We start from the raw sequence: 133,548 nt of genomic DNA on the forward strand, positions 1-133,548 counted from the left end.
GGCAAGGTAAGTAATTACAATCATGGTTGCCAAAAATCCCCACCCACCCATGAGAGAGAAAGCAAGGTAATCTGACAATACGTTAAAGTAAGGGTGTCAATCGGTTTGGTTTTGGTTCAGTTTAAGATACAACATGTGGAAACTGAAATCAAATACGAATATGTGTTTTCAAACCAAAACCGAAACGACATGGCTCAGTTTTGATCTCGGTTTGTATTCGATTTTGGTCTTCTTTTATTTGTTTGGACAATTTTTTTGCATTTTTAAAACAAAAGAACCCTTGTTTGTTAGAGTCATAATCTACTTAAAAAATTTTCAATATTAAAATAGACTAAAATTTATCATCCATGTTATTATTATTTTTGGATAATTAAAAAAGAATATGATTTATTAGGTTCCTAATTCGATTTGAACCGAATCGAATCGAACCGAACCAATAAAAAGTTCCATATTTTGAAACCAAAACTGAACCTATTTAATTCGGTTCGATTCGATTCATTTTAAATGGCTGGTTTCGGTTTCAATTTCGGTTCTGGTTCTAGATATCCATATGGTCGAAGTTGTGCCCTCTAGTTTGGCCAAAGTGGGAAATTTTTTGCTTTTATGTTTCAAATCTTGATATGAACCTTGGGAGAACTAAACCTCATAAATCGGCTTGATCTGAACTATTTTAACTGACCGGATTCATTTAAATTTGACTAGTTAAGGTTCCTTGTGTAAGAAGAATGGGGGTGATCCCTTGCCCGAACACACTGCCCGGGTGGGGTCCACACCCCCCCCTCTTATTAGAGGGACTTAGGGAAATAGACCGGGCAGAGAATTGCAGGAGATAATTTCCGGCCTGCGTTAGGAGCTCGGTTGATGTTCACTGTATCCTAGCCTAGAGGTGCAAAGTTGCAAACTCCTAACCTCTTACCTATTTTTTGGGCTAAACTTTCCCAACCCTTGCAGGCCTGATCAAGTTCGGCCCAACTCATTCTTGGTGTTCTCAAAGACTTAAACCATGCTATGATGGGTTGGGCCAACTCAATTAAGAGAAATGGCCCACCTAGGAAGGCAATGCATTATTCTACTTTCTTCCAGATGATTGGTTGACAAATCTCAAAAATAGATGAACCCGGTTGGTTCAGAACTACATAATCCCTTTCTTTATCCAAGAAATGGGTTGGGCTAATCTTAACCTGGTTTTAAGTCAGATTAAGTCTGGGTTGAGCATCAAACCAATGCTTAATTAGTTAATTAGTTTTAGCATTAAAAAAAAAGGTCGTACCCAGTGCACAAGGCTCCCGCGTTTAGTAGTTTTAGTATTATAATATATAAAACTTTATTTTGGCAGATAATTGCAATAGACCCAGATAAGGAAGCATGGAGTATTGGTTTACCTTTCATCCAAAAGGCCAATGTGGAGCACAAAATCAACTTCATTGATTCACCTGCCATGCCAGTCCTGAATGAAATGTTAACCAATGTGAGATCTCTCTCTCTCTCTCTCTCTCTCTAAGGGTGTCAATCGGTTCGGTTTTGATTCGGTTTAAGAAATAAAATGTAGAACCAAAACTGAACCGAGAATAGGAATACATTTTTTAAACCAATACCAAATCGATTCGGTTCGGTTCGATTTCAATTTTTATTTGCTTTTGTATTCAGTTTCTTTGTGGGTTTTAATTTGATTTCATATTTGATTTAGGTCCTATTTATCGGGCTCATGTTCTATGTGCCGCAGTGCAGGCTGCGCTCAAACACGTGGGCCTGCCACTCAGGGGGGCAGGGTGGTCATTACGCCCACCCCCATGTGTCTAGACGCAACCTGCGTCTCCGGCACAGAGAACATTCTCCCTTAAAACTAACCTGTGGGGTATATGTACTTGTGCAGGGTAACCATGAAGAAGAAGGTTTTGACTTTGCATTTGTGGATGCTGACAAGGAAAATTACATGGAATATCATGAGCTACTAAAGAAACTAGTTAAAGTAGGAGGGATTATTGCATATGATAACACTTTGATGTATGGAGCAGTTGCAATGGGGGAGAATGATGAGATGCCATCATTCATGAGGATTTGCAGAGGACCCTTGATGAAGTTGAACAGCTTCTTAGCTTCTGATTCCCGGATCGAACTATCACACATTTCCATTGGTGATGGCCTTACCATGTGTAAGCGTCTCTATTAACATTTTAATTTCTAAACACACAAACTCTCTCTCTCTCTCTCTCTCTCTCTCTTAAATCAGAGTTGGTAAGCATTGATGACCAACGAAGATTTGGAGATTTATGATTTGTGTATATTTATATATGGGATTTTCTTATTGACACCCGTTAAGGTGTTAAATATTTGTGATCTTACTGGTGGAATATGTCCATCAAACCTAAATATTTAAATAAATAAATTTAATTTTAATTATTATATGAATTTATTTACGGGCTTATAAGTTTGTTTCATGGGTTTTCATAAAAAATAGTACTCGACTAGGGATAGTATCGGACATTCTGTTCATATGGTCGTTACATTGTATGTCACTAGAATGTTGCTTTTGGGCATAAATGTAAGTATACATCGTTAGTGTGTATGGAAAAGAATTTAGTATAAATTTTCACATGTGATACTGTCTGTCGTATTAAGGAGAAATGTATACTCATCACTAGTTGACCTTTTGATATGATAGATCCTCCTCGTTACGGTGTTACATTACGGGTTTTGGTATAACAATGGTTTATGCCATTAGGATTATATATCGGTATGTTGGATTCGTGATGGCGCATCGTGAATGAAAGAGATGCTCAACATGGAATCTGCTACCATTGATTGGGGAATATTAGTTATAAAGAAAGTCTGTGATCAATCGGATTGGGATATGATACCAGTGGCGTTTCAAGTGATCGCACATAAAAAATAAAGATTTTCAATTGATTGTTGACTCAAGATCTGCGACAATAGTGAAAAATCCAAATTATCCCTGTATTTTGGGCACAAGTATTACAATAAAGTGACAGTAATATTCTACCAACTTGGAGAAGTTTTCTAAACAAATCATCAATTTCTGTCACATGAATGCATGATTTGGCAATTTCGACTGTTGGATATTGAGGGACTAGTCTACATCTATGCTTGTTAAAATGTGTTTGAAATGCAAATAAAACAGTTGTCCAAATTTTCCCGTTTAAAATGTGATATGCCGTATTGAGTTGCTAGATATGAGAAAAAAACGTTTGCGACTTAGGTATTCATGCAAAACACGTTTAACATGTTTGATGTCATGTGGACTATATATTGGTGTGCTGGATTTATGATGGCGCATCGTGAACGAAAGAGAAGCTCAACATGGAATCCACTACTCTTAATTGGGGAATATCAGTTGGAGAGAAAGTCTCTGATCAATCGGATTGGGATTTGGTACCAGTGGCGATTTTGTAAGGAGGGTGTTGAAGTTGAGAAGGGAGGTGAGCAGTGGCAGTGGAGCGTACTGGAATTACAGCTGGGGTCGATCCAGGGGGTTTGGGTAGGGGACAGGGAAGGGTGTGGGTTGCAGGAAGGGCGATGGAGGGATGGGGCGATGGGGTGATGATTCGTTGTTTGCCCTGCAAATGCGACTCTATTGGAAAAGAAATAGGGTCGATTTGAGTTGTTAAATAAGAGATTTATAAAAGAGTGTTAAAATTATCTCTTTACCCCTTATTTTCATCGATTAAAACACATGTTCATTAAAGTTCAGCGCAAAAATGAAAAGAAAAAAAAAGTGTTTCTGCCCGTAATCCATAATAGACTCATGTAATTTTTGGGGTTTTTTCATTTATTTTAAATAAAAATAAGTTTCATAAATGATACCTAACATATGAAAAATTGTCAAAAAATGAAAATAAAAATGATACCAAAAATACTCTAAGAAGCCTTATCCAAAAAGGTCCAGGCTGGTATGTTCGGATCCAAGACGGTGTGCTTTCATAAGGATCTATTCTTATTCCCTTCTATGCAGTACCAAGTGAGGGATCTATTTCATAAAGCTTGACAGAATGTTTTGTTGGGGTTCCACGCGAGAGCAATAATCCCACATCGAAAGTGAATAGCTTGATGTGGAGACTTATAGGTACTTGGACACCCTCTCCTTAACGAAAACTTTTAAGAATGAGTTCTACCTTAGCTTCCTAACATGTTTTGGGCAAGAGAACCCTTTTCCGCCTTAATGAAGGTCTCTCTCTCTCTCTCTCATTGAAAAATTTGACCGCGAATAAAGATTGTGGAGTCACATCACTCACATGTGGATATAATGCTTTATGATACAATAGCATCTTTGTGTCTCTTTTTCTTTCTCACATGAAATGACCTCATTGCCCTCCAATATATTTTATCTTTTTGTCGTACCTCATTGATGTGTTCCTCTATGAAGACTATGATGCTTGTTCAGGAAACCCTCTCCCTTAATTTTTTGTCAGGACAAGAACTTGTTTTTTGGTCCTATAGTGCCTGCACCAATGCAGGGGCAATGAGACTGCGTATTGGAGCATTTGACAAAAATGAGAATTTTTACTTCACTAGGGACTAAGCGGTAATTTTGCACTATCCTGTGTCTAGGCATAATAAACATGAGACTCGTCTGGATCAGGATCGTCTCCAGGGAGCCCCACGCCTAGGGTGCTGCCAGGGGGCATCCAAAGGTCGAGCTGTGCCACACACATCTCGGTGCATGCCTAGGGATGTGTGCGGCACAGCCTGGGCTCCCGTGAGACGAGCTAAATACGACTCGTCAGGATCATCTCCAAGGAGGCGCGTTGTTATACCCGTACCCCGGGATATAATTAAATATCATTTCTTCTCGTGACGTGTAGATACCGCTGCCATGTATGCTGGTGACCTGTTCTCCATGATGGTCAAACCTAGCTACAAAATCGTTGACCACAAGACGGGTTTGCACTGTGGAGGAAAGATTCCTCAACCGCCGATGGGGAAAGTTCGTGAGACGGCGACTTCGTCGACTACCCTCCAAGTACCAGCCGGAAGCGAGGAGTTCGGGAGAGAGCATCACTGGACCGTCACCTCATTGGATATTTCGTTCGGTGATGAGCTTAGCGTTGCGTGGCGAAAGCTGGGTCATGGGTAATAAACCATGACAGGGGGAAAAGTAAGTTCTAGCCTCAAGTCTTATTAATTATTCTTCCCTTGGTAACCTCGAAGTGCGGGCCGGGCTTGAACCGCTCGAGCTATTTCATGAGAGAAGGGAATAATTTAAGTTCGGGTCCGCGTACCTTTAGGAAGTACATTGGGGACTTATACCCATCTCATATGAGCCCATCTAAGAATGGGCTTTTCCTTAATTAAGGTTGTGGGCAGGCCCATTTAACCTATTGGCCCAATGGTGGGTTATTCCATCCACTTACCCACATAGGACTAATGGGTTGACCCATTAGGCCTCATGACCCATTTGACTAAGGGTACCCATAGACCCATTTATTATAAAAGAGAGGAGGAGGGGAGAGAACATTACTTCTTCTTCAACATCCTCTTCTACCCTAAATCGTGGAGGAGAGAAAGAGGAGAGAAAGAGGAGAGAAAGAGAAAGAGGAAGGAGAGAGAGGCTTGGAGGAAGGTGGAGACCCCATCTCTTGGGCGAAATCGTGGAGCTCTCATCTTGGGGGTAGGTAAGCTTCTTCCTTCTTCTATTTTGGATTTCAAAAGGGGTTGGGTAATGGGAGAGATTGACCTAGATCTCTCTCTTGGAACCTAGGGAGTAGATGGAGCTTTAAAGCCAAGCTATGGTGGAGTTAGTTCACTCCATTATGAGCTCTAATGTGAGGGTTCTCATTGCCATTTGGGGGATTTAAGGTTGGACCCTAAGGAGCTTAGGATAGAGTTTTCTAGAAGTCCTTGTGCCTTAAAAACCACTTGAAATGGGGTCCTTGGAGGGGAATCCTTCGGATTTTGGACTGAAGGTGTAAGGGTTACATGTGATTTCGGCACGCAAGAAACCCCCGAAACTACCTTCCCGAGAAGGATTCTGTGAAGGTCGGATTTACACTCGGATTCAGTTTTTACGAAACCACATCGCATCCGACCTTGACAAAAATTGTCCTGAGCCCCTGTGAAGCTCGGATTTACACTTGGATTCAGTTTTTCGAAACCACATCTCGCATCCGACCTTGACTAAAAGCGTCCCGGTTTCCTAGGATTTACATGTGGTTGCGAATTTGGGCATGAAACCACTCCCGCAACCACTTCGTCTCGAAACCTTATACTTAAGTGTTTATGGGAGATCTTTTGGGGATCCGTTCCTTTCGCTCGTTTAACCTTATTCCACTCTTTGTATAGGTTAAAATATTCACTTTTGTGGCTTATTGCTTGATCGAGGCGACAACCGATAAACTGGGTGCTTGGCATATACGTTGTGAGTGGGTTTGGTTGTTTGGGCTTGTTATTACTATTGCACTATATATTATGTACTCATTATAATTAATAAGCATGTGTGCGCATATTGCATAATTTTATATCTATTTGTTATAATGTTGATTGATAATGTTGTATCTTGATGGGTCTCGGTGCGGTGGGTACGTGCGTGGCTCCCGAACTCTATAAACATTTATGAAGAAATTATGTTGAATGTCATGTTGAACAGTGTATGCGCCGTGCCGTCTTGTGCTTAGGGCACTAAACCGGATGAAAAGTTGATGCGCCGGATTACCTCTCGGGACGATAGGACTTGCATGTAGTATATTTGTGGCTAGGATTTCACACCCTTATGCTCGACCCTTACCAACGGGGTTTAGGTGTTGGGTAATCGAACACCGGATTCGTGGAGGTGGGAGAGGCCGATCATGGTAGTATTGGTTATCGTGGGTGCACCGAGTGGTCTTGGAGGCTTCGATCGGCGTAGGTCCCACGTGACAATTGAGGTTTCATTGTGGCGATAAGTTAAGTGACCCAGTGTCTCCGAGTTGTCACGATAGCATATGCCATTGACTTAGTTGTTTGTTAGGTGGAAAAATGGACTTAACATGTGCATGCATCATTGGACTATGTGAATTGCGTGTTTGTGCATTCCCATCCCCTCGGCTCGAGTGGAGCTAACCCCCTCGTGCGCACATTTTTTAGATTATGGTGCGGGTGACGGATATCTCGCGGGACTTGGAGTTCAGCCTCGGGATACGATGAGATCGGTGAGGAGGAACCGGGCCGTGTTTGAGAACATGGCGACGGTGTCCTTGCGATGATTGTGCCTACGGGCCGTGAGGATATTCGGGACTCGATCCCTTTTTGATTACTTTTGAGGCTAAGGCCTATGGTGAAATACTTATTGTAATACCATTTTTGATAGTTATTAGGTGATCATTGGAAATGTAATTAATTCTGTATTTATCATCTAGCTTTGAACATCTTGTAACTATTCGATTTATACGCTCCAATACTCTTGATCCTTGGAATGTAATATTCCTCTTTTCCGCATTCTAATGTTACATTGTGTTAATATTGGATATGGATGCGTTGGGACACGTGTCGGTGATCCGGCGGTTTAGTAGGATGACACGCGTCGTCCTAGTCACCCTTTATATGATATTATATTCCTTATGCGGAATAGGGCGTGGCGTGGTATCGGAGCGAGATGCTGCGCACTTACCTGATCTAGCGGAATTGTGATTTACTCTACACAATAGGTTGCTAAAATAAAAGCTTCTAACAATGCATAATTGGAATGTGTGTGAATGCTAGGGAGAAAGCCGAAGACAATAGCAAATAATAGACAACGTGAAATGAAAGACATGTGTATATAATTATAGATATATTCCTTAATTTCAGTTCATTAATACAATTCCATAAGCCAAATGAGTGATTACAAAAAAATTCAGTGAACTGGAGACTTGAGTTCTTACAACCAAGAAAAAGAAAAAAATAAATTTCTTTGCATGGTAAGACAAAAAGCTAGGGGTCCATTGAGAGCATGGTGGGAATGGACAGGGAGGTCTCTTGCTCCATCTCATCATCACTCTTGGGCTCATCTCTGTGCCCTCATCATGGAGGTAGGAGTGCAAGTCCTCCATCTGCTTGCTCGAGGCTCTCCATGCGTGCTGCTCGATGCATCGAGCCTAGTGTTCACTCCTTCAAACCCCGAGCCATGCCGGTGCTCATCGGCCCCGAGTTGCAAGAATCATCGATGTCGGACCCACTAGGAGCAGTGCGGATGAAGAGGCCGCATGCACGTGCACTGAGGAGGAGGCTCCTGCACGAGGCTCAGGCCGTGACCTCTGTTGGGACCAATGGCTCCCCATCACTATATGCATCCATCGCATTCGCATCCTCCGCCACTGCGTTACGATCTAGAGGTGGATCTTGGTTAAGTCTTGATCCTCCTCACTCAAGTCAACTCCAAAATCTTGGAAAATAGTGGTGAGCAACCTCCCATAGGGTAAATCTAAGTTCCTCTCGGGATTTCCCCGCATGATCCATGGTCCGCATGATAATGTAGGGCGGCGAGATGGGGATACCTTTGTAGAGGTGATAGGCCACATAGCCTACGAAGATGGAAGGCATGGTGCGGTGACCAGGCTATAGGCACGATGTTGTCTTGCACAATCCGGCTCGAGTACCACGGGAGAATTGGCAAAAGAAGTCTCGGGCACTTTCTTCTCGAATGCCCCACGTGTAAGCTCACTGTATAACTCCTGTATGCCTCTCTCCCGAGAAAGGAGTAGGGATTCTTCCATGGTCTGCGATAGGTCTTCTCTCCCGAGATAGCTACATTGAGGATGCACCATACTGTGCCCTGTGAAGGATATGGTGACTCCTTGACATAAGAGAGGATCCGGTAATCTCGTGTGCCTAGGTTCTCGGTGTGCGGGTTGGCGTAGAAGTGACGAACGAGCTTGGGATAGAATGGCTCGGAAGGTTGAGGAGGTTGGACCACCCCAGTGCTTCAAATCTCGGCCCTACCTTGTAGGCCTTGAGGTCTTCCGACCACATCTCTTCCCTCCAAGATATTCTTAAAGCGAAAGTGGTCTTGGTACATCTCCTGTTTCTCTAGGTCTTGGAACCATTGCGTATCCAAAGCAAGCTGGGGCAGCTTGTTCGGCCCGTGCACGCCTTGTTCTAGGAGCCATTTAGATTCCCTAACCTGCAACCAAGGAAGGCCAAGAATACAGAAATATATTAAGTCCATGCTTGGATATTAAGGTCTAAGCAGATATACAATGAAACGAGACAAGGAGTTAGAACCTAGACCTTGATTTCTACAACGAGTTAACCAAATTACAGCAGGAATGTACTAGGAAAAGTTTGTTGTGAATGGTCTAAGGAGTTAGGGAAAAGGGGAATGCATGGCCAACATGTAGATGCAATCATAGAGGATAAAAGTACATGGCCACATTTATGCTTAGAGAGCATTATACAAGCAATTAGTTCAAACAAAATTGGACTGAATTGAAAACAAAATTATACTATGAACCCAAAGAGGAAATTTTCAGAATTTGGTTGGAAGTTGAATGATATAGTACACAATATATATGCATGGCCATAGTATACCTAGAACATGAAGTTTTTACCCAATACTTAGTTCAAGCAATATATATGGAGCTAACTTGTGGTAAATCATGCTTGGAACATCATAAGAAAGGAAAATTCTGATATAGTACAAGGATTTTAAATCATAGGGACACCCCAAATGTATATACACCAAGCCTACCTAGCAAAAATCGAATTTAATTTGGGCAATAAGAAAATAGAAAATTTTTTCGGTTAGGGTTTTGGGATTTCTCCAAAATCCAACCCAAACCCTTGGTGATGGTGCAAGATTGGGGGAAATGCCCCAACTAGGTTGCATATGAAGGGAAACGAAGGTAGGATGGACAAAAATCCATCTAAATAGCTAGGAGAAAACAAAAAAACCCAAATCTTGTAAACCCGAAATGGATTTTGGGGTTTCTCCATAATAGAAGTCGAAAGGAGAAAGAGATAGATCGATAGAGAGGGAAGAGGGCATACCTGAACTCGATCGGATCTGTTGTGCGTGGATTGAGTGCCAAAAATCCACCTAGAAGGGAGAGGGAGCAAGGAACGAGTGCGGTTTTGGGTTCTCCAGAGCGTAGGGGTGGTTGGAAAAAGGAATTTGGGTTTTGAAAGAGAGTTCGAGTGAGAAATTCTGTTTTGGGCCATGCGGTTTTACACTCGGATGCAAGATTTTGAATCCGATTGTGAATCCGCGGATTCCGAGACCAGCCTTTGGTCTGTGAAGGTCGGATTTACACTCGGATGCAGCCTAGTGAAACCGCATGTAAATCCGACCCGCAGAAAAGGTTTTTTGGCCTGTTTTGCTTAACCAACTTGTTTCTAATGTTTATTACCCTCATAATTGCTTCCCTTACCCTCGTGTAACCTATGTTTACCTTTGCAAATCGATTTTTTGATTGGTTTGCTTAATATTGCAATTGTGCCTATAATCGTAGGTGTTGACGTAACCGGTGTGAACCATGGTTAATACACGGTCAAATGCCAACCCGTTCTCCTGCTAGGAAGAGGCGGTGAGGCTTGAATACGGTTCTACCGGTAGCACCGCCAATTAGTAATAATGCGGATGTCGCCGCGTTGTTGAGCAATAGGTTGCAATCCATGGAACGAGAGCATAGGGAGGCGCAACAAGAGCAACGCCAATTTATGCAAAACATGACGGCTATGTTCCAAGCCTTTGTTAGGGAAAGGCAGCAGTGCCTCCTCACTGTGCAAGTCAATCCTCCCCCACCTGCCCGTGGGTTCTGCTGCACCTAGTGTTCCTCCGGCTCAAGCCACTTGAATTCCTTTGACCAAGAGGTGCAGACCTATTCTACCTTCCACTTCTCGTGGCTCCTTCGGTCCAAGCGGTGACTCGGCTTGGGTGGATCTTGCTAGGTTATCGGAGAGATTTGAAACATCGTCCTCCAACCTTCTACAAGATGGCCCATGATTCCTTTTCCCGGCAACATTTATAAGGGATCTTGAGAGAATCTTTGAAGTGATACGATGCAATGACACGGACAAGATCCGTGTGCTACCTACACGCTCCGGGTGATTCGATGCGTGGTGGCTCTCCTCTAAAGACCATTTTTGGGCAACTCACCCAGAGGCAACTTGGGCTCAATTCAAGGAAGTCTTCTTCAAAAATTTCTTCCCTCAAAACTTCCGTGATAGGAAGGAGTCCGAGTTTATGAGCTTCTTTCAAGGATCCAAATCGGTCCTTGAGTACCAGCAAGCTTTTGAGGAGTTGTTTTACTTCGCCCGGTACACATGAAGGCCGAGAATGTGAAGGCTAGGAAGTTTGAGAAGGGGCTTAGACCTAGCATTAGTACTTCGTGGTGCTACACAAGTACCCTACTTATCTTTGAGACGGTCCAAGCCGCTAAGGTGATTGAGGACCGAGAGAGAGAGAATTACAGGGCCATTCAGTGGTAAAGGCCCATGACCTCTCATGAACCTAGGGGATCCACAAAATTCCAAAAGAGAGGATCTTACACTACTACTTTTCCGGTCCGATCCGGAGGTCAGATGCATGCAAGCACCAGGCCTACATCAACTCCTCACTATGGTTCCCGGACTCTTATATGTTACAATTGCAAGGAGTCCGGGCATATGGTTCGAGACTGTCCTCATCCGCGGATGATAGGTCCTCCAGTGCAGCTACACAGAAGGCACCCCAAGCCAAGGCATTGTGCGTTCTCTTCTTCCCTGCTCCGGCCCATAGATCTCAAGGTCGGTGTATTCGTGACAAATGAAGAGGCCTGGCCGATCCCAGTGTTATTACAGGTAATGCACTCTACTCTTAAGATGTGCATATAATAGCTTTTGTTTCTATGATTGGTTATCTGTTGCTTGTCGGTGTCGTTCTTGTTTGCTCTCACCGCTTATGCTTTATTTGATTCGGGGCATCACACTCTTTTGTGTCCCCTAGTTTTGCTAAGAAGATGTCCATTGAACCAAAGCTAATGGCCCGAAAGCGATAGTCAGACACCAACGGGTAGCAAGGTTGAACTTAACTCGGTTTATGATCCTTGCCCGGTATGTGTGGGTGGTCACGGACTCGAAGCAAGCTTAGTGCTGCTGGATATGAAAGACTTTGATGTGATTTTGGGAATGGATTGGCTATCAACTCACAAAGCCAGCCTAATCTGTTCAGAGAGGAAGGTTCTATTCAAACCGGTGAAGGTGAAGAGTTTGTGTTTATGGGTACTAAGCGGGAGAGACCCAAGAAAGTTATCATCTCTCGCCCTCCAAGTACGAGTTGTTGGCAGAGGGATGTCGGTGTTATCTAGCATCCGTGATGACACCTTGAAGCCAAAGGCGTGCCTTTGGAAGAGTTGTACGTGGTGAAAGACTTTCCCAGGCGTCTTTCCCGAGGATCTAACGCGGTTGCCACCAGATCGCGAGACGAGTTCATGATAGATCGATTCCTGGTGCAGCCCCAGATATCAAGGCACCTTACAGGATGGCCCCAATCGAGCTAAAGGAGCTACAAGAGCAGTTGAAGGACTGTTGAAGAAGGGTTTCATTAGACCCAGTGTATCTCCTTGGGGAGCACCTGTGTTGTTTGTGAAAAAGAAGGACGGTAGTATGCGTCGTGCATTGACTACCGTGAGCTCAACAAATTGACAATCAAGAACCAGGTATCCTTTGCCTAGGATCGATGACCTATTCGATCAACTACAGAGTGCGAAGGTGTTCTCGAAAATTGATCTCGGTCGGGTACCATCGAGTTGAAGATCGAAATAGTGATATCGGAAGACACGACATTCGATCTCGCTATGGTCATTATGAGTTCTTGGTCATGTCCTTGGGCTGACCAATGCCCCGCCGCCTTTATGGAGCTGATGAACCGGGTGTTCCACGATGTTCTAGACAAGTATGTCATTGTCTTCATTGATGACATCTTGGTCTATTCAAGAGCGAGGAGGAGCACGGACCATCTTCGCCTAGTATTACAACGCCTAAGGGAGAAACAGGTTGTACGCCAAATTCAGTAAGTGTGAGTTTTGGCTACAACAGTGGCATTCGGGACACCTTGTTTCGGTAAGGGTATAGAGGTTGACCTGGCAAGGTGAAGTCGTAGTTGATGGCGATACCCAAGAATGTGGCAGACATTCGTAGTTTCCTGGGACTAGTGGCTATTACGGAGATTTATTGAGAACTTCTCAAGGCTCTCCGCTCCTATGACACGACCGACCGAAAGGGAGTGAAGTTCGAGTGGTCCGATAGGCGTGAAAAGAGCTTCCAAGAGCTCAAGCAGAGGCTGGTTTCCGCTCCGGTACTTACCATTCCTAATGGTACTGGAGGGATGGTAGTCTGATGATGCATCTAAAATGGGCTTGGGTTGTGTTCTAATGCAAGATGGGAAGGTAGTGGCCTATGCTTCTCGGCAATTGAAGGACTATGAGAAGAACTACCCGACCCATGATTTGGAGCTTGCCGCTGTGGTTTTCGCTCGAAGATCTGGAGACATTATCTATATGGTGAGAAGAGCGAAATATACAAGTGATCACAAGAGCCTCAAATACTTCTTTACACAAAAGGAGCTCAATATGAGGCGCGACGGTGGTTGGAGTTGTTGAAAGATTATGATTGTACTATCCATTACCACCAGGCAAGGCAAATGTAGTAGCGGATGCGCTGAGCCGGAAATCTCAGTCCTTGTCATGGCATCACTAGCGGCCAAGTGAGAAACTCATCGAGGAAGCTAGAAGGATGGACCTGGAATTCTGGTTGATGGTGTTACCTTATCTCTATCAGCTTTATCAATACAATCCACACCTGGTAGGGCTAATTCAATCAGCCCAGGCTTCGATGAGGAGATTCAAAAGGTTATTGAGGCTATCAAGGGGGACACGCAATGAACTGGATTTTACTTTTAGAGAGTGGTGTTCTCATGTTCGGACAACGGCTATGTGTTCCTAGTAACCCTCAGTTGAGGAAGGAAGTGTTAGCGAGGCCCATGACTCTCCCTATTCTATTCATCCGGGTAGTACGAAGATGTATAGAGATCTCGAAGGAATATTACTGGTGGAGTGGAATGAAGAGGGATGTGGCCGAGTATGTGGCAAAATGTCTTACTTGTCGCGGTGAAGGCGACAGACAGCGACCTCATGGCCTCTTACAGTCATTGCCTGCTCCCAGTGGAAGTGGGAGCATGTTACCATGGATTTTGTCACGGGTTGCCCCCGCACGCCTAGAGGTGTCGATACCATATGGGTTGTCGTTGACAGATTGACAAAGACGGCTCACTTCATCCCCATGAAGATTACCTATTCGATGGACAAGCGGCTCGCTTGTACATTGATAATGTAGTTCGTCTACACGGAGTTCTGTCAAGCATCATCTCCGATCGGGATCCCTGATTTACATCTAAGTTCGGGGAGGGTTTCGAAGGCAATGGGTACACCGTTGAGTTTTAGTACAGCCTTCCACCCTCAAACCGACGGACGATCGGAGAGGACTATTCGAGACATTAGAAGATATGCTCCGAGCTTGTGCCATTGATATGCAAGGCACTGGGACGAGCATCTCTCACTTATTGAGTTTGCTTACAATAACGATTACCAGGCTACTATAGGCATGGCACCGTTTGAGGCTCGGTATGGGAAGAAGTGTCGGACAATTATATTGGGACGAAGTAGGTGAACGGCGTATTCTTGGACCCGAGTTGATTCAGGCAACATGCGAGAAGGTGGACTTGATTCGTGAGCGGATCAAGGCGGCTCACCGAGCGAGAAGGGTTATGCGGACTTGAGACGGAAGGACCTTGAGTTCACTATCGGTGATAAAGTGTTCCTTAAGGTATCACCCTCCAAAGGGGTGATGCGTTTCAGCAAGAAGGGCAAGCCGAGTCCGAGATTTATAGGACCTTTTGAGATCCTTGCACGGATTGGACCGGTGGCATATCGGTTAGCACTCCCTCCATCTTTAGAAGGTGTGCACGACGCCTTCCACGTGTCTATGTTGAGGAAGTATGTCCATGATCCAAGCCATGTATTGACGCATGAACCACCGAACTTGCGCCGACATGTCCTATAAAGAGCTGCCTGAAAAGATTTTGGACAGCAAGGTTGTTCATCTTCGCAACCGGCCCATTCATTATGTGAAGATAAAATGGTGCAACCATCCCGGAAGAGGAAGCTTCTTGGGAGGCGAGAGGTAGAAATGCGGGCAAAATACCCTTTTCTTGCCTATTTACAAGGTACGTCAAATTTCGAGGACGAAATTTCTTATAAGGTGGGGGGATGTTATACCTGCACCAGGATATAATTAAATATCATTTCTTCTCGTGACGTGTAGATACCGCGCCATGTATGTCTGGTGACTGTTCTCCATGATGGTCAAACCTAGCTACAAAATCGTTGACCACAAGACGGGTTTGCTGTGGAGGAAAGATTCCTCAACCGCTGGGGAAAGTTCGTGGGACGGCGACTTCGTCGACTACCCTCCAAGTACCAGCCCGGAAGCGAGGAGTTCGGGAGAGAGCATCCTGGACCGTCACCTGTTGGATATTTCGTTCGGTGATGAGCTTAGCGTTAGCGTGGCGAAGTTGTTCGGGGTCATGGGTAATAAACCATGACAGGGGGGAAAAGTAAGTTCTAGCCTCAAGTCTTATTAATTATTCTTCCCTTGGTAACCTCGAAGTGCGGGCCCGGGCTTGAACCGCTCGAGCTATTTCATGAGAGAAGGAATAATTTAAGTTCGGTCCCGCGTACCTTTAGGAAGTACATTGGGGACTTATACCCATCTCATATGAGCCCATCTAAGAATGGGCTTTTCCTTAATTAAGGTTGTGGGCAGGCCCATTTAACCTATTGGCCCAATGGTGGGTTATTCCATCCACTTACCCACATAGGACTAATGGGTTGACCCATTAGGCCTCATGACCCATTTGACTAAGGGTACCCATAGACCCATTTATTATAAAAGAGAGGAGGAGGGGGAGAGAACATTACTTCTTCTTCAACATCCTCTTCTACCCTAAATCGTGGAGGAGAGAAAGAGGAGAGAAAGAGGAGAGAAAGAGAAAGAGGAAGGAGAGAGAGGCTTGGAGGAAGGTGGAGACCCCATCTCTTGGGCGAAATCGTGGAGCTCTCATCTTGGGGGTAGGTAAGCTTCTTCCTTCTTCTATTTTGGATTTCAAAAAGGGGTTGGGTAATGGGAGAGATTGACCTAGATCTCTCTCTTGGAACCTAGGGAGTAGATGGAGCTTTAAAGCCAAGCTATGGTGGAGTTAGTTCACTCCATTATGAGCTCTAATGTGAGGGTTCTCATTGCCATTTGGGGGATTTAAGGTTGGACCCTAAGGAGCTTAGGATAGAGTTTTCTAGAAGTCCTTGTGCCTTAAAAACCACTTGAAATGGGGTCCTTGGAGGGGAATCCTTCGGATTTTGGACTGAAGGTGTAAGGGTTACATGTGATTTTGCACCGCAAGAAACCCCCCGAAACTACCTTCCCGAGAAGGATTCTGTGAAGGTCGGATTTACACTGGATTGCTTTTTACGAAACCACATCGCATCCGACCTTGACAAAAATTGTCCCGAGCCCCTGTGAAGCTCGGATTTACACTTGGATTCGTTTTAAAACCACATCCGCATCCGACCTTGACTAAAACCTGTCCCGGTTTCCTAGGATTTACATGTGGTTGCGAATTTGGGCATGAAACCACCCCGCAACCACTTCGTCTCGAAACCTTATACTTAAGTGTTTATGGGAGATCTTTTGGGATCCGTTCCTTTCGCTCGTTTAACCTTATTCCACTCTTTGTATAGGTTAAAATATTCACTTTTGTGGCTTATTGCTTGATCGAGGCGACAACCGATAAACTGGGTGCTTGGCATATACGTTGTGAGTGGGTTTGGTTGTTTGGGCTTGTTATTACTATTGCACTATATATTATGTACTCATTATAATTAATAAGCATGTGTGCGCATATTGCATAATTTTATATCTATTTGTTATAATGTTGATTGATAATGTTGTATCTTGATGGGTCTCGGTTTGGTGGGGTACCGGTGTTTAACCCGAACTCTATAAACATTTATGAAGAAATTATGTTGAATGTCATGTTGAATCAGATGCGCCGTGCCGTCCGGTAACCGGGCACTAAACCAGATGAAAAGTTGATGCGCCGGATTACCTCTCGGGACGATAGGACTTGCATGTAGTATATTTGTGGCTAGGATTTCACACCCTTATGCTACGACCCTTACCAACAGGGTTTAGGTGTTGGGTAATCGCACACCGGATTCGTGGAGGTGGGAGAGGCCATCATGGTAGTATTGGTTATCGGGGTCCGCCATCGAGTGGTCTTGGAGGCTTCGATCGGCGTAGGTCCCACGTGACAATTGAGGTTTCATTGTGGCGATAAGTTAAGTGACCCACAGTGTCTCCCGAGTTGTCACGAGAGCATATGCCATTGACTTAGTTGTTTGTTAGGTGGAAAAATGGACTTAACATGTGCATGCATCATTGGACTATGTGAATTGCGTGTTTGTGCATTCCCATCCCCTCAGCTCATGGAGCTAACCCCTCGTGCGCACATTTTTAGATTATGGTGCGGTGACGGATATCTCGCGGGACTTGGAGTTCACCCTCGGGATACGATGAGATCGGTGAGGAGGAACCGAGGCCGTGTTTGAGGAACATGGCGACGGGTGTCCTTGCGATGATTGTGCCTACGGGCGTGAGGATATTCGGGACTCGATCCCTTTTTGATTACTTTTGAGGCTAAGGCCTATGGTGAAATACTTACTGTAATACCATTTTTGATAGTTATTAGATGATCATTGGAAATGTAATTAATTACTGTATTTATCATCTAGCTTTGAACATCTTGTAACTATTCGATTTATACGCTTCGCAATACTACGATCCTTGGAATGTAATATTCCTCTTTTCCGCATTCTAATGTTACATTGTGTTAATATTGGATATGACTGTGCGTTGGGACACTGTGTCAGTGATCCGGGCGGTTTAGTAGGATGACACGCGTCGTCCTAGTCACCCTTTATATGATATTATATTCCTTGTCTGGAATAGGGGCGTGACACGCGTGCCCAAGGTGCTGCCAAGGGGCATTCAGCGGCTGAGCTGTGCCGCACACATCTCGGTGCACACCTAGGGATGTGTGTGGCATAGCTCAACGGCTGGCAGCACCCTGGGTGTGCTGGGCTCCCTGGAGACGAGCTAAATTCTGTCTTCTCCTCTCTGAGATTGAAATTTTTTTCCTTACCCGAAGCAACCTCAACTCACTCCTGCAATTCGCCTCCATCGCCATTGTTGAAGGTACGAACTCCTCTGTGTGTGAGTGTGTGTGCGCTTGAGAAAACCCTTGCCTGCTACTCCTGATTTTAGGGTCTTCAGTTGTCCTCCTCCCAGCAGCCTCTCGCTGGCCCTCTCCCTCTCCCTCCCCCTCCTGATTTTGTAAACCTAAGGTCCCCATCCCTATTTTGCAAATCAAGTTTGCCTATTTTGCAGGGTTTAGGAACTGAAACCGATTCTAAACCTTAATAATAACCATATTTTGCAGGGTTTAGTAATTGAAATCGATTCCTAATCTGTGCCTAGCTCTCTTTTGGGATTCCAGTCACCTGCTTCAGGTAAGCTCTCTTGCTCCTGAAGCTTGCCAATAGTCCTGGTATTTGGTGAGTGAATGATGTTTATTCCGTTTATGGATGCTTGTTAAATCATTTGAAAACCATGAAGTTGTGTAAGAGATTAAAACCTGTAATGGTCTCTTGTATTTCGTTCCTTTCATGCTTATGACATTTGTTGTTACCCTGGTTAGGAAATATTTACATTTGCCTTATGTAGATGGAGTCAAATTCATTTTTTCCCTGCGTAAAATCTATAAAGTGCTCATTATCTCCAGAAAAAGAAAGAATAAGAAACAACAGAATTAGAGTTTCAAAGAAGAAAATTGGGAAGACTTGCTGGCTTTGGTTAAATATGGGTATAACGACTACTAGAAACAGGAACTCATGATGATAATTTTTTTTGTTTTGAATGTGAGAGTTGTGAAACAGGAACCCATGATCCATATTCTATCCATATCAAGTTCTTCTATTTTAAAGTCTAGTTCACTGTTTAACAGTCTCTAACTTGGATCTATGATGTTGGATAGCTCTCATTGGTAGAGCTTTAAATAAGCTGAACCTTCCTAGCTCTTGTTAGACTAATATGTAGATCAGTTAACTTGAGTGTGATTGACAGATTGTTTGGTCATAGAATGTGGGATTAAAAAGGAATGGAAGGAATGGATTGTTCAATTTGCTGAGAGAATTAGATGTGATAGCTAGAGAAAATTGAATTTTTTTTCATCTTGAAATTGAAAGTAAGTGAGGGTTACATGAACAGATTAAAGTAGGTTTAATCCAGCATAACATTTCTGAAACTGTAACTTTTTCTCTTATTTTCCATGTGTGCTGAAGCTATATAAAAGTCTTAGGGTTCTTATCTTGTTTAATCACATTTCTGTTCTTCCCAACTGTCTACTCAGATTTGTATTATGCCATGAGGGACCCCTTCTTTTTGGCACTTTTAACATCTTATGGAGTGCATTGCCACTGCAACTGTGATCCATTTTCTATTCGAAATACAAGTGAGATTTTGTTTTTTTTTTTGGTATTTGAGACCATGGCACCCACAAAGATGGACACTAGGGGTTCGTACATGGGCTGACATGGGCCTTGCACTATAGATTTCAGGATGAACCCAACCTGATCATGGGCCTGATATCATTCTAGTTCAGGCTTAATGGGCTGGCCTGCGAATACTCTTAATTGTGGAATTGCCAAAATCATTGTAAGTAAATTAAAATTTGAAATTCCATGTCTGGAGTTGTAAGGTGTGCAAAGCTAATATACTTGGAACATTTCTACCAGTGATAAAAGAATTGGGATTGGATTGGCCGAATCTGATCCTGATTCCGGCCTATCCAAATTGATTGTTCTGTATTGGATTTCTAGGGCTAGGGTACATTTTGGCCAATTTTGGCTGATTCTTGACTGATCCAGTCCGATGATCGGGATTGATTAGGATCCTGATTCTGCTCTTTTTAACCTGATTTCAATGAAGCCTTTATCTGATTATGTTAAGGGATATATACACAGAACAATCTAAGGCGAGGAGGACAAAAAAAGAATGTTAAAAGAAGCGATTCGAGACTTTGAGGAAAAGACAAAAATATTTAGAGATATCCTTGACGCTGTTTAGAAGCTTGACTTGAGTAAAGGAGAAAATTAGAATCCCATTGTAGACACCTAATTTTTGTCACCCCCTGGCGATGACGATACATGGAGCACCGGCAATCTCTGTCTCAGATACCAAAAAAATAAATGATAATAATAATAATAATAATAATAATAATAATAATAAATAAAAAAAAAAAAAAAAAAATACATTGAGGGTTTAAGCTAGCAAGGGCAAAATGGAAAACAAAAGAAGAAAAAACAATTTCTAAAATCAAAAGGGGAGGGTAAAATAAGAAAAAACATTTAAAAAAGGACAGACCTAAGATGAGATTCCATTTAAGGTTAAAATGGAAAAAAACAAAAAGATACCTAAACCTGATAAGATTCCATTTAAGGATAAAATGGGAAAGAGAAAAACAAAATACGTAAACCTAGATTGGAAAAGAGGGTAGAATAGGCAAATGACCCAAACCCTAAAGTGGATAAAAAATGACTTTAAAAGGGAAAGAGAGGAAAATTTTGAAAGGGGGGAGAGGAAGGCAGCCGTCATCTAAAAAGAGAGAGAGAATTAAAAAAGCGAAAAAACAGAAAAAATAATCGAAAAAGGGGAAGAGAGAAAAAATAAAGAAGAAACAGAGAGGATAAGGGAGAGAGAGAAAAACGGATTTCAGAAAAGAGAAAAACTAGAAAGGGGCAAAAACAGAGAGCAAAAGGGAACAGAGAGGAAAAAGGGCTGGTCGTCATTCTAGGGAGAAAAACCAGAGAGAGTGAAAAACGGAAAGAAAAAAGAGAGAAAGAGCAAAAGGACAGAAAAGAGAGAGAGAGAGAGAGGGAAGAGTGGAGGGATGGCACATAGGATACTCTAAATCCAACGATTAAAGGCTGAAACAAGAAGGGAGCCTGGAGCTTCCCTGAGCCTAGGGGAAATGAAATTTCTGCAATCAAATGTGGGTCTCCACTCATCTTCTCATCAAAAGTGTTCTTTGTCTCAGTGATCGATTGTCGCAAGTGTTGGATCGAGGAGGAGTGAGCCTGCAGGGTTCCAGATTTCGTTCCTTATTACAGTCCTATCCTACTTTTGTTCCCTTTAATGTTTTCTTTTTGTGTAATTGAATCCCTTCCCCCATATTAGCTCCCAGTCTGTAGTGAGTCCCCTTACCCATCTTGTTCTCGTTCTAATCTTATGTTCGATTCGTGGTTGCGGATCCTCACTGCTGCAAGTGCAAGTTGCCGATCGTCTCAGGTAAATATCCTTCCCTTTTGGTTTTTCTGATTTCAGTAGTGCTTATCGAACTCTCATCAGATATGCTTGACTGCCATTATTGGTCTTTGTTTATGATTCTTGCCATACATGATGGATTTGTAACTATGTGCCCGTTTGATAACCTTATCAGAAACTGTTTCTGGTGTTTTTTCATTCTGAGAAACAGAAAAACACCTAAAGAGTGCTTGATAAACGGTGTTCCATAAAAATTGTTCTTTGGGTGGATAAATCAAAATTTCCTGCTTCTTAGAAGACTTTTGACAGAACATGTCCATTTCTCAACACAATTTTACACAAGTTGTTCCCGATAAAATACCAATCTAACCTAACCACTCTTCAAACAACTCTCTCACAAAGCTCGTCTTCTTCAGTTCAGCGAAAACCCTAACGGCGGAGATCTCGGTTATTAGGTGAAACGATGAATCTCTCTCGCTCTCTTGCTACTCTCTCGAGCGGACAGCGGACCTCGGACCTTATTCAATAGTTGTTTTTGAAAATCTTTTGCTATTTTTGTCTATTTCTTGAGATTTTCAATCCAATCTTCACTGAATTGTAGTGATAGTCGCAGCCGCAGTCACCAGAAGAATCCGCTAAGTCCTTATTCAAATCCTGCCAAGAACATTGAAAATTTTAGCAGTTCTGTGATTTCCTGATTAGGGTAGTTTTGAGAAGATACAGAGAAGCTCGTCGTATTTATTCATGGCGGAAATCATCCATATTCTCAAATTATTTTCTATATATTAGTTAATTTCTCCAGTTTTTATTTACGTTCTCCATTCCTAATTGTTCTTTTAGCTCTTTCGAAGATGTCCCTGAGATCTCTGTTTGATTTTCTTTTTATTTCCATTTATTCCAGAAAATTATCCCAATCTCAATTGACAACTCACTTTCATTGAAATTTTCTTTTCTACTACACACAAATAATCCAAAAATCATTCTCAAAATTCCCAATTTACTTAATTTAGCTTGGGAAATCCTCTCATTATAAATCTTTGAGAAGGATTTCATTTCGTTCTTCTCTGTTTCCAAAGTTTGAAATCGACATTCAAGAGAGAGAAGAGAGGCAATCGATAATGAATAGAACAGCCGGAGCATCATCAGCACAACCGATATTACAAAGACTACCAGGTTACAGAGTTCCAAACGCACCAATCTCCACAGCCCCAAAACCACAAATCCGAAAATCGGCTCCTCTTCCATCATCATTCTACACGGGGGTACGGAAACGCTGTGGTTGCTGCTGCTGGTGCTGTTGCTTCCTCTTCATCTTCTTACTCATTCTCTCTCGCTCTCTCGCTCTCTCGTTTCTAGAACAGGTTTACCAAACGGGTAAAAAACGGTTTCTCAGTAAAGATAATAAAAAAAACTGTGCTGGGAAAGAAAAAACTGTTCTGGTGTTTCCCAGCACAGTTCTAGAACAGAAACACCTGGTAAGGTGGCAGGCCCTATATTGCTGTCATTTATTTTTGTTTATGATTCTTGCTATGTGGGATAAATCTGCAACTCTGTGCCACCATGTTTGATTTAAACTTGCTGTTGTAATTACCATATCCTCATGTTGAGTTTGATTCCCACATTTTGTTTCAGCCTCTTTTTTTTGTTTATATTTTCTTTTTTATTCTACTGGTTTATTTCTAAGTCTCTGTTCATGTATAACGGTTTCTGCCCATTTGTGTTCTCAGTCATCTTTTAAAGGTCCAGTCCTTAAACACTATAAGAAGGCAAATCTTTAGGCCCCCAAAGGGTCTAGCCATGAAGCAGCCCAGCAGTTTAAATCCCTTATGTCTCAAGTTCCAGGTCCAATTGATGGGCCAAGTCTGGGCCCATTAAGGCACTTATGTCTTGCATAGAAGGTTACCAATTGTTTTCTTTCATTATTTCTTATTACTTTAAAGGAATGCTTTCTATGTTTTTGATAAGTAAACTTAGATACGTGGCTGCTTGGTATTTAGATTGCTTACATTCGTTTTAATAAAATGGTGATGACCAAAGTTTTGAATATGGATTTGGTCCGATTCAAACCATGAGTTCAAGGGCTGCAATGGCTCAAATTTTTGTCCATCCAACGTTTATTTGAATTTCCATTTGAGCTGAGTTCGGGACATTGCAAGACTTGGACCTGTGGATTGGAGAATTTTTGGATGGATTTCGGCTCTTTAGATGTTTGGACCATGGGTGGGGATTGAGCTTCCTTTGCTCGTTTAGTTTTATTCGGGTTCCGTCCACTGGACATCGATTTTATTTGGTGATTGGCCCATAATGGTTTGGACCCATTTGATTTCGGTTTTGGTTTGGACATTGACCGATAAACCAAGGTTGAGTCATGTACGGCAAGATTGGGCCCATTGACTAAGGATAAGTATTTTTTAATCCAAAGTACATATCTCCCCATTTCATTCGATTGGGTTTAAGGGGTTCCAAATGAATTTCTAAAATCGATTTTGGGTAGAATTAGATCGTGTGCGAAGGAGTGAGAATGCCCATCTAGTGGCCCAAGTCGAATCGCTACATGTTGGGATCCCGTGGGAGGTAGATGCACGTTCTTTAAGACGGGAGTTGGGTTAGCCCATCATCTAGCCCGTAGATGTTTAGTAATTCTTTTGTTGTTTATTTGACATGAGTGGGATAATTAGACTTGCATGTTTTGATTATGTGAATTCCATGCATGCCGTGTTTAGCCAAGTTAGAATAATTTAGCTATATATTGTATGCGCCAATGTGATTAGATTGTATTTATTCACCGTTTTTTAATTAGCTTAATTGTTTGTTATGTCGATTTAATTACTTTAAATACCCTAGGGTAGAATGATATAGGAATTTGGCGTAGGGTTGCCCAGTCTGTACATAGATACCTTGTCTTAGGTACCCAGTTGTAGGATGACTTAGATCTAAAATAACTAGCTTTAGGGTTTGCAAGCAAGCTTAGGCATAGCAATGGTCTCGAGAAGGACGACCGGCTCGGCCGGGCGGACTGGGTGCCTAACACCTTCCCAGTTCGTAACCTGACATTTGCCCGATGATCTGGGTAGACAACAACCTTTATCCATTGAGTCATTAGTCTTTCCCCTAGCGGGAACATATTTGGGTCCTAGACCCTTTCTAGGTGGCGGCTTCAATATTACCCATTTACTGTCTTAGGAGGGATCAGGGTCATTGCTTTAGTGTTCACCGGCGAGATCCGGTTCGCACGTGGAAACCCCTCTTGTCGGGGGGATTTGGATTTTTTGGAATCCATGCTTCTTACACCCATTTGGGCACAGCTTTGCAAACTCTTTTATTAGAACATACTGATGTTTGCAATTTGACAATTGGATGGTAAAACTTGTAATCACGTGGATATTTTTATTAGTTAAATTACTTCTTTTCGTAAAGATATTTTCATTATTAAATTTAAGAAATATTGATTGTAATGGACTAAAATATGATTTTGATTTCTAATCTGATGAAAGGTAATGTCAATTACATAAGTAGTGGGGTTATAGTGTAAATGGCAATTCTTTAATTATTGGTAACAGCATAAGAGTCTGTTTTCAGAAACAGGTTTTATCAAACGCCATTGGTGTTCCAAATGTGTTCTGGAAACGTTTCCGGAACAGGTTTACCAAATGCTATTCCACACCCCAAAAACGGGAAAAAACTGTTGTTGCTATTTCTAAACACAGAAACAGCAGAAGTGTTATCAAACGGTACCTTAGTCTCGAGTTGTGTCTGCCTCTCTCTCTTTGGATTTTTTTCGGATAAAGGGCTCACACATGCTTTCCTCTTCTCAGTCTCTATCTCGCCCATTCTTATCCCCACAAACCCTACCCTCTTTCTCTGTTCTCATTCCATTTAGAAACGCCATTTTTATCTATCTGACTCGCACGCATTCTGATCATTAGTTATTTCATATTTACTTTGGAAGACAATACATCCAGCAAAGCAGCTTTAGGTATTTCTCAAGATTAATATTATATTGTTATTACTCACTTTTAGTTTTAAGAATCTCTGTATACTAAACTAGGCTTTCTTTCTTTTGAATTGAATTTATATTCAACCCTTTGGTGCTTATAATTGCAGATGGCCTCTGTCTCCCTATCTTTTTCTGTCTCCCTCACCACTAGGCTTGGAGTGGAGCGAACAACAACACAGAAACAGACACATTCAACGGTTAGATTAGTTTTGTAATTATAGTATTTTTCTTGATTTTTTTGATTGCGTTTATGCTTTCTCTGTTAAATTTAATTTCCTTAGTTTTCTGCTTGAATTTGCTTAGAGCACTAGCTGGATTCACACTATATATTAGTAAAGGATTGGTCTTTTTCTTTGGGATACTAATACTTGTTACTCAGTTACTATTAATTTGCAATGATGTCCATGCATAGCAGTTCTCCTAGCCAATTACGATAGCAAGAACTAGTCCTAGCTCTAGGAGTATAAATAAAGGGGAAATGATGTGCACATTGCTGCTAGTACATGCCCTCTCATACTCTCTCTTCTTCCTGACACTAGTTGACACTCTCTCTTTTCCCTGACCATGTGGGCCTTGTATACGAATTGTCAAGCATTTCTTGTCGTGCGTCCGTTGGCTTGGCGTGGGAGATGCAATATACTTGGGTGGTATGTAGATACCTCCTGCATAAATAAATTTACATCTTCAAAAGGCCACATACAATCTGTACATGTAGGAAAATATTGAACGAGGTCGGTCACCAGTCCTGCATCTGTTTATGAATTGCTCCATTTAGCTTCCATTTTAACATCTAATGCCAGTTATGATCGTTTTTCATATAGTCACTCCAGAATCCCAAGGTGCTTGACAAAATGCCAAAGTGAGTGGTGGCATTGGACAACTAATTATGTGAGGCCCTTTGATGATGTCAGTGTAATTGCTGAAGTGGAAGTAGCAAGGCCACGTGGCAGCACTGCTAGCGCAGCCCTGCCAGCCAGGCCCAGCATGCAAAGCCATGGGACTATACAGTACAGCCGGCCACCTAGGGCCAGTGCCCGTGCAGCACGCAAGGGGCAGGCCCCCATGTATGGCCGCAGCATGACCGTAGAGGTCCCTGCTCGCGGGTGCCTAGCCACGGGCCACAATCAGTGCATCTTGTCTCATGACTAAGGCATTTGATGCGTGTCTTGTGTTCAACGAATGGTCGCATAGGCAGCCTCAAATGAGCTGCTCTCAGGTTACAAAACCCTGAGACATGAAATGACATGATGTTAATCTGTTCCAGAGTTATGGGAACCGTTGGATCAAAATTCAAGAGCTCAGATCCACTTCCAACGAGCTTGATTGAAAAAATCAAATCATGATCCGATGTATCACATGTATATTGTGTGCACATCAAGGATTTCTGTTATTATTCATCCTGTGCCTCGTTCTCTCCGTCACGCGATCGAACGAACCTTAATCCACCTGCATTCTGGAGCAAAGATTAGACTCTCCACAATTGACCCGCTGGACTGCCATGCACCCCCGTGGTTCTAGATTCCATTCTAAAAGATCTTGGTCATTCCCCCCTTGCCCTAATTGGATGTCTCGAGTCAAGTGGCCATAACTTAGTCATTATAAGTCTGTTTTGCCCCCAGTTTTTGCAAAATGCTCTAAATTGTCCCTAGAATGTGATTAAAGGGTGTTGGAGCTTTGGCTATTGATGTTGTCATTGTTGTCAACATGGTCAAATAGTCAACACACTCACACAGTGGTTTTGGGGTTGCTGTAAAAGTTCATTGGCATAGTTTTCAAGGCCTCGCCTAGGCGCCTTGGTCCCCTAGGTGGGCGTCTTGGACGCCTTGGTCTCCTTGTTGGTGTCGCCTTGAATTTTTACCCACTCCAGCGCCTTAGGTCACTTAGATGCCGTGACAACTATGGGCATTGGTAAATAACATGTGTGGAAGATCAGAGCAGAGAAGAGTAGAGAGGTTGGTAGGCATATTGATGTTGTGGTTGGTATGATGAGGATGCAGGCACTAGTCCTAGTGTGCAAGAGGTGTTGTTGCAGAAGATGAGGAAGTGTTGCCAAAGTTGAACAATGAAGTTATGCGAGGAAGACTATATAGGTTTATGTTGTAGCAGTAACTTCATGGGGATTTTGGGGTATCCTTTAGTTGGTTTTTATGGAAAATTAAAACATGAGAAAGAAAGTCATTTGAGTCATTTTTCCAACCATTTAAGTTTCGGATCAATCCGACGTGAGAGTTGGAAGTTATGGCAAAAACATCTGACATGGTCTATTGTGTTTCAGGAAGGCAGTATTCTGCACATCAATCAGCTACAAGGCCAGTTTTGAGGTCCATGCATTGTTCTTCAGTTGAAGGTGTTTTCATAAGAAATGTATTCCTTTGAATATTCTTTACATAGAAAAAAGAATTGAGTCAATCGGAGGTTGAACGAAGAAGATATGGCCATTTCAATAGAAGTGTGTAATTACCCATAATTGCCAATGAGCCACTGTCGATTGGCAATGCCTAGATGTTGACCCAAAGTGTCCTAGTGTCGAGTTTGATGTCTGAAATGCTCGACAACTAGAAGATTTTGTTTGATACTCTAGGGGGTGCCTAGACAACGAGCTACATTCGAGGGAAGATGCCTCATTGTCAAGTCGGGCCTTTTGAGTGGTGAGCGATGTCAACTTTTGACGTTTTGGGTTCATCTGACTTTGAATCGATTTTTGAGCATGTTTCAGGCCGAATTAAAGGAAGTCTATTTGTAGCAAAGTTGTAAATCTTGAAGTTATCTTTCAAATGCAACTGGAATCAGCTCAATTGGACTTATATTGAAAGAGATATTGTTTTGGCAACATTCTACAAACACTGGTCTGAACCAAACTTTTGGACCATGGACGGGATTGGGGCTGTTGTTTGTCTACTCAATGAAGGCTCTCTTTGGTAGATTTGTATTTGTATTTAAAAACTTTCGTTTTGGCATCATAAGCTTGTTAAGGATGTTGATTGTATGTTAATGCAAGCACGCATGTCTTCTGTTACCCTCCAGTTACTATTGTCAGCTCTGATCAGGATTCTATCAGGTGATGTTTTCTTCTAGAGATTCTCTATTCTGTGATTTGGAATCTAATTCCTGCTTTTTTACTTTGCTGCCAGTGTAGGAATCAATGGCTTCATCTCAATGTGCTCACAACATCAAGAACCTTCCTTTGTGTTAGTGAGGGGCTCAGACCAGATCCGGTGGTCAAGAAACAGGAAGTGTATCCACAGAATGTGGATCTTCCACCCATACTGCCAAAGAACAAGAAAAAACCTTACCCAATCCCACTCAAAAAGATCCAGCAGGCAGCAAGGGCTGACAAAAAAATTGCTGAAATGGGAAAAGAGAAGCCTCTTAAGCCTCCAAAGAATGGAATACTTGTGCCTGATCTGATTCCTGTTGCTTATGATGTATTGGAGGCCTGGAAAATTCTGATAAAGGGCCTGGGGCAGCTTTTACATGTTGTTCCTGTCTATGGTTGCAGGTAACTAGTATTTGTTTTGTAGTAATTGCCACATTATTTCTGCTAATTCATATTTTCCATAATTATTTAGCTAGTCAACTCTTGATTCCACAAACATGGGGGGAGGCTGGATGTAGCACAAGTATAAGGGCCTTATGCCCACCTGGCCTGTAGTTTGGCCCATATCTGCCTATGTCACCCAGAGTGCAGGCAGATCCCTTGTGTTTTCTTTAGTGATGATATATTTATATGTATTTGTACAAACATTTTATGATGGAAATCAACTTTGGCTCAGTATGGTAGCCTGTTTATATATTTAGTGAAAAGGCTTAAGCCACACTGAAAACAAAAACATTTCTTTTCTTCCCAAAAGAAAATAATTTATAGTATATATACACTTAAATAGTGAATGTCATTGAATTTGTACATATCTATAGTCTTTTATGTATGTCTAATATGTATTACAAGTTTACCAAAAAAAAAAAATTATGTATTACAGGTACTCTACTATTCATATGTCAAAGTTGGGCAGGGCGGGGTAGTATATCTGTAGCCAAAGCCCAACCCTAGTTTCACCAGGCTTTCACTATGTTCAATCCAGGTCTGATGGGTTTGCTCTGAAGACTCTGGGCCACTCCCACCCAAATGCAGGCCTGGCCATGTGTTTCCACCCCTACACATTCCTAATGTATTATATTTTCTCTTTGCAGTGACTGCTCTGAAGTCCATGTGGGCCAGACAGGTCATAATATCCAGGACTGCCATGGCCCAGGCAGTCAAAAACGCAGAAGTTTCCACTCATGGGTCAAAGGTTCTATCAATGATGTTCTTCTTCCTGTTGAATCATACCACCTTTATGACCCTTTTGGTCGGAGAATAAAGCATGAGACCAGGTTTGACTATGACAGGATTCCAGCTGTTGTGGAGCTGTGCATCCAAGCAGGGGTTGATTTACCAGGATATCCTTCACGTAGAAGAAACGAACCCATTAGAATGTTTGGGAAGAAAGTGATCGACCGAGGTGGATTTGTTGAGGAGCCAAAACCATGCCAATCTAGAGACTCTTACCCACTCATGGAACTTGATACATTTGGGGATCATGTTATGCGTTTTTCACCTCTTGCAGCATCTGATGTTTCAAAAATTGCACAGGAGACTCTCAATGCGTACGAGAAGGTGAGATGGGGTGTGAGGAAGTTGATGAGGAAATATCCAGTGAAGGCATGTGGGTATTGCTCTGAGGTTCATGTTGGACCATGGGGGCACAATGCAAAGCTTTGTGGTGCATTTAAGCACCAGTGGAGAGATGGGAAACATGGTTGGCAGGATGCAACTGTAGATGAAGTTGTCCCACCAAATTATGTATGGCATGTGCAGGATCCAAAGGGACCCCCATTGATAGGTTTGCTGAAGCAGTTCTATGGTAAGGCTCCGGCTGTTGTAGAAATGTGCATGCATGCAGGTGCAGAAGTCCCTGATAAGTACAAGCCCATGATGAGGCTTGACATCGTGGTTCCGGCCTCTGATGAAGCTCGTTTAGCCGCATAAAATCGAAGATAGCTGAAGTTTATGCTCCTTATACAACATATTATGCACGAATGTATAGTGCCCCAAAGGTAATATATTTCTTGTGTCAATTTCCTTTATCTGTTTAGCCTTAAAGAAGCCATTTAAAAGTGCAGCCTCTGAACAAGGGTTGGCGAGCTTGGACCTGAACATGAGTAAGGGAGGGTGGCACCCACTGGGCACCAAATTTGTGCACCAGTTGAAATATCAAATGGCATGTATAGCTTCCATGCAGGAAAGCTATGTGCCTAGTGCCCTTGCTATGGAGAGAATATGGGCCCTAATCTTAAAATTAGCCTCATGTAGCATAAGTATTAGCCATATCTTAAAATGTGATAGTGTGTATTATTTCTTTACAAAAAAATATGGATAAATATTGTATTATTTCATCTTAGTAGTACCACCATTGTTTCTTCTACGAGTATGAACAAGTAAAAGGGAATGAATGAAGGACTCCTCAAGTTGGATTTTCTAAGAGCGTACCTAGTGCATGAGGCTACATGTATGCAGGCATCCTTACCCCCGCTTCGTACAGAGGCTGTTTTCCTACTCAAACTCACGACCACTTGTTCGCAATGGAGCAACCTTACCGTTGCTCCTAGGTCTGCCCTCTTCAAGTTGAGTTTTTATTTATTTATTAGGGAGAAAGAATGCTACTTGGTTGCTTGCGGCATGTGCCCCTATGCCTAAACATAGGGCAATGCAAAATGACCGCCACACCCCCATAGAAAGACGGAAATTCTTGAGGGTGCAGTGATCATTTTGTGTGGCATTGTGTTTGGATGCAGGGGCTGCACTTTGCATGCAACCAGGTAGGGTTCTCTTTCCCTATTTATTATAAGTGAGAGGGTTTTTTGAGCAAGTAGAGTACTCTACTGCCTCTACACCTTCTCACATTTAATTTTTTAATCAGTATTTTACCTTATATTGAAAAAATATAATAATGCATGTAAGGGGGCATAGTATATGGCTATATGCCTTAAGCTTAGAGAGCCTTTTTCCCAGATGTATATACAAACCTCTATGTATTTACCTAAGAAGGTCGTGCTTGGCACGTTGGTTAAGTGCTCACTTGCTAAATGCTTGGTCACAGGTTCGAGTCTTGGAAACAACCTCTTTGGAAATAGGGGTAAGGCTGTATATATTTGACCTTATTAAATGCGGGAGCAACCTTCTTACAAGTTATCGATTTTATTGTTTTTTGTTTCGAGACCAATGACGATTTTCTGGTTCTATGATGTGTCAAACATAGCTATGCGTTCTGTGACTTACATGGTATCATTCATATGTTTTTGTTTGGGTAATGACTACAAAGTTTCCTATTATAGGTTTGAAATTTCATTTTTCTTCCCTTCAATTTTTTCGTGCAACCAAAGGACCCTACTAAACGCGGGAGCGACCTACTTACAAGTTTTCATTTTCTTTGCTTTCTGTTTCGAGACCAATGAAGATTTTCTGGTTCTGTGACATGTCAAACCTAGCTATTTGTTCTTTGACCTACATGGTATCATTCATATGTTTTTTTTTGGTAATGATTACAGAGGTTTCCTATTGTAGGTTTGAAATTTCATTTTTCTTCCCTTTAATTTTTTGTGCAATCAAATGGAACTTGAATTAAAAAAGTATCATTATTAAATATGGGAGAGGGTTTCCTACACTGTCCAGTAGGGGTATTTATGATATATCACCCCTCACATGAACAATGATATGTGTGGGGTTGTGCAATTTGATTTTTGAGTTGGTGTTGTACAGATCTTTTTCCAATTAAAAATGGTGCGAAATTTAGTAATTTATACAATCATATTGGATAATGATTACAAAAACTTGTTTTTTTAGGTTTGAAAATTTTCATTTCCCTTCCCTTTAATTCCCCTTGCAATGGAATAGAGCTTTCGTGTTTGTGGATGGAGGGTGGCACTAACAGATTACTCCAAACTTTTTCATATTGATGTAAAACATTAGGATGTACGAATAGTGGATTATAGTACAAACTACAGCTGCAACTAGGTCAGGTTGGGCCAGGCTTTTTAAAACCTCAATCCAACCCTGAGTCCACTTAGCTTGTCTTAGTCCCGGCCTTGAATTAGGACCTGAAAATTCAAATCCTGACTTGCCCTCAAGACCGGGTTGGACTAACCCCGATTGGCCTTGACCGGGAAGAAGAAGAAGAAGAAGAAGCACATAGACGGTTGGCAAATTAATGCTGACAATAAATTAAAAGCATCAAGAACAATAATTTGAGAAAACGAAAATCTCAAAGTAATAGCAGACTTATATAGTATCAGAACCAAAAACATCTAACAATTATCATGTAGAATCTCTACTAGTTTGGATTTTGATGTCCTCTAATCATATTAGAATAATTCGTAGAACAAAGGATTAGGCAATGAGATTATGTTATAATATGAATATTAATCTAATGCTTTTTTGCATTAGCTAATTTGAAAGCAACACAAATAGTTAAATTCATGCTTGATGCATTAGAGCATACATGTAAGAGTATACAAAATGTAAAAGAAGAGCATGGAAGCAATTGCACATTTCTTACTTTATTGTTTAAATGCATCTTCAGCTGATGTATTATTTTCAAAATTTTTTTCGTGATTCAGCATTATTTTCAATTATTGATGATCCCATTATGTCCAACACACGATTTAAAAGTTTGTCACTTCTATCAAACAAGACAACACACCAGGCTGGGATAGGCAGGGCTCAGCCCTAGGCCCGACCCGGCCTGACCCAGGGCTAGAAATAGAAATTCTCATCCCTGACCCATCCTTAGGGCCAGGGTATCTCAGCCTAGGTGTTGCTCGAGTTTAGGGTAGGCTCAGGCCAACAAAGCCAAACTCGTAGCCCTACTACAAACAAGCCGGTGGATGGTACCCTCAGGCCTCAACTCATTTCCATAAGGGGAAATTACTATTACTCCACCTACGCTTAACCTATATTTACTCACTCTCCTACCCCAAATTGCTTTTCTAATTCTACCCCAAAAGCAAACTTCTACCTTTCTTTCTCCCCTATTAATTCAAAATCCCTAAACTACCCATCAAATCCTCTCTTGTTGGTCTCCTCCAGCAAGCCCAACTCTACTATCTAGATCGTTGTCCCTCCCCCCTTCCCTCTTCTACATTGGAGGGTAAAGCCCTCTAACAACAAAATTAGGGGTTTACTAGAAGCACACTAATTCATTAAATAGATACTACTCATCAAAGGGAAAATAAGTGAATTTAATTATAATAGCAAATACTGCAACTCAAAGTTTCTGAATAATGGCATTATTCATGATAATCAAAATTAACATTCATAAAGTGAAAATACAAACTCTACAAGTAAGAGCACTTTAATCGACCATTACTAGTGACTACTCACCTGTGGGCACCCCATAAACATTTATTTCATGTTCCCCCCCCCCCCCCAAACTATCTCTTCTAATTTTCTCTAAAATATCTAATTGTTTGGAAACAGTCTCTTTGCGAAAGCAAGGGTAAGGTTGCGTACATTATGACCTTCTCCAGACCTCGTAATGACGAGATCCTCATGCACTGGGTTCGCCCTTTAATAAAATCTCATCTAATTAATGAAATTTCTGAAATAAGATTAAAAACAAGATAAAGCAGAACAAATAGGAGAAAAGGACAATCAGATCCATCCAAGTTTCCCTTGCTTAATTATTTTCACCCATCTCTCCAATTCAATCATTTAAATACCGGTACATAAATTTCATCCACCTTCTTATGTTATATACAAACTCTATCCCAGAGTTAAAATAGGAAAAAATCAATTTATAACAGAGCTTTGTCAGGATGCATCTCCTCTCTACACTTTTTTTTTTTTGGTGAATAACAATTCGTTACCAAAAGGAGAAGGCAGAGGAGGGCCAAGGGGGAGAAGAAAACAAAAACCAAAACAAAAAATACAAAATAACACCACACTCGCCTTACAACGAGAGGTGGAGACCCCAAGAGGCAACAATAATCCTATTTCTAGGGAAATCAACACATCTAGAAGGTACCATTGACAAATTGTTGTTCATATCAAAGAGAATGGAGTCTCATTTCTATTGAAATGAATGAGAGTTGGAAGATCATCTCTTGAGATTGCGCTCCAATCAAATATGATGGATTGTAACATCAAAGACTAGCTTACCCATACGATCACAAACTGATGAACCCCAAAGGTCATGTTCACCCAAATCCTTTCACATTGAAAAGATAAAATTCTTCTTGTCTGAGTCCAGGAATGAGCAAGAAGCAGTTCCAAATCTTTAAGAAGAAAGGGCAACTAAAGATGTGGTCAACGTTTTCATTGGCACTCCAACAAAGACAGCAAGAAGGAGGAAATGGGATGTGCCTCTGGATAAAGGACTGTGTTGGGAGGTAGTAAGTGAGGGCCCCACAAGAAATGAAGTTGTGGCAAGGAAAAAGGACTTAAACTAGACCAAATTGCCAAGGAACAATTGGAGCACGAGTTCTGAAAAGGTCCCAAGACAACTTAGAGTTGAATAGCCCAAAGCAGAGGTCGACCAAGTGACCATATCTCACCCCACCAGGAGACCTTTTGGGGATACCCAAGAGAGAGTATGCCAAATAGAAGCCAATTGGGGAGAGGAGATAGGAGGAACCCAGTCATTATCATGAATAATGTCAGAGACCAATGCTAATCTATTTGAACCCAAGCTATAAATGGTTCTATTACCCACTAAAGGAAGGAGAACTCCTAAGGGGTGCCAAGAGACCAGCCAAAACCTAAAAGAAGCACCATCATCAATCAAAGAGTAGATAACTCCATAAGCAAGAGGTTTAAGCTTTAGAGTCTTTCTCCAAATCCAAGAAATATCAGAGATAAGGGTGTCAATTCGGTATCAAAACTGTTTATCAAACTGGTACCATACCAAATTACTCGTACCGTACCGAATATAATTCGGTACGATACCGATATGGGAAAATGGTAACGTACTCAGTACAGTATGATATCAGTATGGAGGTTGATACTGGAGGTACATATTGATACCATACCGAATTACCAAATACCGTTACTGTACTAAATTGACACCCTTAATCAAAGATGGGAGCCATCCAAATAGAGTCATTTATGAGATGCCTAGAATAGACCCAATCAACCCATACGTTTTTCTTCTCGGATGCAAACTTCCAAATCAACTTGAGGATACCTGCCGAGTTGACATCTTTTATACGTCTTAACCCCAAACCTCTCTCAGCTTTAGGAAGGCAAACAAAGGCCCAAGAGTTGGGGTGGAGAAATCTAGAGCAATCTGATCCTTTCCCAAGGAAGGAGCACATAACAGCTTTAAGCTTCACCATAACAACCTGGGGCAAACCAAAAATACTTGACCAATAAATATAGGTAGACTGAAGAATCGATCTGATCAGTTCAAAACAGCCCACATAGATTAACAACTTATCCTTCCAATGCTAGAGTCTCTGATGCACGAGGTCGAGCATGGGGGTACAATGGTGGGCCGTGAGTCTAGATGGAATCATCGGCAACCCAAGGTATTTGAATGGAAGGAGACCCAGAGAGAAACCAGTCAATTCCTTCAAACAAGACTTAATCTCTTCCGATGGAGGGATTTGGAAAGGTTGATGTGGAGCTCTGACATAGAAGACTCAATTGAAAGAGGGTCAGCCTTGAAGTAGAGCATAAGGTCATCTGCAAAGACAAGATGGGTAAGCTTTAATGCCTTGCATTTAGAGGGGGGGGGATAATAAGTTGTTGGATTGAATGCTTCTAGAGAACTTCAAGGGCCAAGGTAAACCCTAGAAGAGGAAAAATAGCCTACAGGGTTACCATTTACAAGCACAAAGAAAAACGGAGAAGAAATACAGTGGTAAACCCAATTGGTGAAGGGAAGGGTAGCTCAGTTGGTCCTTGCCAACAGAGCTACCCTTTGCGGTTCCTTCATTATTAATTATTATCACTTACACCTCCATTGCTCTCTGAATCATCTCAAGGCCCAGATAGACCTTGCACCACCTTGGTTATTACACCAAGTTCATTTTCTATCTGTCAATGAAAATCAGTTGATTCTAACCTTTCCTCTTAATTTTGAAATGGCCAAGTTCTGATTCATAAAATTTATTGCATATGTAATTTTTCTAGAGAAAAGAAATAACGGGTATCAGGCAAAGTAAGATCATCCTCCACCCAGCCCCAAATGAAACTAAACTAAGGGAAAAAGAACGGTGACCGGTCCTGTGCCGCAGTGTGTACCTGCGTCCAGGCATAACCACGTGCGAAATGACCGGCTCAAAAGTTTAATATTCATAGGTCCAATACTCCAAAATATTTAATCAACGGGTCAACTAGATTGAATTCTAAATTGAAGAAAACAGAATCATTGACCATTATTTATCCATGCATATATCATACCCTGGCTGGGGAAAAAAAACTGGTTAAATGCAAACCTAACTTTAAGATCTTTATACATCTGGGCTTTTATTAAATTGAGTATAAAAAGAATAATTGAATGAACTGATTAGGTAGTGTGCATAGCAGTCCGTGCTTATGCATATGTGTATAACCAAAGGCATTTGCGAGCATGACCATCCACATTTATTCTCTTCATTTCCATCCTACAGAGTCTATTTCATTCCTAGCTTTCTTGTAGAGCTCAAGCTTCTTAGCTAGAGCTTCCCTCTTCTCCATGAGTCCTGGGTCCTCATCTAACATCGCCCCTAGTTGCTCCTTCTGCATAGAAGACCAATTTAATGTCAGCTTCAATACCTTTTTCACAGTAAGATCACCCAAAGTAGATTTATTTGATTACCTGTGTCTACGGTCAGTCTAAGTTTCCTTTATTTAAAACTAGAAACATTTGGATGAATCCTGAGTTAAGACTTCGCTTTCCAGATTGTTTGATCAATCAGTAAAATTCATGTTTTTGCTCAAGTTGTATGTGCAGAGAAGGTCCAAGATCTCTGTAATTCACTAACTTCTGAGCTGACCAAAATCCTACAGTACTTCCTCTTTCTTATGACTAGAAAATCGGTTGTGGTGGTCTAGTTTGTTGAGCAGTGAATATTTCTCCAGTTTTGGGGCTTACTACTTGGGTTCGCCATAAATTATCCGGATCTTTGGCATTGGCGGATTTTCAAGATGATGTGCATCAATGATAACTGATATTGATGTCAATTTAGTACTTTGGAAAAGAAAAACTTCTCCATGATTTCTTTCAAAAAAACTTGATTGAACATTCAGACGTGCATTAATACTTTTCTTAATTCTCTTTCTCTTTCCTTGCAACAATGATGATAGCATGTGATTGAACCTCACCCATCAGACTAAACTAGTGGCCTTGCCTGGACCTGGGGACTATGTGCACCATCAGCATTTGTAACAGCTATTCCTTGAACCATAAATTAAAGTAGAGATTGCAACAACACGAGGGTAGGAACTTTACCTCCCTTTTTCCGATTTGAACATAGAAATGATTGAGTAGTGAACGTTTTGCTTCTCTAACTTGACAATAAACAACTGCCTTGGGGATGGAATTATTTAGCGCATCACATACCATGCTCACATAAGCTGAGACATTTGACCCTGCGAGCAATTCATGAACTTATGTTAGGAGTTGGGACAAGTGCAAACTACACAAAACACCATTCTTTTATAGTCTGAATCTATAAATCCATGTAACAGAAACTTAGAAAGAGCAGCTGCTAGACCAATCCTCCGGAAATGGTTCTCTGAATATCGGTCCATATTAGAGCCTGTAGCATTAGAGCCTGAAGCATTTGAGCTCTTCTCTGGCTCCGTAGGGAGCTTCCGGAAGAATTCCACTGTCAGATAACTAGATTCCATGTCCACCAGTCGTATGACAGTTTTCCTGCTATCTTCACGGAATCTTTCTAAGGCTTCTCCTGCTGCTGCTGCTATGTCAGTTTGTAGTGTTGGGAACCGCTTCAATTCCTACAAAATGCCATTAAGGGTAACCTCTGGAAGCAAATACCACCCATAGCAATATACTCAAAGGTAGCAAAGGCATTCATACTTGGAATTAGACTGCTCCATTCATGTCATACTAGATGTGTGCTGGTTTAGATGCCTAAGTTTGTAAAGACAGCATTTGTATGCGTATTAAATTTTGTATCAGTTACATCATTGTGGGCAACTAAGCATCTACCCTGTAGTTTAAAGGGGAAAAAATGAGAAAAGAAGAAACCAAAATAGATATTTTTTATTTTTAAGAAAGAAACCAAATGGAATTGAACATAGTTGTCAAGGCGATGCCTAGGTGTTCAGGCGCTTTGGTCGACTTGGGTGCCTTGGTTTCCTACTTGATGTCCCCTTGCTTTTTACCCTCTCCAACGCCTTGGGTCGCCTAACCCCCGTGACAATTATGGAATTGAAACCGAAATAAAAAAATTTCCCCTTGTTTGATTTCTTTCTTGCAAAAGAAAGGTTCAATTAATAAGTTTATATGATTTTTATCTTCCAATAATAGGTAGGCAGGTTAGTTAATGGGCTAATAAAGGTTTGTGGTATCAACAATTGTAAAATATTATGAGCTTAACAAGTTCCCATCATGAAAGAAGTTAAATAGAGGATGACAATTTTAAAGACCATAAAACTACCTAGAATTTTAAGAAGCATCAGATATTCTTTGAGAGGTTTATATTCCTCAAATTTATAACTACTTGACACATGTATCCCTTTTCTGAAGAATCATCGCAATTATGTAGAGCCACAAAAATAAATTGGCAATAAATTCTTATCTATTCTTTGAAAGAGAAGTACTTTTTGAAATGTACAACTGTTCCACTAACACCTTCTTACAATTACATGAAGCCAAATTTTCTTTAAAAGGCTACTACTTTTCATATGTGGTTCCATTCTAATAATTGTCTTAACCTTTTCAGCATTCAGGATTTGGCTACATGCACTATACAAGTGATTAGCTACCATATGAGTGATTCAGTGATTCATAGTTTTAATGCCAATGATTCCAACTGATTGGCAAAGATCAACTACTCAACCGAACTCAAGAAAGCTTTGAGTTACATGAGTACTGAAGAACTGACAGTTTTTTTTTGCTAGTTTATCAAGCTTAGATCATAGTTATTCCAAAACCTTTATAGAACTTAATCTAAGAAACGAAGAACAGGATTATGTAAAACTAGCATGGGCTCTTGTCACATTCACATAATTCATTCATACAAACAGTTTTCTTCAACCATATAATACTCACCTCTGTCTCACCTATCGACTTTCGAACAAGATCTTTCAAAACCAAGTGCACCTGAAACAAAATAAGCCTAATCAATGAGACAGAAAATCTACATTAATAAAGACTAAGGTTGAGTTTTTAATGTCTAAAGGTGCATTTTGACATCACCTTGTGCAAATAAAATAAAAAACTTTACCCGTTTGAATTCTGTAGGATTCAGTGCACACACATAGAATACCATGGTTTTGGAAGTTTCTATTCAAAAAATAAACCATCCATCATTTACTTTTGGTTATTTATGACTTTCAAATATTTTTTTTTATTCAGAAGGCAATATTATACAAGATAATTATTTTATTAATTTCAGAATCATATAAAATCATGACTGGACGTAATATCACAAGAAACCATCCACAAGGCTTTGGGGTAACAAGGAATAAGACAAATCAAACCAATAAAAGAACGTTATCAACTGATATTTTAACAGGAACCCATTTATAGACAAACTCGTATGGTAAACTTAAAATAAGAAATTGCTATGCTGAACATAGTATTATGGTGCTTGCCCTACATGCGGGTTCAGTGGTGTACCAGCTGAGTACACCATGGTTGCAGGACCAGCTTAGCATTGCAAAGTAACAATATCTTCAGCATAAAGTTAAATTAAAATCAGAGTATTACAGCGTCAACTGAGGCTTCAGCTGGGCCCTTAAAGTATCCAAGAGAACTGTCAATAAGCCTTCTATATCCCTGTTCTGGAGCAATTAAATGGGGCTGATAACCATCTGCTTCTGAAATAACTTTTCGAACATTTTGTAAAGAAAGATGTCGATCAAAGGGAAGCTTCTTCAGAGCAGCTGGTAACTGGTTATCAAAAACCCCATATATCCGATCTCCACCAGGTCGCCTGAAAGAAGCAAAGTATTCAATAACAATGAAAGCTTTGATGGAGAAAATCAAACATTGCCTTGATAATAATAGAAAAGATGTAGTAATTCAAGAGGTCCTAACATATGGGATGCAATAAGCTAACATGCCATACTGAAAAAAAAATCCTGGAACATTTTAGTATGAGCTGCATTATTGATGCATATCTGGTAGACAAATCTGTTAGTGGTAAGTTTTAGATTGAAGGAAGAGAAGAAGAACTCGATCTGTTAGGTAAGAAGAGAGAGAGAGAGAGAGAGAGAGAGAACAAACCAGAATCATGTGGGCGGAGAGAGAATAGAGACGGGATGGAGAGTGCTATGGGGTTCATAACATCAGAAAACTAGCCGTATATAGCTGTTGGACTTCAGCCAGTCGACCGGACCATGACTAGCTGTTAGAACCAACGGTTCTATTTCCGCCTTAACGGCTATTTGACCGGTCAACTGTATGGACATCCAGTCGACCACCTGCAGCTCAAAATCCAGACCTTGCTCTCCGGAAGTTTTTCCTATCAGATCAAGTTCTGTCCAGTCGAACATCTGGTAAGTCAGACATCCGTCCAGACTATAGGACATTTGGATGATCATCCATCTGGATTTGACTATTTAGGTTAGTCATGCCAGTCATTGTCAGTCGACCGTATCTTGAAGCCGATCAACTGCCATCTCAGCTAAGACACAATAATGACTGTCAGCTTATATCCTAAGAGACTGGTTGACTCCCTTATCTTTTTGGGTGACTTATTACAAATTTTAAAGAGCTTCTAGGTGGCTGGAGTGTACATACTCAAGTAAAGACCTAATTCTATAGACACTTGAAGCTTGGTCTTGATCACTTCATCCCTTGATGCATGTTGCTTCTTCCAAATCATTACATTCGTCAATTCTTGAATAACCGTGGCTCAGTGAAGCTTGTATGTTGTGATCATCAGATTCTTCATCTCTCTTCAATCGATGCTTGCTTGATATGTCCAGTTAAACTCAGGTTTGATGCTTGCAGCTTCTTTGGTTGTTCTTGAGCTTTGTGAGTTAGTACTCCCAAAATCATCATGACCATAAGGTCATCACCAAGCTGTCCAGTTTGGTAAACTATCACCTATGTGTTTATTCATCTCTGAAACACATTTACACATTTATAGAGTATTGGGCAGAAACTTATATACCAACAAGATATACTTTTTCGGCCTTTTATTGTCTCCTCACAAGGGAAAACAACACAATGTAATGCTCATAAAATCTGGTATGGTTCCCTGGCCTTCAAATCCTCAATTTCAGTTTTTGTGTACATTTTTAATGAACAATCATCAAGACCATCCAAAACAAATATGTTGCTAATATTGCAGAATCAAAAAGGACTATTAGCATTAAATAATGTACTACCTGGTTTTGACAGAGAAGTTGATTGCTTTCCCTTTCAAGATATTTTTCATTAGAACTACAAATATTTTACTATCACTATGGATTGCACATTCACTTAAAACAATCAATTAAGTTACGCATTTTTCTTTACTGGATTAACCAACCAAGTGAACATAGTGTAAGACATAGTTGTATTGGCGTCTAGGCGACCCAAGGTGTTGGAGGGCGCTTACACGTCAAGGCAACACCAACAAGGCACCCTTCGAGCAAAGGGCACCTGAATGCCTAGGAGATGCTTTGACAACTATGGTGTAAGACCAATCTATATCTTTTGCAACTTGCAGATTATTAATAAAAGCAAAAAAGGTTCCTTTTCATTTACCCTCCATCTAGGTGCTCCCTGAATACACGGTCAAATGCACGACACATGTCTAGAATTGTATACAGCTGGGCCTGTAACAACCAAAATATGTGAGATAAATAAAGTAAGGCTAAAAAATAATTACATATTTTAGGACAACTGATTCCAAAGAGATTCTCAATTGTTACCCCCCCTTCAGATCCAATAGGCCTGCCAAGATAGTCCAACTCTGCATTTAGCTCATCAATTGTCTTATTTATTAATGCAATAATACTTGGAATGCGTTGCCTGATTACCGTCTCCAAATGCTGATGAAAAAAGTAAATCATGATAAAAGACGACTCTATGTTAGTAGCCCTTAAATGTGGAAAGAAACATCCAGAAAACAGTTGGTGTCCACCTGAGATAGAAGTTTCGCTAGATATTCTGATCCCATTTTATGTGCTAAGTGACTATAATCACTGCTATTTTGGAAATATTCCATCTCCTTTCTGCGGGCATCAATCATATCCACATTCTTATTAATATCAGCTTGTGAACGGTTCACAATTCCAACCCAGGGATGCTGCAGTCTGTATGATCTTCCTTCAAGAACCTTACACATTCAGAAACAACAGCAAATCATTTTTCAAAAGTTCAGATCACGAGGTTTATGCAAAACATATAATGTAAGAATATCAAGAGTGTCGAGTATATTTGGGATAATGCAATGATTGAAAAAAAAAAAAATTAGAACGCCAGGTTAACTCCATGTAATCTTGTGTACAAACATAAATAACATGTAAGGTCAACATTTTTCCATAGAAAGCCAAAATTAAATTCATACATCCTGAGCATTGGTACCCTTGTCCATCAGATCAAGCTTTGTCAACACCCCAAATGTTCTATCACCTAACAAAAGTACAAAATACAATAAAAATAATGCAATAAATGCATAAAACTGTGAACCAAATATGTCCAATTTGAACCTAGAGTATGTACACAAAGCAATGCAACCTTACTGTGAAATAAAAAACAAATAAAATTTAACCTCAATATACCAGAAGGATCAACTTGTCTTGCAATCTTTATAGCATCTGAAGTGGCAATATCTTGATTTGCAGGAGAAATGGCCAATATGATGGAATTAGGCTACAAAACCAAAACAAGTTTCTATATGATCGATTAAGGAAGAGAAAGAAATTGAAAATGTAGGGTGGGCCCTGGTATCATGCAACTTTAAAACATAAGGTATATGCAGGGTGGGCAGGAGGGGACCTGCCATCAATGGATCTCACATTAGGAATTAAAAATCAGAAAGAACATACATGATACATGGTTCTATTGAATTCTTAAACAGGCAGCTGGAAAAATACAAGTAGTAGTTTTGGAGAAAGAAGAATTCTTAGTTATCGATAATCATGTCATCAAATTCTTGTTTGGGAATCCACAATCATGTAAGTTGACCTCCTAAGGGTGTCTGGTATGGATACAAATCCTGGAATTAGATCTACCCCCCAAATCTTAGGGGATTGGGATTTCAGTACTATAGATCTACCAAATATACATAGGAATAATATGCAATGTCCCAGTAATCAAGCAAACTGTATTGAATGATCTAGTTCATGTTCAGTTTATGTACAACTAATTGATACATATTAAATGCACATTAGTAAGAATTAAAGAATAGTATTGAATGGGAGATCCAAACACATATCTCACACTAACACTCTGTTGGTTTACAGCTGAACATCGTCTTTTGCGGAATAACCTAAATTCATAAGAAAGACCCTGAACATCTCCTTTTGTGGAAGTATAAGCTCGGAAAAGAGAGAGAGAGAGAGAGAGAGAGAGAGAGAGAAACAAAGATGATGCAGATTCTTCACCAAAATAAGTTTGTTTTATTAGGAATAAGTCTAAGGCTGGGTCCTATACATGTTGGACCTTTGATCCCATGGGTTTTCTATGTAATAGACCACTTTTATGGGCCTAAAATATGGATAATTAGGCTGCATACGGGATTAGTTGTTTTAGTCCCATACTTAGTTTAATTTTGGGGGTTTACCAGTAACTAATGGCTCAATTTAAGTGATTTTAATAGTTTTCTTTTAAGTATTTAGTGGGGCTGGATTAGGACTCTGTTTTGAATCTATTTCAGTTTTCTAATTAGTTTAAGTTACCTAATAGGTTAAGGATTGGGTTAGACCTTTCCTTTTTAGTGTTGGAGTCTATTTTTGAGTCTTTTATATAAGGTTGTAATTGGGGCAAAAACTGAATACGAATTTTGATATTAATGAAAAGCTTTTGCTGTTCGTCTTCTCCGTTGAAGATTTTTGTCTTGTGTTTGATCAAGGCTGGTGGTATTGGTGTTTGATCCAATCGACACCTTGCAGTGGGAAGCCCGGGTGGTTCATTGGTGGGATTAGTGTTTACTCCAATCGACACCTTGCAGTGTGAAGCCCGGGTAGTTCTCTTCAAGTTCTACTTTCTAATTTCAGTCAAAGATTCAGTATTTATTCAAGTTCCTCCATCAACAAGCTACTGCCAATAATTTTTTGCCATTACAAGTAAGTGGAAGCATCCCCATCCCCATCCTTCTTCTTCTAATCCTCTAAACCACCAAACCCTAACATCCCCCCAACATTGGACAACATTCCCATAACCTAAATTCTGCCCAGACCAAACCAGCCAGCAAAATCCCTCCTTTTTTAGTTCAAATTCTCCACCCCTGCCCCTATAGCACTCGATCCAAACCCTAGCCCCATCCTCCCACTCTAAACCCTAGATTTCCCTATTTTACACTTTTCAAAAACCTGAAACCCTAACCCTAAATTGTTGTTAATTCAAATCAGCATACTGCCCTCCATTAAAACATCTCGGGACCTTCACTGATAAACTCCCCTACACCTGCCTAGCATAACCAACACCTCAAACCCTTACCCTAATTTTGACCTAAAATCATATTTGTCCTAATTCGATACCAGTTCATATCAGATCCTGGTGTACTAGCTCCTAGTTGGTCTTCTACCAATTTAAGACTACATTAAAAGAACTGACAAGAATTCGATGTTTAGATATGTTTCTCACCTTATCAACATAAGAGCGGACCATGTTTTCAATATCTTCAACAATGCTGTCTGGTTGTCCCTCTGCAAAGGAAAGAATTAATCATAATAGAGAATAGTATACCACTGATATAAAATAGCAAGGAAGCAATAAGATCTAGAAACTTACCTACAGCGACTTTTGTCAACCCAGGTAGATCAACGAGTGTTAAATTCACAACTGCCAATTAAACAATATCTTTTTCATCATAAATACTAAGAGAGTGAACACAAAAGACCAAATTAACAATGAAATTTTTTTTTTTTTTCTTTTAATACTGAAACACTCTAAACTACGAGTACTGAAGCAAAATAACCATCTCAACTGTTGAAGTATTAGTGTGCTTGGGGCAGTTTAGTCTTTTCCTCTTTCTTTTCTGTTGTATGTAATGTCGGTTGGTTGTAGGGGCAGTATTGTCCTATCCTTTTACTATGATTAATTATAAATAGAGAGGGACAGACTTGCGGCTAGAACAGACCGGTTGGTTGTAGGGGCAATATTGACCTATCCTTTTACTATGATTAATTATAAATAGAGAGGGACAGACCTGCGGTAGAACATTCTGTTCTAGCCGTAGGTTCTCTCCCACCTTTGAACCTTGTGTGCTTCTTCTCTTCTTTCTCTTCTTCATTCTCTTATTATTCTGGTCTGATTATAGGACCATGATGTTCTAACATGGTATCGAGCACCTATAATCAGATTAGAGTCTCTTCCACAATTCCCTTGCTAATTTATCTTTCTCGATTTTCCCTTGTGGTGTGCAACCACCTATTGCTGTGGTTACTATGAGTTAAAACCACTCCTTCCCCTATTAATGAAGTGTTTTAGTTCTGCCTATACTATTGATGGTTGTTGATTTGAAGATTGCATCTCCTACAGCCAAGGTCTGCAAAAATCGATTCCAAGGCAAAACTCCGACAATGTCGTTCTCCTCTATATGGCTGTTTTTGGAGCTGTGCTTATTGAAGATTGTGATACTATGGTTCCTAGTCGGTATTTGCAATTGATTGCATCTCAAATTTAATGCCTATACTGCGTATTTGAAGTTAGGGTTATTCTTCTCAAAACCCTGACATCGATCTCCTCTTGGTTGGTTTGATTTTATCTTCTATTCTGCTGGTTTGTTTTCTTCTTACTGTTGAAGATTCAAACTCCTCTACATCATGGAGTTAGTTGTGTTAGCTACTCCTTGGTTATCACTTCCAGAATCAACTGTTATTGCCCTGTTTCAAAAATCGACTACTGCTTCCTTTTAGGTGTTGGAAGAATTTCTTGAATCAGCTGCTGCTGCCCTTACTCTCTTTTCTTTTTTTTTTTTAAGGGAGGGGAAGATTTTTCTGTCATTATGGCTGACACAAAGACTTCCGCCAACAATGTCAATGTTCGGATTACATCTATCAAGCTCAAGAGGAGTTCCAATTATCTCTTGTGCCCCAAAAACCCCCCCCCCCCCCCCCCCCCCCCCCCCCCCCCCCCCCCCCCCCCCCCCCCCCCCCCCCCCCCCCCCCCCCCCCCCCCCCCACCCCACCCCCACAACCCCCCCCACCCCCCCCCCCAACCAAAAAAAAAAAAAACCCACAAAACCCCACACCCCCCCCCAACACACACACACCACCCCCCCCCCCCCCCCCCCCCCCCCCCCCCCACCCCCCACCCCCCCCCCCCCCCCCCCCCCCCCCCCACCCCCCCCCCCCCCCCACCACCCCCCCCCCAACCCCCCCCCCCCCCCCCCCCCCCCCACCCCCCCCCCCCCACCCACCCCACCCAAAACCCCCCCCCCCACCAAACAAAAAAAAAAAAAACACCACACCACCACCCCACACAAAAACCCCCCAAACCCACCAACTAATTTTCCCCCCCCCCCCCCGCTAACCTACCCCCTTGTTAAAAAATCTTATTACCTCTCCCCTTTTAATTATTTTCCCACCAACAAAGGCCTAAATTGTCCGTGTCTACATTATGTAATAAGGGTACTTTAGGAACTAGATTGTTGTCTGATTGCATTACATTGTAATTTTCGTTTTCACCTTTTACCTCCTTAGGGAGGTGTATGTAATTCATTTCTTATTATTAGTGAAGTAATATAGGTGTGTTGGAGAGAATACTCTAACACACAACATTCCACCATCTTCTCTATATTTCTTCTTCTCTTCTCCCTCATCTTCTTCTTCTACTCCTTGTTCTTGTAAATTCATTAACTTTCAACTTGGTACCAGAGCACACCTTGTTGGTTTGAGAGTCGAGTTACTTTCTTCTTCTTTTTTTCTCCTCTCTTTGGAACCCTAGGTTACAAAGGGGTTCCAAGGAAGAGAATACTATGTGAAAGATTCAAAGAAACCATGAGATGAACTTTGAGATGAACTTGTTTGAAGATCATTGGAACATCAAGAGGAGGTCTCACATGAAGAAATAGAGCTTTTGAAGCTCAAACCAAAGTGGGCAGCTTCTTTTATACAAAGAAGAATACTATTTCACCACCAAATATGTAAGCAAAATTTGTAACACAATAAGAAGAAGAACACCATTTCACCACCAAATCTTTTAAAAGAAGGGTAGTTCTTCAAATTTACATATGCATGTATAATGAAGTAATCCAAATACAGCAATTAGACCAAGAGCCAGAGCTAGAGGTATGTAGATACAAACCATTTGGAGAGTAGATGCTTAGGTGAATCGGAATGTTGGAGATATGCTTCGATTTCCCAGTTATTCGATCAGTTTCATCCTGAATCTCCTTACGCACAGTAGCTTCAAAAGCAAAATGAGTACTTATTGCTCAATACAATTTTTTATTTTATCCTCAATCTTTGGCATGAAGATATAGTGAAGGTACTTCTAGATGCATAAACTCAAAAAGTAATAGCAGCAAACTTTCTAAGAACAAAGCTCGAAAAGTAATAACAGCAAATGTCCCAAGAATGAAGCATATTAGAATAACAAAGCTGAAGTAGGGAAGGAACTATATTTTTAATTAAAATGCCTTATAATTGTGATGTAGTAAAGGGAACAAGATGGTGCATTTCCAAGGAAACCACCATCCATTGACAAATTTATTGCATTTAATGGATGTATACAAGATGAGGTGTCAATACGTTTAGAGAAAATTCTGAAGTTTTTTGCATCAGTATTCCATACCTCCACAATATCTTACTTGCTGGACTGTCTGTTCCGGTAACACTCTGAAAATTGCATTTTCAGATGACTGTAAATGGTAAACAATGACAAGGAATTGTTCCATGTGCAAGTGAAGGTCATAGGTCCATGATCTATTTCAAATTGATTGCCTAAATTATGTAGGTCCACAGCATGAAATCCAATCCTATTTCCAGTTCCAAACCATGTAGTCATACTTCTTAAAGCCAATCTATAATGTTGGAGTAAAATCACATTTAAAACTTCGGTGACCACCTCATTGTCCATACGTTACATACATTGAAGCTTAAAATGACAGTTTGGTAATTGTAGAAGTACATCACAATATGTAAAGAGGCAAAGCCTCATGATATCCAAAAGCTTTCCTAGTTCCAGGATAAAGGACAACAAGGACATAAAACCCTTATCTAACCTACAGAAATACTAGAGAGTTCATATATCTTTTTTTTTTCAAGGCAGTTTTTAGAAGCTCAGTGAAAAATGAATTCCAGTCCAGAGATTTTCCTAATGCAATGGATCTTAAATGTGTTGCATTCATACAGAAAGAAAAAAAAAAAAAAAAGGGTCTTAAAAATATCTTCAGCTACAAAGGAAAGAATCAAATGGCTCTTTGGGCTGGTTGTCCTCCATAGTTCCATTATCTCTTATGACATGTCATTAAAGTTTCTATATGAAAAGGTGCGGGTGAAGAAGATGTCCTCTATTTGCATTAAGGTTAGTGGAACTAAATGCATGAAGCTTATAGAAGTTCTCAACAAACTAGAATGATCTTCAAATGTTTCTTTTCAAAATTAAGCCTTTCCAGTCATTGAAATCATCACATAGTTGACAGTTGCAATCTCTCATCCCAAACTCAAGTGGAGTCAAAAGATTCATAGCTAACATGGTTCCAGAAATTCTTCCCCCATCATAATTTGTCAAAACTGCTACCAACAATAACAGGGCCCAGGAATATCTTCAGTACGAAGCTGTGTGCTCCAACCACCAAGAGGTACACCAATGCTAAGTTGTTGATTCCCAACCTTAAGGTTCTACCTATAATTATTGTCAAAGGACTTTTCACCTCACAAGCTAAGTGCAAATTTACAATGAAAAACATAAAAAGTATAATCTTAAATTTGTTTTGATAAACAAACTATAGAACTAACTTATAAAAGTGTATGCATCATTTTTCCTTTTTACAGAGCCCCACTACATACTGGGAATTCTTTAATAAGAAAGAAATGTAATATATAAAAATAAAAAGATGCTAATTAAGAACAGAAAATATTCCCATCTGATTGTTACATACCAAAGTCGGAAAATTTCTTCCTTGGAGCATGAAGAAACTCAGCATACTCTGCTTTTCCATCGTCCGTCTTGTGAAGCTGCAGCACCAAAGGCCTCCTCGTCACAATACCTTAACAAATTCCCCCAAAAAAGAAGAGCAGAAAATTTTCGTTGGGGAAAAAAGAAATGCAGAATTAGACTCTCGATATTACCAAAAAGAAATCATATTTTTTAAAATTTCAAACGAAAATAATCAACATTTACCAGATCCTCGGGGAAGGAAATCTCTCCCCACAACGCTTTCCAAGACGGACGATTTACCTGAACTCTAATTTTCCACCCCCAAAAAAAGAAATGCATTTCAGAAGAAAAACCCCAAAATGAAATTCGAAAAAAACAGGAGATACGTTAATGTGCTTAGAGATTGAACCTGGCCTCCCACAACAGCCACGGAAGGAAGCGCTTCCCAGAGCGATCCCTCTCCTCCATGATCACCTAAAACTGTGCAAGCTTGTTGGATTCTGTTAACCAACCCAATCAAGCTCTCCATGGTCGCCATTTCGGGTCGAAACTCCCCCAAGATCTCAAATCTTTACAACTGCCACCAAAGAAACAACAATAAAAGCTGAGTTAGGATTGGAATCGATCCATGATTAAGAAACTATAGATGAGAAATAAGTGAGGATCGAAGAGCGGCATTGCATTGTTTCAGAAGAAACTTACGAAATTGAAGTGCTTCGGACTGCTAGAGATTCAAAACTTTCGAGAGAAAGTAGTACAGGGGAAAGGAACGAATTAATCAAAAAAACAAAAATAAAAAACGGTTGGAGACGTAAAAGTTCATGGTCGCTCACAGCTTCCGTGTATGTCTTTTTTATAAGTATAATGGGATGTGTTATTTACTGTGAGGCCCCATATTTTACTGCATTCACAATTTTTAGACCCTCTTTCATTTTTAATTATCAGTTGTTTCCCTTGTTTTGGATTGTGCACTTGATGACTCCATCTCTTGGCCATGGCATCTCATGTGCAAACCCAAGGAACTGTAGACACTTTATTTTGTCATCTCGGAGGTACACTGTGATAAATAGTTGCATTAAAGAAGTGAGGAAAATCCAATTTATGGTCATATAGAATCATTATTTGGAAAATTGTTTAAATACCATTAGAGTGTTGGCGGGGTAAAAAATGATAAAATGTCTTTTGAATCATTAGATTTGGAATTATAAAATAGAAAGTATGAATTTCTATACATTTTTAGTGAATTTAATAGGGTTGAGCCCAATTGGACCCTAGTCCGAATCCAAGCCGGGCTACATAAAGGTGCACAGCAAAAATGGTTTTTGACATCGAAATGAGGGTTTCCGACGTTCAACACCTCATGTCAACGTCAACAACATGTTCTATGATGGAATCGTTATGCCTTTCAATTCGCTGCCCCCTCCAATTCCTCACATGGAAATGACCACCCTACCCTCTACCCAAAAGCATGCCCAAGATGGGATCCACTCCCCCCTATTAGAGGAATTGGAGGAATGAGAGGAGCATGGGGGAATTTTCTACAGTTATGGGCACAACACTAGCATGCCCAGGAATGCCCAACCTTTACCCATAGTTGAAAATGCAAAACTTGATGAATGGCCTATGATTAGAATTGCCACAATATTCTTCCACGTAGCAACAATTTATGGACCATCATGGAAATTTGCTTATCTTCATGGGGGAGTGAAGTGGAACCTTTTCTTATATAACAGGTAGAGTGTCTCGTGGTTATATAAAATAATAAAAATGCCCTTGGTTGGCATGCGTGTGGCCCCTGTGCTCCCCCACAGATAACGCTCTCCCATACAAAAAATTGGACATGTAAAAAAAATGTCTTTTACCTAAAAATTCAGCATGAGAATATTGTATTTTAGACCTCAAAGATCACTAGATCAAGCTATATCTAATCCATAGTGTACTCTATGTGGTACTCATACAAAGTGGTGGCATATTTTCTTCTCCTATGAATGTTCTAAATGAATTTGGGCAGCTGGTCCTCTAGGACCGCGAGTGGAATGCATTTCTCAATCCTTTCAAATCAACTTATGTGTCTCCTTCTTCTTATTTGGTTCTTCACGGTGATTGTTTTAACATGTTATTTCATTTGAGATACTTGAAACAAAGTTATTCAAGGATCAATTAAACCTGATCTTATTTTAGTTCTTATGCAGGTGAATCAATGGTTGTGTAATCTTAACATTTCCCCCCCCCCCCCCCCAATCAGAACTCTATGGATATGGCTCTTACTGATTCATGTTTATCTGCTGATAACTGCTTAGCTAATCTCTCTATTCCCTGTTATGATCACTACATATTGATCTGCGTAGGAGTTGCTAACCTACCCTTATGTGCATGGGCTTATTGCATTTTGTTTCAAAGACATATTGTGTTGATAGCTGTAAGTTTTGAAAATTTGAAAAGCAAAGCAGAAGTAGAGATAGGTGATATTTTAGTAGGAATCAGCCAAGCACAAAAGGATCACTCTTCGATAACTGAACAATGGTGCCACCACAGAGAGGTTCCCACAATGCTGCTGACTCCTTCTAAAGAATCCTGGTCATCACATTTCCTTCCTGCAACGCTTAAGTTCTTGCCATATTTTTTTTGTGTTAACTAAGATGACTTGTTCGGATGATCCACTGGTCCTAATTATGCAACATCTAGCTTTTTGTACTCTCCTGGAAAAACAATCGTTTTGTACAAGGAACCCTGATGTATATTTTTCGAATTAATTTAATATTTCTTTTCTTAAGAAAAAAAAACTAATACAAAATCACAAATATACTTAATCAACGACATATGTGATATGTATATTCCTTTACTTGATACAACAAACTTATCTTACATACAATCATGCTTTTATGGACGCACTGGGTCTATCCTAAAGCCTGGCTCAGCCTGACCTTGGGTCTATTGGGTTGAAGCTTGACTCACGGGCAGAAAAACCCCAATCAAAGCCTGAAAAATTTTAGGATGGGCTTCGTGCGAGCTAGGGTTTTTGTGAGCCTAAATTGCACTCCTACAAACTGTGGAAATTTTTATTCATTATGGATTAGGTTTTCCTTCACCCGTGGGGAAGGAAGAATTCTTTGATGTGACTCTATGATTGAACTCAATGTCATCATGAACTCTCACCCCTATCGTACAAGATCGAAAATATATTTATTTCTTTCTAAGAAGAAAGTTCTCTGTGGTAGAATGTGTGTCCTGCGCCTAGACATAGAGGGAGGCAAAATGACCACCCTGACCCCCATAATAGAGAATAATGATCGTCCTATTGATGCTGCCGTGCACGCTCCCATTGGCCTCCATGCCATGCTCCCCCACAGATAGGGATGCAAATGAATAGCCGAAATCCATTTCCGTATCCGTGTCTGTATCCGTTTAGCACTATTCGAATCCATTCGAAAGCTAAACGGATACGGATACAGATATGCTATAGCTATCCAAAAAGCTATATTTACATGTAAACGGATAAACTATCCGGTCCGTATCCATGTCCGTATCCATTTAGTACTATCCGAATCCGTCCAAAAGCTAATTGGATGCGGATGTGGATATAACACTATCTGAGCCGAATCCGATCCATTTACATCCCTACCCGCAGAACTCTTGCCCTTTTTTCTATTACTACTTTCATGAAAAAAAAAAAAAAACTCTACATATGGTGAGCCCCTGGACGAACATGGCTTAAAAGGTCAAAATAGCCCAACCGTATAGATCAATTTTCTCTTGTGTAGAAATGGATGGATAAGGAAGAGATGATGACAAAAATATAAGGAAAGCCATGAGATTCATGCGTTAAGCTAACGAACACAAACTGCACAATCGCTGCAAAAATTTTGACCCACCTCAGCCTTCCAAACGAAAACCAACCCTAATTCCCGTCTCTTCAATTTATGATCTTTTAATTGCCCCATTCCCACCTTCAGGTCCCAATTTCACCAACTTCTCTTCGTTCCAGCTTCGGCGGCTGTTCTCTAATACAAGGTATGCTCTCTTTGTGTGTGTTGGTTTCTGTACACCTTGAAAAAGTTTGGAATTATGAATTATTAGCAGTAAAGGAAACAAAAATCCCATTAGAAAGAATAATAAAAAATTACCAATTATGTCTGTGGAAGAGAATCTTTGGTGTTATTTGGGCGAGATGGGAATCAAACAGCGAAAATACCTGTTAGATTTCAAACTGTCACTCTAATTAGCCTTTGCATGAGAATGGGGGGTTGGGTTGGGGTTGGCTTATATAATCTAGGATTTTCTTATAGCTTTCTTGAGATTTTTATTGTGTTAACGGACCTAACCACAACGCCAGATGCCTATAACAGTTGGAAAATATGAATTCTTGTTTTGCTCAAAATGCCCAATATGCTAAGACCAATTGAGCTCTTTAATTTGTCCCAAGTGTGGTGTCTAATGTCATGAAGCCATCGCATCTCCCTGAGAAAATATATTCAGTTGCGGTTGTGTTGAAACTATGTTGTGGATTTGAGTTTGTCCTAGTCAAATCGCATGAAGTGATGTGAATTTAGCTAAGGATAAAAGAAGGGGCAAGGCGGGGAGAGAGGTGAAAGAGCTGGGTCTTGGGATTTTTAGATGGGGAGAGCTCAAGTAAATTGCCAGGCTAGAAAGACAATGAATTTATTCAACGTAAGCAGATTTCAATTCTTTTTGACCCCAATCTTGCATATTTTAAAGAAATGTCAATGGTATATGGCAGACTAATTTGTGGATTGGACTCATAATGATTCCCCTGTGTTGGTGAGAAAGATGACACAACAGAAGAACTAGTTTGTGGTGTTTATTGCTCGAATTATCTGCAGAGAGGATCTCTCTCTCTCTCTAACCTTTTATTATTACTTAGTGTTTTTCTATTTATCCGGGCATACTTGTATTTGATGTAGTTTCTGTTGATGCAATTTTTTTTGGTAATTTCTAATCAAGATCATATTTTATTTTTTCTTTTCCAGAAAAGAAAAAGAGAAATTTTGTCTCATAACTTTTAACCTTCTTTTACTTCGAGGTATGTTGTTACAATCTAATTATTACAATCTAATTATAAATGTAGATTATATTTCTTCGTAAACTTTCCATTATTGATGAATGAGTGGCATCAAAATGCAATTTCAATTGATTTCTAGAGCAATAGTTCTTTGTAATTTTTGAGTTGCATGTTGATGATTTACCTTATTGTGTGATGAACACAAATTGTTTATTAGTTGGATTATGTTTATCTGTCAGAGCACTTGAAGCTTTATGCTGTTAAAACTAAACCAATCAAATGCAATAAACACTTCTTGAACTATTAAACTTAATGGAATTTATTTAGTTTTATTTATAAGTATTTACAAATTCATCATTGATAACTTATTTTGGTGATCATCATAAGTTTGAAATGCCATGAAACATTCTGTAGAATACCATTGTTCTATATATAACATGGGCCTACCAATTTTTTTGGGTGTGGAAAGGCAGTAATCAAGTATTTGTCTAAATGTGCTGCAGATAATAATACCCTGAACCTGCTTTTAGGAATAGGAAATAGAACTTGCTGAAAGTAACCAGGAACTAGATTTTCTAATGTTGAAGTACTGATGATGGGGTTGGCTAGGCTGAAAGGAAACGAATGCTAGCAAACCAGACAGCATAAACTTGAAGTGGACATAATTCGATGAAAATGAAACTAATATATTCTAGAGGATCTATGGGGGTGATTATGTGGTAGAAATATCAAAGAGAGTTAAGGGTCGGATGAACAGAAACTTGCATAAACAGAAAATAGAAAGTCTAGAAATAGAAAAAAAAATAGTAAGTTAATAAAACTGATATAACTCATGATCTAAACACCAAATTTAGGTTGAATAGAGTAGGATAGAAGGAGAATAGCATTGTTAATTTCAGGCCAAGTTGATGGTCACATTCTATCTGTTGACTGAAGATTAGACGATGCTGCTGTCCAACAGTATATCACAGACATATAAACAGTGCTGGAAAACTGACAGAACCTAAAGAGAACTGAGATAATAGTATGAGAAATTATATAAACACAAAGAATGAGATCAGAGATCACCTAAGAGTTGACCACGATGAGAGTTGCAGTTGCTGGAATATTGATCAGAGAGTGAATGAAAGAGAAAACACAAGAGAAAAGATGAAGAAAAGAAGAAGAAGATATCGCGCTAATGCAAGTTTTTGCATGGTGTGTTCAGTTCGTTGACGGAACAAGAAAATCAACAAACATGAGAGTAGCCTTAAGGTGGTCCAGCGCATTCCAAGAGGAAGACGGGGAGAGAATCAACAAAGGGATTTCGCACTGATCTACAACACTACTGTGCATCACATTCACACATCTATTCTTTTTTATGCAATTCTTATCATTTTTGTGACGAGTGAATTGAGCTTTTCATCTCCTCAACCAGATCAATTAGGGCAATATCTACCTGTGAAAGACATTGGCTTCGCCACCTATGGCCTGCGATTGGGCTTCACCACCTTGGTTGTGACTCGTTCACCACAGCACATCACTCTCATGGAGCAAGAATTATCAAACAACCAAAATCGTGGGCTGTAGTAGCACTACTGGTGTAGCACTCATATACTATTTGGTGTAGCGAAGGAAGCTATCACGCCAGGACCAATTCTGGTAGAGAATATTAACCAGATCTAAAATAAAATACCTATGATGGTGATGAAAATGAATGATGGAGGATGATGATGATGATGATAGTTCAAGATGGAAGGTGAAGGGTCAGGCTGTGGAAGGGTTGTTGATGGTATGGAGATAAGATAGTAGATGGCTAGGTGCAGCTCAAAGTCCCACTGGTTGCCAACCGTCGAAGTCCCACCTTGATCCCGTTTGAGTCTCACAAACCTTCTATCTCACAAGGAAAATCTCTCACAAAAGGAGTAGTCATATTTCAGATTTTTCTTAGATTCTTGGATTATTGAGAGTTCACCCATGATTTCAATTTATAAATTAAGGAGGTTGAGCCTCAATTGATTACATCCTAGTCAGCATTTGCAATTCCCAAACAAGGGGAAGAATTCCAATGGCTGGTTACATGAACAACTAAAACATTAAATGATCATTCACCAAAAAAAATAAAAATTAAATGGTCTTTTGGAATTCCCAAGACATGGGAGGAGGCTTCCAAAGACAATATCTACTTCTAGAAAAACTAAAAGACTAATCAATGCTGCTTAGGAAAGTAAAATTGATATGTGCCTAATGGGGCCCACTCTAGTGTATGGGCGCTAGATTGAGTTAGCCTAGTATGGGATAGGTTAAAGGGCTTGATTTAACGCGTCCATTAGCTTCGGAGCTTTTGGCGTATCGATCAAGTACCTACATTTTGTATCGGTGGGCACCACGTCACTAGTTCGAGTCCACGAAAGGGCTGCCTAGGAGAGGGCTACCCGGAGTAGAGTGAAAGCCGTCAAGAAAGGGCTACTGCCACCAGGAAAAAACCCTAGAGTAGAGTGGAGTCGCTTGGAAAGGGCTACCTACCACCGAGGAGTGAAAGTGTCTAGTGACGAAGAGTCGAGAGAGGAGAGGACGACGGCAGCTTAGTGGTCTGTTATGTGCTAATGGGGCCCACTCTAGTGTACGTGCACTAGATTGGGCCAGCCTAGTATGGGATAGGTTAAAGGGCTTGATTTAACGCGTTCCATCAGCTTCGGAGGTTTTGGCGTATCGATCAAGTACCTACCAAAAACCCACTACATTAATTAACCTAGGAATGAAAATAAGATCCTACTAACTACTAAGCCTAATCCCGTATGCCTTCCTTGTACCCACATTTTAGGTCCATTAAAGTGGCCCATTACAAAGAAAACACATGGAATCAAAGGCCTAATGCATACATAACCCCACCCAAGACTTATTTCCAATAAAATATGCCCATTATGTGACTTATCTGCATCACCTACCTCTTTATTTATAATTAGTAATGAAGCATTACAAGGAGAAGAAACTCCCATGTGCGTGGGGGGTAGATTGGCTGCCAAGCAAATAAAAAAAGGAAACAATTACAATGAAAATAGGTAATAATCTAAAATAGAAACTCCTACTTAGCCTAACTTGTTCACTAAATAGCTCATACATGAATGTAGAAACTAAGTAATTAGAAACTCCAAAAAGATCTTAGCAGCTCCTCTTCCTTCTCACACCCATCTATCCCCATGGGGCCCTCACTAGGCCGTACGAGACCCAAGTCCCGTTGATGTGGAACCCGGGTCAGAAAATCCTATTTGGTTCGCTTATGGGCCTACCCAAGTGTACAATAGCCAATAGTTGAAGATAGTGACAATCTTGTAAATATTTCAGATTTTTGTAAGGGGAGTGGCAGAGCTGTAAATAGTGAGAATATCATAGGACAGCTTGGAAGTTAAATAGGTGTTGGAATAAGATGGGAATTAGGATTTAGTTTAGGGAAAGACTTGGAAATATGTCAAAATAAGGACTAAGGGGAATATAGGAGAAAGAAGGGGTAATTATGGAAATTAGAAGAATAAAATAAACTCACAATATGAGGTTGTCTTCAACCTCGTGATGGGAGAAGAACACAGTCCAACAGTAACCCATGTCCACCCTGATTGAAAGAACTCCTTCAAAACAAATCTATTTGGTGTGAAATTTTAGGGATGACCGGATGAGTTTGTAGTTCAGGAACCTCACACCCACACCCAATAGAAGGGAATCACCAACTAAGCAGGGAGTATTCAGTTTTGAATCAGACCTGGCGGTAGAAGCAGGGCCAGATTTGATCTCGGTCAAGTGGGTCTCATAAGGAAGGTACTAAACAGCTTTTAACAAGAAGGGGCCCCCACGGGGACGGGAAAAAGAAAACAATACTACATGCAAGAGAGAACCCTTATGGGGGGGGGGGGGGGAAGGGAAGAGGGGAGGCCCCATGATACAACAATATCCTTGTTCCTTGGGTAGGGAATGCAACTAGGAGAGGTCCTAGGAATTTTTCTGATAACATCAAAAAGATGGAATCCCAAAGCTGATGAAGAGGTCTTGAGTTGGATGTCCATCTTCTTATTTTGTGCTCCATCCAAATAGAAGAGATGGACGCACCAAAAACAAGTTTCCCAATTAAATCACAAATAGTATTTCCTGCAAAAGACATATCCACCCATATCCACTCTCTGTTGAAGGGGAGAATTCTTCGTCTTCTAGGCCAGCAACGGTCTAAAACTCCTGCCCAAACTGAAGAGGAGAATGGGCATTCGAAGAAGAGGTGGTTGACGTCTTCTGGGGCGTTCTGGCAAAGGCAGCAGGTAGGATCAACTGGAACGTGCCAGTGTAGAAGGAAAGATTGTGTAGGAAGATAGTTGGAGAGAGCTCGCCACACACAAAAGCTGTGACGAGGGGTGTGACCTTTAAACCAAATGATCTTTCTCCAAGGAGAAGTTGTCCCCCTTGATCTGATGAGGTCCCAAGCAAACTTAGCACTAAATAATCTTGAAGAAGATGGAGTCCAACTGACTATATCTCCTGCTTCTGTCGATTTCTAGAGATGGAGGGGAGAGCATTCCAAATATCTGATAGGAGAGGGGAGGGGAGGGGGATCCAACTATTTTGGGCAATTATGTCCGAAACTAAAGAGTGCTTGTGGAGACCCAATCTGTGTATCTCTCTGTAGCCAATAATAGGAAGGAGGATTCCCAAAGGATTCCAGTGGTCTATCCAAACTTTAGTGGAAGCCCCATCATCTATCTGGCGTAAAATAGCCTCCATGGCTAAAGGCCTGAGATATAGGATTTTTCTCCAAACCCAAGAGGCATTGGAGGTTGTGGGGACCAACCATATGGAGTCGTTTCTAAGCAGCCCTGCATATATCCAATCGACCGGCCCATATACTATTTTTACCCCCATTGCTGGGCTTATAAATTAGGCTTGTTACAATGAAACCCAAGAAAACAAAAGGCGCAACCTATAATATAACTGCCCAAAGCTTGTGTTCAACTCATTGACTGCCACCAACACCTTGTGGTGTGGGCTCTCAAGCTTGGGCCTAGGCCTCCATATGGGACGATATTTATCCAATCAGTCCAATGAAACTGCATCAAAACTATTTCAGACCACCATCTAACTTTTTCCGAATACATCAAACACTTAAAATTCCCCAGAGTTATTGTCTTCTATGCCTTGAACCTTGGCTAATTATTATTTTTTGGTATATCTTATCTTCTATTTATTATTATTAGGGAAAATTTCCACTTCATGGTCCCATGTTGATAAACTTATCGTAGTGGTCCACCTAATTCTGCCACAATGGCAAAATGATGTGCCAATCCTGACCGTCGGATAGATTGGACAGTTTGGATAGGCCACTTGTCAAATGTCAGACTCATATCGAACCATATACCCCGTGTGTATTGGCATGTATCCCCATGTATGTCCATTCACACATGGTACTTCAACCACTACTTTGCATTCTCCTATAGTCATGTAGTTTCAAAGCTCTAGTATGCCACTTGGCAAACTCTGTTTGGACTGAAACTTGACATTGAGCAAGTTTACCTGTCCACAAAATTGGGGCCCTCGTATATTGTTAGGCCCCAATCAGATAAGCTTATCTCGTTGGGTTGATCAGATGTACTTTGCCTTGATAATTATTATTGTTTATTTCTCCACCATCACTTATTGTACCATGTGTGAGGTGAGAGAAATTACTGTATTTTAGATGTAGGCATTGATATACTGTCTTATTGATTTTTTTTTTCTTTCCAAATTGGGAAAAATTCCAATAACCATATGCTTGTTTTATCCCTCAAAAATGCTTTTTACTTTAATTCCTTGATTGAAACCCTATTCAAGATTCCAATCTTTCTTTACCATATTGGGTTGACCTCAATATATTAAGAGTTGAATAAAATTGGATGAAAGACAAAACATCCCCTTATGCAATCAGGGGGGAGGTGATTAACCCTAGCCCTGTATGCATTTACTACAGTGTTTGAGCTGAATTTGCCCCCCCCCTTTTTTGTATCTAACATTATTTGAAGTTTGAAATCCCCCCTCTTTTTTTATGCCTTGTCACTTACTACAAAGGTTTTTGAATATTTCTTTAAAAACCTCAAAGTAACTTTTCTGAAATGTTGTTCAACAGGAATTTCTTGGTCAAGATGACTTCTGTTTGCCCATTCACTAAAGCTGCACACCCAGATGATACCTGTCCAAGGAATTCTGGGGAAAGCCATAACAGACACCAGACAGAGAATGGAAGCAAGGTTAACAAGGAAACTGATGATTCGACTATATATAGTGCCTCCCAAGTGCCCATTTGGATATGATTCTCACACATTTAAGTTGGGCCCTCTCAGCTGCATTATTTGCCAAGCCCTTCTCTTTGAAAGTAGCAAATGTGTTCCTTGTTCTCATAAGTATTGCAGGTAAGTAGTACAATGATGAGTCTACTATTTTAGTCTATTCTGTTCACGTACTTTTTCAGAACATTTCTGCTATTTACTTTTTACCCCCTCCTTTTTTTTTTTTCTTCCTTTCATACTGAGCATGTTTATCATGCTTTAAGGACTGTCCAATCTGTGGTGCTGACATAGAGAAGATTGAGCCTGACATGGATCTTCAAGATGTAGTTGATCGCTTCATTGATGGTCATGCTAGAATCAAGAGGCCACAGTTGAAGACAGATGTAAAAGATGAAGGAAATCAAAATAGAACTGCTTTCTTGGTTCAACAAGCTATGAGGGTGAGTTTAGTTTTTACCTTGATGGGTATAACAAATATGGATTTCTCATTCTTCTTATAGAAATATAAGTGAAACAGCTTGCTTCCCTTTGAACTAATTACAGAAGTGATGTAGTCAGGACTAGACACAGCCTATGATGAGTTTAAACGGGTTATGATAATGGTTATATTCCTTCTAACACAGCAGTGGTGTTCAAATACTTTTATGTTAAATATAATAATGTTTAGTAATTGATGTTACATGGGGCTGACAATAGAAGTAAAGAATACGGATGACATTTGTACACTAGTTGGTTGACAAGTCCATCTTGTAATTTGACTCAAGTTGTAGCTTTCCTGATTCATGACATAATGAATTGGTGATTACTTCAAAACACATAGTTGGTTTGCTAGAGGGTACTTGCTTGTCACTTTGGCAACCATAGTCTAATATGCTTATATGCTAATGGGCTGATATGATAGGCTTAGAGCTGAACTTGTTACAGCTAATAGCAGGCCAATATATAGTCCATTGGAAGCATAATGGCTCAAATCAATTGCGCTTTCATGGCAGCATGACTCCTGCATTACTAAAGCATGTAACTGGCTAAATTAATTTCATTAATCTTTTTGAGAAAAATTCTCTTTTAGATCTTTCTGCTGGGCTATGCAAATTAAATCATGGCTGTTCATGTCTAGGCGTTTAGGGCGCAGAATATAAAGTGCCAAATCAAGACTAAACATGTGTGCAGAGGACATCAGAGAGCCGTTAGAAAGATTGGGTAACACCTCAGAGTTGTGTTCACAATTAGGTGCAGTTCTTGGGATGCTTGGCGACTGCTGGTATTACTTTTCTGTTCTTTTGGTTTATTTCTTCATTGTAATTTTTTCTTCCTTTATTAGGTTTAAATAGTTTAATTTGCATCCTTAACTTCTACATGGAAGTGTGATTTAGTTATGTGTGCTAGAAATACTTACATGTATCTTTTTTGCATAATTAATATTTGTGAAATAAATTGAGCTGCATGCTGCAGACTTCCTACTTTTAGGTCGTTTTTTTATTACTGACGAAATCATTGTATATCTTAGTAATTTTCCTTCTAAGCTAGCTAAAAGTTTTTTGGGTTGAATAAAAAAATTCATTTCCAAAGAAGAGAAATACCAGGAATCTCCCAGAAAAAAGGGGGAAGAAGAGAACAATGCAACTTACAAAGAACTGCCTTTACATTGGGGGGAGGCTTTGGCTTCTAAAATCTACAATAAGCTTCTTTCTAGGGGTATCAGCACATCGGGCAGGGGACCCAAAAAGCTTTGATTTGACATCGATGAGCATGGAATTCCAAATCTATTGAACAAATCCAGACTTAGAGGTCCACCTTTTGAGGTTACGCTCAAGCCAGATATGGAAGATGCAAGCACCAAAAGCTAATTTCCCCACCGTGTCACAGTAGGATTTCCCAGCGAAAGACATGTCCACCCAGATCCATTCTTTGTCAAAGGGCTGAATTCTTCTTTTCCTAGGTCAACATTAGGCCGGTAGACCAGTCCAAACTATAAAAGGGATCGGAAGAGGCAGTTAAAGAAGAGGTGATCCATATCTTCAGAGGCAGTCCATTATAGGCAGCAATGGGGAGGGATTGGAATCTGCTGACGGATAAGGAAGTACTGCACGGGGAGGCAGCGGGAGAAAACCCTCTAGACAGTGAAGCTGTGACTCTTGAGCCAAACCAAATTGCTTCAGCCTTTAATGCAACCATGAGCCCTGATGAGGTCCCAACCCAACTTGGCGCTGAAGAGACCCGATGGGATAGCAGACCAAGGGACAATATCACCATTCACCACTACCAATGGGTCTTCTAGGGATGCTCAGCTGAGTACTCCAGATGGCAGTCAAATGGGAGAAGGGGGGAGGCCAACATCCTACCATATAATACCTGAAACTGTCCAATCTGCTATAATCGGATCCATAAATACATCTGAACTCGACAGGTTTCAGAGGGGAAGAATTGATGCAGTAATATTATTGTGGCTGGACTGAAATGACCCGATCTGGAAACTCAAACCGAGTAGAAGCATATCCAAACTTGGATTTTGGTCCAACAGGAGTATATAGGAATTTAATTTTTGTTTGGGCCATTCTTTTGATCTTATATTTTATGGGAGATAGAGATGAACAAAATTGAATGATGCATTGAGTTTGCTTTCGTTATTCAGTGTTTCCTGCTTGGCCTGGTTACCAGAGCCGCTCGAGTGCTCCTAGTTCCTTTTCTCCTTCCTTGACCTCTTCTTTCTCAGATCGGATATTCTTCATTCTTCCTTTATTTCTTCTGTTATTCTTGCATTCCCAACCTCTTCTGTTTTCTTATTATTTGTTTTATTACTATTTCATGCTCTGTCATACTATTTCCTTATTGTGAAAGGATATTTTTATCACATTCCCTGCTGCTCAATCTGTTGGATCTGAGGTTGAGGTTGTGGATGAAGGTTTCCCTCCTATAGGCAACCCAACCCCTGGAATTTAATCGCCAACGATTGTTCCTACCAAGAGATTTAAATTTGTGACCAGTTCAGGTTCTACTGGTTCCCCTAGAATCAGTTTCAGCAATTAAAATTTATTCCCTTACTGGTTAGTTTGAGTGCTAGCTGGTCAAGTGGATTCAGTAGACCATCAGGTTAATGACCATCACCAAAAATTTCAGACCCATAGGTGTCCATTCAGGTTAGGTTTTCCATCTGAAATCGAGTTGGCTTACTGCTCGCTTTGTTTCAATTGGGAGGTTGAAGATAGTCTATTTTCCTATTTACACTTGAGTACAGCTTCTTATAAAATCACTTAAAGCCCTCTATTTATGAATGGGTTTTATTTCATACCCATTCTTACTTAAATTTCCAGAAAAGCCCTCCTTTTAAAAAAATTCTTAACAATTTGGTCCAGTTCCTGTTTTCCTCTTCCAAAAGGGTCCTAAACTGTTCAAAATATTTACAGAATTGCCATTGCTTCCTTAAATTTGGATTTGATCACTTGGGTGGGTCCATAGTGATCCAAAAGCAGGGTTTTTGTTACGAGTTCAGATCTGTTACCCACATGGGAATGGGTGGGGATAGATCTGAACCCTCCATGGGGGTGTGGGGCCCGCCTTAAGGGTGTGGGACCCACACCCCATGGAGGGGTCAGATTTGTCCCCACCCGTCCCCATGTGGGTTGCTGATCCGGATTCTTTTGTTACCTGGGATTGCATTACCTAGGTATTTATCCCTGAGCTTTTGTTTCATCTTCCCATGTGGTAGGTTTAGTACACTAAGCATGAAGATGTTGCTTGTGTGTTCACTATTCTTTGGCATGACCAGTAAGTTTGGCCCGAGCAAATTTCAGCTTCCTTCCTTCCGTCAGATCGTACCAATTATAAGTCATTGAGAAAGACCAGCCAATCATTGAGCACCTGGGGGTCTAGCTTCCTAATGTAATCTGACTTCTAACTTGACCTTCGAATCATTTATCCTCCCAGTATAATTCTTAGCTTAACAATTGTTCAGAGCATCTTCTAGAGAAATCTTCTGTGGGGGTGGTCTAAAGCAGCTCTTCCTAACACTTTAGAGTTATTATTAGCAGCTCAATGTGAAGGTTGTCCTTCTCTAGGAATGTCAAGTTTATCAGATCTCGGAGCCATAGTTAAAAATCTCACCGAAATTTTGGATATTTTGGTGGGCCCGAGACGAGATGGTAGGTCGAAATGAAAAAAATTCAATATTTCAAAATTTTCGGTGTAAAAAATGCATAGTTTCGTCAAAATTTCGGTCATTTCACTCATTTCGGCATTTTGCACCCCAAAATGGCCAAGCAAAACTCATAGAAAAAATACAATGTTTTGCTGAAATTTCAGTATCTCGGAAATTTTGGCCTGGCCGAAATGGCCTTCCGAGACAAGATTTAGTACTATGCTTGGAGCATTAAAAGCCTCACTTCTTTGCTGTTTCACAACAAGATGTGAAGGAAACTTGTAACTCAAAGCAGGATAATCAGAATAGTCCAAATTCCAGTTGAATGGTCTATTCTACTGGTAGAACAGACCTGCAGAATCTAAACTATTTTTCATAACAGAATAGGTAGTTTCAGCAGTCCTAGTGCTATTAGGATTCAGGTAGCAGAACTAGAACTGAAGTAATTGACCAGAAAGTTCAGAAACTCGGTGTGTTTAATATCACAATTTACTGTCTGCAATCTGAGCACAAAGTAAGTACAATATCGCAAGAACTTCCAACCAGCAATTGAACAGAATAAACTAGTGTTGAGATAAGGCTACGTTACCCACTAGGGGTAACCTAGTCCTAGTTGGCTTTCCTTTCTTATTTTAGTTTAATTAGTTTTTAATTGTTTTTTCCCTGTTTTTCTCCCCTATACGTTTCCTATTTGGGATTCCTAGTTATAGTGGGAATTCCTAGTAGGAATAGGATTTGGGGAGGGGGGATTCCTATCTTTGCTGTAATTTGTTTTTATTATAAATAAGAGGCTGGGATGATCGATCAGATCATCTAAGCATTAATCCCAAGGCTATTTAAATGGTATCAAAGCCTAATCTGATCTAGGAACAGCTACTCTCAATTTCTGGTTCTCTCCTCTCTCTTATTTCTCAGTTTTTTTCTGTTTTTTCTTCCTCTCCACTACTCTCGGCCTCTTTCTCTCCATCAAGGCAGCAACTATGAGGTGATAGAATGCAAATTTAGTTGCTGCCCTCAATGTCACCTCATTGAAGATCAAAGAACAGAGGTGTGACCTATTTCGCCGGCAGTTTTTTCCATCCTTGGAGATCGAACTATTTTTCAACGGAGTTTGATTTCTGCACTTATGGAGTTTGGTTCTGCTATTATTGGTCTACACCAGTCCTTGTTTGAAGACTGCAGCATTGGTTTAGATCCACCGCATTTTTTCTGCATCTTTTTCTTGCAATCGATTTTATTCCTAAATTTGGCAAAAATTTAGGGCTTTTTATTGGCTTATTAGAAAGAGCTAATTTTTGGCAGATATCTTCCCTGCCATTAGAGGGAAACTCGACATCAATTTCAGCCCATTCTGCAAGCTGAAAATTCTGCAATTTCAAAACCCATTATTCACACTCGAATCAGGTTTTTTGAAGATTTTATTTTTACTACCGCTTGGCTGAATCATGGGTGACTTAGAGATGACTTCTGCTACTTCTGGAGGAGATCAAACAAGGTCTGATTTTCTCCCTTATGCTGCTACCATCAAGCTTGATGTTATAAACTGCTTAATTTGGGCCAGATCATTGTCCCTAACAGTGGCTAGAAGGGGACTCACTGGCCATCTTACTGGCACCACCAAACAACCTACTGAAGAAGGGGCTGCTCGTACTAAATGGGCTGCTAATGATGCAATGGTAATGTCCTTTATTCTAAACTCTATGACCACTGACCTCTCTAGCCAGTATCTTCTCCTTGACACTGTTACACAAATATAGACAGTTGTCAAGGGCACTTATGGTCGTTCAGGTAGTGGTGCTCAGGTTTATGAAATTAGGAAGACACTCCAAAATACTACTCAGAAGGAGATGTCTGTCACCAAATACTATGCTACCCTCAAGTGTTTGTGGCAACAATTGGATCACTATGCTCGGTTTCAGCCTACTACTGCTACTGATATTACTGCCTACCACACCTATATAGACCAATTCCGTGTCTATGATTTTCTGGCTGGCCTCAATGATGACTATGACCCTATTCGGGTGCAAGTCCTTGGACGGGTTCCTTTCCCTACTCTAGAGGAGACCTTTTCTTATGTTCACAGTGAAGAGACACGCAGGGCTGCCATGATGATTACTCCCAAAGTTGAGAGATCAGCCTTCCAGACTGCTGGTTCCACTCCTGTTGCTTCTGTTGACAGTGTTGCTACTTCTACTACTACTACTACTAAAGAGCCTGTTAAGTGTGAGCATTGTCACAAACCATATCACACTAAGGCTCAGTGTTGGAAATTAAATGGGAAGCTAGCTGATTTTGAGGCTAAACGTGGTCGTGCTAAGTCTAATAACAAAGCCAATCACACTTAAAGTGTAGCTCCAACTCCCACTGCTGACATCGGGTTCTCCCAGGAAGAACTCCAGGCTCTACGTCGTATGCTGAACACATCTGCTGCCTCTACTATGCCTGCTGCCAATTCAGGTTCCTTCTTTGCCAGTACAGGTATTTCCTTTGCTGGTCATTGTGCATCAGTAGCATCCACTCCATGGATCATAGACTCTGGTGCTACTGATCATATGACAGGTTCTTCCAGTCTTTTTAATACATATTCTCCTGCTTCTAGTAAGGATAAAGTTAAAATTACTGATGGGTCCCTCTCCTCCATCTCAGGGAAAGGATCCATTGGTTGTTCTCCTTCTCTTACACTGTCATCTGTGTTGCATATTTCCAAATTTACAACTAACCTTCTTTCCATTAGCAGTATCACTAAATCCCTGAATTGTAAAGTGACTTTTTTTCCCACTCACTGTGTCTTTCAGGAACTGGACTCGGGGAAGACGATTGGATTGGGTAAAGTGCATGGTGGATTGTACCTACTTGATGGCGATCCTAAACATACTCAGACTTTACCTTCGGCATCTTTCTCCTCTGACTTACATAAATGGCACTCTAGACTAGGCCATCCCCCCTTAGGTACTTTATCCAATTTATTTCCTGCATTAGTTAAAGACTGTAATAAGGAATACTTTTTTTGTGAGCCTTGTGTTTTGGCTAAACAGACACGTTCAACTTACCCTATTTCTAATAAAAGATCCTCTTCCTTATTCCATATTGTTCATACTGATGTGTGGGGGCCTAGTAGGAAAGCGTCCTTGACTGGCCATCGGTGGTATGTCACTTTTATTGACTGCTATTCTAGGTTCACTTGGGTATACCTTATGTACACAAAAAGTGAAGTTTTTTTATGTTTTCAACACTTTCATCAAATGATTAAGACCCAATTTAATGCCACTCTTCAAATTTTGAGGAGTGACAATGGGAAAGAGTATATGAAGGTCAGTTCCAAAAATACCTTGCTGCACATGGAATCCTCCATCAGACCAGCTGTGTCGATACTCCAACCCAAAATGGTGTGGCTGAGAGAAAAAACCGCCACCTCTTGGAGGTGGCTAGGGCTCTTATGTTTGCTCGCAATGTCCCTTCCCTTTATTGGGGGGATGCTATCCTTACTGCAGCCTATTTACTTAATAGGTTGCTCAGTCGGATTTTTCTTTTGCAAGCCCCTATTGAGCTATTACTTGGCTCTTTTTCATTTATCGTCTCACCTAACATTTTTGGCTACGTTTGTTCTGCCAAGGATACAAGGTCCCCTGGTAAACTTGACCCACGTAGCCTCCGCTGCATTTTCTTGGGATACCCTGCTACCCAAAAAGGGTACAAATGTTACTATCCTCCATCCCGTAGGACTTTTGTCAGCATGGATGTTGTCTTTCATGAAAATGTTCCATATTATGTGTCCCCACCTCTTCAGGGGGAGAGTGTTAGTGAAAATGTGTTGACTATTGACTCTCCACCTCCACTTTAGTCTATTTACCATGAGTCTGAACCAGTTCAGCCTACCCCTGGTACTCCCCCTGAGTCAGGGGGAGAGGTTCCTATAAAGGGGGAGACCATTTCTATTCAGGGGGAGCAAGCTACCCCGGTCCAGAGGACTATTAGTGAATTTCAGAGGAGGATTGATGCCAGTAATATGAAGACCTATGCAAGGAAACATAAGCAGGTCCAATCAATTGTTGCTCCAGTACCCATCCAATTGCCGAACCCGAATCCAGAACCTACCTCTCCACCTGGTAATGTTCATGATTTACCTATTGCTCTTCGCAAAGGTGTCTGATCTTACACTCAGCATCCGATATCTCATATTGTTTCTTATGATTTCCTTTTTCCATCCTTTCGTGCCTTTGTTTCCTCTCTTTCTTCTGTTTGTATTCTTAACAATTGGTAGAAAGCTTTATCAGACGAAAAGTGGAAGGCAGCTATGATGGAAGAAATGAAAGCCCTAAAAAAAAATAACACATAGGAGCTTATGGTTCTTCCACCTGGGAAGAAAATCGTTGGATGCAAATGGGTGTTTGTGGTGAAACAAAAGGTGGATGGCACTATGGATAGGTATAAGGCACGACTCGTGGCCAAAGGGTTCACTCAGACATACGACATTGATTACCAGAAAACTTTTGCACCTGTTGCCAAGTTAAATACTGTTCGTGTGTTATTATCTTGTGCAGTCAACCTTGGATGGGATTTGCAGCAGCTAGATGTAAAAAATGCCTTCCTAAATGGAACACTGGATGAGGAGGTGTATATGGATATTCCACGAGGATTCTCTTGTGACAGAAACCAAGGAAAAGTATGTAAATTGAAGCGTGCACTTTACGGGCTGAAGCAGTCACCTCGAGCATGGTTTGGGCGGTTCCACAAGGCCATGATTTTTGTGGGTTATAAGCAGAGTAATGCTGATCACACACTCTTTATAAAGAGGGTTGGTGAAAAACTCACTGTTCTTATAGTCTATGTTGATGATATAGTGGTTACTGGCAATGATGGTGATGAGATCAGACGGTTGAAGACCTTCCTTGGACAAGAATTTGAGATTAAGGATCTAGGGAAACTACAATACTTTCTTGGGATTGAAGTAGCCAGATCTTCTAAAGGCATTTTTCTCTCCTAGAGGAAGTATGTCCTAGATTTATTGGTTGAGACTGGGTTGCTTGGCTGTCATCCTTCAGATACTCCTATGGACCCTATTGTTTGACTCAAGGAGAAAGAGGGTGAGCCTGTTGATAAAGGCCGGTACCAAAGACTTGTAGGGAAGTTGATTTATCTTTCACACACTCGTCTTGACATTGCTGTCGCCGTGAGTACTGTGAGCCAGTTTATCATGATCCCTACTCTTCACATATGGAGGCTGTTCTTCGTATCTTGCACTATTTGAAGTCAGCTCCTAGAAAAAGAATTCTTTTGTCTCCACATGGTCATCTACGGATTGAAGCATCCACTAATGCTGATTGGGCTGGTTCTGCAGATCCCAAGTCTATTTCTGGGTATTGCTCCTTTGTAGGTGGAAATCTTATCACGTGGTGTAGTAAGAAGCAAAATGTTGTTGCTCGTTCTAGTGTCGAAGCTGAGTTTTGAGCTATGGCATAGGGGAGTTGTGAGTTACTCTAGTTTAAAGGGCTGCTACAAGATCTTGGTGTTCCTATTCGTCTGCCTATGATGTTGTACTGTGACAACAAGGCTGCAATCAGCATCGCACACAACCCAATACAACATGATCGTACTAAGCATGTTGAGGGGGATAGGCATTTCATCAAAGAGAAGTTAGAAGAAGGGTTGATTTGCATTCCCTTTGTAATGTCTACTGATCAACTTGCAGATATCTTCACTACGGGATTGTCTGGGAAGCTGTTTCATCCCAATCTAGTCAAGTTGGGCATGATCGACATCTTTGCTCCAACTTGAGGGGGAGTGTTGAGATAAGGCTACGTTACCCACTAGGGGTAACCTAGTCCTAGTTGGCTTTCCTTTCTTATTTTAGTTTAATTAGTTTTTAATTGTTTTTTCCCTGTTTTTCTCCCCTATACGTTTCCTATTTGGGATTCCTAGTTATAGTGGGAATTCCTAGTAGCAATAGGATTTGGGGGGGTGGGGATTCCTATCTTTGCTGTAATTTGTTTTTATTATAAATAAGAGGCTGGGATGATCGATCAGATCATCTAAGCATTAATTCCAAGGCTGTTTACAACTAGGAATAGAGAAGCCAAAAAGGTATAGAAATTGGGAAGAAAGGTAGATAAAAGAGATGTAGGTTAGGAATCTACCTAAGCCCCACTTGGAATCCACCAAGCACTCTATTGAATCCAAACCACCAAACATTGAATCCACACAACAAAAAATTTCAGAAAAAACTGAATTGATATATTTCATAAATTTATTTAAGGTCATAGGCCACTACATCTATGCATAGTATTATAAATTGACTCTTTATTAATACTCCTAAACTGATTTGGAATTCAAACTACGATTTGGAATAGTAAAAAAAGGCTAGTATTGACACGCGTACTCAAACTAGGATTAAAAACAAAACATAGACTTAGAATGTAATATTGGACTCAATTGACTAATGATTCTAGGACTTGACTTAGCGAACTTCTAACATAAAAAAGAGAACTAATCATGTTGGGTAATTGTATTACAATTCCTTACAAATAATCGAAACAACACAAATTGTAATACAATAGATTGAGCAGTAGAAACTAGGCTTGACCTTTGGCTGAAATGAGAAGACTAAAGCTTGAATTTGATGAAGAACCACACCCGCAATAACTTGAACAAGCTTGAGGTTGAGTCACACTTGTGATGCTACATTTAAGGTAATTGATGCCTCCTACTGCCAAGGAGTGTTCTGCTCCACTACCCCAAGATAAAACAACCTCCAACTAGAAAATGAAGCAGTCATTCTAGTCCCTTGAAGGAGCCAAGAGCTTCAACACAACAACCCTCTAACACACTTAGAAGAAAAGAGAGTGAGAGAGAATAATACTCTTAGTGATTGCTAAGTATGGGCATGAACATGTATCCAAAGATATATCTTACAATGCAATTGGTTGGGTTTATATAGGCCCAAGACCAATCCTTGCACTCCCTTGGAATTCCCAAAAATAACCATCCACTTATGATCAAATTGAAGAATGAGATTTATGAACATGAATATGGACATGAATTGGAGGTTAATTCCAAATTCATGGCCATTCCCCACTCAGGGTCATGAATGGCCTTAAAATTTATTCATTCTCTACTGAGACCATAAATGCCTTAAAACCCCATAAAGGGTCATCCTCCACTAAGGACCATAAAGGCCTTAATACCCCATAAAGGGAGAGACATCACCTATGACCATGAATTGAGAAATTAATCTCATTCAATATCCTTGACCCACCTTCCCACTTATGATAGTGACCATGAATAGACTTTAGGGTACCTATAGGATGTTATAACCTTTGGAATTCAACCATTACTTCTTTGATCACATGGGTCCCACACCATAGCAAAACAATCAAAACCTTTTGAAACTTACAAAATAAAATAAAATATATATTAAATATATTTTAAATCTAACAAATCCTACTTGACAAATCTCCTAGTCCTGGCTCCTACCCTTATTTTAGGCCTATCAAAGTAGCCTCTAACGATAAAAACCCTTGGACCAAGGGTCCAACACACATGTAATCCAACTACAACCATACTTATATCACTGTTGGTGTCGTCACTGTCGTGATTATTGTTGGTGAAGGCTGTTGCCATTGTGGCCATCCGAGCTACACAATTGCTGACTTGCTGTGATACTTGTAGCCAAAGTTCTAGCGGAGAGGGATTGAGATTAGAAGAGGAAAGATGGGTTAAGGTGAAAAAGAATGTGGTTAAATGATAGTTTTACCCCCATGATTTGTTTTTTGATTATGCTATAGGGTTATGTGCATATTGGTATGATAAATACCCTTAATTATGATGTAAACAGAATTCAAAGGCAAATTTGAAGACTGGAAACAATGTTTCAGCTGATTAATGAGATAGGCATTCAGTATAAAAGAGAAGTAGAAGATATTAGAGAATTAAGATTAGGAGGAGAACAAGAAGAAGAATTAAGGAGAAATAGCACCTGAACACAATGAAGATCAGAACTGTAAGAAGTATAGAAGAAGAGAGTAGATGGACAGAAGAAGAGCCTTCATCCACATTTGCACAACTCGATGGTGCCAAAACTTTTTAAAATCTCAATTTCTATTACTCGAAAAATAATCTATGGGAGGTATGTATAAATATATATAGCCTCAAATTTCATAAGCAGGCTCAGAAAGGACATCTATTCACTCACACACCGAATTAACGTAATAAACTCAGAAGGCAAAACAGAATTCTATACTAGCTAATGAGTATCGTAATCTAACTCAAAGTCAAGGCCTGTAGAACTCATCCATGGCCCAAAATAAAGTCTTCTTAGGCTCAATTGAGCGGTTGTGACTGCATCATGGACTCAAACTTATGGCTACCAATAGCACTCGTCAGCATTCCTCAGCTTCTGCCATTAATGAAAATGATCAGTCATGAAATTAGAGGCCTTTTCCATGAATATAAACTAGAGAATTCCGAAATTACTACATTAATGCCTGCTTTATTAAGGTGTTTTCAAATATAGCATGGTTCCACTAGGAGTCTAGGAGCCCATGAAGGACTGAGTTAACTCAGTTACAATACTGAATGATATGTTCAACAAAGAGCATATCTCTGGCTTATTTTATCCAATCCTGGTAATTGCCATTGATTCTTGTAAAATTCCAGTAGCATATTTCCCCTTCTTGTAATTATTTTTTTTTTCAAAAAAGAAGTTGGGAAGCCATAGGTGTCCATGTTGGTAAGGCTTTGAAACTTCTGTATGTGTCCCTGATTAAACTCCATTTCATTTATGAATATGTCCCTTACCCTTTTCTTTTTGATCTTAGATTTATTACTCTGTGTATCTCCCTCCTGTCCCCTGCACCCACACCAACACATGAATTCTAGATTTTAATACTATCTGTTCTTTTGAGTTTAGATTTTGGATGTGCTTATTTCTCTCGCCAAAGTTGCTGATGTAGACAGGAATCTTGGAAATGAGGACTTGGCTATAAATGGATTTGAAGAAGCCATAAAATGTTTGAAGTCTTTGACACTGGATTCTAATCAGACTGCGCGCGCTTGACAAACGGGTAGAAATGTCCCTCATCAACTCTGCAGTTTGTGTTTATCTACACTTTGATATTTTATTCAAACATTTTCTTGTTTGCTTGTGCAGAGGCTTTCAGTGCTGGAGTTTGTTCAAAACCAGTTAGCAGAGAATACTTCCACTGCTTCAGTTTGAGGTCTCCCTGTTTCCCCTTTTGGAACTTAAAAAGTTGTCATATTTCATCTACAATTGTCTCATTACGAAGCTCGTGTCGAGTAATCATGCTACTGGTTCGATCAACCGCATTCTACTCACAGTTTGTTGTTCCAAATACACAGTTGATTAAACATGGCCTACTTCATAACTCTTTAAGACCAAAAAAATGTATATGCTTTGTATAGTGAATAAATTACTAGATTAGTTCAACTAATATTGGCATATTTGCTATAGTAGAATGAGATTTTTTCTTCCAATAGGATCATAATAATAGATTTTTTAAGCTGATACTTAAAAATTTATCTAAAACTATTCCTACATTAATTATCTTTTTTTCCCATGGTTATGAAAATGTTTTTGAACAGCTTTCACTACCCAATTTTGCAATGAGCCCAAGTAACTAGTAAGATGCATATTATCATTTTCAGGTGTTAAAACTGTCTTGTTTGAACTGAGATGAGGTGGGTTGAGGCCTATCTTGGTATACTCTAATGGATTGGAGTTTGGCATTGCTTGGAATGGATTAGACATGTGTTTAATAAGGAGGAGAACTAGGGTTAATGTAGTAGAAAATAATGCACTAGTTGAATGTGACCTTGCAAAATCAATGGAAATGTGCAGTTCTTCTGTAGGGATGACACCTTAAACTCGAAAATGTCCTTTTCTTGGTTGCCTATGTTATAATACAGAACATCATAAGAATGAAACAAAAAGTTAATTCTGAATCATTCTTTGGAATCTATCTCCAAGGTAATCCATGTTGCCTTGGAAATGAACACCTTGCCTCCTTGGGTTTTCTGCCTTTTCATGGGGGCAAAGTGGTTAGGCGGTTACTATGTCAAGGCGTTGGAGCCACGCCTAGAGTGTGACCTGTTAACGTTCTTAAACCCTAAAAATAAATATATAATTCGCAACCCATTTGTGGCCCAACAATAGACAAACATAATACACAATTTTATCAAGTGTTTTAAGTGCAAGCGAAAGGCTCTACAAGAAAATTTTTTCCTGTCCTGTTCCCTGCCCGGTACAGTGGTCCAGTTCCACTCATAGGGAGACAGAAATGACGTTTTAACCTCCCTCGGGCAGTGTGTTCAGGTAGGGCATTAGATTGTCATTTTCGACCCCTATGAGTGGAACTAGACCACTGTACCGGGCAGGGAACAGGAGACGATAATGTACTCTGGTTTCACGACTTGGGCCCCATCAGAAAAACACCATTAGACCTGAATCTCAAAGACCAATGCCTTTCATCTTGCCCTTCAAAATCCTGCAAAGAGCCTAACTATCACATGCAGGAATCTGGGTGGATATAACATATTGATTCAACCTTTATTGTGATAAATAATAATCCATCCCCCTCCCATCTCCAACTCTCCATTATCGCTAGCGATGTAAATGGATAGTCAAAAATCTTTACTCGTTCGTATTCGTTTAGAGGAATCAAAATTCGAAAAATTGGTTTCTGTAAAGCTAATCAGATGTGCACACATGAAGGTGTTTATTGATGTCCAATTCAGGGGAATTGGAATTCCATTATTCTCGGCTAGTTAATAGAGAGAGAGAGAGAGAGAGGTCAACAATGGTATTCGCATACGCAGAACGGGACGCTTCCCGGGGGTGTTTTGCAAGAATTCTTGGCAAGAGGACCTTGTGCCATCTTACATTTAGAGGCACAGTCACTGCGACAATCACGCCAAATTTGGATACATGTACCTACTGCATTCACCTTCATCACCTCCGCTGCTGCTATCAATTCAGAACCCAAAAAAAAAAAAAAAACAGAAAATTTGAGCCACCATGCATAAATCAAAATAACAGAGAAGGGGGAGGGGTGGGGGTTATCTAATGAAACTAAGGCATAGTTGTGATGTTAGAGATAGTAGTAGAAAACCTAAGATGAAGAGGAAGAAAAGAAAGATATGGAATATCAGAGAAGAAGGCTTGGCCTTCTCTTTAGTCTTTACTTCCTCTTTGTTTAATTTTTTATTTTTTTTTGATGATCTTCTTTCTCTTGGGCTGATCCATGATACTAGCTAGGGTTTATTTATAAACACATCAACGAATGTAATTAATTGTCTGGCTACCATTAATAATACCATATTTTTAGGAAAGATACTTGGTGTCTTCTTCATGGAAATTTCTAGGGTGTTGTCTTCTTCTGTTTAAACTTTCCTTTAAGTGCAGAAAAATATATTCATTTGAGGTCCTATATAGCTTCCCTTAATTATTTATTTATTTTTTGATAAATAATATCTTTCATTTTTTTTTTTTCTGGGTGATAACTTCCCTTATTTGTAATAAATGAAATGAACATTCAACTTTAAATTCTACAATCTTAAATCATAAAATATATAAAGGGAGGGTTTCCCACGCTGTCCCGCATGGAAAAGAATATGCAAACCACACCAATTAATGGTCTGAAAAAGATATAATTCATGTGGAACCCACCTTTTTAAAATAGATCACTCTAAAAAAAGTAAGTGTGTGGGATCTTTACCTTTTGTGAGAAGCGGATCTTCTGCCCATGCAAAAAGGTATTGTCTCGTCAGCCCAACTCTGGTATTTACTAACCATACCCTTAATGCATGTCTGTGATCATTATTCTCTCGGGTTCCCTATCCAGAACAGTTGTCCAGTTCCTGACGATCTAACTTTCTGCCCGAACATACTGCCCAGGTGTGATTAAGTTGTCATTTTCGTTCCCCTTAGAGAGGAACCAAACAACCGGACAGGGCAGAGAACCTGATAGGAAAAAAATTCCTATACCTGCCTCTTGAAGGCTCGAGTGAAGCTAAAAGCTTGTTGATCTAGTAATTGGTTTGGTTTCAATTTTGGTCTAGGAAGTGTTGTTGTGATCCGGAATCGGACTGAGTCCCGCCTTGGTTCTGAAAATTGGTACTTGTATTGAATCTATTCGGATCGACTCAGGTACCTAGTTGGTTCCTAGACAGTTCGATTTCGATTCTTGTACTCGGTTTATAATGTATATATATTATAATATATTATACTATAATATATTATTATTATTATTATTATTATTATTATTATTATAATATTCTAATAATAATCTACTATAATATATTGGTACTCAAATTTAATTCGCATAGGTTTTAACCGTTGGTTCCTAGGCTGGAATCTGAATGTAACCACGTCCTACCTTGGTTTTTTTCCTAGTTTTTTTTTTATTGTAATCAAATTCTATAAATTCGGTTCCATTATTCAGTCCGGATCTAGTTTCGATTTTCAATTCTGGTTCCAATTTGAAACCCTAATTTGTACATATGTCAAGTTCCATCCCACTCTACGTTAACCTGGTGGCAAAAGAAAAGATGGTGTCTGGAACTACCACGAGGTTGGGCGCATAAGAGGGATAGGACTGCAAAGGAGCTGCATATACATACAACGGAGTATATACCAATACCTATATAGGAGGGGTGAAGTTTTACATGTGGCCATATAAGAGGAAATCTTGCAATATAAAATTATTTTCTAAATATCCAATGGTCGGAATTGCCACATCACTCTTCCACATGACAAAATACAAGGTGATCTTTGATAAGGAAATTAAGTCAGGATGTAAAGGAACTTCTTTCCCAAAGAAAAGAAACCAAGGAATTTCAACACAACTTATCATGATTGTTGTCTTGCAAGGCGCATCATCATTCCAGTTGTTTTCTTATCGTATAATGCAAAGTTTATTTTCCTTCTTATTCTATATATGGCTAGTAATTAATAAGATTTATCTACAGAATGATAATGAAAGTTAAACTGTTAAGCAAGAAGCTTTGTGAAAAGTGTTTTAAAAGAGTTCACCTTGGCATTTCATATTTATAGCTTTGTAAGGATGGGCTTTGGTGCAAGGGTAAAGGTTGCTCCATTGTGATTAAATGGTCACGGATTTGAGTTTGGAAACAGCCTCTTAGTGGTGCAAGCCTTGTGCACTGGGTACGCCTTTTACAGATAGGTACCTAAAATTTAGAGAAACTATACTTGAGATGCCTCATGTTTTTGGGTACCTTTTTCTCCAGACATTTCGCCTACCACCACCACCTCCTCGGTCGATGGTGCTTGGGCTGCCACGTTGCTCTCTCTCTCTCTCTCTCTCCCCCTCCCTTCCCCGTTCTATGCTCCATCCCACAACCCCACCCTGTACTCTCTCCCTGTAAAACCCTACCTACTCCACTCGCTCTCCCAGAAAAGCAAGTTCCACCTCTCCTTCTCCCCTGATATTTTAAATTTCCATATTATCCCTGGTACCCACCCTCTGCTCCCCCACCCTGACCTATCGCACCCGCCACCACCCCTACCTTGCCCTTTGTCCTCTGCATCTTCCCCCACCTTACCCGCCTCTCCCTGCTCCTCTTCCCATCTCTTTCTCAATCCCCCCCACCCGTCTCCCACAAATTCTTAAGTTTAAATTTAGCATTTATTAGTAGTCTGTTATGTGCCTAATGGGGCCCACTATAGTGTATGGGCACTAGATTGGGCCAGCTTAGTATGGGATAGGTTAAAAGGCTTGATTTAACGCGTTCCATCAGCTTCGGAGCTTTTGGCGTATTGGTCAAGTACCTAACATTTGGTATCAGAGCTAGACATCAGGTCAAGGGTTCAAGTCACGGAAAGGGCTACCTAGGAGAAGGGCTACCTGGAGTAGAGTGAAAGCCGTCAAGAAAGGGCTCCCTGCCGCCGGGAAAAACCTTGGAGCGAGTGAAGCCGCTTGGAAAGGGCTACCTACGTCGAGTAAAAGCTACCTAGAGTGAGAGCCGCCGAGGACGACGGCTGCGAGCGTGGTGGTGCATTATGTGCCTAATGGGGCCCACTATAGTGTATGGGCACTAGATTGGGCCAGCCTAGTATGGGATAGGTTAAAGGGCTTGATTTAACGCGTTCCATCAGCTTCGGAGCTTTTGGCGTATTGGTCAAGTACCTAACATTTATAGTGTATGGGCACTAGATTGTGCCAGCCTAGTATGGGATAGGTTAAATGGCTTGATTTAACATGTTCCATCAACTTCGGAGCTTTTGGCGTATTGATCAAGTACCTAACATTTGGTATCAGAGTTGGGCATCAGGTCAAGGGTTCGAGTCACGAAAAGGGCTACCTAGGAGAAGGGCTACCTGGAGTAGAGTGAAAGCCGCCAAGAAAGGGCTACCTGCCGCCAGGTAAAAATCTTGGAGCAGAGTGAAGCCGCTTGGAAATGGCTACCACCTGCGAGTGAAAGCTACCTAGAGTGAGAGCCACCGAGGACGACGGCCAGCTGGAAGCGTGGTGGTGCATTATGTGCCTAATGGGGCCCACTATAGTGTATGGGCACTAGATTGGGCCAGCCTAGTATGGGATAGGTTAAAGGGCTTGATTTAACATGTTCTATCAGCTTCGGAGCTTTTGGCGTATTGGTCAAGTACCTAACATAGTCCAGCTAAGACATTAGATTCTCATTAAAACAAATGAATCCAACATTAAGTCAGTAAAAATCGAATAACACAAATTTAGTTGAAGATCTCAATTGAATTCTTATTAGATATGGAAAAAAAAAGTACTAAGATGGAGGACGGAGAACGTATTTTTTATGAAAATTTCCAAAATAATTTGAAAATGACTTTTTGTCATGTCATTTTTAAAAGGGGATCATCCTGTGAGTGAAGTGATCAGATGGCTTGCATAGGGTATCGGGAACAGTACAAGGGTAGTATCCATCTTATATTATAAGGGTTGTCATTGTCTTGCATGTTTTCCATGTGCCTAAACGCAGTCTGCGCTGCGGCACATGGGCCTGCCACTCAGGGGGCAGGGTGATCATTGTGCCCACCCCCATGTGTCTGGGCACAGCCTACGTTGCGGTACAGAGAACAGCACCCCAAAGAATATATTATACCAAGAAAACTAAAAAAAAGTGTCAATAAAGAAATCCCTTTATTAATATCTTAATCCAAAGTTGGAATAAGTTGGACTTACGAATTCAGGTACTTAGGGGGATGGACAAGGGTACCCACAAACACAGATGGGTTTTTGTGAAGGGGGTGACAAACATGTACTCGGTGCCCCAGGTCCAAAGGCTGCCTTACATCTTGCATCACACTTACTGTCACAATCTCCCAAAACCTGGTAACACAGAGCACCATCCACCTTGTGCACCATCACCTGTGCTGCTGTTCAATTTTCACAATAAAAACAAAGGGATTTTAATTACCCATTCTTAAATTGAAAAATAAAAATAAAAAAAGACAACAAATTAAAAGAATTTTAGGGGTAGGTATACCCTACTAAGCCTTTAAGTCTCCCTTGCTACAAGTTAAAGTGATAAAATAAAACTTTTGAAAGTCTAGAAACACTGGTTTGAGGAATTGGTATCGGATTAGTAGAATCGCCTGGATCAGATCGATTTTGGGGCGATCTCATATTGACGCGGATGAAGGGTACAAAAAAAGTTAAAAACTGAATTTTGGAATGAAAATCGATGATAAATTTATCTAATCCAGGCTGATCCAGGGCGATCCAAATCGGTATCGGCGGAGGCCCCTTTGTTTGATACCGATTCCTAAAACCCTAGCTACAAGAGAGTGCATACATGAGCAACTGAAAAATAAAAGGATGCCATGACAGACCATCTAAACAAACTTTTGCCTTCTAATAAAACTAGGGTAAAAAGATCTCTACTTGGTGGTGTTTCCTACGCCCTCTCATAGGGCATCGTGAAATGATGCTTTTGACCCCCTAGGTATATACCTAGGCAAGCTCCTCCATTGGCCCAGACGCTTATGTAGAGAACATGCGACCAAGTAGAGATCTCTTGTCCAAAAACTAGACATATTAATGAGAGGAAAAAGATGGTAGAATACCTGAAATGAAAAGCAGAGCTATGAGGAGGATACGAAAGGTTGGAGTGAAAAGCTTGGCCATCTCTTCTTACTAAACAACTCGATCTCTTGAAGCTAACTTGCAACTTGTTTGTTTTTTGTTTCTTTCTTCCTTTTCTGCAGCTTCAAATTGAGTATGGGGTTAATTTATAGGGTTATCAGTGAATCTAAATTAGTTAAGCACTAAATAAGGTGACCTGGCTTTCACTTACCATAAAATTGTTTTCAGAAACAGCTTTGCTGTCTTCTTTGAGTATAAAGATCTTTGTTGAGCTGTTTGATAGCATTATTTTGGAAAATTCTCCTTCAAAGGTTAAAACAATTCATTTCAAATTTCATTCCTTATGTGTTGCAAAAGGAAATAAATCTAATATAAAATCTTATATATAACCCAAAATTAAACAGGAAAAAAATAATTGAAGTAAAATTAATAGGATACAAATGAATGATACATGGTAATATTTATTATTTATAGGATATCAATGAATGTTTAGCAGTTAAATTAGAAAGCCAGGTGATGAGGGTCTTTGGAAAAGAGTTTTAATGGTTGTATATTATATAGAAGAGTTCCAAATGTAGCGCCTCTAAATCTGAGTAAAAGATATGGGTGTTAGTTCTTATAGGCTCCCATGTGATAACAACTGGTCTTCCATTTATGTTACTTTCTATACGTAGAAACTATAAATATATTAGAGTCATCAGAATATCACATCGGTAAAATCATATACATTTCCATAAAACTGACATCAACCATCATACTAGAAACCTCTAACTATTATTATATTTCTAAAACCATTTTCCTTAATTACATCAAATAATATCTTCCAGATGTATATCTCAAAATATCTATTACAAAACATCAAAATGTCTCCAATTTCTCTCTAATTATCTACTCAGAGGGACCTACGTCCTTCTCCCTGACTCTCCTAGTGCAATCAATACACTGGCACTCAACATATGCATGTTCTGTAAACAACCTTAAATACTGGGGTGAGCTCAACTAGCTCAGTGAAAAAGGATGCATTTCATATCACACTCAATGGATAAAACAAATCATGCTATAAACATGCTACTATCATAATCTATCAATCTGGAATACGGTATCTAATCATACATCAGTTGACATGCATGATAACTAAAAACATCATTTATCTGGACCACTGATAGCAAAAACGCGTTTAAAAACACCTTTTCGTTTTTCACCGTTTTAAACACGCTTTGTCGTATGTTACCAAACTTACGGTAAAAAAGGGCAAACGGCAAGCATTCCCGTTTTAAACGCATTTAAAACAAGTTTCCATTTTTTTTGGCGTTTTTTAAGACCTTGGACTTAACTGACCATATCTTTCTCTCTTGAACTATGATCGGCTTGATTCTTTCATCGACGTAAAGATGACTCGAAGGGCTATATTTTTCATGATATCACCTTCAACTCAAGGTCAATGCACAAATACCGACTATAGAAGCATATATTTCAAATAAAAATTCTTCAATTTATATGAGAACAGTGCCCTTTTTTTGAAATATAAACGTTTAAAACCCGTACCATCCATTTTCAATTTTTTACCGTTCTCTGTTTTTTTGACCATTTTATTTGACCATCCGTTTGCAATTTTTTACCACTTAAAACCCGTACTGTAGGACTCCATTTTTTTGTTGTTCCCGTTTTTGCTAACTATGATCTAGACACATGATGTTCTCTGATGCGTCGTGCCATGTCCTCATAGTGGTGACTCAACTAGGGAGCTTGTAGTTATGTCAAAGTTCTGATGTGCTTAGCATATATGTTGTATTGTTATATAATACATAATTTACTTGTAAGTTTTTGTATGCTAACTTTAACAGGCTAACATGCATTTGCATACACTTATTACAACTGGGATATACGAAAGTCCTTAGATATTGGGGTTGTATTGGGATACCTTCCCAACTGGAATGTCCAAAAAATCACTCTTCTTTACATGAAAAGGTTAGCAACTTGTCAATTAAATATCAGACCAAAGTCTATCGAATACCATGTATTGGCAATTTTTCTTGTATTTTTTTACAATTTATATTATTTTTAGTACTTTTTCAAGGGCAACATGTAGTGGATTCTCTATTTTAGTTTGCTAAATGACCAACTACCATGGATCCCAACATGTTCTTCATTTTAAAATTAGGCATCATTTGACCTAGCTACTATATGGCAAATATATTTGGATTCTATAAGAATACCCTCAAAAAAAAAAAAGATGCCGGCCACCCATGTCACATCCGTTTGCAATATGAAATATGAATGTGCTTTTGATAAGGTGTTCAGGGTCCAAGTTTCAAGGTGGGTGACCGGTTCCATCCTCTTCTCATATGTAGTTCCTGCATCATCGTAGGGGTCAATGGGAGTGCACACATGGACATCAATAAAGTGAATTATTATTGTCACAAAGGTCTGTTATTTTTTCAAATATCACAAGACATCTATTCTATTACGTAAACAAATGAGATGTCCATTCCGACCGTTGAATAGAAAGGAAATGGACTAGATTAGCTATATGTCAAATTTCAATGTAATTCAATCAGATACCCCCTTTTATATTGACACATATAATTGTGTATCCATACACTCTCCTAACTTTGGTATGCAAGATTTTCTATTCAATCTCTTCCTACCCCAGACTTCTCTTCTAGTATGATTTCTTAGTTGGTATGGAATCAAATATATACTTTTTTTATTTCCATGGACACAAGTGGGTGTGATAGGCATTTGGTACGAGAGGTTGATAGGCCAACAACTTCAAAAGCCCATCTGATTTAGACATTTACACATACAGATGAAGGGTATACCCTTTCTTGATTAAATTCGTTCCCCGCCCTTCCTGCCCTTCCCTTCCTTGACTTCCAACCCATACCCAGTAGCTATGGATTCCAGCGACCAAGAAGTAGCACGAGAGCTTCTCCCTCTCCTTCGTGTCTACAAAAATGGCCGTGTTGAGCGACTCATGGGTTCAAACTTTGTCCCCTCATCGCTCAACGATCCAGAAACCGATGTCTCATCAAAAGACATCGTCATCTCATCGGAATCCAGCGTTTCTGCCCGTCTGTACCTCCCAAAACTCAACAATCAAGATAACAACAAGAAGCTACCTCTCTTTGTCTACTTCCACGGTGGAGGCTTCTGCGTTGAATCCGCCTTTTCCTTACTTGGCCACCGATACCTTAATCTCATCGTCTCCCAAGCTAACGTTGTCGCCGTCTCCGTCGAGTATCGTCTAGCCCCAGAACACCCTCTACCAGTCGCCTACGATGACTGCTGGACCGCAATCCAATGGGTTGCAGCCCATGCCAGAGGCGGCACCACCACCACAACTGCCGCTGCCGCCGAACCCTGGCTGACCACTTACGCAGATTTTGATCGAGTCTTCGTGGGCGGCGACAGTTCTGGAGGCAACATCGTCCACAACGTGGCCATGCGTGCAGGCAAGCATGGGTTGCCTAATGGAGTTAAAATCTATGGTGCTCTCCTAGTTCAACCATATTTTTGGGGATCTGAGCCAATTGGGTCAGAATTGAATGCAGATCCAAATCAGAGAGCATTTACGGAGAGAGTCTGGAGATTTGTTGCGCCGTATTCTTCTGGAATTGATGATCCAACGATTAATCCGGTGGTGGCGGGGGCTCCGAGCTTAGCGGAGCTAGGGTGCTCGAGGGTACTTGTTAGTGTTGCCGGTAAGGATTTGTTGAGAGATAGAGGAATACTTTATTGGGAAGAGTTGAAGAAGAGTGGATGGAAAGGAGAGGCGGAGTTGTTTGACGTTGAAGGAGAGGATCATGCTTTCCATGTCTTCAATACTGCAACTGAGAATGCTGTGATTTTGATCAAACGTTTGGCTTCTTTTCTGAGTTCCGAATGAATAGAAAATGTCTCTCTTTAATCAATAATTATCGTTTTTCTGCAAAGATGACAGTTTGTTAGTTTGTTTGTTTTGTTTTTTTTCGTTTTTTTTTTAAATTAAGAATCTTTGGCTTTTTCCTATGTTATAGTGCTTTTTGACTTGAGCTCTTCTATATGAGTCAATGAATACCCAATGTGGAATAAATATCACCTTCAATTCCTCCAATTCCTCTAATAAGAGGGAATGGACCCCATCTTGGGCAGTAGTTTCAGACAAAGGATAGAGTGGTCATTTCTGTCCCATATGAAGATTGGATAAATTGAAGGGGACAACGATTCCCCAATGTGTGTGCACCTGCAAAAAATATATAATGGAGAGATTTTGTGCACGACACGACCATGCACATGAATAATTATTACCTCCAATTCCTCTAATAGGGGGAGTGGACCCCACCTTAGGTAGTGTTTTCGAGCAGGGGGTAGGATGGTCATTTTCACCTCCATGTGAGGAATTGGAGGGGGCAGCGAATTGGATGGGATAACAATTCCCATGCACATAGCCATCGAATGGGGATAAGTGGGTGCACCATAGAGTCTAGGGGTGTCAATTCCAGGCTCGACCCGGCAAACCCAACCAAGCCCCACAGGCTAAAGCCCGGCCTAACATGTTTAGTAATCGGGCGGTCCCGGTGTGGGGTCCTAGCCCGTCGGGCGTCTGATTAGACTGACCGATTCCAAGCCTGATCCTTTAACTTGTAAACTTCCCCTCCCCTGGTCTACTCTGTGTGGTTGTGTTAATATTTATTTATGTATGAAAATTAAAAGAAAATTATATGGAATTTACCAAATTGGAGATACTTCTCACTATGACACTTCTTAGGCAGTTACAAAGTATCATATTGAGAAGCTTTGTATAACAAAGATGAGGATGTTAAGATGAATGTGCAGAAAGATTAGGAAGAATAAAATAATGAATGAATGTATTAGAGTTGACTTGAGAATTGACTTGATCAATGACAAACTCCGAGAAAATCATTTAAGGTGGTATGGTCATGTTCAACGGAGGCCTAGGGACGCCCTAGTAAGAAGGAGTGATATGATCCCGATTGAAGGAATTAAAAGAGCTAGGGGGCATAGTCTAGGTCTTGTATCAAATATGACCTCAGATAAAGCGTATTGGAGGGCAAGGATCTATGTTCCAGACCCCATTTAACTGAGAATCTCGTGATTTGTTCGGTTGTGCCTTATTCTTCTTACTTCATCTTTCAAATTCCTTTTATTCTCTTTCTTTCATATGTCATTTTCTATTTTTCATTTTTCATCTCTCTTTTCCCATCTCTTCATTCCTTCCCCCCCCCCCCCTGCCTTTTTTTTTGTTTAGATCTCAATTTTCCTATCGTGCTTTGTTTGGATCCATGTAGTCGGCCCATTAAGTTGGGATAACGTTGAGTTTGTTATTGTTGTAGTATATTGGTTTTGTTTATTATCGCTATTAATTTATTAATTTATGGGAAGACGAATGTTGCTCGATTGCATGGCCCCTGCACCAGCAAGGGCCAAAGAGGGGACACGCATGGGCATTGACAAGGGTGGAGTTTTCATTGTGTAGTGGCAGGGTTCATTTCAAGGGGGTTGCGTTTAGGCGCAGGCTCCACGTGACCAGGGAGTGTTCTTTTCCTCTTTATTTATTTAGGAAAAAGAACGTTGTCTGATCGTATGATCACTACGTGACTACGTCCAAACACAAGAACACATGAAATTACTATGCTATCCCTATAAAATAAAAAATTCCATTACATTGGTGCTTATGCACACTCACATTGGCCCCCTACTGGTGCAAGAGCCATACGATCACCCACTGATCTTTTGCCCATTTATTTATTTTAGAAGAAGATTATCATCATATGTATATTACCAAAAAAAAAAAAAAGATTATCATCATATGTACGTCATCCTTTAAAAATGAAAGAAAACTGCTTGCCATTCACATGGTAACTGCTCAACACTAGTAAGAAATGCTAAAAGCTTCTAAAAGATTACTTCTACATAGGGGTGTAAGTTTGGCCTAGTGAGCCCCCCCCCCCCCGAGCTCAAACAGGGCTAGGATGGATTTTCAATCCTGAGGGCTTGTTAGGGTTGAAATTTTCAGACCCGGGGTCAAGGTCGGCCTAGGCCAGCTTGACCTAACCTGATGTTAGGTTATGCTTTACAATTTATTGATTACATTTTGTATTTTTTGTTTAACATCTAATTATCTATTGATTATAAAAAAATAGACAAATTATCTATTGAACAAAAGTATTTAAAAATTTAAGATTGAGTTAAGTTATTTAACCCAAAGAAAAGTCTAATAGCCAATTGAGTATGAAACAAACCAATACGCAATCACATGAGACTGGTCAATCTGGGCCAACTAGGCCCTAACAAAAATCAGGGTCAATCAGGGCCAACCCGGCCCAATCAAGGTCAATCAGGGCCGGTCTGGGCTGGACCTGGGTGAGATTTCTCAGCCTGACCTAGGGCCTGGTTGGACTTGGGTTCAGCTAAGAGGACTTAGGGTTGGGCTAGGGTTTTAAAAAACCCGGCCCAGCCTAACCCTGTTTCACCCGTACTTCTAGCATCATATCGTCCCCTTTCACCCTTTATTTTTAAACTAACATCTCATTCATATGCTCCATATGCTGAATACTTTTAAGCCTCAAAACAATTCTTGTACATTACTAAAGAGGGGGAAAACACACACAGAGATCAATATCTTAAATATGGACCCAAATTGTCATTTCCTTTTTTAAATCGTTACCCTATTTATTGCAGCTATAATGTAACAATAACAAGAGAGAGAGAGAGAGAGAGAGAGAGAGATTTATATAATTATATATTGTTTCATGATCACTAGAAGCGAGAAGGGGGCAAGGTTTTGGCCGAAAGGAAATTGGAAAAGAGGAAAAGGGCCTGATCGGGTTTGAGAACCGGAACCTGGTGACCCGCTCCCCTCACTGTTGCAAAGGTTAGGCCACCCTCATACGTAACCACCCACCCGGCTACTTGACGCCGGTGGAACCACGCCCTCCATGCTTCCTTTATCGGAATTCGCAACTCATTTAAGCTGTTTTTCGTCGATGTTACCGGTACTCGCCCGTCCGTGTCCCCACTGTTCACCAAAAACCAACGGATCAAATTTAAGAATCAGCAGCCCAAATGAAACTCTTTTATTCATGGTTTTTTTTCCGGTTGACCCAGAAAAGGAACCGGTTCATCCTGGCTGATCTGGTCCTACCTGAATATTGCCAATTAGATAGTGCATAACAATTAACATGGAGTCTCAGATCCTATTCTATGCCCCTTATCTTGTTTGTGATTTAAATACATATATATAGGGCCGAGTCCGGTTCAACCCGAAGCCTCAGACCTGGCCCGGCCCATTGACAGAAAAGCCCAGGCTAGCTGTACCGGGCTTAGAACAGGCTTCAGATAGGCTTGGGCTTGTTGGGCCGAACTTGCACTTCAAATTGACATGCTCAATCTGGAAAGATCTAGTTGCAGAAGAAAGCTCATTTTATGGGCTCGATTGGTGTTCGGCCCAACTCAATAAGACCCGATTTGAGAACAATGGTTATTTTGGCTACGCGAAACCGGGCCTGGATTAGCTATGGGTGGTGAACCTCAACCCAAAGTTGTTTTGTGGGGAATTTAAGGTGGTGTGGAGCTTCAACGTTTTGGCTGGGCTAGGTTTGGATTAAAATCCTTTGCAGTGGAGGCATCTGGCGATGCACTATAGTGTGGCCCTAAGAGCTCGACACGTGGAAGAAACTTCATCCAATGGTGCAAGCTTGATGAAAGGTAGTTTTTTTTTTTTTTTCTTTTCTTTTCTTTCATCTCGAGCTCGGCACCATTGGATGTCGCATCTTCCACGTGTCGAGCTCTCAAGCCCGCACTACAATGCACCTCCAGATTAGAAGGCACTACAGATGAGTTTTTTTCCGCTAGGGTTGACAACACAATCTGACTCCACCAAACCAAGTTGTACTCTTAAACTAAAAACTGAACCGAGCCAACTTCAACAATTGCATGACCAAACCTTATAATTTTTTTTAGGGAAAAGGAACGCTAATCGGTTGTTGGGCGCCATGTGTACCTGTGCCCAGACACAATCCAACATGAAAAGACCGGTGCACCCCTAGTCCTTTCCGCTTTTCCAGGGGATGCGTCAGTCTTTTCGAGTTGGGTTGTGTCTGGGCATAGGTACACGCCGAGGCACAACACCGGTTGGCATTCTTTCTCCCATTTTTTATTAGGGTCTGTCTAAGCGTCACTATGGTTAGTGAAGTATAACAGTTCATTATTGCCACTTGGTAATACATGGGTTAGTCCATGTGATAGAGGACCCTACATACATCTCAATGGCCAAATTTTAGTCTAAAGTAAGCATAGAAAGTTACACAAACTTTGATTTAAAGTTTTAGTAAAATTACCAAAATGCCATCAAATGGAGATTAATAAAAAATGAAGAATGGCATTTTTGTAATTTTAGTTAATTTTTCTACTCATTTTAAGCTAAAATTGTACCAATGAGATGTTTGCCTGATCCTCCATCACATGAACTAGCCTATGTACTGCCATGTGGCAAATTAATAGTAAAGCATTATACTACACTACACATAATGGCGGGGAAGAAAACCTTTTTCTTTTATTATTTTTTTCGGAAAATAGTTCTCTGTCCGGGAGTGTGGCCTACGCCAACATTCCCATGTGTCTATCTCTCTCCTCCTCAAAACAAGGGGGCAAATGTTTCTTTTCATATGGAGAGGAGAGAGATAGACTCATGGGAGTGCTGGCATAGGCCTCTATGCCAGCACTCCCGGACAGAGAACTTTCTCCCTTTTTTTTTTTTATTTTTTTATTTTTATAGATGATATCACTTCATTCACAAAAGAAAAAGACAACATGCACATAAGAGCGGTGCCAATGGGCGGCAGCTCATTAGTAAAAACTATGGGTGGGTATGTGCCTAGATTTGCCACATGACAAAACAATTTTGGAGATCACATGTCAAGTCTTAGCACAATTAGAGTTGATCACATGGCAAAACAAATCATCAAGACTACGAAGGGATCCACGGACATACATAGAATGTTATGCCATTAGATGGGAGTTCAAATGATTGAAATTGAAGCTAAAATTTGACATGTGATCAATTAAGCTATTTTCTTTATGGGAAAAAGAACGATGCTTGGTCACGTTGCTCCGATGCCTAGATACAGGAGAGCTCAAAAATAATCCCCAGTCCCTCCTGAAATAAAAATCCGTGTTGATGCCCCTACACGCGCATTCATTGGCCCCCACGCTAATGCAGGGACTACATGACCAAGAAGTGATATCTTTCCCTTCCTATATATTTAACGATCAGAATTGTCACAACACTCTTTCATGTGGCAAAACAAATTCGTCCACCCACCGATTTTGTCCTAGGGCTGCCAACCACAAACTTTCATCTTAATGTATTTGTAATATTTTTGTTATTTCCCCAAACTATTGAATGATACAATAGATTTAGATGAATTTGATCATAATTTTTTGTGGCTTAAACAACCTGTTACACAAGACCCTCAAATTTTATCTTACCAATGAAATTTATTAGGAGGCAGTTTCCCTTCACCCACGACGTTCCTTCACTGATAGGTCTAGGTGTCTTACGAGTAGGCATTGAGAATAGTAGGGATCTTATCAACTTCACACATTAAGGGAGAGTAATAATGACCCTAGATGGGTGTATTTTTCCTTCACTCATGGTGAAAGATAACTTTCTCCAATTTATTATGGTTGAAATTTTTTCTTCACTTACAGTGAAAGAAAACCTTCACCAATTTATTTTTGGGGAAAGTTGTCCTTCACCTATAGAGTAGTGTTCAACCACCTATCTAGAGCCATTATTACTCCCCCTATTGTACAAAGTTGATAATATCCCCCACTGTTCCTGATACCCTCTCCACACCATCCGAACCCCTTAATCAATGGATTGACCATGGTTGAAGGAAAAAACTCGGTCCCTTATTATTTTATGGGAGAAAGAACGCCACCCGATCGTGCAACACACGCCGCCCCTGTGCCCAGACACAGGGATGCGCGTAATGACCGATGTACCACCCTGGAAAGATGAAAATGACCAAGGGTATGACACTATCGCGGTCATTTTGCGTGCCCCTGTGTCTGGGCGCGAGAGTGACATGCACTGCGCGACCGAGCGACGTTCTCTTTCCCTTATTTTATACTTTGCACATATATAGGACATCATCATATTAACTCTAGATGACTCAAAAATAGTTTATAGTTTCTTTTTTCGTCATAAATTAGTTTCCATACCTGTAGATCCAGATACGCAATCCCGCCCCTAAAAGCTTTTTGATTATAGGAAGTACAGTGTCTGCTGAATCATTCCATTTCCCTATAACATTGCTGCACATAAACACGAAGAAATAAATTAAAATGAAGTTGGACAATAATTAATTATCTAAAATTGATCATTCTGTTTCCAAATAGAACTAAGTGAAAAGAAAATATTTTTTTGTACTCCGAATTTATCAGAAGCATTTCTGTTTATATGACCTAGGCTGGGTTGGGTCAGGGAGAAAATTATCAATTTTACATAAAATAACACTGTAGTAAAATATATTATCACTTATTATCTTTATATATAGTATATTATATAACAAAATATGTGTGACATATAAAGTTTAAAATATATATAGAATATCAATATATATTTTATAGTATAACTTAAAATAGGGTCAAATTAGGCTGGATCAGGCTCAACCCGAGGCCTCAAACCGTGGCTCGATCTACTCGACCCTGACTCAGGGTCAGAAATTTCCAACCCTGACCAGCCCTCAGAGCCAAGCATCTCAGCCCAAGCCCTATTCAGGCTCAAGGCGGGCTATGGCCGGTTGGTATTCCATATACAACCCTACATGGAAGCTCAATACAATCCAATCCAATCATATGGGACTATCTGAATGACACTTCTATAGGTGTATGAAGAACATGTAACCTTCTTTTGATTGTCGTCCCATTGTCTTATTTCCAAAAGTTATATAAATCAGGGATAAAAAGAATTTTCAAAATAATTTAAAGGGAAAAAAGGAAATACATGATATGAGTGTATACTTCCTTCTCACAATCACTCTCTTATCTCCCCCTCTTTCTTTCACTAAATAAACAGTTTTGTTGTCCACTATTAGTATAGAACGTACAATACCAATACAAGCAGGCGGCGTGTAGATCTCTCTCTCTCTCCCTAATTTGAAAGTGTATTCTACATTATGTAATTTTCAAAAATTGTCATTGTCTCTCACATGTGTATTATACTAAGAGTGAAAAAATGAAGTTGCAAACTATTTGACACCCCCTAAGGGTGTCAATATTAAAATCCAATATGAAAATTCCTAATTTAGTTGGGGGTAGATTTTTTATTTTTATTTTTTAGCCTAAAGTAAACTCCTGATTTCATTTTACTTTCATTTACCAAATTGAGGAGACTGTCAAGCAAAGCCTGTAAAGGAATGTTGGAAGAGCAGAAAGACTAGAAGTTACGATGAATTATTGAGAGGTAAAATGATGAAAACAAGAAAAAGAAAGACTGTCAACTGTTTCATTGGCAGAGAGACAGCTTGATAGCTCCAGTTCAAAGATTTGGCTTTTTTAGATTAAATGCAAAGACTCTCTCTCATTCATGTGTGTGTGTGTGTCAGTTTTGTTTTATTTATATGGTTTCACATCAACTTTCATGCAAAGGCGACCCAATAGACAGAATGAGTAATGAAAGTGGGTAATGCAAGCAATAAAATGTGGGTATTTATTCACAAACCTGCAAGTTGTGTACGGGTAAGACAGCTTGGTAACATTGGCGTGTAGAGCCCACTGAACATCTAATCTGTTGAAATATGTCTCTGTGTAGACTTCTGTACAAGGATCATAACCTAATGGTATCTTATACCATAGCTCCTGAAATCAAGAACCCACCAAAGAAAACATTCAACTACCCAACATTTATTAACATTTATTAACACTTATTATTAACTGAAGGTTCTTTCCCCACTCTGACTTACTTAAAAACAAACATCATATATAGGTACATTCATTGAATTAGGAAACTTTTTGAAATGTTGCCCTGAAATTAATTTGATGGCACAGAAGAATACTTTTGTCCAATTTATGTGTTTCCTAGCATGGTTCAAGAATGGGTATTGGATAGGCCGATTTGTATCAGTAGAGACTGATATCGATTCTTGACTGATACGATATTGATCTATACGGATAGGATTTGTTAGGGCTTTAGGGTTTAAACACAAGGTTGCTTTTGCTTAAATCAAAGCACGTTGCATATCAAGTTTGGAATAATCAGATTGCTGTCTTCATCTAGTATTTATAGAAAAGATTAGGGTTTTAGGTTAAATGGGTTCTATCCAATAGGGCCCACCATAGCCTGATTCCTTATTCAAAAAAACTTATATTAGAACATATAAAAGGGTTATTGAATATACCCAACAAGATTAAGGGTAAATAAAATCGATTTTCATTGAAACTTTGGGGTAAAATCGTCCGATCCGGACCGATATAGGCTGATAAGTTAACAGTATTGGGGGAACAAGGAGAGGAGAGACTTGAAGAAAGTCCACAACAAAGAAAACAAGTTTACTTAAAGAAGCCAAATATGAAGACCCCAGGACGATACAATGTGCTAATTCTTTTCATAATCCCCTAGATATGATCTCAAAGTCAGTAGAAGTCCAAATTTGGTTGAAGGAGCTGAAAAGAATCAGATTTATCAAGCAAGTTGAGATTGGTCTAATGGGTTATCTAAACTTAACCAGAAGCAAGTCTTTAACAATAACAACAAACTCAGTCTTATCCCAACTTAATGGGATCGGGTACATGGATCCAAACAACACAACTAAGGGAAACTGAGTTCTACCCAAGAAAAGGGAAAGAAAAGATGGGAAAAGAGGGATGGGGAAAGAGAAAAGAAATAAAAAAAAAACAATGTCAAATGAAAGATGGAAATAGAATAGAAAAAGAAGGATGAATGATAGTACGAAGAAAGAGGTACAACCCAACACAACAGACAAGCAGATATTTAATATAGGGTTTAAGTTAGCACTTATCAAGCCAGACAATACATGGGAGGGCTATGGGTTGGGCTGAAATTGTGTTTTTTTTAGTTGCTACCCTTCATGATCAACCCTTTGCCACCCCTTGGGTTGAGCTTTGCCACATTAGAATTCTAACATATGTAAAAGAGAGTAATAGCTTCATTTAGTCATCTTAGTTAAACAATCTAAAAAGAATTATTATGGAACTCATTCTTTTTTCAAATTTCTCTTTGAACAACCCCCCCCCCCCCCCCAAAAAAAAGTTCCCAAGTAAATAAACTCACATTTTTACCGAATAATCGAGCACCAGCCACCAACTTTCGGGTAATTTCGCCGGACCGGAGGCAAACTGGTGTGTAGATGCTGTAAATGTCAATATCTGAGTAAGCTTGAAAGAAGCTCCTGATGTATGTATTGCAAAGGCTACTTCCTTTATTACTCTTGAAGTCACATTCCTTGAGTATGTTATGATATAGCTGATCTGAAATAATTGCATGACTCCAAGCAAATTCGATGAAGCCTATTTGATCTGTTTCATCATTAATTACAGCATTCCCTATCTGAAATTTCCATGAAACAATTAAGTGATATTATCCATCTGATAATTATAAAGAAATTAATGTCACTAATTAGGGTTTTTTTGTTTTTATAAACTTACCATGAAACCCTTGAGGTTAATAACTGAGTCTTTGCTTGCAATTTTGTTACTTTCATAAATGAGTTCTGCAAGTTGGGGAACATAATGGCCAGCATAGCTTTCTCCAGCTATGTAGAATTCATGAGATTTGAAACTTGGGAATTTCTTGAACCATCCCAGTAGGAAGGCATATGAATCCTTAGCTGTAACTCCATCCCCTAGTGCCTCTAAATCTTCAGTTTTGTTTGTGTATGAGAAACCAACACCTACTGGAGCCTCCACAAACAGAAGATTTGCAACTGAAAAATTACACCAAGAGTAATATGTATTAATTATAAACAAAAAAAATTGGAAATGCCTATTCAGATTACTTTGGATCTTTGAAATCAAATTTGCTGTGAACTGAATCAATTCATATGTATAATTAAGACACCTACTCTTTCACATCAAATTCTTGCAGCCATAGGAATTAAGAGCTCCACTAAAAATACATGATATTAGTTGCCAATTATCATTTGGAATTCAAAAAAAAAAAAAAAAAAAAAAAAGGGTGTAACAGTGCATGAGGCTCCTGCCACTTCAGGGAAGGTCATACTGTACACAGCCTTACCCATTCTTCGCAAAGAAGCTGTTTCCCAACTTGAACCCCCGACCCCTAGGTCACAATGGAGCAATGCGACGAGGTCATTTGGAATATAAATACCACCTAAAACGAAACCTAATCCTAATCTATTAAGAAAATATTTCTAAACTCATGTATTGCTTATGGTATCTCTAAGAGGTTTTTGAGAAGGGTAAGGAGGCTTTTTGGGTTGGGTTTTTTTTTTTAATAGATAATATCAATTTTATTGCAAAGAAAATGATAAGAAAGGGTTTTCGACAAAGCTTTGGCTTGATCCTTGGCATCCTGTTGGGATTTTGATTTGAGGACTAGATCCATTATGATGCAGGGTCAGAATGCCCTCCCCAATGCCCGGTCGATAGAGACCGTCACAATCGGAATAATTTTGTTTTAGCCTGGTAGTTGGCACTCTGGCCATCATCTCCAAGTAGGTACTTTTCTATGCTGTAGTCTTTAGTTTTTGTTTGATAAATTTCTGAATTATCAAGAGAAAGAAATTACTAAATTAGAGTAAAATTTACAATTTACTGTTTGGAGCAAAAATGGTGCTACTGGCACCCCTATTCTTTGCTCATAATATTGCATTCCAGTTGGTTTCTAATAGTACATTATGCAGATGTATTGTCAAAGCAAAAAAGAAAAAAAAAAAAAAAGCTCTACCCACAGGAATTATGAATATGATATCCAAAAAGAATAGTTAAAGCAAGGCAGTAAAGGAAAAGAAAATGTTGAAAGCTAGGTTTTACCTTTGTTCCAGGAAAACTTATTGAGTACGAGGTCAGATTGATTATTTCGTATCAAGAATGGTCCCAACTCCTGAGCAGCACCATAAGCAACAGATGAACAACCCGGTCCTGCATTCCCATCTCATGTCATTTTCAAAAGCCCACTTCTTTTATCAATTTCAATTATGAAAGAGAAACAACTGGTAATTTTCTACACCCCAAAAAAAAAATTTAATTAACTGATAATTTGTCTTCCCCTACACCTCAGTTAGAATCATTTTTATCTACCTTTGCCTAATTTGTTATGTGGGTTTATAATTTGATTATTTTATGACTATATGGAAGGGAAATTTTTTTTTTTTTACTTTTCTCAACTCTATGGTCCATCATGTATAGGGTTATTTCTTTGGATTTTTAATAATCATGTCCTTTAAACATAGTTGACAATTCGAACAATTTTTCAAAACATCATTTTGATATACGGTTATGTCAAATTGGATTGATAGTCTAAGTGAATGATGATATGGACAACATGTTCACAAAGTTCATATACCAACAAATTAATTAATATTATGATATGTTAAAAAACCTAGACACACAAAAAAAAAGGTTTCATCCCTACCATTAAGTATTTTATTTTAATTTTCAAAAAGTATTTAATAGATTATGAAGATTTAAATTAAATTTTGTCATTATCTCATTTTAAACATATTATTAGATAATGAAAAATCTAAGGGTTCATGTACTCATACCATTCTACAAGTCTAAGGCCCCTATAACTTGCTTTATGTTATGTGTTTGAAAGGATCAAGACTCACTATTTGGTGGATCCCATCTAAGAAATTAGATTAAAAACAAGAAGCCTTAACATAGATTTTTTTCTTTTTTTGTTTTTTTTTTGTTTTTTTTTTTTTTGGGGGGGGGGGGGTGTTAAGGGTTCTATTTACTCAATTTAGATCGTCTACTGTGCAGCTGCCTGTAGCAACCTGTGCGATGCAAACTGGACCGCACATGCAATGACCACCTTACCCCTGCTCGGACAAGGCGTTTGGGCAGGGGTAAGGTGGTCTTTGCACATGCGGCTCAGTCTGCGCCGCTCAGGCCACTACAGGCAGCGCATGCCATGGAGGATCTAGATCCCTATTTACTTCCAAGTAAAAACTACATAAAAGGAAAAATATTAGGTAAAATCAGTATAAACTACTACTTTTCCAACTATTTTGCATCACTTACTTTAAATAGCAACCATGAAAACACTTAAACTTTGCTTGGTTGTCCATAAATATAAAGTTGAGACACTTTCAAATCAAATACAAAAAGAAGGTAACCCACAACTGGCCAACTCACAAAATCAATCTTCTTCTATTCATGAAACTCATTTTTCTTGTGTTTTCCATAAAAAATCTATCAACTTCAGAACAACCCAACATAGCCTCCTCAGCAATAAATAGAACAGAAAATTAGGAGGAGATGTTTGGATAGGAAGAATGCTCTGCCCTTGTTTAAGATATGAACCTTATTTTCTTAGGTTTTTTATGATAAAGCCAAACAAGCTAAGCTGGAAAGAGAAACAAAAAGTAACATGCATGGATTTCAGACATGTGAAATGGTGGATCCCACACTCCCATGCATCCTTTGAGTGGTAAGGCCACCTTGTGTTTGCCATTTCTTTGGTTGGTTGTCTACCCAAACAGACAAATTGGAGAAAAGTCTTCAACAACCGACAAAGGTGGATAAGCTTTTCTCACCTCATTTTCTATTCGGAAAGTGATCCTTTCCCTCTCTTTTTTTTTCGTTTTCCAATTTTTTCCTTTTTGTCTTATCGAAAATTTAAATTTTCAAATGGACCCAATTGATATTTCATGGAAGGATGATATTCTTAAGGCTATCTTCTTGAAATAAACAGATACATCTTTGAAAACAAATAAGATTAGATATTGAAGATAATTAGCAAATTTAGATTTGGTAAGAATTTTTCTATCAAAAAAAAAAAAAAGATTTGGTAAGAATTTTGGATATCAAGGGGTTTTGTTCTTGCAAGTTTTAGGAACGTACAAGTAAATAGAAGAAAAAGATAATTTAATTTGAAAAACTTTTCTAGTTAGAAATTAGAGAAAATAAAATAATAATAACAATAATAAAAGTGCGGACCTTGGCACAACGATAAGATTGCTCTTGATAAAGCTGTGTAGATTATGACCTTCTCTAAACCCAAAAATACAAAATAATAATGATCATAAGAGGGCAAATCAATATAAAACATTACTATTATTAAAGAAAGAGAACGCCACCCGATCGTATAGCGCGCACCGTCCCTACATCTTGACACAAGGGCACGCGAAATGACTGCTACATCCCCCGGAACCCAGAAATGACCAGTGGTGTGACGGTCATTTTGCACACCTCTGTGTCAAGGAGCAGACGTGGCGTGTCGGTGCAACTAGGTGGTGTTCATTTTTCCTTATTATAATTATTATTAGAATTTATTACTCAGACCTTCCTTGTACTATGCCTTAATTATAGTTTGCACCCCTTGATTCACAACAATTACACTTATCCCTATTCTGTGTGATTAAATTACTCAAACCGCCCCTGAGAGTTTACCCTATTTTCAATCACCTCTCCTGTATTTTCAATAATTACAGGAAAGTGATTGATAGTTAAGAAAGGGGAATGTAATTGTTGTAAATTTATGGGTATTGATTGTAATCAAAGCATAATATAAGGGAGTTCTAAATAATTTATCATAAAAAAAAGAGCAATACGAGAAGGAATGCAGTTTCACCTTATCTAACCCACCCCTTGTTGTGAGTCTTGTGACTTCTTCACTTTCTTTGTTTGGATATGGGGTTAACCATTTTGCCAGCAAATACTTTATTAAGGAGAAAAAAAAAAAAGAATCTAAGTGGGTGGCCAATTACCAAGATAGAGCCTAGAGGACCATAGAGGGTCCTCCAGATGTTTTTCATATAATAAATGAAGTGAGGGGCAGATGGCCATTGGAAGATGATATCTTCTCTCCATAATGATTTCTAGACCCAAGAAGGGAAAGACAAATTGGTCCCCCCCACTACTTTACAGAAAAATACAGAAAAAAGAGGAAAGGAAAGGGCGAGGGAGAGATACACCTTGATCTGTCGCTTCTTCCAACACTACATTTCCATAAAAGATGCCTCTGCCCCTGGAAATGCTAGCGTAGATCACATTCTCCGATAGAAAAACTAGGGGGATGTTTTCTGGGTGGAACGTAGAGGTCACGCCGTGCATGCCAGCCAATGAGAGCGCATATGATGGCACAAAAGGGGGCAGAATTTCAACCATATATATGAGGGATATGGCGATCATTCCGGCCCCTGATGTGCGTGGGCATGGCCTGTGCGTCCCACCCCAGAAAACATTCTCCTGAAAAACTATTTTCTATTTTCTATTTTCCTATTTCTAAAATCCTTTTTTTTTTTTATCTTACACAAATATGGTACTTAAACATTTTGTGTTCTTTTTTGTTTTTTAATAAAAAATATTTTGATCGATGAATGAAACATGATCAATACATCAAGACTTAAACTTACTAGGACAACCAACTAGCCCAGTTGGTTTAAGGAATTGGTATCGGATCAGCCGGTTAGATGGTCAATTTGTATTGGTATCAATAGAGGTCAATATCGATTCTTAATCGGTCTCATATCAATGGATCAATACGGACCAAGGTTAAAAAAATAAAAAATTCCAATTTTAAGAAGTACAAAGGTAAATTCGTCCGATATGAACTGATACCAGTTATAAAAAAAATCCAATTATAAGAAATACAAGGGTAAATTCATCCAATCCAAACGAATACCAACTAATTTGAATCGTTATCGACCTAGACCGATACCAATTGCTAAATACTTGGATGTCTCGGGTACGAGGCACCTAGTCCTCACATCCCCCCCCCTCCCAATGAAGTAGGTATGGATCAAAGAGATTGGCATGTGACAAATAAAACATAGAAAATTCAAGACTACCAAAACGATTGTGAGGTTGAATTTTGACAAGTGGCCAATTTAGCCTATATCTTACAATAACCAATAGTTAAAATTGCCATGTCACTCTTCCATGTGGTAAAATAGATCCACCTCACCAATTTTAGCATGGAATTGGAAACCACAAAAAAAAATTTATTTCACACAATAATACCACTTCTCATCATTTATTTAGATTTATTAATATACTAATATAAATTTACATAAAAATATACTATAACATTTTCCTTAGAGTTAATGGTGAAATGAAACCTTGAAAATACACTAAAATTCAAGCTTGTGAAAAATAATTAAAGATAATAGAATAATAAATAATTAATAATTCAACAATAAATACCAACATATTAAATATGGGAGACTGAATGCAGACAGAATGCCACCTAGTTGCCCTAGACATGCCGTCCCTACACCTAACAAAGAGGTGTGTGAATGACCACCACACCCCTGGTCATATTTGGGGTTAAGGGAGAGTAACGCCTTTGTGTCAATATACAGCTAATAATGCAATCCATGCTTTACCAAAAAAAAAAAAAATGCAAACCATGCCATATCTACCTAATGTGGCTCAAATAAATGGAATCTCCACGTTCACTTTCCCCATGTAGCCACGAAAAGAACACTTTTAATGATAAGAATAAAAGATTAACCCCTTAAAAGTTATAACTAGTAAAAATAAATTTTCCGTGAAAAAAGAAAAGAAAAAAAAAAAGTGATAATATTTAATGGTTTCTGTTCCTGTTGATCAAACGGTTAGAATTATCTAATCATTTTACTGATCAAACGGCTAAGATTTACCGCTTGTGGCCAATCGGATACCATATTGAACAAACTCATCGAAGGTTCAAAATTTCGGGAAAAAAAATTTAATCGTCAAAGTTAACGGAGATCACGTAAACTACATCTCATCTATCATTTTTTTGTAACATTAGTGACGGCGAAGTTTGGTTCTGCCGTCAAAGATAACGGAGATAAACCAGTTACTCTTCCGAAGCAGTAACCGTTTTCAAGACGGAGGAAAAAGCACTTCAATTCACTTTTCTTCTCTTCTCCATTTAGTGGAAGAGAAGAACAATTCTGATTCTGCTTCAAACAATGAAATTCTATTTTCTTGGAAAAAATAAGAAATTTAAAAGAAAAGGAAAAACATTCCCATGAAATAAGATTCAACAACAGAGATAGAGAGAGAGAGAGAGAGAGAGAGAGAGAGAAAGAGGCTGACCTCCATTGAGCCAGAGCACTAGAGGCTTTTCTGCGACTCCTTCTTCAGCTTCGAAGAACCAATAGAACAAAGCTTTCTCATCTTGTGGTCGGACATTGACATATCCGGCGAAATGACGGAAATTCACCGGCGCTTGTCCGGGTAAACCCTTCACTCTATCTGCTTCTTGTTGCTGCAAATCTTCGCCGGCATTCTCTCCCTCACTTTGAACTGCTACTACTCCAACCATCGATAAAACCAACAAACCACAAACCAGATACCGGAATATCCAAATCTCACTACCCTTCATCATTACGAACACACACTCTCTCTCTCTTTCTCTCTTTCTCTCTTTCTCTCTCTCATGGCGATAGACAAGTCTGGGAAGAGTCATTATATATAGCGACAAACCGAAAAACAGAGAAGTGTGAAAACGGGGAAAAAGTGAATTTGTTAAAAGAAATTGTTTTATATTTTTTTTAGTAATTTGGGATATGATATGATGCTACATTGCTGCCACTACTATAATGCTTTAACTAATAGCCGTTGAATACTCTTGTTGCCCAAAAAACACAAAAGACGGGTGGTAGTTCTTTTTGTCATGGTCAAGTGATAACTTTTAGAGTTTAGTCTACATTTGGTGCTCTTTTTAAGGTAAGGGTAAAATTTAATTTTGATAAGAATTTGAAAGTGACTTTATCATTATATTATGCGGGGAGGAATAAGTACATTATCGGTGTGCGATAAATTAGTGAGTGGTATCAATGGAGGCACGGGATGGAATATCATACAAGAGGGGCAAGGGTCATTTTCAAAGTGGGGAAGAGATAGACAATGGGAGATATAGTAGCTTACAATACACTAGCATTGTGCCAACTTTTCCCTTATGTTATTACCAAAATATGTTATTGTCTTATACATTTTTTTAAGTATACATGTGGAATGACAAGACTTACCCTCATTGGAAAAATATGTTATTATTACAACAAGATTTTTCCTGAAAAGAGAATCCTGCTAGGTACACACTGAATATACTTGTTCGTTTTGCTGCTAGGAATGCCCCCTATGCAATCTAAATGGCATAGTGAAACAAGTGTCAAGCATTATCCAAATTGTAGCATGGACATACGTGCAACAAAGCTAATCTCAGATAAAGATGGATGAGTCTATTTTAAATGAAAAAAACTTCCCCACAACGTCATAGTGTAATTTTCCTTTCACATGAAGTTTTTCTGAATGTTTTCTCTAGCGAATTCTGAATATATGGGCCCTTTGTGGATAATACTTTTTGAAGATAATCACTGGCAAGTCGTGCAAATTCCTCCCCACATTGGCGGCTTGGAAAACCCTCTCTCATTTTATATTTAAGGAATTGGAGCACCTTTTGATCATGAACCCCTACTGTCACTCCATTAAAAAATCATCACGTAGATTGTTTAGAACCCAAACTTGGGGAATATGTTGTTCACATTATCATTTGTACCAAGTAAAAAAATCTGATCAATCTAATAACCCTTTGTAGTTAGAGATGTTGAAACAGAAGTTTAAAAAGTTTATCAAGTAATTAATTTTGAGAATTTGTTAGATGGACAATATTTTCTAACAGATGTAAGTAGATTGCTGACAACGGACGAAACAGAGGCTGAACTTTTTGGGATCGTTCAAGGATAGAGAGCAACTCAACAGGAAAATATTACTCTAACAGAAATATGGTTTTGAACAAGGGACTGTGAAATGTTTAATCCTCTTTCTCCGATTCCCATCCCTTGGACCTCTATACACAATTACTATGAATTGGCTGACGCTACTAAGAACTTTACTAGCATAGGTTTTAAATGGTATGATATTTCCTCTATGTACAAAACTCTGTAAGTCTTTTTGCTTTCCGTATAAATAGTTTTTTTCCATAAAAAAGAAAAAAGTAATTAATTTCAAGAAGAATCTTTGAAAACTCAAAAAGGAAACCCATCCAATCTCCATCAGACTTAGATTTGGTCTCTTGATCAGTACAAAACCTTACCACTTAGTAACAAAGTTGTTATCATCTGTGATGGCTATGTTGATGCAGATTTTGTCACATCTAGCTGGATTACAATCTTGTTTTCCAATTCCAAATTTCATTTGGTCTCTTTGAGTTGTGGTGTTTCAGGAGACTTTTTCGCATCAAAGGCCCGAGGTGTCTTGCGGGGTTTACTCCATTTCTTGAAAGAAGGAATCCATCATATAAAAGTTTGGACAGATAGCACGAACCTTTGTGCGTAGCTCTCAATGTCACTTGAAAGGATGGTTGCTTCATTTATTTGATCTTCTCTTGTATATTCAAGATTGTTGTTGCATTCTTAATGTTACATTTGTTTGTGTAACTTAGTCCTAAACTATGCAATAGTTACCTTGACAAATCATCAATCCACGTTCCTAAAAAATATAGATATGATGCGAAGGCTTATGAGTCAAGACATGATGGATCTTTGTACTAAAATTAGCGAAAAGGACTATGTCCGAGAGTGTAGCTCCTGTGCCAGCAGAGTTAGTCCCTCATGAAATGACCACCTTACCTCCATGAAAAGCAGAAATCTCACCCCTTTTGATGCTTCTACGTGCGCTCTCATTGGCCTCCATACTAGCACAAGAGCCACATTCATAGGAAAAAAAACAACTCTCTCCTTCAAAATTAATAGCATTTGTGATAGCTTTGTAGATGGCTGTCATGAGAAGCTCATCTTCGCTGACCAAATATTTGCAACATAGAAATTCTATTGGTTGTTAATTAAATTTTGTGGATAAGTTTCCCACATCAAATATAGCAACATAATAACTTTGGCCTGAATTTTTAAATAATGGAGAGATGTAAATGTTGTTGAAACTAAACTTTTGAGAGTTTGTTAACTAACAATTAAAATTCAAGACCAAAACTGAATCTACAACGAGTCATATAATTGAGATGATACCTTAAATTTGATATGTGAGTAAATTTACTTGATGTACACAACAATTGAATTTTCTTAAGAGAATTTTTCTTGTATTTTTTGGACCATTGATTAACATATAATCAATACGCCAAAAGCTATGGAGCTGATGAACCATGCAAAGTTAGGCCCTTTAACCTATCATATACTAGGTTGACCCAACATAGTGTCAGTCACAAAATTGGGCACCACCGTGCTTCCACAACCACCATCCTCAGTGGCTCCACCATGTATTAAGGTTTAGTAGCCTTTTCCTAGCAGATCCAGTCTACTCTAGTTAGTCTTTATTGATAATTCTCGCTCTACTCCATGTAACCCTCTCTCCTAAATAGCTGTTTCCATGCCACAAACTTTTGACATGGTAGTCAAATTTGATACCAAAATTTGACCCAAAAAAAAATATTTGATACCAAACATCAGATATGTTACCAATACTCCAAAAGCTCCTTTTGTGTAATGGAAGCTTATTACTATTCAAGACTAAAGTGAGTTGGAACGTACTAGCCTTGATGTGTGGAGGAATGTCTTCAATCTATTTTATAGAAGAAATATTACTTATTAATTAATCATTGATTAGCACCAAGAACACAACTTTCGACATCCCAATTTTTGATATCTACTTCAGTCTTAAAAGCATGATTGATTAAGTTATACATTCATCCTACTTGAAGGGAAGTCAATGGGCCAACCAATTGCTATCTACTTAAGCTATGGGTATGATTTAGGATAACCATATATTATCTTACTAGATTCTAACCTGACCTAAAGGGTTAATCAACAATTCACATCATCATAGTTATTGTTTCCACTACTAATAGTAGTAGTAATCATCTGAGTATTGATTTGATCAAGTGTAGTGTACATCTCAAGACTAGGCCTCTAAAATGAGACAAGGAAAAGAGATAAACTTCGCTATGATATGGACTTGGGGAAAGGGTTCTCCAAGTGGGCTGGTCTAGAGAGTTTTCTTCAAGCAAGCCTTGGGTCTGCAGCCACGTGGTAGGTCTGAAAGGACTATAATTTTGTGGATAGATAGATCCCAGAGTCCCCTACTCATATGTCAAATTTTATTCTAATGAGAGCTGGTTAAGTAGAAAAATCAAGTATTGGAAAAATAATAACTTAGAGAGAGTGAGTTTGAGTTTGATAATTGACACATGACTAATATGAATCATTTCCTCAATATTCAATAGTGGAATTTGTTAGATCACCCCTCCAAGTGGAAGAAAGGGCAGCCCACTTAATTAGAAAACCTCCCAAGCGAACCAATCTAGAAAAACTTGTCATTGGTTCTATTCTTTAGTTGACTGACCTTGTTGAGGGTTAGTCTTTATGGGCAAAGATATGTAGATTTCATTAATCAAATGATCGATTTTTCCTTCACCCAGAGTGAAGAGAGAATATCTTATGGTCACGAGGTATGATGGCTGGATATGACTCTTGGAATAGTGCCAAGAGCATTTTTGTTGTCGTATAAAAGGGTAAAGTGAGCAATGACACCCTAATGGCTGGATTCTCTTCACCAGTGCTAAAAAAAAATTCTCAATCAAAATGGAGAAGTTTTCTTCAGCGTGGGTGAAATCCAACCATTATGGTCTTACAATTAACCCCCCATATTGTATGAAGGTCTAAGATACCCTTGACATTGCTCTAGGCACCCCATCCAACCACCAAAAGTGGTAGATGAAGAATCTCTTCACCATGGGTGAAGAAAAACTTGGTCTAATCAAAATAGTATCTACAATCTGATGTTCGTGTAATTCAAAAAAAAAAGTAACTCACTACAAGACTTTCTTCTTGAATTCACTACAATAAAAGCATGCAATGCTCACACTGAGGAGGAGCATTTAGTGTCAATAGTTTTAAACCGTAGCTAAGGGTAGGTTTCAGCGGTGACAAAATATTACTGCCGCTAAATAGGGTTTGATGATGTATTCCACATTGGTAAAATATCTCTGCTTCTAAATAAGAACATTTAATGTTCATGTGCGTGAGCGTACGTGAACAACTCACAACTGTTCAGATGGAATCTATACTGTGAAAATGTTCCATCTGAACGGTTGTGAATCGTTTACATACGTGAACATTCACCCCCCATCTTCTTTCGGTAGAGTGTGCAGTGGCTCATTGATGTCAGGGTTCGGGATCGAGGAGGTGGCCACGGCTGGTGGTGGCGGGGGGTGGGGTGGGGTGGGGTTGTACAAGGGGGGAGTTAGTGGGGCGTCAGTTTGCTAGGGCAGAGAAGGAGATGGGGTGGGATTAGTAGGGAAAATTTACTGAGTGATGGGGGGATTACAAAGGAGGTGAGCAGGGGGAGAGAGAGGGTAGGGAGGTGAGGCCAGGGTTGTGTTGCAGGGATTGGGATTGCAGAGAGGGTCAGGGAATGGAAAGTTGAAGGGGTTGGAGAAGAAGGGAGAGGGAGAGAGATGGGCAAGGAAGGATGGGGGGAGGGATAGAGAGGTAGGGAAAGGGGTGTTTTGTAGTGGGTCGGCGTGTTATGGTGGGGGTGGGGGTGGGGGGTGGGGGTGGGGGTGGGGGGGGGGGGGGGAAGATTAAGAGGGGTGGGATACAGGATGGACAGGGGAGGGGAGTTGCTGTGGCGGTGGAGTGGGAGATGAAGATGGGGATGGGAGGCAAACTGGCAGGGAATTTGGGAGGAAGGGCGACGGAGTGGGTGGTGAGTTACAGTGGCGGGGCTAAGGCAAGACTGTGGGGGTTGGGCAGGGACGAGAGGGTAGGGGCAGGGGTAGCGGTAACGGTGTTAAACGGTTTGGTTTCGATGTAAGCGGTTTCGATTTTAAATGGTTTCAAAAGGTTTTTTAATTCTTTATTCAAACATCTTCTTTCCTTTTATTTTGGGCAATAGATCTCTACTTAGTCGCATGGTCTTTACACAAGCATCTGGGCCAATGAGTGGGCACGCCTAAGTATCTACCCAAGGGGTAGAAGTGTCATCTCATGGTGTATTGTGAGAGGGCATAGGACACACTACCAAGTAGAGATCTTTTTCCCTAAAATAAGTACAATGATTAGTGGTGATAATTTTTTTTTGTAGAAGATTAGTGATTATAATTACCGCAACTAAATATGCCCTTTCTATTGGCGCTAAAATTATTACCACTAAATCTATATATACGTGTGGTAGCTAGTATCCCACAATTCCTATGGATTTTTGTCGGAAAAAAATACCATTCGGAATTCTCCAGTTTTTTGTAGTGATTTTTGGTGAAAGTTTTCCTTCACCCATGGAGATGCTTTGACTTTGTTAATGGTCTCCTATATCATCATAAACCCTCACCCTCTATTATCCATGGTCGAAACACTCTTACCTGGTCTAATGGACCGATGGTAGTAGTGAGCAAATTATGGTGAAAGAAAAACTCGATTCTGAACTTTTGATTGTAAAATAACTTTCTTCATTGTATGAATAGAGAATTTTTTTTCTTTCAAACAGAGTGAAAGAAATCAAAGGTCTTAATTATCCCCCTTCTCATTGCCACCCTCTCTATTAAGGCCAGATTTGATATGATTTCTATTTCAATTTTGGATTGATTCCATAAAATAGTCACAAATATATTTTAATTAAGAAATTGAAATTGTTTTAGTTGTATCAATATGAAATATTTGAAGAATAAAAAATTCCATTTGGTAGTTCAATTTCTAAGAATAGATTCTCTATATTCCTTTGGGAAGGGTGGTGGTGGGGCAGATGAGGATGGAAAGGGGGTGGTGGTGGTGGGATAGGAGAAAAAGAAGAAGGTTGGTGTTTTAGTTTTAACATCAAATTATTATTTTGCCCATCAAATTAATTATGTCCTCATTAAAGAGTAAGAGTGAAAACAAATGAAATAAATTTTGAAACAACTCCTCAGGTATTTCAGGATTTATATTCAATTTGATTTCTATTTCATTGAAGTAAGATAAAAAATCAAACCAAACAATTTCCGAAATAAAAATAACCCCTTAAATTGAAATAGAAATCACCGAATCAGGTTGAAGAGGCCTTGAACCGAAAAAACAGAGACAGGAAAAACACATGAAGAGGCCATGTCGGTCTTTCTAGGGCAAGATTCAAGAGTAAAGGAATTCACGGCTCTATTAAGATTACAAAAAGGCCCTTAAAATTTAGTGTTAATTACAGTATTGAGACGGTCAAAACAAACCAAAAAGCTTTTCAACTCAGAATCATGTCGGTCATCGATACAATCAAGTACGCCGCACGCGTGCACCATCGGCCGGCTTTTTTAACTGACCATAATGCCCCTATCTCTGGAACTTCGTAAAGTGCAACTTCTTTTGCTCTATTTACGAGGCAGTCCTAATCATTTTACCTGTCCTGCACTAGGATTACTATTAAATGAGAGTTAAATACCAAATACACCCCTACATCGCACCTCCTGACCTGATGTGTGAAGTGTCAACTGTGGAGCGTGAATGCTGAAGTCTGCAAGCGTGCGTTTCAACTTTTGGAATTTAGGGGTATGTCGTTTTGGTCTGTCCAATTAGGAGATGCCACCTGGCTAATGTATTCAGTACTTTACAAGAAAGGAATACTGGTCTACAGAACAGTAGTATGGGAGTAGTCTAAGTTAAGGGGAAATTTTTATTGTCAACTATTCCCTGCCCGGTCCGGTTTCTAAAGTCCTCTAATAAGAGGGGGTAGATCCCATCTGAGTAGAGTGTTCAGTCAGGGGGTAGAATAGTCATTTCATCCCCTTATTAGAGAATTATAGTAACTGTACCGGACAGGTAACCATAGGCGATAAAATCCTTGTTAGGGGTCCTTTGAGAATCATATAACCATGTGAATTTTGCCATTGTCACCAATTAGTCTTGTTGTGTTGGAGACCTCTTGTTCCTCATTTAATTTAAGAATACCTTACTCTTCCTCCCTTCCTCTAAAAAAAATAGTAGAATTATATGACAAAAGAATATAAGTAACTGAAAGTTATAAAATTTATTAATGCCATTAAATAGATATGATACTTAATAATGGGATTTTCTTATTGGTGTCTCATAAAGTGTCAAATAATATATAAAAGAAATGATATACACAATAGTGGGATGTAATAGAATCTTACATGTTAACATTTTACCGATCGTTAGTTCTCTCTCTTTGCATCTTACCCATTCAACCCAATTATTAGTTATTCCATTTTTTCCACCACCATACACACCTTCTCTCCCATTCTCCCCTACCTGCCCGCAGTTGCAACCTACCAGATGCTATGCTTCTCTCTCTCTTCTTCTTCTAAGGTGACACCAATGTCACATAAGAAAGCAAGGGTGAAAAGGTGAAATGTTGGAGTCTCCCTTGCTTTCTTATGTGACATTGGCATCACTTTAGTTCTTTGGAAGAGAGAGAGAGAGAGGGGGGAGTTGCAGCTTGCAAGGTGCAGCGAAGGTGGGGGAAGAGAAACAACTGGGGATGGATTGAATGATGGAGATGTTTCCTATTCCATCCAACAGTCAATAGAATGTTAGTGTGTAAAATTCTCTCTCCTAATTTATAGGGAGAGTGTTTTCTATTCGGGAGTGTAGCCTACACTGGCAAGAAATACCGAACCGTAGCCCCTAAAAAGGAATCATTTCAAGGGTAGAAAAGTCATTCAAGGGAAGGGAGGATAGAGATAGAATATGCTATAAACTCAACTCGGATGCTTCCCTTTTTGATGACAGAGGGGGTTATGGATATGTGTTGTGAGACTCAAATGGACGACCCATTGTGGCTATTTCGGAACCATCCAAATTAATTTCTATCATCCAAGGAGAGCCGCTTGCCTTAATAGCTGGTTTATTGTAGAGTTTATCGTAACCAATTGACGATATTATGGTGGAATCCGACAACTTCAAGTTGGTGCATTGCCTCACGGGACTGGAGTCTACTCCGCTGAAGATCCTTAATGTTGTCAAAGATATAATATACTTCTCTTTTCTTTTCCATTCTTGCTCTTTCCACCATGTTCCCAGAGAGATTAACAATGTGGCCAACTCCCTAGCCCAGAGGGCTATGTCCATTGCATGTTCCTCTCTTTGACCCATTTTCGCTCGTTGACTATCTAGTCACCCTTTAATACATAAACATATTTCAATCCAAAAAGAAAAAGTGAAATCAATGTAGTACTATATGGTAATCGGGAGGTTAAAGCGACAAATAATACTGCTTGGTCACAGAAGTAGGTGATTAGATTTTGGAATAGACAAAGGGATCCTAGGAGTGGGTAATGAAGAATAAGGACATTCATCATTGTAAGGTGAAATGTTTGAAATAGAACATCCCATCACAACATTTGGATTGTGGGTGGTTGATTTGATGTCCACAATAACGAACATGATTCATTTGTATGAGTAAAACATCCACGATGAACACATAATGAAGAAATACACTCATACTGAGAAAAACCATTTTACAACTAGGTAAAATTCATATAGAATGGGTGCAACCATATCAATACTAATGCACCGGATCTCATCAGAACTCTGCAGTTAAGCGTGCTTAGGTGAGAGTAGTATTAGAACTCTTTTTTTGTGAACAAATGTCTAATACACTTGGTAGCTTGTGGTGCGTAAAAGGCCATGTTATTTGTAAAGTCTGATTTTGGTCCAGAAAGTGCATTTGGGATCCTTGGAGGGCTCTTTCGGCCTCGAAAAGACCTCGGATTGCCGAAAAATGGCGTACGTCACCGCCAGTGGCAGTGCATTATGTTGGGCTTGTCAAGAACTTTGAAAAGGTATATTTTGGGATATACGTTATGTTTTGGTCCGACCCTGTCCGGTTTGGCAATTTCTAGGTCTAGGGGTGTTTCTGTACTTCCTCGGATTAGGGTTTCTCTATATAATGTTCTTATCTCTGAGAGGGCTGTAAGTGTGGTTTTGTAATATTTTCAGAGAATAGTGAAATCTGTTCTATTGCTCGGCCGTGAATGTAGCTTCCCATCTTGGGGGTGAACCACATAAATTTCTGGTGTTGTGTGTTGTGTATCTTCTCTGTTTTTCGTTTTTCTTCTGCAAATTGTCATTCTAGACGTTATTTTCTTAACAGGCATTGCTACTAGGAGGTCTTACGTTCAAGCCTCCTCATTCACACCTTCCCTTCACGTTAGAATAGAATAGAGTAGGGACATATCAATAAACAAATCCATATAAAACCATTTCTACTTGGCCCATTCAAACAATGTTTTGTCTTATTATTTAATGCTGGAATTATTTTTTTTTTAAAAGAGTAATAAAAACCCATGAAGGACAACAATTAACATATCCTTCCATACAAAGTCTATTAAGCCCAGCATTATCTACCTACAACCAAACCCTCTTTCTTATCATCCACATGATTTTTCAGTCTATATTTTCTTTACTATGAGATCTACTCCATACTTAGGCTCCACAATCATCACAAATTTAGGGCAATGTTGATATTTTGGAGAAATAGAGAAAGAGAATTTGGAAACCATAAGAGAAAGCAGAACCTTCAACTCTGCCAGTGCAAAGTTCCTTCCCAAACACAACCTTGGACCAGCTCCAAAAGGCACATATGTTTGTGGATACTTGCAAGCTTCAGAGATACCATTTTCAAACCTACTTGGATTGAATTCGTTTGCATCTGGTCCCCAAACATCTGGGTCTCTATGCAATGTGGGTATCAGAGTCCACAATCTTATGCCTTTGGGAACAATGAGATCTCCTAGCTTTGTATCTTTCAATGTCTCTCTTGATATGAATGCTCCAGGAGGGTAGAGTCGCAAGGTTTCCTGAATCACCATTTCAACCTACAAAGGTAAAGCTAGATGATCAGTTGCAGTAAGGAATAATAACTAGTCACTTAAGACATTTTTTTGTGACTACTTCTTATGATTATTTATGGAGAAGAGATCTCTGTGGGTGAGCCTGGCCCTGTGAATGTGGGGGAGTCAATAGGAGAACGCATAGGGCGGTCATCCTCCACCCCCATCCCTCGGAAAATTATCTCTTCAATTTGCCTGCCCGTCAATTTCCTCAATTCCGTCTAATAGGGGGAGGCGGATCCCCACCCGGGCAGGGAGTAGGGTGGTCATTTCCGCCTCCCCTAATAGATGGAATTGAGGAAATTGACGGGCAGGTAATATATATGGTGGTGGTGAGACCATCAGGAGAAGAAGAAAGGGGGTGTTTTATTTGTAACATGAAATTACTGTTTTGCCCATCAAATTAACCATGTGTTCATTAAAGAGCAAAAATGAAATCAATCTCAATTTAAAAATTGAAGCTATTTCAGAATTTCTATTCCAGTTGATTTTTTGTTTTTAACTAAAAGTCTAAAAGTAGGTATAAAAAGCAAACCAAACAATTTCATAAATAGAATTCATCCCATGAAATAGTCACCAAATAGATTTTTGGTCAAGAAATTTAAATTGTTTTGATTGTATCAATATGAAATATTTTAAAAATTAAAAAAAAAAATCCATATAATAGTTCAATTTTTGAGAATAGATTCTCTATATTTCTTTCGAAAGGGTGGTGATTGTGGTGGTGGTGGCAGCGGGGGTAGAGTGAGGTTGGGAAGGATTGTGGTGGTAGCGGGATGTGGTGGCAGAAGTATGGTTGTAGTGGCAGTCAGTGGTTTTGATGGCGGTGGCGGTGGAGGTGGTGGTGGAGGTGGCAATGGTGGTAGGTGGCAAGAGGTTTTGGAAGTAGTGGTGGTGGTGGTAGTAGCGATGGTGAGACCATTAGGAGAAAAAGGTGGTGTTTTATTTTTAAGATGAAATTACTACTTTTCCTATCAATTTAACCATATGCTCATTAAAGAGCAAGGGTGAAAACAAATGAATAGAAATTCCGAAACAGTTCCTCAAATATTTCAGAATTTCTATTCCATTTGATTTTTAATTCACTAAAATAAAATGTAAAAAACCAAACCAAACAATTTCAGAAATAGAAAAAACCCCCATGAAACTGAAATAGAAATCATACTAAATCAGGCCTAAGTAATTTGCGTATACCGTTTTCAACTTGCGTAGGGCATCATTATCTGGGACTCCACCTCTGCAAACTTGAAAAACTTCTCGACGAACACGGTCTTGCCACTCGGGATATAAACCTAATAACATCAAACACCAAGCTGCAGCAACTGCTGTAGTTTCATGACCAGCAAAGTAGATGTTCTTGCAGTTATCAACTATGAAGCGATTAGAGGCTTTTCTACTTAACTTATCACTCATAGCACCCTCTAGTATCATTTGTAATAGATCTTTCTCTAAGCTAGGGTTACCCAAGGTTTTTTCTTCTCGCTCCTTTACTGTCTTCAATATTAATGATTCAATCTCTCTTTCTAGCTTCCATACGTCTCTGTTACTCTTGGTTGGAAAATTTCTATAATAAAAAAAATAGCATTAGTCAAAGCAAGTAAGCAACATCAAAGCTTCAGCTCAGAATCACTTTCTAACAAAACTTTTCTTTTAACTAAATTCTTCAAAATTTTGCTTTCAAGTAAGAAATTGAAAATAAAATTTGTGTGGCTCTCTAGATTTTAGAATTTGTTTATTTTATAAAATTTTAACCTAATATTTCAATGATAATTAAAAAGAATATCAATCGTCATCATCACAACCATCATCATTATTATTATTATTATTAGGACAAGCGATCGCTGCCTGGTCGCATAGCCCCTGCACCTGCATTGGAGCAATGAGAGTGTACAAAGGTATATACATAGATGAGATTTTTTATTTCACAGGGTTATTATTATTATTATAATATCACCAGTATTTGGTTTATTCAGAAAAAAAAATTATATTGAGGAAATTTATTTATAATTCAATTTGTAAATCACATAATCCATTTAGAAACAAAAAAAAAATGCATCAAATTACAAAATATTAGAAAACATTCCAGCACCAAAATCTCATAATTTTTTAGAAAAAAAATTCCATAAAATTAATTTGAAGGAATTGTTAATCTTGGAGTACTTGTTTTGCTTCCAAATATCTAAATCTTAGAAACTTCTGTCCATTCAAAGCCTCATTATAAAAATTGAATCATTAATCCAGCTGATCAGAAGCATGGTTTGAGGAATCAATATAGGATCGGTCGATTTGTATTGATATCGATATTAGTGGACACTGATATCGATTCTTGGCTGATCTCATATCGATGGATTGATACAGACAAAAATAAAAATGTAAAAAAAAAAAATCTTTTTTACTATTTTTTTTTTGGAATAAAAGGGGGTAACCCTCACCAATCCAAATCGATACAAATCGATCTAGATCAATATCGACAAAGATCAATACCAACTTCTAAAACCCTGATCCTAAGTAGACCAGTGTGTCTCTTTGTTGATGTTCAACCACAACAAACAAGACACACACACACAAGTCTCTGTGATGATGTCTAACCTAGCTTTGGGTTTGATGACGTGACATAACTCTTTGAAAATAGTCTGGGCCTCACAGATTGTGAAGGCCCACACAGCTCACCGGCCCAAACATTCCATTCACAACCTTGGAATATATTCTCCAAGACTATAAAAGGATTTGACAAATTTTTTTTTGTCAGATTGTGGTTTAATAGGGACATTAGTAAGTGCTATCCACACCAGTAAAGTTGGGATCACAAAGAAATTTACATCAAATACATTGGGGGGAAGGAACTGAGTTAGGTTTCAATCTAATGGTTCAGCAGCCTCTATAGGGCAGTAATCTTCATAGCATTCTAGGAGTACCACCTTATTGTTTTCTAGTAAAGAAAGCTATTCATCATAAAAGCCAAAACACAAAGTATGAAGAGAATCTCGTCCATGAATTAGAGTGATTTTCTTGGTTGTGCAGTGTAGTGCCGGCACCAACATGGGGGTCAATGAAAATACACATAGGGGCATCAACATAGATGTGATTTTTTATTTCATGGGGGATAGGGTGGTACTTTCACATGCTCCTATGCTTGGGTGAAGGAGCCATGTGACCATCATTCTTTTTATCAAAATTTAATTAACGTATTTAATATATTGAGTCAGTTACATAATTTTTTTTAATAACAATGGCAAAATTTTAAATATGTTTTTCCCCCCCCCCTTTTTGACAGAGATTTTCCACGAATGGAGAACCGCAATAATAAGAGGGTAGGAGATAGATTCATTCAATAGAGACCAACAATTTTGTTTGAGATAAAGGTGTCAATGTGAGCCCCACGACTCATTGAGTGAGAGGGCATGGGTAGGATTGAGATCCTCTCCCGCGCGGGACGGTGTCCAGCGCACATCGTCCGGCTGGGGAGGCCTCAATCCACATGCCACTGCACCGGGATGTGTGCGGTGGTGTGGATCGAAGCCCCCCAACTGCACGATGTGCGCTGGAGAGGATCTCGATCCGGCATGGGTAGGGATCCCCACTCGACAGTCCACACGTCGTGGGGGATCTTTTCCCTTTATTTTACCCTCCTTTTACTTCACTTTGAAACTTAGCAAAACAAGGATCCGGCATGGGTAGGGATCCCCACTCCACAGTCCACACGTCGTGGGGGATCTTTTCCCTTTATTTTACCCTCCTTTTACCTCACTCTGAAACTTAGCAAAACAAGCAGTAAAAATAGGCATTGACCCTCACACAAACACAAATGAGAGAGAGAGAGAGAGAGAGAGAGAGAGAGAGAGAGAGAGAGAGAGAGAGAGAGATTTACATGGTTATGAGGTAGTAAATACATACCTGAAAGTTGCTCCCTTATGTAGGAACCCTTTCTCGGATAACATCTTTTCAAGGACCCGGATCTTAGAGAAAATGTCTTTGCCTTGAGAGTAGGAACTCCCAAAACAAGCTCTAGAGATAACATCAGCAGAGAAGTCCCTCAAATCTTCATCTACTTTTATCTCAGCAATCCCTCCTTTAGATTCAACTACTCGCTTCTCCCATTTCTCTATCAATGCCAGCCCAGACTCCAGCATTAGCCCCACCATGCCCTACACCCACAAGATAAACTATGAAAATTGGCACAAAAAAAAAAAAAAAAAATGTTATAAGAAAGATATAATATTGCCATGAGGCAAATAGTAAAGCATTATTATACTTCACTAGGTATAGTGACGGGGAAGAAAACCCTATAATATTTTAGGGAGAATGTTTTCTGTGTTGGGGGCACAGGCTGCGCCAAGACACATGGGGGTGGGCACAATGACCACCCTGCTCCCCAGAGTGGCAGGCCCATGTGTATGGGCGTAGCCTACGCTGCGGCACAGAGAACATGAGCCCAATATTTTAAACCCATCCCACCTGTTGGGTGAAGGTTGGTTTCAATCCCAAGACCTCGCTATGATCAACTAATATACCCTTGTCAGCTACACTAGTTGACACCTTTAAATACCATTTCAAAAACTAAGGAAAAATTGTAAACTAATATGGTGGATCATATGATTGAGATCAATGTCCAAATTAAATTGCAGCCAAAAGAATTCACAATAAACAATATTTTTTTTATTGATAGTGAAGAGATATGAGTGTTTTATTAGATAGTTACCTTAACCTTGTCCATGAAGAACTCGGCTGAAACGATTTTCCTCTGGTGGGACCAAACATGGCCGTTGGAGACCAGAACACCCTTACCTAGCAAAGGATTAAGTGTCTTTGCCAAGTGCAATGGCTTCCCTAAATCGAAAGATATAACTTGACCTATCTCCTTCACAAGATCAGGGTGATTCACATACAAGTGTTGTGTCCTTCCAGTTGAATACATGTATACTAGACCTGCAACAACAAAACTTTTAAATATGTGAGGCATGCTCAGTGGATCATGGGTTACCGTTACATATAGAATGGGCCTTACTTAACCCATGACCCAACTGCACTTAAAATTATAATTACACAAATACCAATATTAAACTTGTGCAAATTAGGAACTTAATTTCAATGATATGAACAAAAGAAAAAACAGTTACTAGAGGATCATCTATATATAGTTTAGTTTTTGAATTACTAAGGTGTATTTTTTTTTTTTTTTTTTGTCGAATTACTAAAAGTAGCTCTCCTATGGGGAGCGGAGAAAGATTATTGTAGAATGATTGGGTAGCTTCACTCAGGCTTATTAACAATGGTAGTTGTCGCGTATCTACAAGAAGGCGTGTACTAAAGAGCTTTAGATGGACTGGTATTGCAGGTGGTTCTGTCGAATGGAGTTCAGGTAGGGGAAAAAATCATCTGCAGTGTCCTAATCTGGCAGTGCAGTGCAATGTCGATCTAAGAGCTTGACACGTGAAAAATGCGACATTCAACGGTCCCATGCTGAAGAAGAAAGAAAAAGAAAAACAAAAAACTGTTTTGCATCGAACTTGCACCATTGGATGAAGCTTTGTCCACTTGTTGAGCTCTCAGGCCCACACTGCCAGATGCCCGCACTACGAAGGGAAATGAAGTCGGCATTTCAAGGATGATGAATGATATGAAGGAGAAAAGACTTATGATTTGATTAAGGACCTTCCATTTGGATAAGGGGATTTGACACAGCAAAAAGGACAGTCATCATGAGAGCGGGGGAAACATGAATAAGTGAAATGAGGTACCAAGTTTTAGTAATAAACTCACACTTTCTCTTTTTCTTATACTTTCTATCCTTTTCTTTTCTTTTCTGATCACGTGGGTTCTTGAAACACTTCCTTTCATACATCCTTTTCTTAAGATGGGAGATGTCATTACATGCAAACAGGTATATATATATATAGATCCTAATCCCATTCTTTTGGGCTATAAAAAAACCCTAAGAAAAGAGTGCAAACACTGCAGCACCGGTATTATAGAGGCTTAGACTTTAGAGGAATATATACTAGGGTTGTGACAATGTAATTATGCCATTTACCGAAAACAGAAAAAAAGAAAAGAAAGAAAGACAATGTAATTATGCCTATCTATCCGGCTTTCAATAAAGTTGGGCCCATGGTGGAATGGCGATTAGTACTTCTCCTATATTAAATTTTGATAACAGGATCAACAGTTACAAACTATCATAGCCCTATATAGCAATCCTCTATAGATTATAGAAATTCCATTTCATTAACAAAGCATTATGGCAGTCTCCATTACATATGATCAAAAACCGAATTAATTATATGGCCTTCAATTATTACCTCCACCACCAAGAATACCTAATCTACTTATCTACTTCTCCTTTTCATTAAAAAGAAGTAAGGAAAGAAGAATGTTGCCTACACTAGCACGTGGTCAATGAGGGGATACGCAGAGGCATCGATCAGGGGTTTTTCATTTTGTAAGGGGCGGAGTGATCATTTCAGAGGGGGGTTGTGTTTCGGCGTAGGCTGTACATGACCAAACAGTGTTCCCATAGGTGAATCTTGCTTTACCTTTAGCACACATATGCCTCCTCTCTGTGGGTATGTGCTTCCTTCATTCTCTCTTGCACTGTATGTTCTCCTCACCCTTCCCCATCGAGTTTGAGGTGGGTATGAATTATGATCATGGATCAAGGTATTAGTATCATATTTGTCGTATTGATATTGCTAGCATCTGATATCGATATGGATCAAGAGTATTGGCTAAAAGGTGAATTGTTTTTAAATTGACTCTTGATACATGCATGTTGATATGATCAAATCCATATCGTATCAGTATCAATATGGCAATAACCACCAATATCAATACCTATAACCTAGGTTATGATGTAAGCAATAAGGGAGGGGGGAAGACAAAGGGAAGATAAAACTATAAAACTATGCTGTATTTGTTATGCATTCTAGATTGATTTTACATTCTGGGATATTAAAAACAATTATTTTTTTCATTCGAGGATGCGGAATCGACCTAGAATACATATCAAATGCAGGGATCCAGATCCTCTGTTGCCCAGCTGCCCCATCCTACCGTGTTGCGCAGACACAGCAAGGCGGGAAATGACCACCTTACCCCAACTCGGGCAAAGCGTTCAGACAGGGGTAAGGCCATCATTTCCCGCCTTACTGTGTCTATACAGCTCGGTAGAACGGGGCAGCTCCGCAGTAGAGGATCCAAACCTTAATCATGAAGTAAGAAAGGAAATTATGTCAGTGTAGGCAATAAAAGCCCATACCCATTTAAAATATGACTCAACCCAAACCCAATCGAGCCCTCCCATTAACTCTCTCCATTGACCATTGTCATCTCTGTTGAGAAGGCAACAAAAACAAAAAATGGTAGGGGTCAGTTTCCCTATGTGGATTCACTCCAGATGTTAAAAACCAACCCTCAACTTGGTAATACATAAGGTTAGGACTGTCAATATACTTTCTACAAATGAGTGGATATGGTGATATGGACAATAAATGAGTGCCAACTAAGGTGCCATGAGGAAGACCTTATATAAGGCAATAAACTTGGCCTAAATGGAAAAGAATAATTAATAATTCTTCACCAGCTCACCCCAATTAAAAATCATTAATAAGAATCACCCTTTACTAAAAAAAATTGTAAAAAATAATTGAGAAAAAGATCTCTAGTTGGTGGTGTTTTCTACATCCTCTCATAGGACGCCATGAGATAATGTCTCTGCCCCCTAAATAGATCAGATGTGTTCATCCATTGACCCAAACGCTTGTATAGAAACCACGCTTACCCAAAAAATTAGAAAAATTGAAATGAGCAAATCCTAAGGTATCAACCCCAAATTGAAGGAGCTGATATAAGGCATATGTGGTTTACCTATCCTAACAATTACCATATGTGTGTCCTAATAGATTCTAGAGAGTCCTGTTAGTGTCTTAGAGAACCAAATCATTTTACATATCTTTTACTTCATATATTTAATTAATTTAATTTAATTTTTGTTTAAATAAGAAAGTGAGTGTCTGCCTGCCTAGTTGTAATAATATGCTATGATAGGACATAATATAGTGCCAATCAATATCCAACAGTGATTGATATAATTAATTACATTAAATTACCCAGTGCCGTATACCTTTTTTACTTTAATACTATAATTTCTATTTTATGGATTGGTTCAACTGGTCCAATCACAATCACAGCAAATGTCCAATATCTGCCGCATAGCAGCTTATTGGTTCGAGGCTTAAGGTATAGACTCTATCTCTGACCTGGATCCTATCCAACGTGCATCCGATGGCTGGGCGCAATTGGCACGCATTCCAATGCATCTAATCGTTGGAAATATGTTGGACAAGCTTGCACCGGAAAGGATCTAGTTCCCTCTATCTCTAACTATGCCAATCATACTAAATTTAAGCTGAAAAAGTATCGGTCACCGCCAATATTGATAGGTATCAGTTTTATCCATTTTTTCAACTGAAAAATGGATTTTCATATCGTATACCATTTACAAATCGATTGATATGACCGATACTTAAAACTGTGTCTACATCTCAAAATAATATGAACAGAAATGGTTAAAAGTCTTCTCATCCTAAAAGATTTTTAATCTATGAAAAAAAGTGATAAAATGTGGAAAACATGTTGGGTCATATGATTGAATTTGTGCCTCTAAATGTACACATGACTAATACATATAGTGTGTCATTTTTTTCATGAACTGATTTTTCTTTAAGCGATAGTAAAACGGAATCCATTCATTACTGGGCTTCAGATGCATGTGAGAGGGGATCGGGAGGATATTTTAGAGAACATAATTAAACTCTAAATGAGTTTGTGAACCCTAGGATGATGTGGTGAAAGAACACTTTCTCCTTTCTCATTTAGGGTTTGAATGAAATGAATATTTCTACCACCACCATCACCACTAGTGTGAAGCTTCCACTAACTTTAAGAAACTCAAGCAAAATAAGAATTGAAGAAGAAGAAGAAAAAAGATGATATGAAGTGTACCGTATTGTTTTCTCCAGTGTTCAAAATATGGGAAGAGAGCAGAAGTGTAATCATGGGCAGCAATCTCTCCATGGTCTTTAACCTGCTTCATATTCAAAGCCTCTGATTTGATCTTTGTCATCTCAGCAGCATTTCCAGACAGAAAAGAAGAAGGTGGAGGTCCTTTGATTCCTTGCTTTCTAAGCTTCTCTCGAAGCCTCTCCGGCTTCATCCATACAGCATTTAAGATATATCCGATCAAACTGCAAAACCCTACCAAACACAAGCTCCATAGAGCCTTCACAAACCAGACTTCCATCTCTCTCTCTCTCTCTCTCTCTCAAAAGCTGAGATATTGGAGAGGTTTATCATCCACTATATAAGATGAAGTTACAGTAAGATGAAAAAGATAAGAGGTATCCAAAAAATGGCAGGACAGTTTCTCAAAGAATAAAGGACAGTTATTGACTTTACAAACAAGGAAGATTTTTTTTTTTTTTAATTTTTTTCCATTTTTTGGGATGGTGGTCTGAAAAAGAATCTTTAGATAGTCCAGCCAACACGTGAAAGGGAACATTGAATTTGTTAGGAGTTGTCTAGATTCAGACATGTGCCAAATATTAGATACAAGTTTCAATCATATATTCTTCGATGGATTAATGGCATCTTTCATATATATATATATATATATATATATATATTTGGGGGAGTATTCTCTATGGGGAGCACGAGGCCACGTGCATACGGCAGCTAATGAGAGCGCACGTGCTAACATTTTGTGGGGCGGTATTTCTATCTTTTATGGGGTTAGGGTGGCCATTTTGCCCCACTGTGTTTGGGCAGAGAACATTTTTCCTATATATTTTTATCTGTCCATATATTGGCATCCACCCTACTTTAGTGTTATATTTTTCAAAGCTTTATTCTAATTCTTGACCAATCGATATCAAAATCGTTCAGAATAAAATTAGCACCATTCCAATTATTGTCAAAAGTATTCGCCCGGATATGGAGGAACGTTGTCGAGCTATCATTCCTAAGGGGTCTAGAGACCCTAGGAATCAATTCCTTGTGGAGGAAAAGGGAGTTCAACTCATATGATCCTCTACATAGTTTAGCTCTTTGTGTATTTTTGGTGTTCTATCTTCTCTTGGGCCATCTCTTGGGTTGTTCGTTTTGGATCTGTTTTTTTATTATCATATGCTGGTTTTGAGGTTGTTTTGGGTCCCCTTAACGTTGCTGTGAATGCTGGTTGCCAACAAGGTGGTTCACCCACCGGTGTCGTTACAGTGAATCCTCATGGTTGTTCCCTTCAACCAGCCTTTGCATTAAATGATCATAATTTTATTCAAACAGTTACACATTTAAATGCTCAATGTGTGGCCAACAGTTACACCACCACATTCTCTGCAACTCCTCGCAGTTTACGGACCCATCTGTTAATAGCTTTTGGGATTTACCAAATGGCTACAATGGTTAATATTGTGCATCAACCTCCACAGTTGACCAGTGATTAAATGCATTCAATTTCAGTAACTCCATTGGCCAGCAGTTACACCTCATCGGTTTCAGCATCTTCTAGCAGGAATAAGTTACCTCAATTTCATCCTTTTCATGCACTTAAGGATCATCATGGAGCTCATCAATCCCTACAAGTAAGTTGTGGTTACACGTCTTCCGTTACAGGGACAATGAGCTTCTTCAATCGATTATGAGTCATAATATATAGCCATCAATTTCTCAACAATCAAGCAACACTAACTGTAATGGCATAGCTGGCCAATGGTATATCAAATGTTGTAGCATTACAAGGACTCTCTACAAGTAATGCCCCAACGGATATGACCGTTACAACTCATTTGGCATCTAGTTTGGAATCATGTATTTTCGTGTTTATTTCAAGGGAGGAAAATAACATGGCTGACTCCCCTTGTCAGGAGGCACGGTTCTTGACGTGTGCAACTGTTTTCGCCACTTCCATTCCAAGGCCTGTCTTCGAGTGTCTGAGGGATAGCCCCTGGTATTTGTACATATATTGTTTTTCCTTTTCGTTTTTGTCAGGGGAAAAAAAAAACTCTATTCAAAATGAAACTTGACATGTGAGCAAAGAGACTTTCAAATCTTTCAACCCCATCCTACTTGTCAAGTGAGAGAGCTAGAAGTTGTAAGATGACTTACATGAGGTATGGGACAATTTTTTTTATGAAAATAAAGACAGTTGCTGACTGTACAAATAAATAAACAATCAATAATTATAGAAAGTAATTGGCAAACATTGGATTTGGAATTCCACACAGGCCACCAAGGACCAACCTAAGCCTCTCCTTCCAAGTTCTAAAAACAATCACTGATCATACAAATAAACTAAAAATCAACAACTACAGAAAGTAGTTGGCACACTTCTAAATTAGGAATATATTCACAGAGGACCCTAACCCCAACCTAAACTTCTCCTCCAACTTTTTCTATTTATATTTCAAGACTTTCAAAGAGCAATATGTATGGAGAGATTACAATTAGTTTACAGAAATGAGATCCAATACAATCAATTAATAATAAGAAAGTATTTCATAACAAATAAAAACAAAAGTAAAAGCTGGCGCACTGGACTTATATTTTTTTGAGGGAATTTTATTGGATTCATTGATCCAAGTAGTGGGAGGAGTAAAAAGCTAGAAAAGCATCACAACAACCCTAGCTAGAGCTTCAACAACTATTCGACCAAAAGAGATGAACTGTGTAATAATAATAAAGATTATAAGGCATCAGTGATAACCATGTTTTTCAAGATATAATAATGGTGAATTTCTTAATGCTATGTCCTCTACTTTAACACACTAGGTTGAAGATGATATATAAGACAAGATATTCGATTCTAACAATGAAAAAGAGGTGGTCTAGAAAGGGTGATCTAAAAATAACTTTTGTTTTCTAGGAAAAAGAAGAAGAGGGTACGAGCCCATAGCCAACAACAGGCTTATGATCGACAAACCCTGCAATATCGAAAGAAACAAATTAACCAGAACAACATCAAATTGGGTTGTTTATAAATTGATTTTGGACACACTTTTTTTTTTTTTTTTTTTTTTGGGGGGGGCGGGGGGAGAGGGTGGAGAGAATCAAATCCCAATAATTTTAATGGGAGAGGGTTTCCTACACTACCTTGCCTGAGTGCAGTTTCAGGCGAATGAGCGAACCCCATTCTGGAATCTGACAATAGGGGAGGGGCATTTATGACATATCACCCTCTCACATGAACAGTGATGATATATGAGGGTTGAGGGGGTGAGCAATTTCATTTTTGAGCTGACCTCGTTGTGCACTACTTTTTCTCAATTTTAATTCATTAAAAAAATCCCCAATAATTTTAATTCATCAAAAAAAAAAAAAAAAGTCTTAATAAACAGCAATCCATGAGCCTAAATGGTGGATGGGCATGTAGACTTGCCACACGATGGATTATGTGGAACTGAAATTTTAAGAACAAGTAAATCCCAAGATCCTGCACTCATATGTCAAGTTTCAACTAAATTAAAGTTAACTATAGAAAAACAAAGCAAGAAAAAATATTCAGGTCTACCGAGAGGGTGAGGTATATGGAAATACATGGGAGTAGATGACAGGGTTAATGATTGAATTTGAGATGTAGTTTATTTAAATCATTTCCTAGATATCCAAGGGTTAGAATCACCACATCACTTTTCTTCTCTCTGCATGTCATTGAAGCTTCCAGTTATCGGCGAGCTTCTTTCTTCTTCATCTGCATGTTCTGGGTTATGCTTTTGTTTCTCTCCCTCCATTTGCTTCTGTAATTTTTGGTGCCTTCTCTCTTTTGTTTTGTTGCAGAGTTCTCTTCCGTTCCTTTTTATTTCTTTCTTTCTTGGAGTTCCTCTTTCCTAGAGCAGATGTTGTATTCAGTGGTGATCCCTACCTTAGGGCAGTCTTTGTGAAACTTTTGGGAGGTTCACATGAAGGGTAAGGGGGTTATTTCAGCTGGAGCAAAGCTCATAGTTGTTTCATTGGTTCAGATCAGTCTTCATTAGATAAACCTCATATTTCTTCACCTTCGGCTAGCAAGAAATAGTACTCCTGGTCGCATGAGGATGTGGATGGGTTTGGCATTGCTCTATTTGCTGGTATCTCTAGGGATCATTTTGGTGGCTCTGGTAGGGATATTGTGCATACCTCTATCCCTGAAAATGGATGGAGCCTTGTGTTATAGGGTCTTCTTTTTGAATAATTATCACCTCCAATTTGCGGGCACCTCCAATTCCTCTAATAGGGGGGAGTGGACCCCACCTTGGGCAGTGTTTTCGAGCAGGGGGTAGGTTGGTCATTTCCGCCCTCATGTGAGGAGTTGGAGGAATTGGAGGGGGCAGCGAATTGGATTCCTTCTTTTTTGTCATCGTTGACGTCATTATCAAGGTCAAAGACAAAAGAGTTGTGAACAGAATGGTTATCAAGGGGATCCTCGTTGGAAGAGACGGGGGCTTTCAGCCTTCTACTTCTATTTGGGTGCCTAGCCCGTTTGTTATATTCGATGAACAAAGGGAAGTCTATAGAAATATATGTTTTTGTGTGGATTGGCCTAAGCCCCTCTAGACACCGCATTTTGTCACCTAAATTTGGAGATCACCTAGACGATGATGTTGAGTATCCCCTAAGGCTAAGAGTTATATTATTTACTGACCGAGAAGGTCGCCCACACCCCTGATTTCTTCCACAAATCGTTCATGAAAATTACCAAAATACCTCTAGCATCGAAATAACAAGATAAGAGTTATTGTCCATGATATATGGATCACTTCACATATCCACATCTGGCACAAAAACAAACTCAAATACCACTTTACAGGGAAAAGATTACATTCCTAAGGAGCGGGACCCTCACTGAGGGCAGTACACGCCAGCTAGTCCAAGTCCTGATTCCCCTGCCAAGACAAAATACATGAAATAATGACGAAAATGGAATTTGAATCGCCTGAGTTGGGTGTATAGATCCAAAGATATAGGCATTTGAATATCCCCAGTGTAAGGACCCAACACTTGGGATCTAGCTTATGTTAGCTAAATTATATAATACAGAATCATTATCATGGTATTCATAGTCTAGCCATAGATTTACATTGTTCTTTTGAAATATGATTTTGTTTGTGGGAAAATTAAATTACTCTTAAAAAAAAGTACATTTGTTCTCTTACTAATTTGACTAGTCAAATGAACTTAGATTTACATGAAACTTTTGAATTAGAAAAGGTATAATGTCATCTTTCAAACAAGTCTAAGAATACTTAAATTTGAGTTGTATTGACAAAGTTATGTTCCAATCAAACTTAAAGCGTGTGACTGCTTTTAAAATCGCTTGAATGAAAATAATTTTATGGATGACGGAATAAAAGATTATTTTATCACACTTTTAGTTTTTAGCATGTTTTACCATAATAAGATTTATAGAATTTTTAAAATTAAGAAAAACCTCAGCATTTGGAAGTTGAAAATTCCTCCTACTATTGAAAATCCAATTTTTGTTCTTGAACTAGGGGAGTTACTTTTTTATTCTTTTAAAATCTGATTTTCTAATCATTTTTATTGGATCCAAATGGGGGGTATTTTCTTATTTATGAATAATATCTTAAGTAAATGAAATACCAAAAACATTTACTTAAACAATGATTGGCATAAATAATGATTGTTTTTTAATATATTTGTAAAATCAAAGGGGGTTGATTGTGAACTAGGGTCATTTGGGAATTTCGTAAAGCATAACATGTTTTTTTATGAAAAAAAAAAAACTTATTATATGTCTTTGATGCAGGCCCAAAATTCCATCTTATCATTTATTTGATTTATGATTAATTGTTTAATGTAATTGAGCGTAAGTTTTAGTAATCCTAATTATTTTAGATTTTTATTTAATTGATGGGTCTGCCCAAGCCCATGGGTAGCTATTTAATTAATGTAGATTCTCAAGGAGGTAAAGTCTTCTAAGGTGGATGAAGTCTCCAAGAGTTGTAGTCTCTCAAAAGAGTGGAAAAAGTAATTAAAGTAGTAATGCATTATACCAAGGAAACCTACTTTAATCGTGGTTACCTTGATTAAACTTATTTTCTCTATGGAATCTCGACCATAGGATTTAATTAGGTGGGTGGTTGAGATTGATTAGGGTTTGTTTAGGTTTTATTTTTTTTCTTTAAATATATAAAGAGGAACAATGTAAGGGAGATGAATATTGAATTGAATTTGGAGTTTCTCCTTTTGAAGTCTTGAAAAACTTCTCCCCTTCTAAGCCTTGAAGAGCTTGCAGACAGGCCTAGAAGAACTTGCATTGTGTTGGCTGAGTACAACCCCATCCCTCTATTGTTCCTTAAAGAGTACGATAGTCGATTTCAGGCCTCCGAGCCTGCGTTATTTGGTATCAGAGCTAGCTGGAGAACTGCTATGGCACCCATGCGTAGAGGCAACCACACAGCTCTAGTTGAAACAATCAACCCGAAAGAGGAGAATCAACAACTTCACCAACAAGTTTATAAATTGACTCTAGATCATGAGTCAGTGAAAGACAATGTTGTTGACCATCGATTCACTACACATGTTAATTTTAGCAAACCTCCAATGTTCGATGAGTATCCGAATGAGGAAGTCGACAAACACAACAAGAGTTTTACCTGCATTACGGCGTGGGACCAGTAATTTTATCGATCAATGGCAACATCATACCGACCGAGATGGAGGTAGCTCGCCCCAAGGTACATCGGCCCAGTAGGCTGCCCATTATGTTTTCTCTTACAATCCAACTCAGTTACAACCACTTCGACATGGCAACTCTCTATCGAATAGAACTTCCTTTTGGTGGAGCCATAGAAGTCAACGCATGGGGTTCTTAAAATTGAGAGAGATCTTTTATTTGGTTTATTATTCGCAAAATCCAAACTTTTCTTCCATGATTGCAACAAACTTAGTGCACAAGAAGAGTTTAGAGAAGCCAAGTTTGCCTTTTATGAATTTGTGATTTCAGATTTTCAGAGGAATAATGCATTGAATAGTTGCACAATTATAAGGTTTGTTATGATGTATGATAGTATGCGGTGTGAGATGCACACGCCCCATGGATTGACATCTATAATGAGTTTGATGATCCTTATTTGGCAATTTCTACTATGCAGTATCAACATCAACTTATCCAAGCCATGAATATCACCATCAGAGTAGATTTGATCATATTTTACAACAATGTTGTCATCCATGAATCAGAAGTGAGGAAATAGAATCTTCTTCGTTTAGTGATCGATTTGATTGAGCAAAGTGCCAAAACGATTCCTAAAACTCGAGGACGAGTTTTTTCTACTTGGAGAGTATGATACAGGCCTAGAATTGCATCTTATTATTTATTTTGGTTTATGATTAATTGTTTAATGTAATTGAGCGTAGTTTTAGTATTCTTAATTATTTTAGATTTTTATTTAGTTGATGGATCAGCCCAAACCCATGGGTAATTATGTAATTAATGTGGATTCCCAAAGAGGTAGAGTCTTTCAAGGTGGATTAAGTCTCCAAGAGTTGTAGTCTCCTAAAAGAATGGAAGGAAGTTCTAAGGTGGCTGAAGTCTCCAAGAGTTGTAGTATCTTAAAAGAGTGGAAGAAGTAGTTAAAGCAGTAATGCATTGTACCAAGGAAACCTACTTTAATCGAATTTTCCTTGATTATGCTTATTTTCTCTAAAGAATCTCGACTGTAGGATTTAATAAGGTGGGTGGTTGAGATTGATTAGGGTTTGTTTAGGTTTTTTATTATTTAAATATATAACAGAAGAATAATGTAAGGGAGATGAATATTGAATTGATTTTGGAGTTTCTCCTTTTGAAGTCTTAAAGAACTTCTCCCCTTCCAAGCTTTGAAGAGCTTGAAGATAGGCCTAGAAGAGCTTATATCGTGTCGGTTGAGTACATCCCCACCCTCTATCGTTCCTTGAAGAGTATGGTAGTTGGTTTCACATTTTTGAGCCTGCGTTAGTCTTCAACCATTCGATAGAAAGAGGCATAAAACAAAAACAAAACCCTTGGTTTCCATTCTCTTCTTCTTCCTTCATCCTCTCCCTGGTCCTTGAAACCTACCCTCACAACTTGCCATTTTGAAGCACATAAGGGATCTTCTTTGTCCCATAACAACAAAAAAACATTGATTCCCTTATTTTATCATCTTTCGTTTCGGGTATAGCTTGAGAGCAACTCCAAAATCGATTTGAAAAAGGGTAGCCCATAAGTTGTGTTATTGATACTGTAAGTTCTGGTTTTGGATCTTGATGATTGTTTGATGAAGGTAAATATCTAATCTAAATTCCATGAGATTGTTGTGGTAAACTTAGGGTTTTCAAAGGGAATATCTTGATTTATGATTTCAGGTTTTAGAAATTGGTTGATTATATGTTTGATTAGAAATTTGAAGAATGGATTGTGTTTCTCACAAATCTAAAATATTGGAATATTTATACGTTTATGAATTGATATATTGTGAATGATGGAATCATAAATCTGAAATACAGGAATGATTAATATGTTTATGATTTGGTATATTGCGAATGACGGAATCATAAATATGAAATTAATGAATGATTTATATGATTATGATTTGGTATATTGTGATTGTTAGAATTATAAATCTGCATATTGGATTGGTATAATATCATGAATTTGTTTGATGTGATTGTGAAAAAACTCAATGAAAGGTTTATGAATAGTGGATATTGGACTGTTATTGGCCTCATCTAGGAGACCAATAAGGATATTGATTGGCCTCATCTGGAACGCCAATGAGGATATTGATATATATTGGACCTTATTCAGTTTATATTGGACCCCATTTGATTGGTTAGTGGAGTGAACTCCTATGGGATCTCAGGCCCTCGACTATAGCAGAGTGAGTTCCATAAGGGACCTTAAGCCCTCATTTAACTCATCAGTGGGTCTTATTTGAATTGATTGGACCACATTGAGTATTTCCAAATGAACTACACTGATTGAATTGGTAATGGAATTGATATGTGAATCGAATCTCTATCCCCTTATTGGAAGTGAATCATTGATATTGACAGATAATTGAACCTTTTCTCATTTATGGAATTGATATGTGAATCGAATCCCTATCCCTTTATTAGAAGTGAATTATTGATATTTACAGGTGAATTGAAGTTTTTCTCATTAATGAAATTGATAATGTAATTGATATGTGAATGGAATCCATATCCCCTTATTGGAAGTGAACCATTAATATTGACAGGTGAATTGAAGTTTTTCCCATTAATGGAATTGGTAATGTAATTGATATGTGAATGGAATTCCTATCCCCTTATTGGAAGTGAAGCATTGATATTGACAGGTGAATTGAAGTTTTTCCCATTAATGGAATTGATAATGGAATTGATATGTGACTGAAATCCATATCCCCTTATTGGAAATAAACATTGATATTGACAGGTGAATTGAACCTTTTCTCATTGATAGAATTAGTAATGGGATTAATATGTGAATCGAATCCCTATCCCCTTATTGGAAATGAATCATTGATATTGACAGGTGAATTGAATCATTAGGACCAATGTGTGAATGAGATCTTTCTTTTTTGGAAGTTGTAATTGGAATAAATGATTGAATTGTGTCCCTTGTTGGGTATTGGTAAATAATTGATGATTGAATATTTGTTAATGATGTGAATCAGTGAATTTAAGTAAATATGTATATGTGTGAATAGGTCCAATCAGTCTCATTATAGGAATCCTAAATCTGAAATCTCTCATCACATTTGAATCATATGAATGATGCTTAAATGTCTGCCAAGTACGATTCTGTCTTCCAAACTACAATTTTACCTTTTAGACCGCAATTTTGTATTATATTGACGTAAATATAATTACATGTTATGAATTAAGTACTTACTAAGATAGTTGTGCTCACCCCTATTTTATTGAATTTTTTTCAGATTGATGACTTCAACTCTTGAAAGTGGCTAGATCCTTGGGATAAAGTTTTGTGTGGAGACTTTTTAGGAGTAATCTTTTGAGACAGAAGTTTACATTTTTTGAAGGCAATATTTGGTTTATATTTGAAGGTATTGTAATTGTTTATATTTAAAGATAATTGTATAACCTAACCTAGCTAGAGACAGATTCCTTAGATCCTAGAAGAGTTGTAGACGTTTTATTTAATTTTCACACTTTCTGTTAGAGATTGATAAATGTGTCTTACTAGTAGCTTTGAGCCTTGTTTAGTTGTTGGGTTGTGATACCCAGTCCAACCTTAGACAGGCCCAGCCTGGTCCAATTTAATATGGAACTAGATTGGTTCAAAAATGAACCGGCCAAAGCGGCAAAGCATACTCAACACTCAACACTCAACAAGAAAGGTCGACAAACAAGGCCCCCGAGTCGAAAATGAGCCACATCTAATCCAAGTGCCTCAAAATCGAGCCATCCCCCCCATTTGTCGAATAGTGCATTCCCAATATCGATTGTACCAAATATACAGGTCGATAACTAGAAACCTCTGGTCGACATTCGAAGCCCCCGACCCAACATCAAGGTTTGTTCTTCGACAGTGCCTTATTGTCGAGACGATCCCCTTTGTTATCGAGTTCTATAAATTACCAGAAATTTTCATCTTCTATACTCGAAAGATTGCAATGCCAATTGCACATGAGAGCCGATTATGAAGCTTTTTTGGGCTATCTTTAGATATTTCTTGGCCCCTAAGTAACCCCTTTTACATAAGATCTATATGGCAACACCCCCATTGGACAAGTTTGTTGTCAAAACACCCACCATTGATAAAATACTGCCTTAGAAGGCTCCTAATAAATTATGCAAATCAAAACAATGATCTATGGACATACCCTGAGTGTTTGCTCCTTCCTTAACAGTGAAGGTGCTACAACGCATGTGTGTCCAGCTACAGCTAAACACCTCCAAATACAACTAATAATGGGCTTATAATTTTTGCCCTACAATGAAGCACATATAATGCAAATCCTAACCCAATTTGCAACTCGAGTATTTTTATGGACATTTTATCAAACACCTAGTCTATGAAATATAATAAAAAGGGAAATGCTCAAATAAGGGTTAGCTAACAAGGATGGCAACCACTAGAGTAAACACTTGACCGGACATCTCCAATCACTGGCGATGCTCCCACAAGCTTGCTCTCACAACCTAAGTTGCTATTGATTAAAACACACTTCACAACCTTTATGGGTTGTGTTATTCCTTCTTCAATCTCTTCCTTTTACTTTTTCCTTCTTATTTTTTTTCTTTCTCAACCTCTTCTTTCAATACAAATCCTTGATAGTATTTGAAGCTCTTGAAGAAACCTTTTAATGGAGTACAATCAATGTCTATTTGCAAGTAGTCTTCTTGGATTTCTTGTGGTGACTCTCTCTTCTCTCCCTTGAGATAACTCTCTCTTATTATGCAAGAAATAACTAATAATGAAGCTCCAAAAACTTCATTAAATAGGCTAACAAAAACCCTAATCTCGTGCATGGTCCAACCGCTTGGTTTAGACTTGTTGCATCTGGCAGAACAACCTTCGCTCAGTTTAGATGGGATGACTTCTTCTGAATAACTCCGATTAGACTAGTTCTTGTCCTACTACCAAATACCAACAATGCCAACTAGGCTATCCATCTCAGACACTAACAACTATACATGATGCCTTGCTAATAGTACCAGCTCAACCATGATCATCAACCTACTCACAAGCTATGCCAATTGAGACGTCTCTTTGACACATCTACTCATTGATATTGACTATTGTCAGAGCGTCAACTCGGAACTATCTTGAAGGTAATGCTTATGTAAAGTGCATCTGCAAGCTACTGCATTATACTTTCAACCTTGGCTACCAGCTCATAGCTATGACTACTTTTGTCCTCACGTTGGTTATGTCAACCCACAAACAAGTTGCTCATTATAGCCTCCAATTGTAACAAATGACAAGCAATGCTTTCATAGGCTTCCAGTTGTGCTAACTCTGCTCATCTCTAGGATGGCCATCAATATGATTGCATCTTAGCTCAACTAAGTGAGTGTGTTGACCATCAAGAATACCAACCCAACCCAACTGTGTTGACAACAATGGCAACAACAATTCAATGCACGCTGTGCTCAACAGAAATTATGACAACTTGCACATTGAGATCGAGGGGGCAATCCGTGCAAAAGATAAAAAAAAAGGGTTGTCTCCAAAACCCAATGTTGTAAGTTCATCTCCAACCTCTACTGCATGGCCATGGCAACTTCTC

The 133,548-nt window shown here is 39.3% G+C and overlaps 6 protein-coding genes and 1 long non-coding RNA gene across 8 annotated transcripts in view; 4 read left to right on the forward strand and 3 right to left on the reverse strand.

Moving 5' to 3' along the window:
* Positions 1-2,243, forward strand: part of LOC122663698 (flavonoid 3',5'-methyltransferase-like) — a 4,168-nt gene extending 1,925 nt beyond the window's left edge. The window contains exons 3-5 of the mRNA XM_043859325.1: positions 1-6; positions 1,337-1,468; positions 1,874-2,243. The exon at positions 1-6 is cut by the window's left edge and continues 139 nt beyond it. Coding sequence (XP_043715260.1) covers positions 1-6; positions 1,337-1,468; positions 1,874-2,170 — 435 coding nt within the window. The 3' untranslated portion in view covers positions 2,171-2,243. The remainder of the gene's footprint in view (positions 7-1,336; positions 1,469-1,873) is intronic.
* Positions 2,244-25,485: 23,242 nt separating this feature from the next.
* On the forward strand, positions 25,486-30,493 carry LOC122665841 (APO protein 1, chloroplastic-like). The gene is made up of 3 exons (XM_043861974.1): positions 25,486-25,575; positions 28,510-28,877; positions 29,567-30,493. The coding sequence occupies exons 1-3, from the start codon at positions 25,486-25,488 to the stop codon at positions 30,402-30,404; spliced, it is 1,296 nt and encodes a 431-aa protein (XP_043717909.1). The 3' UTR covers positions 30,405-30,493.
* A 6,508-nt stretch (positions 30,494-37,001) lies between these two features.
* On the reverse strand, positions 37,002-50,530 carry LOC122664984 (phragmoplastin DRP1C-like). Of its 2 annotated transcripts, XM_043861029.1 has the most exons (17): positions 50,491-50,530; positions 50,198-50,365; positions 50,032-50,095; positions 49,790-49,897; positions 47,992-48,093; positions 45,475-45,525; positions 45,328-45,389; positions 43,302-43,392; positions 43,088-43,152; positions 42,662-42,856; positions 42,450-42,569; positions 42,283-42,353; positions 40,294-40,519; positions 39,634-39,684; positions 38,111-38,354; positions 37,846-37,985; positions 37,002-37,133 (listed from the first exon to the last, which is right to left on the reverse strand). In XM_043861029.1, exons 2-17 carry the CDS (start codon positions 50,324-50,326, stop codon positions 37,008-37,010), a joined length of 1,845 nt encoding a protein of 614 aa, XP_043716964.1. In that variant the 5' UTR covers positions 50,327-50,365; positions 50,491-50,530; the 3' UTR covers positions 37,002-37,007. The 2 variants fall into 2 exon arrangements, with proteins under 2 accessions (XP_043716964.1, XP_043716965.1); XM_043861030.1 differs by lacking the exons at positions 37,002-37,133; positions 37,846-37,985 and adding an exon at positions 38,883-38,953 and having other exon boundaries at positions 38,272-38,357.
* Positions 50,531-53,579: 3,049 nt separating this feature from the next.
* Positions 53,580-82,152, forward strand: LOC122663748. The gene is made up of 4 exons (XR_006333217.1): positions 53,580-53,799; positions 60,927-61,209; positions 64,896-64,898; positions 82,140-82,152. It is a non-coding gene; the product is annotated as an uncharacterized LOC122663748 (long non-coding RNA).
* A 2,034-nt stretch (positions 82,153-84,186) lies between these two features.
* On the forward strand, positions 84,187-85,214 carry LOC122663995 (2-hydroxyisoflavanone dehydratase-like). Its single transcript, XM_043859663.1, has one exon. The coding sequence runs from the start codon at positions 84,209-84,211 to the stop codon at positions 85,199-85,201; it is 993 nt and encodes a 330-aa protein (XP_043715598.1). The 5' UTR covers positions 84,187-84,208; the 3' UTR covers positions 85,202-85,214.
* A 2,759-nt stretch (positions 85,215-87,973) lies between these two features.
* LOC122663677 (serine carboxypeptidase-like 35) lies at positions 87,974-101,857 on the reverse strand. The gene is made up of 7 exons (XM_043859294.1): positions 101,554-101,857; positions 96,334-96,441; positions 94,987-95,264; positions 94,613-94,888; positions 93,044-93,180; positions 91,543-91,635; positions 87,974-88,333 (listed from the first exon to the last, which is right to left on the reverse strand). The coding sequence occupies exons 1-7, from the start codon at positions 101,843-101,845 to the stop codon at positions 88,075-88,077; spliced, it is 1,443 nt and encodes a 480-aa protein (XP_043715229.1). The 5' UTR covers positions 101,846-101,857; the 3' UTR covers positions 87,974-88,074.
* A 9,940-nt stretch (positions 101,858-111,797) lies between these two features.
* On the reverse strand, positions 111,798-121,594 carry LOC122665063 (cytochrome P450 714A1-like). The gene is made up of 5 exons (XM_043861120.1): positions 121,280-121,594; positions 116,979-117,205; positions 116,174-116,424; positions 113,474-113,843; positions 111,798-112,264 (listed from the first exon to the last, which is right to left on the reverse strand). The coding sequence occupies exons 1-5, from the start codon at positions 121,575-121,577 to the stop codon at positions 111,839-111,841; spliced, it is 1,572 nt and encodes a 523-aa protein (XP_043717055.1). The 5' UTR covers positions 121,578-121,594; the 3' UTR covers positions 111,798-111,838.
* Between the last annotated feature and the right edge of the window lie 11,954 nt (positions 121,595-133,548).

The sequence above is a fragment of the Telopea speciosissima genome, chromosome 6 (assembly GCF_018873765.1).
Source record: "Telopea speciosissima isolate NSW1024214 ecotype Mountain lineage chromosome 6, Tspe_v1, whole genome shotgun sequence".
In the NCBI taxonomy this organism is placed as follows: domain Eukaryota; kingdom Viridiplantae; phylum Streptophyta; class Magnoliopsida; order Proteales; family Proteaceae; genus Telopea; species Telopea speciosissima.

Coding starts and splice junctions, on each gene's coding strand:
- LOC122665841 (XM_043861974.1), top strand. CDS start 25,486: ATGGCCTCTGTCTCCCTATCTTTTTCTGTCTCCCTCACCACTAGGCTT. Junction 25,576..28,509: donor AGAAACAGACACATTCAACG/GTTAGATTAGTT, acceptor CTTTGCTGCCAG/TGTAGGAATCAATGGCTTCA. Junction 28,878..29,566: donor GTTCCTGTCTATGGTTGCAG/GTAACTAGTATT, acceptor TTCTCTTTGCAG/TGACTGCTCTGAAGTCCATG.
- LOC122664984 (XM_043861029.1), bottom strand. CDS start 50,326: ATGGCGACCATGGAGAGCTTGATTGGGTTGGTTAACAGAATCCAACAA. Junction 50,096..50,197: donor TGGCTGTTGTGGGAGGCCAG/GTTCAATCTCTA, acceptor GTGGAAAATTAG/AGTTCAGGTAAATCGTCCGT. Junction 42,570..42,661: donor TAGCGAAACTTCTATCTCAG/GTGGACACCAAC, acceptor TTTTTTCATCAG/CATTTGGAGACGGTAATCAG.
- LOC122663995 (XM_043859663.1), top strand. CDS start 84,209: ATGGATTCCAGCGACCAAGAAGTAGCACGAGAGCTTCTCCCTCTCCTT.
- LOC122663677 (XM_043859294.1), bottom strand. CDS start 101,845: ATGATGAAGGGTAGTGAGATTTGGATATTCCGGTATCTGGTTTGTGGT. Junction 91,636..93,043: donor TACCCGTACACAACTTGCAG/GTTTGTGAATAA, acceptor GTTTATGTGCAG/CAATGTTATAGGGAAATGGA. Junction 88,334..91,542: donor TTGCGTATCTGGATCTACAG/GTATGGAAACTA, acceptor TTTGGTGAACAG/TGGGGACACGGACGGGCGAG.
- LOC122665063 (XM_043861120.1), bottom strand. CDS start 121,577: ATGGAAGTCTGGTTTGTGAAGGCTCTATGGAGCTTGTGTTTGGTAGGG. Junction 117,206..121,279: donor ACACTGGAGAAAACAATACG/GTACACTTCATA, acceptor TTGTTGTTGCAG/GTCTAGTATACATGTATTCA. Junction 113,844..116,173: donor CATAAGGGAGCAACTTTCAG/GTATGTATTTAC, acceptor TTTTTATTATAG/AAATTTTCCAACCAAGAGTA.